We start from the raw sequence: 144,179 nt of genomic DNA on the forward strand, positions 1-144,179 counted from the left end.
GCAGTTACATCCAAATCTTTTTTTGGTGCTTCACACTTGGACACAGATCTGAGCATACATAGACAAAGTCAGATTCAATACAATGGGAAGCTGACTAGGCTAGGGAATGTGTGTAAACGAATCAGTACCCCAGAGAACTTATGAGGTGAAAGATACAGATAGTTACACTTTTGAACTTGAAAGCTTATTTATGTAAATCTGAAATCTACTCAGGACTTTTCATGATTCTGATGTATGGAATGAGGAATAATATTTACTGCTGTGTATGGAAGTACAAACATAGGCACATATTTCCTAAACTGTCTGCGGTTTGAAGTGATCAATTTTACAGAATTTGGCAAAGTCTGTGCAGTATGCCTTCAACTGCTTCATGTGCTGGAGAATGTCATCAGCCCTATACATCTACAGAGAACGTATCCACACCTGTTGAGTATGAATATAGATGAAGAATTACATTGTCATGTTTTAAAATACTAAAGAACAGCTGAGTAATAAATACTTACTTTTAAAGCAGAATAATGTTTTTGGGAGGAACCCCAAACATTCTTTTAAAATAGAGTAAATGTTGCAATATATAATTTCTTTGCATTTCAGTTTTAAGTGGCAGATTTTAATTAGTGTTTAGAGCATGTGAAATGTGACTTGGGGAATCTGCTGTGTACAGATTGTGCATTCTGATCAGTTTTATAAAAAACTCACAGAAGAGGCATTTTGTGTGTTTTTAAAGTAGCAAAAAAAGAAATTCCTGCATTATTTTGTTACAAGAATGATCTATTCCTGGTCATGCTCTTTTCCTTCATTTGCATTAGCAAAATGTTTCCTCAATCCAAGGATTTAGATTACTTCATCTGACCGTATAGTCTTTAAAGTAATCTCAAGCAAATTTTCTCTTTCCTTGAAATATTTTTCATTTTCTTATCTCAACATTAAATACCTTTGCTACATTCAGTCTACAGAGGTTACTAACAGCCCTTTCCAGAAAACAGAATCTTTATGTTTATTTCCATATTCTCTTCTTCATGTGAAGCCAAATAATACTTGCTTGGTGCACCATGGCTCTCTTTAAAAAGATGCAAACCTTATTTAAAGTTTTCAACGTGGATTTTCCCCAAAGAGACAGCTGGGAAATGTGGGGACCTGGTTTTGAAAAATCCATAGGGAAGACAGAAGTAATGAAGACTGAGGCTTGAAGAAATTTGGAGTCTCTTGAGCAAACCTATGAAGGACTACTTTATCCTCAAAATGGAGTGACAGCAGCAAAGACAGGACAAAGAAATGCCATGTGTGCCTCTTTACTCCATCCTTATGGCAAACGTTATTAGGACACAAGTGACACTTATTGAATTAGAATGCCTGTCTTTTGACTGGTATGATCTGATTCTGGCTACTGGATCAGCTTCAATCTCAAATGAGAATCATATTTCTAAAACTTGATTTGCAGTGTTGGCTCCCAGGAAATTGATACTGATGGTAGCAAGATAAACTATGTAAAATACCATTTAAAGAAATGCTGGGTTGTGGTGCTTTTGTTGTTGTTGTTTTTGTTTGTTTTCGTTTTAGTTTTTGTTTGGTTCGGGGATTTTTTTGTTTGTTTTTGGTTTTGTTTTGGTTTGGTTTTTTCCCTTTCAGCCTGGTTGAATTCTTTATGAAAAACTATCCTGATTTTACATAAAGCAAGACAGGAACTCATAGTAGAACATTGGCAGAATCTGGGACTTTCAGACCTCATTTAGCTCCTCAAAAATGAGTTCCTAAAACTGCTCACTGGACCTGCACTATCTTGAAGTGGATGTGACAGCTCTCACACTGTCCTCCAGAGGAAACTGTTCTCCTGAACAAAAATAGATGTTAAGTGGTGCAAGAAGGGTTTTGATTTATATCCCATATTGAGTAGGAGAGTTAGAATCATAGAATCTTTTAGACTGGAAAAGACTCCTGTGACCGTTGAATCCAAATGTTAACCTAAAATTGCCATGTCCACTACTAAACCAGGTTCCTGAGCACTGCAAGGGGAATTTGAAAGGAAGTGCCACTATGTGATGTGTTCTGAAACATTATAGTTGGGCTGCATTCTGTATGAGAATTGAAACAAAATATTTTAAAAATCTCTGAAGGAAATTTACTTTGAAGTTTTATTAGGTGGCTAGAAGCAGTTTGTTTCAAAAATATTGAGGCATTTAATTCTGAGGTTGACAATTTTTGCACTACAAAATATAGTAATACACAAATAAAATATTCAAATTATTATAGATTTTAAAAAATACTTTGATCTGCATACACTGTCAAAGAGAATTCAATCCTCTGGAGAATTTCCTTTCTTTTTTGTTTTCTAAAATAAAATTTTGCAAATTTTGGACCTGATTTTGCAAGGGTTTTGAAGGTACTGCATATTCTGATGGGAAATGTTTCGTTGGGAGTGTCCCTGAACAGCTCTGGAAATGAGTTTATCCATGAAACATTTGCTGAACAGGTAATGTCTACTGAATTGAATTTCTGTGTTTCCTTTATAGCACACTGATCTTTAGATTAATTATTTCATTTGTTTACTTTCCTGTTTTATGGCTAAGGTGAAACTAATCAAGGAATAAAAAACTAGGACAGAACACTATATTGCCATGCAGTTTACATTTTCTTATTTGAAGATCTGCAAGCTTTTCATAACTATGGCAATAGAAAATTAACTGTTCGGTTGAAGGATGCTGGGAATTGCTCTCAATCCCACCAGGGAAAAGTTTTATCTTTTGAAACATGAACTGAATTTAGTTTTTATTCTAATTAAGTCTGTTAGTAGAAGGATGAAAAAAAAATACCTGCCAAGAAATTATCTGTGAGACCAGTCAGTTCATTAAAAATAAATAAATAAATAGATAAATAAATAAATAAATATTGCCCATTCTGTCTCTACAATATATCACAAAGGGAAGAAGAGATTATAAAGAGGAAAAATAAAGTGATTAATTTGATTAATTATAAACTGTACTTCAGTCATTCTAACAAAATAAAAGCCACAAGTTTCTGATTCACCTAGGTAAATTTTGAATATTTCAATTTTATGTTTTTAGAAAATGCATGGCTTCGCTGTATAATTTTTCTATATTTTTCATTGCCTTGACAATGTAGAGCACTGAAATGGTAGGAGTGGAGTATCAAAAATAATCAAAGTAGTGATCTTTACTCTGTCACAAACGCCCTTGTGGTAACATCATAGGATACCACCAGCTCCTAAGAGAGAATTTTCAACACTGCTCAGCTATGATTTACCTTTTTGGTCTTGCCTCTCACCCTACCATCCCCTCCAGCTATTCAGTGTTGTTTGTGCTGCTCTCACTGCAGATAATTGTGGGCTGTGTGTGGCAGGGGCACAGAGCAAGTGCAGTCTCTGTCCCTAAGACCTCTCAATCAGATGGGGAACACAAGGACAAAATTCCACCTTGCTATTTGCAGCAGGTTTGGCTCATGTGTACCTTAATCACTGTCCACTGTTCTCTGCCAGGACAAGGAGAATTTTGAAGAAGAGCTTCCAGTAAATCATGGTTTTGGTACTTCTGTGTTCCTGTGTAATCTGCAGGCACACATATCCTAGGAATGTTGTGCAAAAAGGCTCAGTGAGATTAGGAAACACATAGGAAAGACATCTTAACTGAAATTATTCGAAGCTGCAATAACAAGGAAAGGAATAATCCAGTATCCATGTCCAAGATTGCACTTTGTTGGGGGCACAAGGGATTTCCACATAATGAAAGACTCTCTCTTTTAATTAAGGGAGGAGAAACAATGGAATTGAGTGTCTAGAGCAGGTTTGGAGTCCCCAGTTTGGGCATTAAAAAAACCCCAACAAAATATGAATAATACCTATTGTAAAAAACAGATGCAGCATGGCAATTGAATCAAAGACTGGAGAGAAGATCTCTCAGGTTCACTTCAAGCCTATCTCTCATAATTCTGGGATTGCCATTTTATGAACTTGTAGGAGCCAGAGGGAAGTCAGTTTTTCCCCTGAATTATAGCTGCTCATCACTGACTGGGCCTCCTCATGCTCTCTGGATCCATTCGAAGAAAGTATGCACTGCAGATGTGTAGTTGCTTCCCAGTGTGCTTTCTTCTTTCTAACCCAAGTTTGTTCAAGTTTGGATGTATTAGAGGTTTTCCAAACCGGGTACATGCATGGCATGTAACACTTGGCCCAGTGCCTTCCTTGTGCTCTGCATGTTGTCCTTCTAGCCCTAGGATACACTCCCTACATTGCCTTTGCTGGTGCAGGCACACTGGTGTGATTGATCTGACAGCCAGAGTGACCCGGGGAGGGCAGACTTTCAGTTCCAGAGAGCCTCAGGAATAACCGATGGCTAAGCATGTGAAGCACGTCGAGTTCAATAATCGCCCGGCTGCGGCTGAGCTCTAAAAACATTCCTCTTGCTGAAAGGCAGATTGCCTTTGACTGGCACAGGCTCATGGAAGAGCAGAGCCATTGCTCCCTCCAGGGACATCCGAATTTCATGTCTCTGAATAGGGCTTTCCCAATACAAAGGGATAAGGGATGTTGAATAAGGCCACCACGGGGTTACTTGCATTCCTGCTGCAGCCCATTTTCTTAATCTGCTCCTTGCCTCCCAAATGTGATAACATAGTGGCATAGCCATTTTCTGGACTGTTTTAATGAAGCTAATAGCTGGAACAACTAGCTAGGTCTCCTTATCTGTATGGACCTTTAGCAGCAACTTTAGTAATTTGAAAAGTATATGAGTCTTTTGAGACATATGTTAAATATTTTCCTTTGGGATCCTTCAGAGCTGTATTATGCCTGTAAATTTTGCTAGGGACAGGGTAGAATAGCTTGTCTTCCTGTGTGATACTCCAGTCTGCATGTTGGATATCCATATGGTGTAAATACTGTTGCTCCATTGACTTCACAATAATTTCCTACTGAGACAGCTGCATCTCCTGGCTGTGTACAGCAAAAATTAAGACTTGAATGAGAAATATATGAGGGAAATTCAGCTTCTGTCGGAAGCAATATCAGTGGGCCAGGGAAAACAACTTGCAAGTTTGGAGTATAAGGGGATATTTATCCTCCCAAACCAGATGCTTTTGACAGCAAAATTACTACAGTTAACAAGTTCAGTGCTTTGCAAGATCTCAGCCTCGTATTTCTGGAATCAGCTTACTGGGCTGAAAATATTTTGTCAGCAAAGACTAGGGGCTGGGACTTTATTTCCCCCACTTATCTCTGGCTATGAAGCTGCCATCTATTCTCCATGCATGTACTATCCTTCTCTTGTCCCTTCTTCTACCAGGTAGAATCTTAGGTCATCTGAGGTAGTCCAAAGTGATCTTAGTTTAGTGCTAATAATAAGAATGGTTAGGAATATGAGCTTTTCCTCATTAAGATTGAGTACTCCAAGCTGTGCACTGACTTTAAGTTCAGTTGTGGCAGAAGTTCATGGTGCTAGTGTTTCTCTATGACATCTTTAACTATTTAGACTACTAGTAGCCTACTGGTCATCTTTACATTTCTTTAGCTTAGTAGTTGGAGAATAAGTTATTTGCTCAAGTTTATAATTCTCATGGGTGCTTTCCTGGGATTGAATTACACAATGTATGGAAAAATTTCCTTTGCTTCTTAGAACTAGTCCTTGTTTTCTTCCTAGCGGCCTTGCTGAGTCTTTTTGACCTTCAAAACCGAGATGTAACCTGCTTTTTTTTGGTTCAGTGTTCAAACAACAAAAAGAGTCATTTTGAGTCTATGCAAAAAGAAAATTTGTTTGGTTTCTTCTCTCCTAGCTCCTGAGAATCAAAACTAAAAATAATTTTAGATTGAAGTGACTATGACTCCAGAAAATGTCAGATACATTTTTTGCCACTATAGTAACACAGAGGAAATTTGGAGCAAGTATTGAATTGACAAAGAAAATTAATTCAAAAAAAGTGAATGTATCATGCTACATTCTTTTCTTTTCCACCTTTTTCTTGCCTCTTCAATACTGATGTTTGCAGCAGCTTTTGGGAAGTGCAAACTGCAGGTTCAACTTCCCTCTCTCTCTGATTTTAAATATAGATTTTCTATCTCTCTAGCATGCCTATTGGTGCATTTCAGTCTCGTTTGCTGAAGCTGCTCCACTTTTGTAAATAATTGAGTATTCATTTTGACAGACAGGGAAATAAATGTGAAAGCCTGGTTCTTTAGTTTGCGGCTTATGACATTTTAGCTTGGAGGTATGAAAGTCAGTTGAAGTCCTTGCTTCAGCAGTGGTTTAACTACTTCTGCTGGCTACCAGGCTTTGGAAAGAGAGCTCACTCCTAGAAATACTGGAATGCCTGATGGTATGAGTACTCTTTTGGTAATAAGGGAGACTGATCAAGCTCTGATGCACACAGGGAAGAGGAGAAATAGAAAACAATTTCCTGCCCTCTGGCCACAAGTGCTTCCATGAGGGGCAGTACCAGTCTGCACTGCGTGGTCCTCATGGGGCTGCCGTAGTGTTTTGGTGGAGTTTACAAAATGTTACATTGCTTTGTCTGATCAGCAGTGCTTGTCTAAACTGAGCTGAAACCACAGATGGCTTCAGATGTTCCCAAATTCATCTTTTGGTGTAAAGAGACATCAAAGCAATGTCTAGCATTAATTCAGAGCTCTTAGATTTAATTTGATAGGATTTTTTTAGGTACTAGTGAAGTGAAGGACAGGCTATATAAAAAAAATTATCAACTTGATTATGTTGTTTTCAGCATGTGAATTAAAAAAACAAATTCAATTTCAGTCTTGTTAGTCCTCAAGACAGTCATATTTTATAAATAGAAATAATAAATATGATCACAAAATGCTTATAAGAACTTTGAAGATGTAAAGTGCTAAAAAACAAAGAGAAAACAGAAAGAAGTTCTAAGTTCATGTCAAAGGAAAAGTCTCCAAAATTTTGACAGTTTGACAGTCATTTTCCATTCTGGGTGCTCCTGTAAGTGATATCCCAGACTTCCTTTTAAAGGCACACCAAAAAAATGATGAGTATGTATACTAGTGAATTTATTTAAAATAAGAAAAGGTCTTTAAAGTTGACAGATAACAACCTCCTGAAAAATTATTTTGCAATAAATAGCTCAATGCAAAATATTTTTAGGAGAACATGTGTTCAAAATCCTGAAGACTGAGAAAGGCTGTATGGGTCGCTGAGTCCACTCACTGTCAGTAATATCAAATCATGAAATTATACTATTGAAGGCTAGTCCAGAGAGCACATGCTCACACATCTTTATACCTGTCATCCAAAAATGCCTCCCAGCAACTCTATATTAATTAATGACCCAGATCATAAGTGTAGCATTCCACAGTCCTTTTTCAGTGTTTTGCTCTTGAGGGACATCAGGACAGGGACATCTTGGCATTACTGCCCATGCTTCAGAATAAGGGAGAAAGAAACTGCAATGGTTCCTAACAATTTCACCTGAGGAAAAAAAGCCCTTTGAAATTTCATGGTCAATTCATGCCTGAGGATAGGAGACCTAGAAAGCACTACACTTACCTACCTGGATCTTGTTTTATGACACCTTATTTTATAAATCTTCTATGCAAAATCCTATGTTTGAGCTAGTCATAGAGACTACCTTAAAAAATGCACAAAAATGAACATTTCTGGAATGAACATTTTCGTGGTTTCGTGGTTTGATATCTAACATATCTTGGTGTGGGGTGTGCACTCGAAGTGGCTCTAAAGGAAACATTTGTTCTTGGCTCAAATGTAGGCATCAGTACCCCAGGGGTACTCCAACCATTTTAATTAAACTTATTTTATGCCAGGATGCCCACATAAGATGTCTGCCTGACAACTGAGACATCATTCTTAAAATTTCTCTGAACTATAAGTGTCCAATCTTCATCAGTTTTGCCTCTTTTATTGTTGTCTGTTCAGAGCACAGAAGGCTAGCAAGGCAATGGAAAGGTTTGCTTTACAGAACATTTATTCTGAAAAACTCTAAGGTAGAGGAAAAACAAAAAACTGAAGAAAAAGAGAAGAAAACAGAAAGGGAAATAAACATTCATCTGGGTAAAATGTCCTATTATGTGACTTAAGATTATTGAGAAATAATAATAATCTTGAAGCACAAAATGTACCATTTGTTTTATTGCTGAAAAGCTGCAAATTTATCTCCTTGAGAGTTTAAAAAGTCAATTCTTTAATGAACAAGAAACCCTGCTGATGTTATATTCTCTCCCTTGTTTCTGTACTGTTATATGCCAAGTTATTTCATTAAACTGAGAATGTAATACAACACTATTTAAAATTTTGGAATCTTATTTTATTAAAGCTAATATTCAGAAGTTACTGGGAGAATGAGAAGGCAATTGTTTCAATTGCATTAAAGCAATGGTAATGTTAATTCAACTCCTTTTTAAATTCGTGCCTTACCAGAACCCTATGCCAATCAAGAAAAACTCATTAATCCAGTTAACAAGCATAACAACAGTTTTTCTTGGAATCAAGTGGAATCAAGTAGGCAGAACTCTGCTACACATTGCCCATTAGCCCAATATCCTCTGCCTTTTCCTGTGAAAAGCTTCTAACTCCACTTGGTAGAATATTTTCTTGAATTAATATCATAATGAAGTGCTCCTTTCCCATTAAGCAACAGTGAAGAAAATGGCCTTTGGACTATTTCACATGGTGTCTCTGAATTCTTTGAGCACAGACAGCATTTCTTTAACACGTCTTTCAAGAAAAGAAAAAACAACAAAACACATCAAAGCAAAGATGCAGAGAGCAAAGATGCAGCGAGGAGAGGAGAATAAATTTCTCTCCTCACAAATTAGCTAAATAGCTATCCAGCTATTCTGGGCAACAGGGTATGGCTGGGGATGGTGCATGTGTTGGAAGGGTGATATTTTTCATGCCCTACAGGTACATAGGAGATGGGCCTCCACTAATGTAAGGACAAGATTCATCAGGTTCATCATTCAGTTAAGGAGTGTCACCTTAAATCCATAACTGAAAAATAAGGATATTTGAAAGTATCTACTGGCTCTCAGTCAAGAATAGGTTGCTTTAAGTGTAAGTCACCTCTTAACATTTTTTCTATGTTCTCACTTCTCCAGTTTCTCCAATTTAGGCAATAAATCTTTAGAGATGTACTATTCATCACCTGCACAATTTCTTTCATTATGACAAGCAAGGACTTGTCAGACACACAAAGTATTCCCTAATATTCTCCATGATGTGGAAACACTTTACATCTTAGCTGGAGGTCAGAAAAAATGGCCCCACATTTTGATTTTCTCTTTCAATAGCATAATAGTTGCTTAAAACTGAGTGCAAGCTGTAAGTAAATTGTTGGAAATACAGGCTCAGCATTTGATAGATTCACATATTCCCATTTCCTTTAGGGGGTCTTTCCCCTGAAGAGATTTGAATAATTGAGTTCTACTGGCAGGAAAACAATACTTAAGTTCACATACAGATGTACTCATGCCCAGAGTGCAATACTCACCAAACTGAGAAAATTAAATAAAGTCACATGCTTCACCAAACCAATTATGATGTACCAATGCAGATCAGGTAGCAAGCACTGTATATCAAAGGCTCACAGGGAAATGTTCAGGTTCAATCCATGAAAAAAAATATTTACCAAAATGATCAGATGATTTTGATTAACAAATAAACTGGAAAGTAGATTTGCTACCGGATATTCAGCAAGCAGAAAATGAGCTTACATTCAGCAGATGAATTATTCATTGTGAATTATTTGCTCAGTTCTAATAATTACAGCAGGGGAAAATTAATTAATGTTACAGCAAATACTTTAATTTTTATAATAAAAAGATTGATCATTGAAATGAGTCTCAAGAAGAGACTTCTAAATGAAAGAATGAGACATGATCAAGAATAATATGAAGCTTCAACCTGAATAAAATGTACACCTGTGAATAATTTTGCACAGCTGTAATCCCATACACACATAGTTCCAGTAGAGAACTTGGACATTTAAATACTTTCTTACTTTCCTTGGCATTATGAAAAATATCTTTTTCTTTACTATGGCTTATAGATGTATTAAGAGGATGGTAGTCTAATATTCTTGTATTAAGTCAAAGTTTAGTTTTGATTATTTACTGCTAATTTTATTGTAATTTCTTTGTTTCTTGCAGTCATAAACCTAGAAGCTTTATTGAACGGAGGTATTCCCAGAAATGAAGCAACCACAAAATTATTGTTGAAGTCACTGAACTGGCAGTATGGAGACTATCAAGAGAATGGTGACAGGAAACTTTTGCACTGGCATGAGAGGAACATTCTCATTCAATCTTAAAACGAGGTAAAGGAAAACAATGACAGTGAAAGCTGCTTTATCTCAGCCACCCTCTTTACTGGCAAATTAAAAAAAAAAAAATACATAGATTGTGCTAGAGGAAGGATTTTCCATGTAGGAACAGTTTACAGTAGGATTTTATTTATTTTAATTATTGTATCAATAGCTTTATAGAAGGGTTATTCAGTTATAGAGATTAATTTCAGCAAACATCTGTTTTGAAGCATTCAACTTTCAACAACTTTCATTAACCAAAAGCTGCTTTCTATCAAACTGAAAATTTTCACAGAAAAATGTGGCAACGAAATTTTTCATGTTTTCATAAAAATAAAAGTGGCTTGTTTTTGTAAAATTTGGCATCAAACGTTGCTAAACAACATATGTTTTAGAGGAAGAACTGTAACAATATTAAATCATTTTAGGTTGGCTTTGCTAACTTTTTATCAAGTGCCAAAGCTTTTCCTGACCAAGTCTAATAGAATCTCTTGATAATTTCTGTGGGTTGTTTAAAACTTAAATATAAAAGGCTTTCTGCTGCTGTAGAGCTGATTGAGAAGGATACATTTAATTCCTCTGCTGTGTTGTTTAACTAACAGAAGTTCTATGCCATTATATGTTATTAAACTCATAATTTAAACCTGTGCTCCAAAAACACTTTGTGAAAACATGGGTTCCTATCAGCATCCAGCTGCTTTAGAGCTGAATATCTATTTTATGGTTATGAGTCAACAGGGTGGAAGACAAGAGCAGCACCTGTCAACACGTGTGTGCCGAAAGCTGTCCCAAAAATACAAAAATAGAGATAAGAGTGGAATTAGAGATCCACTGTGCTGAGGAGCCTAGCAATACATAGCAAAGGTGTCTCTGCTCCAAAGATTTTTCCACTATGATATAATCCAAAAGCATAGCATCATCATGAAATGAAGAAGCTCTGAAATGGAAGGCAGAGATAATAAGACCTTACAGGTCCTATTACACAAAATACTTACATGCCTGGTTTCACAGGCTTATGTTTAAAAAGTGAAAAATACATAAGGAACAAGGGACATTAAATATGTCAGGATCCCTACTGGCTATCTGCCTAAATGTTAGTCAAAGTGCTTGTTAATGCAGCCTGAATTCAAAGAGAAGCAAAAAGCTGCTTGAAATCAGAGTTCAAACAAATGCAAGGCAAAAGGATTTTCTACAGACTCCCTTTCCTTTTTCCCAGGGAAACTCTGGCCGTTGGGTCTGTCCAAATTTAGAATATGAGAAAGTAATTTTTTTTTTTTTTTGTAATGTGTGTGTATTTCCTGGCTTCTGTCCCTCACGGAGCAATTAGCCTCATCTGTGTGCCCTGATACCGTTTCCCATGGCAGATCTCCACAGCAATCTCTGCAGTAGGTCAGACATCTGCTGAAGTCACTTGCTTCTATGATTTCATTTAACCCTTTTCTTTGCTACATGAGAAGGACAGACAGCAGAGCACCAAGAGGACTCAGAAGCACTGGCATTAATTCCATCCAGAACAATTCTTTGTAGAGCCTCAGATGTGATGTTTTAATCCTCTGAGCCTCATTTACTAGATATGCCACATGGCAATTCCTGTTTTCAGTTTGAAGGTAGCATTTGGGATCAGCAGCTCTTTTAGCCCTCTGCCTTCCCCCCCTCTGTTAGCCTCCTCTGTCAGCAGCATGTGCCCTGCTGGATCCCCTCTATGCTCCTCTGAAGCATGTTGAAAGTATCTCTGCCTGTGTGCCACGTTTCTCCTTTTCACATCTTTTCTCTCTTCTTTTTTTCTTTTTTAAATGAAATTTTGCCTAGCCAGTGGCAGCTGTTGGATCTTTAATTGGCAGTGGAATACCTCTCAAATAACAAGACTGTGCCACATAGAAAATATCAATGTTTCCATAATATTGTGACTTGGCAACCGATATATTAGCTTGGGAGGCTTTGTGACATCAGGTGCTACAAATCATCCCTTTAATTTTCCTTAAAAAATACAACTCAAGAAAGAAGATTTTTTCAATCACAAAGCTACACATTTCATTAGTATTCTCATTACAGTTCATACTACTTATTTATGGAGTGCTCACAAGTCTGATAAATGCTATACGGCTCTGCAGACCTTAGGAGCAAGCTTTACATATGACAAGGCAAGCGAGACCTGAACAATAGGTGAATCAGTCAATTTCTTTTTGTATTAATTGGATCTGCAAGGAAAACTGAAGAAGGGAAAAAAAATCCCTCTGCTATTCAAGTATCTCTAAAACTTCCACCGACTTTAATGGCATTAGAATTGAGGCTTTAAAGACAGCCTCGTTCTCTTGGAGAAGCAATGACAATAATTTCTCACTAAGACTTCTGTAAAACCTCCTGCTTATTTTTCCTTTCTGTACCTTTTCTAGTAAGATTTCTGTGTCAGCTTCCCAAGCGTGCCTAGTGGGGAAAGCCTGATTTTCACTTTCAGTGGATTGCTGGTGCCTAACTAACAATAATAAAAGCGGTTTGTGTCCCTGAACCCTCTCAGGAGCATTGCAGCCTGAATTGGGTGTTATGCATTGCAGCTCGGCCTTTTGAAAGCGTCCACGGAAACAGGGCACAGAGCCTTGTCAGCCGCTGTTCAATTCTTCAATTAAAATGTGAGCTGTCTCTTTTATAGATCTGTGTTTTGTCTCCATTCCTTATTGCAGCACTTCTACCTGATGCAGGATATTTTAACACTTGCTTTCTGGCAGTCAGTTATATATTGAAGATTTTTTGTCCTCTAGGAATGAGCTCTGTTGTTTTGATTGATTTTTCACTCTTTTTATTACCTGCAAAATACTAGATTCTGAAAGTAATAGCAACCATCGTTAAATAGTATAGGAAATAAAAGATACTTCAGTTGTCTTAAGGCTGTTTCAATCTCCTTTTCCCTTTCTACAGAGGGACATAAGTTTGTCTATGGCTTAGCAAAAAAAGGAAAAAAGCAAGCTTTTTTCAATGTAGAGGTTTTTTTGTCCTTTAAAGGCAAGCTTGAAAGGCCATATATTGTCTGAAGAGAATAAGAAAAAAAAGTTAGGCTCTTAGAGTCTACTTTATTCTGCCCACTACATTTATTCCTGCTGTTAGCAGGATTAAAATTTACTACTAGAGAGAGGCATAAATAAAGACATGTTCTTGGAAAATATATGCAAATGTGAGCACACCTTTCAAAACCTCATTTGGCAGTTCAAATGCCTAAGTGCCTGAGCTAGAAGCTACTGTAAAATTGACTGCAAGGTGGGGAAAATGCATACAAAGTAAGCCAGAGGCAGAACAAGGCTGCAGTCCACAGAATACCAGTCCTGGATAGCATCCTCTAGGGTACATTGCCATATATTTGCCTTGGTTATGTTTGTGAGAGGGCATTTGTCTTTTCAGGATGGCTAAAATTTGCTGGATGGGGAGCTGAATCTGGATTTTTAGGACATAGTCCCCCTCTTAGGAATTTTTCCCAGCTGTCCTTCCAGCAGTGGTAAATAACCTTGCAGGATGAGCTATGGAAAAGTCAGATTGCTGCTGGGAGAGGAGAGAGACAAAGGGCTAAAGCTGCTTCTGGAAAGGGTGGGAAGCGAGTTGACAGCATCATTTTCCATGTCTGGTCCCAGGGGAGGAGACTAACAGAAGGTGGCTGTAGAATTTGCGTTTGGAGTCCTCCAAAATCAATAACCCAAGTCTGTATTCAGCACAAGGATTTCCAAGGCAGGTAATTTAATATGGCTCTGAAATCCTCCTGTTTAAGTACCCCAGCTGTGGATGTTTGAAAATTGCTTGAACTGTCGGTCCTTGACACACAGCCTTGTTGGGAGCAGATTCTCTGGTGATCAGTTTAAATTTAAATTGTACCCTGATACTTAGCCCCCAGAGGGCCGGGCACACCTTTATCACACCGAGCTGGTCTTGGCATTCCACACCACTCCTGGGTCCTGCTGCTGGCCACTGGTAAGCAGAGATATGAGAGAGGAAATGGTGTGGTGGCTGATATGCCCTGTTACACAGGTGCTTGATCTCTTTTCTGGGCACCTTGTGAGTTTAAAGGCCAGGGTAATTTAGAACAGCCTGTGGAGTGCTCAGACACAGGCCAAGGGAATGCCTTTCACAGAGCAACAGACCTTTCTGCACAACAGCCTCAACCTGTGCAATTTGATTGCACCTTAGGAACAAACCCTCTGAATGACAAGGGCAATGACCTGAACCTGGATTAAAATAGACTGAAAGCCGGTTTTAATCCTCCCATTATTTCCTCTCAGAATGATTTCTACAGAGGGGCCAACCTGTGAAAAGTGTAGCTAGTTAGCATACATTTCATTCTTCCTTATGTGTTTATTTGCATTATTTTCCAGGCATGTGAATGAAAGATGTGAATAATGTGGTTTGAATGCTTCGGTGACTGGGTCTTTTAAATAAAACCAAGAGGGGATTGATCAGTGTCACAAAAGAGCCAAAGAATCCCTTAAACAGCAGCTCACATTACTGTGAATTGCATAATTCAACGCTATCCTGGGGCATCTTTAAATGATGCATAGATTTTGTTTTCTTACTTTACATTTTTGAGAGGAGAAAGTTAGATGGAAGTTTGTGATTGGCCGCAGTGGCACTGAGAGGTGCAAAGTGTTTCCTTGAAGGAGAAGATGCCACCCATGCCTGCCTGCTGCCTGAGGCAGGGAGGGTGGGGGAAGCGGCTCAGCTCCGTTCAATAGGAGCCGCTGCCTGAGCGACGCTTTCTCCCTGGTCAATTAAGATACGGGCTGGAAAGGTAATGGAGGGAGACAAGCCGGCTTTTAAAGCCACCATCAGATATTGTTAGTGAGGACGGCGTGAGCATCCCCGGCTTGCCAGCCCGGTGGCTGCCTGGTGCCGGGGGGCTGCTGGAGCCTCGCAGAGCGCTCCAAATGCTGCTCCGTGCAGCCGAACCCGCGGTGCCAGGCATCAGATGGCGTGAGGCAGCGGGGACGGCGAGGAAATCCGAGATAATGATTTTATTTGTTCAGGACATTTAAGTTTTTTAAATTGGCAAATTAAGACAACATAATTAGTTAACAACACACAGCATTTGCTCAGCCCGTGTGTCTGAAGAGCTGGCATCATTAAAATAACACCTGTGGATTATGTCTAATTACCGAATTTTTTGAGACAGAGGTATACATTTTAATTTTCTGCCTTTTAAAACTGAAGTCAGAGTTTAACAAGTTGATATTTATGAGAGAGGAGATTTTAATTTGCAACGCGAGCAGCGGGTTGTTGTTTTTTTGTTTTTTTTTCCCCGTAACAGCCACAAGGTGGCAGAGCCCGCCCGCAGTTGGCCCCGAGCAGGGACGGGGATGGGGACCGGGAATGGGGATGGGGATCGGGATGGGGAGTGGGATTGAGATGGGCATGGGCCGAGGCTGGGGCTTGGCTCGGGGCCGCTGCAGCCAGGGCGGACAGTCGTGTAAAAACAAGCAGGAGAAATGCCAGCGTGAAAAACGGTGATGGAGGCAAGAAGATCCCTTCAGGTACGGAGCTGGGCTATGTTCATGACCCCCACTCGCAAACCTGGGCGGAAATTGCTCGATGTAGGGAAAGAAAAGGTTCCTGTAAGCCGTGGTGTTAGGAGAAGGGATGCAGGGAGAAGAAGGTGTCTGTGTGATCTCTCACCACTGTCCAGTGTGTTACATCTGGGGTGTGTGTGTGTGACTGGGAGTGTTCAGTGTCTGCCGGAGCTCCCTTTGCAGCTTCATTAGAGATATTGTAGGGTTTGATAAGTTTCTGGGTGAAAAAAGTGGGCCACAATCCCTCCCCCCCTAAAATCTTTCGTGCATGGCAAACACCTTCTTTGGCATACAGCAGATTGCTGCAAAGTAGTACCAGTCATACAGGGATTGATTTTGGAATGCCCTTTCTGTAACCACATTGGGGCAGAGACTCGCTTTGTTTATTTTCAAGGCAGTGGCAACTGTGCTGGCAGTGTTTAAACAACACATGGCTTTTCATAGTGGAGCCTAATTTTAAGTACACTTCAGTGATACACTGCCAATAGATTAGCATGGGGGATCCCACCAAATTATTCCCTGTAGTTTATGATAAAATACATTTTCTAAAGCAACAGGCATTTGAAGAGAGGAGGGAATGGTGAATACACGTATTTGATTATCCATCTAAATAAAAAATATCCTTTCAAAGCATAGAAAGGAACTTGGCAAGTGAACTGGTGGGAAAGAACAGATTCCCTGATGTGTTAGGGGACTGCTGCCTGTGGGTGGGGTTATAGGTCCCCTGTGAAGCCTATCTTGCAAGGGATGCAAGGAATCACTTTTCTCCTCAACTACAGGCATTTTGGATGCAAGGAATCTTCTTCCTCCTCACATACAGGGATTTTCTAGACACCACTGCATCTCTGTGCTGCCTTATCAAAATACAGTGGTAGTTTGGAAGAAAGGAATGACCACAGCAGCTCTGGTTTCCTGTAGCACTTACAGTGCCCCTGGCTGGATCATGTACAGAGCCACCATGAAGGAGCAGTCAGGCAGCAGCTCTGAGACAGTTTCTGCATGGCAAATAGGAGTGATGATTGAGGTACTGATAAACTGGGTGTCTTTCCTGAGGGCCTGGGGCTTAGTGCCATATTCAACAGCCAGTGTAGTTGTCTATTCCAAAAGAAGAAATAGGGTATAACACTCCCACTCCTTCTTAGTTCCATCAGTACAGCATTTCATTCTGTATTTTCTGATCCTGAAGGCTGTATTGCAGGGGGGTTAGGTCTTTCAGGCACAGGTAGCACAAGAGAAACCTGAAATCAAGCTTTTTCTTCTTCCTTCTTCTTCCTTCTTCTTCCTTCTTCTTCCTTCTTCTTCCTTCTTCTTCCTTCTTCTTCCTTCTTCTTCCTTCTTCTTCCTTCTTCTTCCTTCTTCTTCCTTCTTCTTCCTTCTTCTTCCTTCTTCTTCCTTCTTCTTCCTTCTTCTTCCTTCTTCTTCCTTCTTCTTCCTTCTTCTTCCTTCTTCTTCCTTCTTCTTCCTTCTTCTTCCTTCTTCTTCCTTCTTCTTCCTTTCTCCTTAGAGACTTGGGGGAAAAGATGAGCTCATAGCATGTGTGCATCTACAGTGCAGCTGCTGATACAGTTCCAACATCCTTGCAGGTATCAAATATGCAGATGATTGGATCCCAAGGACTGTGCCTGGCACATGTGCACCTACACCCTACCCAAACCTCCCATTTCCAGGGTATGAGGTACCTTGAAGTGAGCTCAATCCACTGCTGACGCTGTGTTACCAGCCTGCTAAAAGTGACAAGATCCTATGGGACAGCAAACATAATTAATTGAATATGGCCCAGGGCTTAACATACATCTTCAGGGGTTTGGTGGCTTTTTTGTTCTGTGGTTTTTTTTGGTTTTGGTTTTGTTTTTTCAAGTTGTTGTTGTTGGGGGTTTTTTTGTTTGGTTTTTTTTTTTTTTTTTTGGTTGTTTTTTTGTTTTGATGCAGTGACTGTTTTATATAGAGTAGGTATTAAATTTTCATGCTCTATCATGGACACTTATGACAACACAGATGGTGTTCAACAGGCGTTCCCTGGCAGGAATAGCACAGATATCTTCAGATGGAGAATGAATGACATCAGAAGCTGAAAACCACACCAAAACTTCCATCACTGTGGGAGCAAGAATATAGGCCAGAGATGCTGGCAGAGAAAAGACCCCTTTCATAAATTACCATTTGTAACCTATCATACTTGATTTGTACTCCCTCCCAAATTCTGAAATTGTAAATAGTAAGACCTACTTAATCAAAATGTATGCAGTCATAACCTGAATTTTAAACAACTTTTGGAATTTGCACACGGAAATCAGTCACATAAATGTTTTTTAACAGGAACAATGGGGGTTAAAAAATGGCTGAGACTAAGCAGAAATAAAGCCAAATGTCAGACTATATCACAATCAATCATTTCAATATAATTGAATTCAGAAAATATACATTTCATCCTCTCACCTGAACATTGAAATTTTACTTGTAAGGATAGCACTAAAAAATAGTTGCATTTTAGTTTGTATAGCTCCATGGCTTCACAGCACAGCTAACAGCTTTGTAATTGAGGTACCATTTCTTTTTTCCTTTTTTTTTTTAGGTACCACACTAGTATTTCGTTCCTATGACTATAGGATTTCAGTCTGTATTTCTTGATCCTGAAGATAAACCATCCTGGGCAGTGCAAAGGGGTTAGGCATAGATCACTCAGGAATTAACAGGTTAGTTAGTTTCAAGTGATTGAGCTTTAAACAGCATTTGGATTATCCAATGCTAAAGCATTTCAAGTTGTAAATCACAGTGGTAAAACACAGTGAATCTTGAGGGTATATCATTTGCAAACCTTCCCTAATGATTTTAAACCCTCCCAAATGAATTGGTATATTGACACAACTCTGTCCACAGTGGGGAATATTTGTAGTTCAGCAGTTATAAATCCTAGAATAGTTGAGTAATCTTACACTAAAACCAACTCTATAAATGTTATACATACCACTGTGCATTTTCTAGCCATATTAGCTTATTTAATAGCTCTAACAGAGAGCTGCCATCTATTCTTGCTTTCTCCACTGGCAAGTTCACAGCAAGGGAAGCTGCAACTGCTCCATTCTGTTCATGGATCAGGTACCAAATTTTTGTGTAGGGACCCAGCTGCACACACTGGATGAAGGAACTGGGAGGTTTCTGCTCCAGCTCTGCTGGGGAGTATAGGCATAAGTTTTATATAAAACTTATTGTTGATCCTCTGCCTCCTTAGTATTCATCTTTTCTGACTTATTGGGATCTTTTCTTTTTAACACCAAGTCCTTTCTCTAAGCATAATCTCGGAGGAAAATAAAATCCACCATATATTGACAACTAGTAATTTATGCTATCTACAACTTGTTGTAGATACAACCTGTACAATCAGGAATATTGTCAATATGAAAGAGACCAGGCTTTGATGAAAAAAGTCCAGATTTATGCTGGAGTTTGAGATTCTCACAGTGTAGTATTCAGTTATGGTATATGTTGATAGATTTAAAAGTGGTATCTCCGGTATTGTGAATAAATGTAGCATGCCGCATGGAACTGCAAAAGAACATTTCTTCTAATGAAATTACATATATAATTGACACTATGGACCTCGTTATATATGAAACAGTGGAATAGTTCTGAATTACTTGAGACATCTGTCTAAACAAATCAAGGAGAAATCTTGAGGTTCTTTACTAAAGAAACTCCTTATGATCCAAATGTAAGTCTTTCCTGTTAAAAATGGTGATCTTGTTGATCTTTTTAACATTAACATTTATAGAGATTGAATTAATACAGTAATGGCCTCATCAAACTTCCCTGTATTGTAATTACAAAGATCTGGTAGGGGTATATCCTTTTTCTAAACATTGTCACATCATTTTATGCTGATCCCTGATCCCACTTTCAATATATCTAGGATTACCGTACTGAACAGTACATAAAGCAAACATTACCTGCAATCAATACTATAAAGGCCTGTCTGAGTCAGCTGCAAGTGCACTTTAGAAACTGCCTCTTCTTAAATCATGGCATGGCACTGAAGATCAAACAAAGTGCTGAAGATGTTAGTCCCTGAATTTACATCTCAGGGTTTCACAAAAGGACATTTACAGTGGAAGACCCAGCAAAAAACTCACATAGCCTGCACTTTAGCAGAAATGTCAAAGTCTGTTTATTCACCCTTTTGTTCCAATGGCCTGATCCTCAAATCTCACTGAAGTTGATGAAGTGACTCAGGTTATAATGCGGTTTGGATTAGAAAGTTATTGAAATATGTGTAAATATTTCTGTTTCACTAATATAAAGTTTCTCTCTAAGCAGTTATATCTCTCAAGTCCTCAAGATGTTGAGATTTAAGGATATAATTGAAGTTTATTAATTGGTTTATGTTCTGAGAAAGTAGTGCCATTTCTGTTTTGCCAATCTGTGATTGTTTTACCACATATCTGTGTAAATCAAAGCCGTATATAAAGACACTTAGATTTCTCTATTTGCACATTGCTGTTAAAAATTACAGAAAATATTGCTTTCTCCTCTTCTTCTCCAGAACTACTCTTTAGCATTTTTCTTTACTACACAGATAATAGCAAGAAATGAAATAAAATCTGATGATAGTACTTTTGAATTAAAAGATAAAGATATCAAAAATATTGCTAAACAGAAAGGAAAAACTGGATAAACTTCTATTAAAAACTACATGTAAAATCTCAAATGAATTGTGTATACTTTCACTGAGGATATATGTCCTAATTCAGGAGAAGGTTGCTTACACTAACACACTGAGGTGTACATAAAGTTCTCACCTTATTTAGCCCTGGTCAAAGCATAGAAACTTCATTTCAAAGTATATGTTGCAAAGTTGAAAAGGCAACATTATTTTTAGTGATGGAACTACCAGAAAACATTTGTTAGAGTGCTGTAAGCTAGTCTCTCTGGAGTTCCCCCTGAGAAGGGCTAATCTGCATGACTAATATTCAGAGTGTAATTCCCTCCCCTGGGCAAGACTTCCCAATGCACTGACAGGCCTTTCCCTGGCTGTTGCTTTGAGTGGTGTCTTCTCCACTCCCTCTGGTCCTGAGGGAATAAAGCTTAGTGAAGGACAATAAAAGAAACAGGACATCAGCACACTAAAACTCTCATGAGGGATAGCAGGAGCCCAGACATATGCAGGTTGTCTGCACCACTCAGAGAGAAATAGCTCATTTTGGGTTGTTAAGGTGGAATATTTTAGACTTCATTCTCAAGAAAACATATTTTGTGACTGTGACCATTATCTGTCTACCCATTCTTAAAAAAAAAAAAAAAAAAGTACAAATTAAATCCCTTCATATTTCATGAACATAGATAGCTATGTAGAGAAAAGGGGTCCAAGTAACATAGAGAGAACATGTCTGAAAGTCTAATATCCCCTCTATTTTAACAAGGGGATTCCCATCACCAAACCATTAGTTGAAACATACCATAAATAGGGGCAAAACTCTGCAAACAGTTAAAGGTACTGTAAGGAGAAAGTGCTCTGAGTGAACCCTTTAAAGTTCAGAGGAGAAAGATCTCCATTTTGCATAGCAAAGGACTAGTCCTAATTGATTGCTGTCAGCAGAAACAGGTAGGCAGACAGCACAAAAGTGAAAAACAGCTGAATAATGGGAACAACATTCAGAATTCCAGGAGAGAAAATATCTTATAAAAATTAATGTAAGATATATGAGGAGATACACCCACCAAACTCAGATATGAATCTGCACAGACACTGCTTCTGTGTGCCTCTTTTACAAGAGCTGCAGCACATTATCAGTTTTGACTGACACCTGAAGAAGAAGCATACCCCATAAATGATAGTTCCACATGAGAAAAACGGCAGTTATCTTGGCATTTATTTCTACATTTGTTGTTGGACCAGCTCAATTTGTTAAGTTACAGATCCAGACTGTCTGGATTTTAGTATCAGTCCAGGCCCTGCAAAAACACTGGTCCCTCCCTGAAGCAGCCTTGCAGAAATCCTCTTTCAATAGCAAATATGTTTCTATAAATCAGTACAAAAGTAAAACAGAAGAAGAGCATTCTACTAAACTGTAGCTTTCTTATTAATTCTCTTCTTATGAGCTTTCTTTAAAAAGGAGCACAGAAAGCAAAAGAGCTGTTTGCTTGTAATATAGTACATCCTAATACATAAATTTTCATTAATACCAAGACAATCTCCAATGACGTGCTTGCTTTTTTCTATCTTTTTTTTAGCTGAAAGCAATGGAACATTAAGAAAAGTGGGAAATGCAGTAACTGCTGCAACAGTGAAGGTTTTCTTTTTCTTTAAAAGGGAAACTATTTTTGACAGATTTCAAATATTATTATATTAGGAAAAAAGAAGAAAATGTCCTTTGGACTCCTCGTATTCCTGAAGCAATTACAGTAATTCTATTAATGTGTTATGAGATGCTTTTCTGATTTGATCCAACATAATTGTACCAAATTGCTAGCATTTTCAGATTTCAGTCTCTAGTTTCCACTTAAAAGGCTAAGATTTCAGTGTATAGCTTTTCATCGTCTCTGGTTTTCTTATGTGGGAGTCACCTCTTGGCTATCTGCAGAGAAATATTCCCATGTTCTGTGAACATAGATAGTGTGGCTAGCATATGCTTTTGTGTATCAGATAAAACAAATCTCCCCATGAGGCCAACTGAAGATGCCAGCCACATTTTCATTGCCTATCGTAATTGATACCATCACCGAAGCCTTTTCTTGTCATCAAACACAGGGTCTTAAATAAGTCTTAATAAATAGTGGACTCTCAATTACTTGCTCTGAATTTATCACTGTGCACAGTTTTCATTCCTGTTTGCAGGGTTTAATGCAGGTATAAGCTGCATTCAGTCCAAGATACTTGCAATTGTCAGAGGACATGGAGAAAAAAAATTCCCACATACCCTTAGGTAGTATTTCCTGAGACTTTTCTCCTGGTTAGCCTTCTTGCTGCTTGCTGCTGTATCACCTCAGAGAGTGAGGAGCACTCCTCACAATCTTTACAGTCTTTTCTGTGGAGGACTTCAGCTTTATGCAGATGTTTTATCTACCCTGCCATCTGATCTTAAACTGCCAGCCGACCTAAGGAGGGTAGGGCTGCAGTACCAGAAACATTTTGAAAGTTTACAGCTTTGTGTGGATTTAGAGATGAGGACAGCAAAAGATATGGAGGCTTTGCTGTGTCTCCTATTCAGAACATATCAACAATTTCCAGCATTTTTATGATCTCACTGGTGGTATAGAGCTGGAAGATCAGAGTCTAGATTGCAAATCAATCAATTGTCACTTCTTTTGATGATACAGCCCCAGCGCACAAATATCCTGAGCCCAAATATGTGATGTTCAAGCTGATGCAATTTGGATGAGTCACCATCCCTCGAGGGTGATGTGATGTGTAGATGTGGTACTTAGAGACATGATTTAGTGATGGACTTGACAGTGTTAGGTTAAAGGTTGGATGTGATGATGTTAGAGGTCTCTTCCAACTTTAACGATTCTCTGATTCTTTGTGAGGTAACTACCTACTCTAACTATATATCAATATTGCCACAATGTCCATGAAACCACATTTATTCCCTGTTTTGCTCTAGTCTCTGATTATTAGATCAGCTTTGCTGTATGCCATCTCACCATGTGCTTATCCCCTCATCCCAGCACCTCTCATAATCACACTCAAGAGAAAGATTGATTAGCATTGGACATAACTCTTCACCCACTTCCTGACTCACAAAATTTATGCCTTGCCAGTGAAATGCCGGAGCAGACCCACTGTGTATTTTAGGTCAATTGGTCCCTGGAGGAGAACATATGGGGAAGGGAAGATTCTGGGCAAAGGTAGCAGAAAAACATGGACTGGGAAGTAGCCTTTGTGCAGTAACTTTCCACCTGGCATACATTTCCCTCAGAACGGGTCTTAACAGCCTGATAATACGGAGTTACTGTGGTGCAGTAGACCCTCTTTCCATTGAAGGTCTTGTCCTACAGACCCTTTTGCCTAAAGGTTTTCTTTTATCCCTGATATTGTGAAGAGTTTTTTTGGGTATTGTAATCTGGAAAGACTTTAGTAATTAAGTAATTCTTTCATAATTTTTAGATTGCACATTTGGTATTTCCTTGGCTCCCTGACTACTAATGTTTACCATGCCAAATAGCTCCCTTTTTGAAATGTTCTTTGTGGCATTCAGCTGTACTCTCTATTGTGGTCTGAAAGAATCTGGACCATGTTACTTGTCATCAGAAACGCATCCAGGATTTTCTAGGATTTGGGAGAGTTCGAATTTGAGACTCAGGTTTTGCCTGTTAGACTGATCCCTAGGTGCCAAAGGGAAAGTCTGAGTTTACAGCAGCTGCTGTTCAAAGTTTGACAGTATTTAAAGTAGATGTTTCAGGCCTAACTCTGCTTGTTATATTTCCCAAAGCTTTCCAGCCATTGTGCATTCTGTGCTATAATAACCAATGCTCTAGCACTCGACTGCACTACTTATAATGCTCCCAGTGCTACTTGACTCTGCTACTAAAAATGCACCTGATGATAATGCCACTTGCCCACTACTTCCTAATGCACCACTGGTTGGCTCATTACTGGATGCCTGGAGGCAAAGTGAACTGTTCCAGTCTTTCTCTCCACCTTGGCAAAGATAAGGGTAGCATAATAAATACCATTCAGCCATTTGATTTCCCAGTTCCACTGAGTTCACGCATTTGGAATAGGTTGTAAATTCTCTTGAACACAATCACTCGTAGATTATCACTGATGCACATACACTGAACTTTGTGCTCTTTATTTCAAAACAAGGACTGTCTTCAGCTCAGCAGCTCAGCTCAGCTGCTTTCCCATTTTCACGTGCAATAGATTGTATCTTTAACAAATTATTAATGTTCCTATTACAAACTGATTTGATTTATATTTTTTGCTGCTAGCAATGGTCTAATTATTTTTGTATTAATGTGTGGTCATAATGATAATTGTCCTCAATTTACACACTGACTAAGCATTTACTTTCACAGATTTGGAGATTGTGAGATTACTGATGAGAAAAAGCAGAGAATGTAGAAGTTTAATATAATTAGTTGTATGGGAAGTCTCTAATAAGGAACCATAAAAACTCAATTTTCATTGAAAGGATCATTTTACTCAGTATGGTTTCTGTGTTGGTTTATGAGTTTTTTGTTTCTCTTTTTTTTTTTTTTCCCTAGAAGCAGAACAAGCTGATCTTACTGTCACAGTTATTTTATTTGATCAGTCTATTTATATGTGCTTTGTAGATTTTTGGTTTGAGCAATAATATGTAAAGGCTAGTGAACCATTTTAAGGACTAAGACCTAACTGTTCTGTACATCTTATGATATTTGAGGGAGAATAAGAGATCCTGGCCCTGCCATTTTCCACAGAGCCAGGATTTGCTTTTGGATTGGCAAGATACACATAGGTGTGTAAAGCATCCGCCAGGGAGAAAAGGGTGGATAAGATAACCACAAAATAAACAAATTATCGCAGAAGAAGTCTGAGCTTGCTAACAGCTTGCCCATTGTCTGTAAGCCCTGTAGGTTTCACCAGGGAGTCATGTTGTAAATAGTGATTTGACAGTAATTATGTGGATTTGTGAAGGAAATGTTTGCCATGCATATTGAAGGTGGCAAGTTAAAACCTGAGCTCATCACCTGAAGGTCTTTTTGTAGTTAATAGAAAGACACAAACATCTGTAAAGAGGAATTCATCTGGTCTTTGCTAGATTTCTGTCTGAGGCTGAGTACTTCCTGGCAGGTGTTTACTGCACGCCATTAACTCCAAAGAAAGCAAGAATTAGACTCTATTTAGACAATAGGAGTTTAGATGCCTAATTTACAAGGTATAAATCCTACCCATAGAGGGTTTATATTACCCTCCTTCACTAATAAAATAGGGTAAAAAAACAGTGAAAGGGAGTGGGTTTTTTTAATAACTTCCAAGCAAAACACAACTGCACTACTGGAGCACAGAAGAATTCAGCTCACTGTTCTGTCTCCATGAGAATATTTTTCTTCTCCATAAGGATAAAAAAAATTTAAAAAAAGCTTTTAGGGAAATTGTTATTAATTCCAAATAAGAAGGGTACATTATACCAGCTAAATAGTCTGAAATCATTCATGGCTGTAAACATTCTGCAGAAAGATATTAAAAATTTTTGTGCAAGAAACCCTATTTTAGCAGGTTTTATATATTGTTAATATATTTGCTTATGTTCACCTATAAATTCATAATGGTAGATTTTCAAAACTGCAGATTTTCATCATGTAACATCAGAACAATAGTATTTAGGAAAAAAGTGCAATCTGTGAAAGAGCGAGTAGTTGTTGTAACACAACTCCATTAATTAGAAACATAGTTTGACAAGTTATAACCCTTCTTCCTAATTTTAATTCTACCTGGTAGATCTGTAGGAATGAGTTATTAATGCTGATATTCTGAAATGCCACTTAGGTCTTGTGTAATCAAAGAACTGTATTCTCTCAGAACACAAAGGAACCTCTAGTGTGAATTTGTAATTAACGTGCTGAAGGGAATGTTTCCACCCATGTACTGAACAGAGTTGTTGGGGCTAATAAACAAACACAATGGATTCATCCTTTCAACGTGATCAAAGAATACATAAAGATACAGGCACATGTAATTTTGGGAAGTGTGGAGACATTGCTTAGCATAAAATTATATCACAAGAAGGATGTTAGATCCATGTTTTTGTATATGAGCAATTTCCAGAAGAGATACAAAAACATTTTGCTTAGGCTGGCAGAAAGATGCTGTGTGTATTAGACAAAACATGGGGTAGAACATTTGGTACAAATGAAACCTGGTACCACTTTCTACCTATTGGAAAGATTGGGAAGACTCCTAAACTAAAAGGTCTCTTTCTAAGTAATGCAAAACATTAGGAAGAAAAAATACCTTTTATCAGATGAACAAAACAGGCAGCTTTCCAGGCACAATAGTCTTTAGATCCATTCAGGCTCGTGAGTCTGTCTTGCTTGGGGGATTTTTTGGATTTTTTTTCAGTGTGTGTTAGTTAGTAATAAAACATATTGGTCCATACAAAATTTGCTTTGTTTATGTCCTTAGGACACTGTGGTTACTATGTATGTGGCCCCAATGGCTGCCTTAAGCAGACTAACCAAAGGCATAGATTTTCCTTAGTTATGTCTCAGTAAAATATAACTCAAGCACAAAAATCACTGATGTTTTTATCAAAAGGTGTGCCATGGCCAGGGGGTGGCCTCATTTAGCTATCTCACAGTAAGAATGGTATAAAAATGCAAGAGGCTCGCCTGTAAGATTTGAGAGTAGGGTGGCTACTCTTGTTAGCAGATATCCTGCTGACAGAAATAGCCATCGTTTTTGAACAAAGATACAGTCCAAAAGTGCTGTTGTGCAGCAGCACTTTCTCATAACAGGCTGCTGCATTTCTGTAATCACAACAAGAGGAAGGGGCCTTGTTTTTATAGGATAATTACTATAGGTTAGTTATTACTGCTTAATAACTTATGTTTATGATTTAGGCTAGAAACAAAATTTTGGTATATTTGGAGATGTATGAGAAACCATACCATTGAGGTTTCTGGTTATTTTTAATATTTTTTCCCATGGATACTTGGTTATTGCCAACATTTGCAGAAAAAAGAATTTCCAGACTTAAAAATCCAGTTTCTCCCCCTGAATAAAAACAAAACAAAACATTTCAAAACAAAAACAAAACAAAATTATTCTAGAAGTCATATTTAGTTCTCTTAACTCTTGACCATTGCGCCAAAGCCTGGGGATATTATTTGTCTTTAAAATATCTACAAGTTATCAAATTAAGAAATCTATAACATAACACATTCTGGAAACAGGGAAATCTGATAAGTTCTACTTGTAGATGAACAATCAACAAAGGCCTCAAAAGTAAAAAAGTATTAGAAAACCTCAATAAATGCGCATCTATCTATCTATCTATCTATCTATCTATCTATCTATCTCCCACAAAGTTAGCTAGATAGTTTCTTAGTGAATTTATTTTTTCCCCGATGTAGAGCCTTTTATCACAGAATCTTAACACCTAACAATCTAAACAACATGCAAACTGAAGAAGCTGATAAAATACTTGACTGGAACACTGCAAATCTTCCTATTTTGTGCTATGTTTGCAAGCTCATGCATGAATGCCCTCCCCCAGCTTTCGTTTGTTAAGATAGCGAGGATAAATGAGGAAATATATATTTTGTGACTTGAACTGAAAGTGCAGAAATATTTCCAGTGTTGCACACTGCAATTTATTTTTTATTTTTTAACATAAAGTTTTATGGTAATGAGGGGAATTCATGGACATTGCTTTCTCTGATTTCCAAACCTGATTTTATTTATTAATAATTCTGAAATGTCATGAAGCCTCAATTTGCTATATATGACATTACTTCTGAAAAGGAAGTCGTGTGGATTGTTAAATTATCAATGCAATTGGTTTATCATTGAAAGTAAAGAGACCTGAAAGCAGAGAGAAGCCTTGGGGAATTAATAGTAAATCTAATCAGGTAAAAAAGCATTTGTAAATCTCAATGCATCTTCATGTTATTTTTCTTTGTGGTAACCATATTTTCAGAAAAATTGTTGTGGTACTGTGTGGCAAAACTAAGAACAGTCATTTTTTATTCTCTAGCAGGATATACTACATATGTATACGTACTCCTTCTCTCTCTCCCTCCTTCCTGTTCTCACTTTCTGAACTATATTGATTTTTTGCTAATTTTGTAGGATCCCATAATGGCCTTTCTTCAGCAGAACTCACTCTGAAAGTCGCATTCAACTCCTGATATTAAATGCAGAATAAGGACCACCTTTCTGAAAAAAGCCAGTATTCCAACTTTGAACACCTCCAAATTCTGTATATTTTCAGTTTGGGAGCCTACACCAAGTGAATAAACTGGCTGGCTGGTGTCCTGTATGCCACCAGAAGGGCTCAGGCTGCAAGGCAAAAATGTCCACCAACTCTTTGTTGGTTTTTTTTTTCCTTTCCTACCTGTTCTCTGGCCTCTCTCAGGCTTCAGCAGTTATGTACCACAGAGTCAACTTCACACCAGTAGAGAAAAAGAACCTTCTTCAAACAGTTTTGCCATCTGTGAGATCTGTTTATAAGTCATTTACCTCTGCTGTTCTAAACCCATCAGCTGTTATGCACATGGATAATTTTATGGACTGGGCTATATCCTTGAATGGGTAGAGGCACACTCTGACAGTTAAGCTACGTAAATGCCAAACTGTTTGCAGCAAGAAGGCTTTAGCCTTTAGGATTTTCTGGCAGGGACTATGTAAAATGAATGCTTTTTTATGGTTCTCTGCACATGCCCTCAATTTTATTTAACATCCCACTTGTCCCAGTTTATAAATGTTCACCTTGTACAGTGGTGGATACATCTCACTCAGGGGCCAAGTGAATGTGGCATCAGGAGTCTTGGGATTTTGGACCGCCTAATGAGCCCAGGTGAAATTGGAACAAATCCAGAAGCTATAGGTGGACATGAGGGAAATGAAAGAGTTGGAAAATTCTTGTTTGGCCCTGTTGTTATTATTCATGTGCAGGGAGAAAAGATGTGTGTCTGTGACAATTGCAGTGGTGCTTATCAGCAAGGAAGGTGTTTCTAAAACAAAGATTAAAAAATGGCATTTCCCGTTCATAAAATTATATCAATTCTATCTAGTTTTTATGGTACATGTAAATTATGTTTTGGATTTGATATAATCTACAAAAATATGATTAATTTTTTTTTCTGTTTTATTTCATTCTATCATCCATTATGAGATGACATCCCTGAACTGAAAAGCCATATTCATGAATAAATAGTCTCATATTTTCAATAACTGCTTTGAAAAAGAAGGGTTTTATCCAGACACTGAGGCAAAAGCTTCAATAAAATTTCCTTTCTCTGCAAATAAGATAGTCATCTTTGGAGTTTGCAGTCTCCACTCAGTGCACACCATTTGCACAAAGCTGTGTTACCTCCTACAGAGCTTTGCTCTCAGGACCTGCCTTTCATCAGTTGTTCTCCACTCTGCATTTATCTTTCCTTTCTGTACTGACAACACAGAGCTAGATCACCCCCTCCAGAGGCAAACCCAACATCTGTAGGATGAATGTCTAGCTGAGGTCACCCTGCACAGTGCTTCCAGCATCTCTCCAGGCAGGGTGGTCCACGCAAGGGTATATATTTTTATGCCTGCCTGTTTGTGCCTATTTGTAAGACTGGAGATCAGCAGGCTTCAGGGGAAAGATAACACAGCTTCAGTTTGCTGTTTCCTAGGAGATTCCGTCTAGAGGAATAAGGGCTGCTGAGCCTCTTTGGAAATCCTGATCCCTGACTGAACTAGCAAGACCTGCTCACACGTGGCTCCCCCTTAGAAAGCCTGGCACTGCTGGGGCTGCCTTGAGGGGATGTCTTGGAGCTCAGTGTATCCTGCTGAGACAACTCAACTCCTCAGGCATGGACCAGGGACTACTCAGGAGAGAGAATGGCACACAAATTCTGGAATAATCTGGAGGCAGCGACTCTAGTTTGTGGTAAAGATATAGCTAGAGCCAAGCCATACTTGCTCTGTCTGAGAAAGGTATTAGAAATAGCCCAATAAAACCTCCTAATCTTACATTAGTTGTATATGAAGATTAAGGACACCTTTTGAATTATATATTAAATATATGGAGATGAATGAAAAGAATAGAATGGCCTGTGAATTAGCAAGTGGATTGCATCTAACTGAACTTAGATAACTGAGCTTGTCTAAAGAGATTGTTTTAGCACTTAATATACTTGGACTCAATGTGCATGCAAAATAATTGCATATTGGCAATAAAAGGTAGATTAACACAAGTTCATAGTGTGTGAACTACAAAAAAATTCTAAAGTAAAAATAAATCATTGGCTGTAATGCCTCAAGAATCTGAATCAGACCAAATGTTATGGAAAATATCAGCAATATCTTGAATACAAGATATAGGAAAGCGTTAATGTTTATTTCAAGAAATACAAATGTAGCAGACATTGACAATATGGAAGATGATCAGAATATCACATGGGAAGAAATGGATAGGCTTTAGAACTGGGACAAGGTATGTGATTTAATTAGTTTGAAATGCAAGGTAATGAACATAGGGAGCAATGAGAATTTCTTCAATCAAAAGACCCACTGGTTGAAACAGGAAGACTTAGGGGTATTAGTCAGTCAAAGAATTATTATGCACCACCTAGGTGCATGTAGCAGTAAAAAATGGAAATACAATTCTCAGATGTATCCAGTGAGGCTTTTGCAAAACGAAAGCATTAAGTATTAATTATAAGTTGCACTGTTGAGACATTATCTGGTACGGAGTTTAGAATTCCAGTCATAAAAACTCAACAAGTTAAACTCCTAATGGAGCAGGTGAAAAGAGGAAAAGAGTTAATAGCAGTGCTGGAGGAACAAAAAGCCTGTTTTGTGGCCAAATCTTACAAAAATTTTTAACATAACAAAATTTTAAAAAAGAGTACTTTTGGTTTATTTGTGTAAAGATATGATAAAAGCTGATAAAAGTAAAAGAATGCCTATTAAAGGTAAGGGACAATTTTGACCTAAATAGGACTTAATAAATGTGATATCAAAATTGGAGAAAAATATATTCTACAAAAATCTTATAATAGAGGTAGCAGTAGCAGAAAACCTGAATTAGTTTAAATGCTTAATGTGATCAGTGAAAATGATTTGATAATGAGATTGATTATGATGAAAGAAAGCTGGAGATGGAAAAGTGTCCCAGAGCAAAAGAATTCACATTGAATTTGGGAAAATGAAGCCAAAAAAGATCTGGTTTTACTGAGACCTATCTTGTCCTTATGTATATGGACCTGGTCTGTTGAAATCTAAGTAATATTTAACTGGACAAAGCAGCAAACAATGAGCAATGAGACGAAAACTTGCAGAAGACTAAGTAACAGAAAGGATAAAAATGCTGAAGAAATTATCCGATGTGAAATTTTCACTGTAGTTTCCTATGTTCACATCAGTGGCATGTATGGTTGTATACCTGTATGTAGATCTCCCTCTGTGCTGTTTTACCAGCCCAAGCTGACTATCAGGGCTCTGTAGGCATCACTCCCTATCCAGGGGCTGTCTGTCTGCTGGTCTGAGGGCCAGCTCACAGTGTCTGTCTGTCCATGTTCCCACTTTGCTGGCCTGACTGCTCAGTGACCATGCTGGGCAGGACACTGCCCCATGCCTGCCCTGCCACCCTGGATCCCCTTCCCGTGCAAGTGGCCCTGGCATTAGCAACTCTGACACTAAACGGAGTTCATAATTTCTTTGAGGGGAAAGATATTTTATTGTCTGGAAACCTAGGAAGACTTTGCTGTTGTTCTTTTTTAATCTGTACATCTAGTTTTGCTCAGTGTTGAGGGGCATCAGGAGGGCTGTTCAGCAAGGAGTCTGGACCTAGGTAGGATATGGAGAGAAGCCCAGGAGCTGGGAAGAACTCTGGAACTCTCTTTGGCAGCTGCCTGCCAGGTCAATACTTGATGTCTTCTGTCAATACCAAGCCATAAAATATCTAAGCACATGAAATCCAGGTGGTTTCTTCTGAGCATGCAATCTGAACCTGTTAGAATTGCTGGAGACACAAGCACTTCACAACAATATGCTGAAGCTCTCCCTGGCATGCAGAAGTGCTGAAAACAATCCGAGTGCTGATAAAGTGCTGGTGGATATATCAGGGCTAGCAGAGAACACTGCAATTCTCAAAAGCTGAGATGGTGTGTGTCCTGTGTGTTTTAAATTTTGATTTGAATATTCCACATAGCTCTATTTGGTCCAGGCTCCCCTGCAGTATTTATTTCAGCAAAAGCAGTACAGAAATGATTCACATTCCTGGGTAATTTCCCTCTGTACTGTCGCACAAAAGAGGGATAGGCAGTTAATTTTCCTTTGCACCAACCAATGCTTGAGACCAATGAACTTAAAATAAAGATATTTTTTACTTCTTCTCTTTCTTTTTTCCCTCCTGGAGTGTAATAAAATAAATTGTATTTGTGCAAATAAACAGTGTATTTCTATAGCATTTTCCCAGTCCAAAGTTTTTTATCAGAGTGCCTTTTTTATTTTTTTTTCCCCCCAGTGAAGATATACAGGATTATCCTGGTGTATTAGAGACCCCACCCCAGAATTCCTGTATGTGGACTACTATAATGGGTTCCACATAGACCAAAGAGAATTCTGAGCATTCTGGAAATATTTTAGTGAATTCTCCAAAAGTGAAGTCTCTTCTAAATAAGAAGTTACTGAGGTCTCAGTAAAGTAACTTTTATGAATCAATATATTTAATTTTTCTGAATTCCCACTTGTTTATCTGTTTTTATTTGAATGCACTGATCATATGTTAGTGTTTGATTTATATTAATAAAAATGGTAATTGGATGATAGTGAAAAAGGGAAAGAGGAGCCAACATAGAAAGAAAAATGCTGCAGGGGAAGCAAAAGATCAAGAGAGTTGCATCCATTTCCTGTTAAGTTCTTCAGGAGCGTTTACACTGATTTCACTGAGCTTTAGCTCAGTGTGGAAAAAAGTCCTTAGAGGAAAAAAAGACTGAGGTTCATTAGTGGCTTTTATTAAATAAAACTTATTACCATCAAAATTACAGTCCCACCTTCCAAAGAGCTACGTGGAAAGAGAAAACAGGAATGTTACTTAGAGTTTGTTGGGATGTTTTTGTTGTTTGGGATTTGTTTGTTGGGTGAGTTTTTTGTGCTTTTTTTTTTGTTTCTTTGATTGCTTATTTGCATGTTTTATTGTGTTTTAATTTTTTTTTTTTTAATGCAAATACTTTGAAACCAAAGCTCTTTTTCCTCAGAATTGCAGGAATGCCTGTGTTGAAGAGGATCACTCAGTTTATTTACTTGAGTCAGAATAAGAGACTATGAAGTTCCCACGAGCTGAAGGAAGGACACAAGTCCTATTTCTACCTCCTGTACCTGATTTCATAGTTAATATGTTCCCTGACACATTACATGATTATGAACATGGATGTGGGTATGATCTGGGGCAGCCCTGAGTGTGAAGGACAGAGGAGCCATTATTCCATTCACAGGAAGAAAGCTTCCTAGCTGCGGGGCTGCTGACTTTGCCTTGTCACTTCCCCTCACGGCCAGAGAACAGACAGTTTGACTCATTTTATACACTAGTATAGACATGCCCTGTGAGTTCTGAAAACTAAATGTTTTACCATTTAGAAGGCTTTTCTGCATTCTTGCTGCCAAAACTCCTGCCTGTTTTTAAATTGGCATAACATTAATCATTTCAACATAGCAAATGCTTTGCTAGGACTGAAGGTAGTGTCCCCTGGCACTGAATCATTTTCAACATCGCTTCTTCTGTCTTCTGTCAGCCCTTACAGAGTGTCATTTTCCTAATAAATTAATTTATTATTTAGAATTCACAGAAGTAAAATATGAATAGCGTAGAATGAAGCAGACAAACAAACAAGAAAGGATGAAAACTGAAAATTGTTTGGGAATACATTTTGAAGTAAATGGATTTTAAAATACCCTCTTGCTTGTAGTGTTGCTTGAAAAGCAGTGACAACACCAATATCTCAACAAATACAGAGCAAATCATGCTATAAAATAACAGTGGCGTTTTTATGTCTTCTAGATTCATGGGTGGAAAGGGGGATCTGCATGACGAGGAGTTTCAGAGTGTGGAGTGAGTGACTGACTGATATTACCTCTCATATTACATGGTGAGTCATCCTAATGGAGAGGGTGTATCTACTTAGCTTTTAGTTTGAGTTTTGCAACACAAAGACCTCAGAGACAAGGATTTCTTCAGGCTTTAGAGTAATTTTCCCTTTGTGTATGTACATGTACACCTTTGATTAAGTGAGAAAGGTGGTTTTTGAGGGTGAAAGGTGCCAAGCACCTACTTTTGTCTCCTTGACTTCATTCTGTTCCTCTAAACCTCGGCCTTAGGTAGATACATACACACTCTGCAGTTTTGTAAGGCAATGATCCAGGGCAGTGCTGGATGACCTTGTCTCCCACTGGAGTCAGGGGTCCTGTACATACAGCATGGCACTAATGCCACGAGTAGTCTGATTGCAGAGAAATACATGCACAATGGGATCAGCCCCATGGAGCCCCTTGACTCACAGGGACAGAGGGGTCCCTTGGAGGAATCAGCCCTGAAGGTCTGGAGTTGTTGGTATTGCCACTGACAGACATTGAGAACAGGAACAGAGGGAGGGAGGGAGAGAGGGAGAGAGGGGGAAAGGAAGGCAGGAAGGCAGGAAGGCAGGAAGGAAGGCAGGAAGGAAGGCAGGAAGGCAGGCAGGAAGGAAGGAAGGAAGGAAGGAAGGAAGGAAGGAAGGAAGGAAGGAAGGAAGGAAGGAAGGAAGGAAGGAAGGAAGGAAGGAAGGAAGGAAGGAAGGAAGGAAGGAAGGAAGGAAGGCGTAGGGCTTCAGAACATCATGGTGATAGAAGAAAGGACCATCTATTGCCTATTCCCTGTAAAGGGAATAAGGCTGCAGAAAGGCCATAAAGCTGCCCTCTACAAACAGCAGCTTAAGCGACAGCCGTGCAAGTCAGCTCAGACAAGTGTTCTCAGGTCCCATTTTATGGGAAGCAGATAATGATAAATTGAATGAAGCAGGTGAATTGGTGGGAGAGAATGATGGAAGAAACAACAGGCAATGGGGCAAAATAGTCCTGCAACTGTCTCTGCTTTGTCTCCTTTTTCCAGCAGCTGCACTTGAGGAAAGATATGACTTAGGTCTCAGTAGAAATGGTAAAGGCTGAGTATTATTTTGCATTTATGTTTTTAAACTCCTTTCTCGTTTTCTCTCTTTTTTTTTCTTTTAGTTGACCCGAGCCTCAAATTCTCAATGATCTTTTTAATATCTGAGGAAAATAAGCAAAGCACTTACACTTGTATCAGTATAAATGAAAGCTATTTCTTTGGATTTTTATTTGTTATCTTTTTGTAGGTATTATTTTATAATTTAATTTCTCTTTTAATCCTGCTTTGTTTCACTTGGCAGCTGCAGCAATAATTTCTAGCTTCTGGCAAGGAAAACAGATGAGCAAATATTCTGTCTTGAAGTTAAATGCATTGCTGCAGCAACAGGCCTCTCCAGCTTTCCAGCTACCATGAATCCTGAGCCTACTCTTAAACTGGTAAGTCAGCAGCCATGCCAGCACAATACATTGCCAGAATTGTTCAATCAGGCCAGTCTATATTGATTTATTTTTAAATGTATTCAGCATCAGTTCCTCTGTTTTCTGTCAGTTAGCGATACTGTCACTGCTTTGATTCACCACCCCTTCTACTGAAAATCGTACGAACACATTATCAAGCGGCCAGTGCACCTTGGTTTTGAGGCTGACAATACAGGATCAATGTCCCAGGGGTTCAACCCTGAATTTCAATAATTCAATTAAATTCCTTGAATACTGGATTCAGCCAGATCGATTCCACATTGCTTGCATGTTCACGTACAAGGCATCCTCCACAGAGAACCTGCATATAGTCCCCTTGTCGGTGTATAACAAAGGGAAAAGAGAAGATATTGAACTGGAGGAAAGATAATCAAGCATTGAACCTGCTGAGCCTAACAGTAAAAAACTGTTCAGGAGAATTCTGCAGCAGCGGAAGCCACTGGAGAATACTGTATGTAAAATTGGGGTCCTATTAAAAATGTATAAACATATCCAGGATTAGGTTTTAAAGCTTTTGCTACAGGTATGAAATGAGCTTAACTTAGAACTCCTAGGTTCCCTCTAGGCTCATTTACAACTAACCAAGGGAAAAAATAAACTCTTTTATTGCTTGAATAATTCTATGCTACCTATAACAGTAGTTAATAGTTAATAAGGATTTATGCCTCTCATAACTGAGAGGTGTATCTAGATTCTACAAGTGGATATATACAGATGCTAGAAATTCATCACCCATACTTTGTTCAAAAACAATATAGGACGAAAGAAGAAGAAAGAAAGAGCCTTTGCAAGGAATAAGTTGTGACTACACAGAAAGACTTTTCAAAGAATGCCCAATCTTCCAGGCCCAGCCCCAGACGTCTATGGAGCTGTTCCTTTGGATGCAGAAGCTTACGATACCATACCCTCCATCCTGCATGGTACCCTGCATCAATAGTTATTCAGGCCAGGTGTAGGTGTAACACCTCCCTTCCACCTAGCAGCTGCTGCAAATCGATAGCTTCAGGATGTGCTGACTAGTGATAAATGCTCCTCCTTAATCTGCAGCTGGAAGTTTCTTGGGACCCTCATTACTTCTTGGTGGATGTTTGTCCAACATCCAGAATGAGAAGTTATGTTTTTATTTTAAGCTGTTGCCCTTGTGTAATGGAAGGAGGTAAAATAGCAGTAAATGATAGTAATAACACTGTGAAATTAACTTCTCAAACAACAGAAAGTCTGCCATGATTAGACGTTCTATATGTTTTGGAGAGGATATTTTTCCTTATGGTCTAATTCACTGGCAATTTTTCATTGACTACAAAGTGACAAGTCAGTCCTCTTTAAAAAAAAAATTACTGGGAACTCAGTTAAGAACAAATTCCAATTGTTTCTTATTAAGTGTTACGATTATTGAACATTTAAACAAAACATCAAATAAGGTTTTGTGATAAATGGGCCATATAGGAATTAGCATAGTAATACCCTGGAAAGTAGTAATTTATAGGACTTCTGGTATCAATAGCCAGCCCTAGAATAGCCAGCAACAGAAACAAAAGATCACTTTAATTTTCAAAGGAGAATTTTTATTTTTTTTAATCAACTAAGCAGTTTCCATTTTATAGGTTTCCTTCATGACTATTCTATTTCTTATTAATTTATTTGTTATAGTAACAGACAGAGACACATTCTGAGCTATTTCAAAAACACTCAGAAACCTCCCAAAATTATTTTTATAGAACATGAATGAGGATCAATGAAAGCTGTAAAGGATAGAGGTTGGAGTGCATACCATTATGAGATGGGTAAAGCCATTTACATAAACAAAAATGAGCAATGTTATGTAAAAACTGTGTAATAGTTTCAGCTTAAAATTTTATTAACACGATGAAGGGGAGCAGGATAAATAGATGGCTATTTTGTTCTTTTAAAAATAAAAAAATACTTTTCAAGAATGCAGTCTGATTTCTACCTTGAGAAAGTAGTCATACTTTTTTTATAAAGCTTTATTCCTTTTGTTGACATCTTCTCAAACCAGAAAGAAATTTTCATTGATAATATCTCTAGAGACACCATTTTAATATCTTTTGACAGTGAGGACCTTCCCTCTGACTAGCTGGCTTATGTGGGATAAGCCTCCATTCTATACCCTCATTCATCCTACCGGGGTTTTTTTCATTTCAATCATTATTTCACTCGTGCAGGGACTTTTTAAAATCCATGTCTCTTCTTATTTGTATCCCACAAACTGAATTTTAATGTTAATGCTAGTAATAATACTTGTTTGAATACAATTTCAGGATCAGTCCCCTACTATACCAGTGCAGCGATGGTTCATTATACAAATATGCTTGTGACACAGTGTTGTCCTTTGTGGCTGAAGCAGAGCTAATCCAATTAATTTGTTCATGAAAGACAAGCTGGTTTTAAAACAGGGTCTAGCACAAAGAGGAAAGGACAGTGTTTTATTAACTTTCTCCCTTGTCTCAAGACATATTTATTGCTTTCTGCTCAAGCAGAAATAATAAAAGCCTAAGAGTACAACCACTTGCATGAAAAATCTTTCAGCTCTTGTGCATGTAAATAGATTGGACTTTTGATTGAAAATACTCTATGCATTTCTTGAGGCTTAAACTTTAAAATGCCTAATTTGGAAAGATACTAGTATGTGCAAAAGAGTGACTTTCCTAATACATGGCAGCAACATTATTAATTAAAGCAGAGGACACTGCAAGGATATGTCAAAGCAAAATAACCCTCAGCTAGCAGAAACAGACTGAGCTATAGGTCAATTTTATTGTGTTGTAGAGGCAGACAGTGTTTTTCACATTGCATTACCAGAGATACCAGTGAGATACTCAAGGCAGGTTTTTCTAAAAAGAGAGACCACCTGGAAAGCCTCAGTAGTCACATGTATAACTTATGTGATGGATCAAGGATATTTCATCTTACTCCATTAAAAACACTCTACCAGTGATGATGGACTTTATGTGTCTTTGAAATAAAAGTTGAAGCAAGCAAAATGGAGTGAAAGGGTGAGTGTGCATTTACATGTCACAAAGGGACAACATGTATTAGCAATTACTCTGCTGAGAGACCCGTGAATTTGAGTTGCAAGCTCACAGTCATGGAAGATACTCCCCTTCTGGGTGCTGAGCATGTACTCTGACTGGGCTGAAAACCTCCAGGAGGATGCTGTTAATGAAAGTGCTATTCTTGGCCCTGAAGACATATTATCTGGCAGAAATTTCTTTCCCTCTGTGTTATGACACTAATAGTCATTAGCAGGTTTAAAAAGCTTTACATACTCTAGCAAGGGAGGAGGCAGCAAGGTAGCTGCCTTGGTATATACTAGGTCAGGAGTTGGAGCAGTATTCTCAAAAGTATTATTGCATTTAGAGATGGGGTCATGCTCAGAGAGTTTTATTGTCTGTCTAAAACAGCTGCTTTGAGAAGTATTTGTCCAGTTATGAGCAAACTGGCTTCTCTAAGACTTGTCCTCCTTGACCTTTATATATTGCAGCTATAAACAGGACAGAACTTCACCTGCCTTTATTTGCCATGGGTACACTGATGCTCAAATACTTAGAAAACTCTCGTCAGGCAGAATCTGCACTTCTGTTGAGAACACATTACTGTCACACTAACAGGCTGTCCTGAGTTGTTCCATGGCACTGACTCATAATGCAGTCCAGTCTGGAATGGTGCTAATTAGCTGCTGCTGGAAACATTGATTGGCTGATGCATTGCTTTCAGGGAAAGTGTATGCAAACTCACAGTGCAGCCTGAAGTATGCAAGGTTCTGCTGTCGGGAGTATGATGTGGAGTCAGGTTGTTTTCTTATTATGAGCTTTTGACCTGTATTAAGTGAATATCATCAAAGATAATCCAATTGTAATACTCTTGTAGACTACTATGTGAATAGCCCAAATCTTCTTGATTTGGAGATAATAAAAGAAAAAGATTAGATTGCCTATATCTGGGCATGATACTCTGATTTAGAAAATAAAAGGAAACAAAACATTCTTACAATAAAATTATGATATACTCTGTCTGTGGAATATGAACATGAAAGTATTTACATGTTTTCACAAGTCACAACCAGAAACATGGCAAAGATGTGGAAGTTGAGGGATACATGAGATGCACAAGCCTCTGACTTGTCTCTGTGATGGTGCCACTTTTACTTGATGACCGATTGAGAAGACCCGATCATCAGAAACTGCTCACCTCTTACAGGTAGGCATTGCAACACATCTTGTAGGGGGCCACCTCTTTTTGGGACCACTTCAATGCCTGTGCATATTTTCTCTTGCTTGGCTGGCCTCAGTGTGATGGATGAAGTACACAGAAGTGACAATGCTGTACATACTATGCAAAATGTTTATCCAACCCTACAGCAGCCCTGTGCAGACTCAGTCCTGCCCGTGATTCTTTCCCCTTGTGCTCTCACCTGCGTCACTTGCTTTTCACTTACACTGCTGGCTGAGAGTCATCAAACATAGGTGACTGGACATTCATTTTCTCAGTGCCTCAACAGCAGCAAACTTGTCCAAAATTATGCAGCAATCCATTTTCCAACAAATGCGTCCCCTTTTCTCCTTCTGTGGCCAGGTTGTGCTTAAAGCTATTCCCTCTGCTACTAGCCTTATTTAGAACTTCAGAGATGAATACTGAGATGTAAAAAGTTGAGAAATATTTAAATGGTTATCCTGGTGTACCTCATCAGCATTTGTGAGGTAATCAATCTTATAGTTCAAGGAAGGTACTTTCCTCTTGGTTCATTGTATGCATCTTTTTTCTCTCTTTGTATTTTTTCATCTATAACAGTATCTTAGATCATTCATGTACAGATTTTTGTGATCATCTTTTTTGTAAATACTTTTTCCTGGGTCTACAAGTTTGGTTGGAGTGAAGAGTATATTTTACAGGAAGTATGGCCTGCAAGTTACAGAAGTTCCACCATGTTGCAAAATAAATTCTTCTTCCAATTGATAGCTTTATTTGTTAAAAATCACTTATTACTACTCTAAATTTGTCTAGATTAATTTCTAAACCAGTGGAAGATTTTTTATCATTGTTTGCTAGACAGAAATTTTTCCTGACGTGCATAGTAATCAAACCAACTCATAATATTTCCCACATACATTAACAGGACTCAGCTCTAGGCTCCTAGGAAAAGTGAGATTTTCTAGGTCTTAGGTAGCTCACATTTCCAATTTATAAACATCTTTTTTTGCAGACAACAGAGTTTTTATCTTTTTTTTCTTTTTTTCCTGTTTTATTGTTATTACTGGTTATATACTGTGGAATAAATAATTTGTGCTTCTTCTCAATATTGTTTTTTCATTTCATTACCTTGGCTGAGTATTTCTGAATACAGCTTGGGTTGTTTTTAACCAGGAGATCATGTTGGAAACACTGTCTCTTTATCGCTTCCAAAACCAGCACTTTTTCAAAACCATTCCTTCCTTCAACTCTGACCCAAATTCCATTTTCACAGATGCTTGTCCTTAAATTCAATTGTTTTAGAAAGCATGATGCCGAGATGATCTCATCTTTCTAAGTGAACTTGATTGCTCTGTCAAACTGACCTGTCCTTATCCTAATTTACCACTTTACTGCTTTTTTGTTATCTATAGACCTTATCATTAATGATATTTTCTTCCAGATCATTGATAACAATATTGACTAGTGTGTAGGCAAAAAGAGATCATGGTGACATGTTACTAAAAATACTCCTATTAGATGATGACTATCACCAGTTTTAATTCATTGAATATATACCTCAGTGAATTCTTTTGGTAATATATCAGATTTATTATTCAGAATGTGATGAACTTCTGGGTCAAATTATCTACTCTTAGATGTCTTTGTCATATTTGTGATCTCAGCAGAATATAGCTCCTGTCAGTGAGATCTGTTTCCAATTAAGCCCTACTGATTAGCATTAAAGGTACTAGGATTTCTTTTCATCCTGCATGTACCATATATCCACCCATCTATTAATGTTCCCCAGTGTGCCCTTGTGGGGTTATGTCTCCAAGAAGCTGATTTTAGGTTGAGATCACTTCCCCTTAGGTGAGTTTTCAGTGATGAAGTTGTAACACGGAACAGAATGTCAGGGGAGAAGTAGAGTGTGAGGGGAAGTAAGAACTGGGTAGAAGGGTTACATGACAGCGTATCCAGCACTCTGCCTTATTTTCATTCTGCTCCTTGCTGAGTTGTTTTGTTTGTTTGCTTTGTTGTGGGTTTCTTTGGTTGGCTGGAATTCTTTCCCCTATTAAAGGCTTTGTGGCTCTGGTGCTCTAGACTGAGACATTGGTGACACTTCAGGATTTTTTTCAATACTTTTCCTAATTCTCAATAGCCCACAAGAGTAGGTATGTCAGTACATGTGAATAGTAAACAACTTGCAATGGAGTAATTTTTCTTGAGGTACTGTGAGCTATATCATAGAGGTTTCATAGCTTAATGAAAACATTCAGTGCTTCTGCATAATTTTAACACCTCCCCATCCCCAATTAGCACTAAATATTACAGGCTCCTATAGGTTTTACATAGTAAACAATCTACAAAAAAACTGAATTGGAGTACTATTTTAGAAATTTGTTGTAGATGCTTTGCAGTACAAACATTTAATTTTAAAGACTTTTTGTTTCCCTACCCCCAGCCCCCCAGCTCTTAATAATCTGGCCCCAAACACCACCTCAAAATTACATTTCTGGCTTAGGAAAGCCAAGAGCCGCCACATATTGCTGGAGGCTGAGAAAACATCATTGTATGCTTGACCTATTTCACTTCTTTCTACTGGCATCTGTTGCTGGCCATTGTTGGAGATGAACTGTTGGGTATTTGGTTTAACCCAGTATATTGTCTAGTGGTCTCTATTTCTGCAATAATTAATACATATTCTTTGAGGGTACTGGCATATTAACTTTCTTCAACTTGACTGCACAAGTTTTAAACCCTGACCATTCAGGCTAAACATAGCACTGTAGCACTAAAGTAAATGTCTACATGTTGTGTGTTTTCCTTTTTTCTGTTGCTACAAATGCAGTGTTCGTTAAATACGGAAACACCCTACTTATATTGTATATTTCAGAAATCCACCTAACCTCAAATATACTCAAATTCTCTTCATCTTTCTGCCACACAGAATAGCTGTCATTTTTTCCGTATGTGTATTTTCAGAGAACAACAAAGTGGTTTTGGGATAAAAAGAACAACATAAAAGGTAGAAGGAAATTATAGAAAATATTATTTTATATTAATAGAGGGTGTCATTAGCTGCCAAGTTTCTTAGAACGCAACCTGAATAAAACACATGCTATTGAGTTAAAAGCAGTAGTACTTATTACACTGCTTTTACTATCCTTCAAAATCTATGGTTTTGTTCAGTTTAAATTACATTCTGGTGAATGTATATATGAGTGCAGTGATACCTCTAGGCCACAGTTTGAGGATACTTCCAGGTATCACGTAGTGAGACAATTGTAATGACATTCAAGTCACCCAAAAGCAGACTTTGAGAAAATTCAGATTAAGAAAGGCTTTAATTTGGCTGTTTATTTTTTTTTTTTCAGTAGCAGTAAACCCATCTGGTACAGTTCACTGTTCTTGTGCTATAGCCATCTGAAAACTGAAGCAAATTTGGTATAAGTTAAATGGATCTATAATTGAATAAAATAATATAAATTCTATTTTCTACGTCACTTGATTGAAGATATGCAAGCCATCAAGATACAAACACAGTCAGCAGGAAAACCACCAAATCAATAGAGCACACTTTAAAAGAAATGTAGCACAGTCACTGTCTCATGAGTGCTTTGCAGCCTATGCTATTGGCTTACAATAATACCTTTAGTACTCAGGCATACTGATCTAAGAGTGTGACACTGCCATGGATCTGTAGCTACCCACGTGTGGGCACTGACAAAAAGGGAAGTCTTAACACAGCAGTAGAAGCCACAGTGATGCAGTGAAATTGCTTTGTCAGTAATTTTTGACCATTCTCTTCAGAGAAAGGAATATGCAATATTCATTCTTTTCACATTTTCTCAAAATATTTTTCAGTATGCTGCTATGAGTGAAAACACTTCCCATTTCTACACTCTGACTTCAAAAGCCAGAGTGGAAAATGCAGCTGGACCTTCAAACCTGCCTCTCAAGCACACTGAAAGTGCCAGCAGAATGATTTCTTCACAATATAAAGATGTGATTTATGCTTCTACTCTCCTACTTTGCACCAGCAAGCATGCTGTGCTGTCGTTTGCTTTCATGCAAACTGTAATCTATACAAAATTCTCTGCTTTCATATTGGTAACTGAGGTACCTGTTTACTTCAAGCTTAGATGGAAGTAAAAAAAATAGAAGTCCATGAATGTGAAACACTGCACACAGGTTTATTTTCCTTCCTAGAAGCCTCATACAGAGTTAAAAGTGTGGCAGCCTGGCAGGAGGACAAGAATTTTAAGCTGTGCTTAATGTAATTAAAGCCAGTCAGACATAAACATGAGGTGGCTGTCCTGCAAATTGTTATAGACATTGATAATTACAGAATTGTATATGAATATATATGTCTGTGTTTTTATCAAACCTACAAGCTGCTTCACTGAAGACAATGTGGATCTATTTGTGTGACTAAGGTTCAGCTCTGCGGGTTCAGGGAGAGAGAACTGTGCTGTATCTTTTATTGATGGGAACTATGAGACATCTTTGTAATTTTAAAACAGCCTTTGGAAGAAAAGCAGAATCTATCACTAGCCAATACCAAATTTATTTTCTACTTTTTCTTCCTTTCTTTCAATCTTTCCCTCATCTCCAAGGCAGGAGGAGAAATCTTAATTTGGTGCACCACAAAAAAGAATATGTAGAATTTGGACGCAGCTTATTTCCTGTTTCTGTACCCTTTGCAGAATGGATCAGATTGGAAGGGACCACAGGGGGTCATCTGGTCCAACCTGCCTGCTCAAGCAGGGTCATCCCAGAGTACATGACATGGAACTGCATCCAGATGGTTCCTGAATATCTCCAGTGAGGGAGACCCCTCAACCCATTCCCTCTTGTGCTATCGCTTGGCACCACCAGAACAAACCTGGCTTCATCCTTTTGGCACTCTACCTTCAGATGCTGATAGATATGGATAAGATCCCCCTTCAGTCATCTCTCAAGGCTGAATAGGCCCAGCTTCCTCAGCCTTCCCTTAGTAATCTCTGTATCCCTCCCCTGGACCTGCTGCAGGAGCTCCATGTCTCTCTCGTGCTGAAGAGCCAGAACTGGACACAACACTCCACATGTGGCCTCAGCAGAGGGGCAGAATTCCCTCCCTCACCCTGTTGGCAATGCTCTTCCTAAAATAAAAAATTCTTATTATTCATGGCTAGGAAAAGAAAGAAATACTATGTCAAAAATTTTACTTCAAATATAAAAAAAAATCAAGAGATTCTGGTTATGCTGCAAAAGAGAACTTGATTCCCTCTTACTGGTAGGACAGTGTGTGTTGTTCTCAAAAGTATGGCTTTTTTAACACTAAGCAATAACTTTGTAGTCAAAAAGCTACAATAAATCGAACATTTAAAAATTGACCCTCCTCCAACAAGCACTCTAAGATTCTTTTCTTCACATCTTTTTTTTTTTGCCTTTGGAGCATTGCTTCCTTGGTTGCAGAGTAGCTCAACTTTGTCTACAAAAGAAATAGAAACTAGTTATATATGCAGAAGTACCTTACATATCATGTAGAGTTTCAACACTCTTTAATAAAAAAAGCTTAAATAAACCTGTCTCACTTTTAAGACAAGTTTTGCAGTGAAAAATGCTGCTCTCCTAGGTAAGTGCCTGGGTGGTTTTACTTTCCTTTTGGTTCTCAATGTTTGCTTCCTTCTCAAAAATATAGTGACATTAAATTTACTTTGTAATCAGCTATAAAAGTATGTTATTATTGAAGAGAAAGAACAATACCGGAAATGAAAATTTTAAACTGTAAGTTTTCTTTGAGTTGCAGTAATTCACTTGTGGAGAAAAAAAAATCTTAGCTCTATGTCCAATTCTTATATTCACATTTAATAAACTAATCATAAACCATATTAGAGCTGCTAGTTAATAATTGTAAATTATAATTTTTGAAGTAATTCAAATATTGTTTAGCTGTTTGCATAATGTGTATCTAATCACTTAGGGACCTGGTCCCTGACCATGCAATGCTAAAGTGTTTTATTTAATAATCAGAATTACAATGAAATCCAACAATTTATCTTGTGTTTCAAATAAGAACTCCAATTGCTTAGTGATCAAATGCAAAGTTTTAGATTTTATCTTCTCAACAGTCTTTTGCTGAAAGAGTTAAACTCACATATGACTAGAATAAAGGCTAAACAGATACTGCTCCCAGGCTAAAGAGAAGGCAAAAGAGAGTGAAAATAGCAGAAGAAAACAGAGCACCTGTATTACAAGTGCTTAAATGAGGAATCCAAATAACAAAGCATCTGGGCTGAGATCACTTCCAGAGACAATTGTAGGGCTTCACTGGTTTTATGGGTTCTCTGTTATTCTCTTACTCTTGAAGAGCAGTATCACTAGTGAATGGTGCCACTTTTTGCATAAAAGTTTTCTTGAGTAATCAGGTTTTGTCCTTTCACTTTGTCCTTTCAATCAGTAAGGATTTGAAAAAAGTAATGATGCTAAAATTTGCAATGCTTCTATAGAGCTTCAGTCACCACTAAGCCTCACTGAAAATTACGAGGCAAAAAGCACCTCTGAAAACGTAGTCTTACAATCTGGAATTGGAAGCAAATACTGAAGTATCAAATTTCTTGGATATTTCTGACAGCTTTAGCCCATTATTTAAATACTAATAACACAATATGAAAGCTAGAAGGGGAATTTGTGTTTTTGCCTCTTATTTTTTTTTTTTATTAATAATCTCCATTTGCCTGCTATACTGAAAGATTTAAAACAAGAGAGCAAACAAGTAGTGCCCGAAGACAGATTCCAAAGTAGTTTCCATTAACTTAAATGTGACTTGGTGGAATTTAGTACTTCTTAAAGTCAAACTATTTAATTAGTATGATACCGTGGTTCTGTGTACCTACATTTAAACTTGCACTTATGGAAGTGTTGTATCAGGACTAAGTTTGCATTTAAAGGTCTTTCTGTAAGTTGAGAAGACACAAGATTAAGATAATTAGCCAGCATATGTCTTTCTCACTGAGCAGCTAGGCTAAGCAATCTTTTCAGGTTTTTATTGTAGGAGAAATGTTTTCATTTTTCTTTGCCTTTAACAAATGGTCAAATATGAGAATTTAGTTATTTGAAGACTTACCAACAATTTTAGACCCTTTTGGTTTTACATCTTCTTCGTGCAAAACATTTTACTTAACTTGAAAGGAGAATTAGTAGGCAGTGATCTTGCAAGATTGAGATGTAGTCTAATTTCCACCATATGGTGTTTTTGTTTTTATCACCATCTTTGGAACAAAGGGTAAAACTTCCTATATTGTTTGGGGGTTTTTGAGAGGATTTAAACGGCTGACTTAAATCCTATAAGTTTTGTTCTTTTTTCCCTTTTTTTTTTTTTTTTAATTTTTTGTAGCTTTCACATATTCAACACTGCTTAAAAGACCCATTTTTAATTATGTGTAACCTTTGTAAAGCCTCTGGGTAAGGTCTACTCATTAATCTTCAGCATGACTAGCCTTGGGGGTGGTGGAATTTGTGCAGCCATGTATTAGGGGCTCAGAGACCACAGACTAGAAGTACAAAAGGGATAATTAAGCAATAGTATGAAAGAGAACAAAACTAATGGGATAGGATGATATTATGGTACATGCCAGGCAGTAGTAAGGACAAGGGAATGCAAATTCCTATAGATAAAAATAAAAAAATAAAGGAAGCGGTGCTTTTTTCGAAACAGAACCAATTTAATATTCTCATTTCTTAGTCAAGAACAGATAACCTTCATTAAATTAAATCTCAAACACTGTCATAGTCATGCAGCACAAACATAGGGTTAGTTTTTAATAGTGTGCCCCTATTTATCTTTTGTTTGTTTGTTGTTTTAACAAACAAGCTGCCTCACAGTAACTGTAAAAGGTACAAGTTAGAATATCTCAGTTTGTCTCAGCAGAAAACAACACTTGGATAAGTGTCAAGCTGCAACTAAGGGAAAAATCCTGCCCTTGGCCACCAGGCTGTGAAGAACCCCTGGCTGCTGGGCAGCTGCTCTGTGCTCATCTCAGCCCTCTGTGGGCTCACAATGTAGATGATCCTCAAGGGTCTGAGATGTGAGGCATTTTTGAGAAAGGAGACAGGGCCAGGATTCAAAACACTAGCTCTGATGAGGTTTTATGGCTTTTCCAACACCTCGGTGGGGAATTCTTTGGAATTGTGGAAGCTATTCTCTTTGCTGTTCCTAAAGGACAAGGTCCTGTCATCTGTTTGACTGCATGCTGAGAGAGGTGTCTAATTTTAAATTTATTAACTATTTCATTAAGTACAGGTTTCATGGAGTACAGGTCTCTCCATTGGTTTAGACACTTGCCTTGGCATCTTTCTCAGTCTGGTCTCCTCTGACCAGTCTCTAAAGTGGTAGCATTAAGTGGTGATTTTTTTCCCGGTTGCCTGCAAAAGTCCTCATCATTCTGTTGAGATATTTAGACTTGGCTTCAGGGATTGGGTTTCCTTTGAAGAAAATTTCATTTTATGCTTCTGTTTTTTGGTTTGTTTTTTTTTAATTACTGAATACAGCAAGACTGTCATGCATTCATAATCAGAAACATTATAACCAGTAAGTCCTGCACTGGGGAAGGATGGGGTAGGATAAAAAAGCCAAGCATTATCAACTTTTGGGTTTTTATATCCACTTTCACAACAAATGATGATTACTTTCCCGATGGTAAAGCTGTTTTTATCAAATGGTTACATGAGAACCTAATTTTTCACCATAAATAAAAATTAACTTTTAAAAGAGCTATCTCTAGCCTTTATGTTTTCATAAAAGTGAGGCAGCTGTTCAGAAGACCCAGCATGGCCACCTGTATCTCTGCCCCTGTGCATAGAAGCAAAAGTCACTATGATGGGTATGTAGTGATAGGACCAGGGGGAATGGTTTAAGTTGGCAGAGGGTAGGTTCAGATTGCATGTTAGGAAAAAATTCTTTGCTGTGAGGGTGGTGAGGCAGTGGCACAGGTTGCCCCAAGAAGGTGTAGATGCCCCATCCCTGGAAGTGTTAAGGGCAGGTTGAATGGAGCTCTGAGCAACCAGGTCTAGTGGAAAGTGTTCCTGCTCATGGCAGGGGCAGTGGAACTGGATAATCTTTAGGCTCTCTTCCAACCCAAACCATTCTGTGATTCTATTATGATTCCATGATCTCCAGCATACTGGAGTTATAATTTTGACAGTCCTTGCTTAAGGAAGGTTCAGTGAAATAGAAGCCTATTAGGAACTAATCCTATATCTGAACATGCATCTGGGTCACTTACTAACATTTCAAAGTTAATGTATTGCAGGAATTTTATTTTAAATTCTCAATGTATATAGAATATTTACACACTAAAGGGGAAAAAATGTCAAAAGGAATGTATTCCTGCTGTACCTCCCTATGTGTTTATCTAGCTAATTATGTAAGTATGGGAAAGTAGAAAAAAGGTTTGGAAAAAAATAAAGAGGAAAATAACCATAATGTTGAAAAGAATGCACTTTAGTTTGCCTTTCTCAGCGGTAAATACTATAATTGCAAATATAACTAAAGCTCCTTTTTAAAAGTGCAACAGAAATTGTGTAATGAGCTGGTAGAAGGACACTTCACCAGTTTGGAAGGGGTGGCCTGACACACAGTGTGGAAATAGTCAACTTTGAACAAAGAATAGATAGAAAATCTAATAAATCATACACTTCAGTTTGACAATGTCAACAAAATATAAAGGCTTAAATTTTTAAATTATTTTCTTTCTGCTTTACTTCTTGCAAGGGGCCTAGCTAACTATAGTAAGCAGACTGAGGACCAAATACTATCCTTTTTGTAATGGTTGAAATAGTCTCTCTGTTTCTTAAATAAATGTATAGGTTTTTTTAAGGTCAGCACCCAAGATTTTTACGATCCACATCTGAAACGCACATTAGTGAGGCACTCTTATTATGACAAAGTGATGTGAAAAAGTAGAATTATAGGGATAAAATAAGATTTTGTACAGTCATTTCTTAAAATTTCATTAAGGATGCAAACCTCATATACTGAGAAGTATCCAACTCCCTTGGTTTTGAATGTAGTCCAAAGTTTGTTGAATGTACTTACCTTCAAATAGTTGAACCAGAATGAAACCAATTTAACTACATAGAGAATCATTCCTCGGCTGTTGAAAAGATCAGTGTAAATAGGAATAACCCTTCTTCTCCTTTCTTCCCTTAACCCAGCACTTTTCATTCCTTAATGAGATAGACTACATGTGTAGGAGACCTACTTGTAGGATTTGCTTATCTTTCTCAGTCCTTCAGGGCTTCCAAGAGGAACTAAATCAAAGCTAATCAAACAAATTCTCACTAAATTTAACAAATAACTAGGAAGCCAGCATAATGGATGCAACCAATATGTGAACTTCAGATATAACTGTAAGACAATTATGGGAAAGAAAAGTAGGTCAGAAAAAACAAGGCAGAAAATGTTGTGTTTTTAAGCTGTATTTATTAGCTGTCTGGGTCAGCTACTTTATCTCTTTCTAATCATCTGTGTAAATAAGACTAGCAATGTCATATTCTTTCATTCCTGTGCTATGCTGACAATTTTCTTGCTTAATGAGATCAAATGTTTCTGGGTCCTACATATGTATACTCATTCTCCTCAACCCTTCAGGGCATCTTCCTTCCCATGATGAAAAAAATTGTCGAAGAATAATAAACAGTTTGTAGTGAATTCAGCAAATAAGTAGGATATGCATGCAGTGCTTTAAATTTTCAGTTATAATAAAATTACACTTGAAACGTGCAACATAGATCTCTGCTTGAGGTGCAGAATGTTATAAACCAGTGCGCTGGTCATTTATCCTGGAGTCTACATTGTTAGCTGTTGTATGTGGAATATTGGATTTAATAAATGCTTCTTTATTAACACAGTGATAAATACTGTGTTACCTTAAACAGAAGTAGTCTTTTTATCAATATCAACAAAATTGCTTATATTGATAAATGGTTACACTAATAAGTGGTTGTATTGATAAAAGCTTACAGTGAAGACTTCTAAAATGGACAATATGAAGCAAAATATAACAGTACTCGCCTCTGCACTTTTCCCACTTCCATGCAAAGCAGTTTACACATAACTTTCTTATAACTTATTTTCATGCTTTCCTCAAAGTAGTTACCTCACAGGTAGAGCAGCTTCTCTGATTCCCAGTCCAAAGAATTGAAAAAAACATAAAATATCATTCTCAACCCAAAGTCTTTTCAAGAATCTGGGGTAACATTCCCAGAACAAAAGGTCAAAACAATGCTTTATTTGCTTGGGGTGGAAGGGAAACAGAAGGCAAAATATTAAGACTCAGAGGCAGACTAAAATAACACAGAAACCAGTCAAAAATCCAGGAGCAGCAAGACTAGGACCACTCAGAGTTAATATTCCCACATAGATAGGCATAATCCTTCGGAGAAAGTAGGTTTGAGCAAATTTCTTAAGAACTCACTGTCTAAAAGACATGAATATCAGTATTATGGGATGCTGATATTATCATGGGAATGTTGAAATTGGGGGTGAAGAGAGGAGCTCTTAATCTAGCAGAGTAAACCAAATACCTTAAAAATCACAGAAGATGTGAGAAAAAAAGACTCAACTTTTCATTTTTAAATATTAATTCCTGGAAAGTGTCTGTAACTCTCTCCAATACATTTGGGGCACTTTTGCCACGAAAAATACTTCCGACCTTTGAGTTACTCATTGTAACATTCAGGCTGTTACATTTTTAGGTTTCTTAAGCACTGTCATCAAAGGCTGACTGGTTAATTAGACATTTCTCTGGCACATGAATGTCTTCTTGCTGTCCTTAGTCTACATTTTTGATTTTTTTTAACCACTTTCCATTCACATGGATTAGTTAAATACATAAAAAGAGAATGATTTGTCTCTGATGATGCTAATTAAGTTAATACATATTTCATTATCACATTTTATATGTACCTTTTAAAGTAGTTTTACCCACTCAGATGCTTAATGACTGTGACTCCTAGATCTTGACCTAAGTTCTCACTCTGGGTTTGCCTCCCTCTGCTTGGTTTAGCAAGGTGATGCAGAATTCTGACATCTCCTTGTTAGATTGCTGCCAGTCTAAACTTTACAAGTCCATGTGTGATCTACTGTCCTGCCCTGTGACTGCTTTCACCCCTCCTCTTTTTCTTCTGTCACTGTCACCTCCATCATCACACTCTTGATCTAAGAACTCTATAAATAACCCATTTATTCTCTTTAAGACTTCTTTCTCTGTGGATTTGTACAGGTGCACCACTTCCAAAGGTCTCTGTTTTCCTCATTCAAATTATTTTCAGACAGTGGATTAGTCACCCTAAGGACTTTTTACAGTCATTGAGACAAAAAGGTGTATGCAGAAATTGACTCACTTCTATTTTAAATGTCTACTTTAAGTTTAGATTAATTAACCATAAGTAGCACTTACAGGAAGGATTAGGTGGTCTGTTCAGACTTGGAAATACCAAATTTCTAGATTTAGAGCTTAAGACTTCTACTCCTGTTGTAATTTTGCTCAGTAAATAACTGGCCAAATTTATTCACTGTTATACTTCTACAAGTTATGGTAAATATATTTGTTCTGGGTTAGCAATATTGTTGCTGCCCCACCTCAGCAGAACAATCCCTTTTCTGTAACCATGGGAAGATTTTTTTGCTGTTAGATTTCTTTCTACAATGCACCCTTTCATTTTGACTCCTTGACCATAGATGAGCCAGAATTATGAGTTGCCATGGCTGGGGTGATGACATAAGTTCAGATATGTGGAAGACATAACCAGTTAATAATATCTTTCCTTCCCTGGGCTTACTCTAGACCTTTCATATCTGGGCAGCTATGACTTGTCAGAGCAGACTCTGTGTGGTTGACAGCAGGCTAATTGTTTTGCTATTTAGCATTGATAAATTAAAGCAAGATATAATGCATATTAGTATTAACTTATTAAAATTATAGGCTTTTCTGGGCAGTTGGGTGGCCAGGGATGTGGTGAGAAAACTGGCTGAGCTAACTGGTTCAAAGATCACTGGCACAAAGTCCAGCTGGAGGCCAGTCACCAGCTTTGTATCCCAGGGCTCAATACCAATTCTGATGCTGTGTAACACCTTCATTAATGACCTGGATGATGATGGGATCAAGTATGTAGCAGCAAGTTTGCAGAGGACACAAATCTGCGAGGAGTGGTTGATAGACAATATGCTTATATCCAGAGTGACCTACTCACACTGTTGGAATGGGCAGATGGGAATCTTATGCAGTTCATCAGTCTTGCATGGGGGAGGAAAAACTCCATGCACCAATACATGCCATGGGGACACAAATTGGAGATGAGTTTTGCAGAATAGGGCCTGGGGGTCCTGGGGGGCGACAGGCTGCCCATGAGCCAACAATGTCCAAAGCAAACAGGTACCTTAGGGGGATGCTGCCAGCAGACCTAAGGTGATGAGTCTCCCGAGACCCATGTGGAATGACTGGTCCAGTTTGGGGCTTCCCTGCACAAGAGAGACAAGGACATACTGTGGAGGATCTGGGGAATCTGAGGTGATCAGGGAACTGAAGCCTCTGCTCATATGAGGAAAGGCTGAGAGTGTTAAGACTGAGCAGCCTGGACATAAGAAGGCTTAGGGGATCTTATCAAAGTGTATAAACACATACCTTGAGGTAAAGAAGAAGGCATAGCTAGACTTTAGACAGGGGCACACAGTGGCAGGGCAAGAGGTAATGATCATAAATCAAAACACATTAAATTCCTTCCAAACACAAGAAAGCACTGGTTTTTACTGTGACAGTGCTCAAGCCTAGAGAGCTTGTATACTTACCATCTTTAAAGATGTTGAAAGCCTTTTTAGTCATGGTTCTGGGCAACCTAGTTTTTGAATATGCTGGGGATTGGATTAGATGATCTGTGTCAACCTCAACCATCCTGTCATTCTGCAAAATTGGAATAGGGTTTATTAAGTATAATACATGTAATACCTCAGTTGCCATGAAGGAATAGGCCATAAATTATGGTATATTAGTGGTATTTGGACATTTAATTTTTGTTGCAATTCAGATAATTACAAAGTTCCTGAAGCGTTAGTGTTAGAAATTGGCACAAATGGTTTGTGCAGGATGGTTTGTGCAACACCACTTAGAATACTTTCATTATTTTAATTTTCTGATACTTGATATATCAACATAGTTATTAATGCACATGCTTTTTTGAATTAGGGCTCTTGTCTTCTGCTAAAAGAGAAATAGACGTGATTTGTAGCTGTTATTAATGATGTGGAAATCGATCTTTTGAGTTGTGCGTGTCTTATTCAGAACCTGTTACTGTGGAGAGATGTAAGTGATAGTCTGGACAAAATTCTGTCAGATTTGTTTCTAGTGAAGCAGAACTGCACATTTTACTGAGCTTGCTTTTAATTTATAAGATTGGAACACAAAAGTTACCATCATGGCATATACAAATGCATGGCTGCTGCTTTTAACAAACACAGAGTAGGAAGGAGAAGATAAAGAGGAAACTTACAGATTCCTTACAAGGATGGATGCTTCCTCACAAGAGTTGAAATGATGAAGGAAGAAGAGGCACTGATCTCTTTTCTCTGGTAACCCGTGCCAGAACCCAAGAGAATGGCCTGAAGCTGTGTCAGGGGGTTTACATTGGACATCAGAGAAGGGTTTTTCACTCACAGGGTGGTTGGGCACTGGAAAAGGATCCCCAGGAAAGTGGTCACAGCACCAACCTGACAGAGTTCAAGAATCACTTGAATGATACTCTCACACATATGATGTGATTTTTGGGGTTGTTCTGTGCAGGGCCAGGAGCTGGACTTAATGGTCCTTTTGGGTCCCTTTTAGCTCAGGATATTCTGTGATTCTGTGATTCTCAGCTGTGGCACAGGAGGTTTTTATTTGCATCCTGATTGGTTTGTCAGCACCTAAGATCATATCTGAGGACTGGATTTTGACCACAATATTGAATTTATTATCTCCCACCCTATTTTGCTTGTAGTACACCTATAGATACAATAATGAAAGGAGTCCTTTCTGAACTAATCCACACAGTCTGTTGTAAAATCATTCACATCTCTCATCACAGGTCTGATGTTTATAATTAATCATGAGCAAAAGAAAATATATGCTTAAGTGCAAGGTCACTTTGAAATTGGATCTATACATACTACTCACCTGTGATTTAATGTCTCTGGCCCTATGACCCTCACCTTCCCTCTGTATGATCTCTGACTACTTGCATTGTTTCACAAATTAGATCCTGACTCATTGACTGACTTTTTTCCTGTCCTTGGGCAATATCAGTCTTTGGTGCCACCGAGTACCATTATTCTACAAATTAATAAAAACAAGACTATCAGATGGATATAGCCTATGGTTTGTGGCTGAACAGTTCACATTCTGTCTGGGAGAGGGTTCATGAGCTTTGTCTTTCTTTGTGCTCTTATGGCCTAATCTATAAATCTTTATTCATGTCCGCAGTGTCTTTAGCTGTGCAAGAACTGGGTTGCAGCAAACAAAGTTAAAAGGGATTTAAGATGATTTGTTGTTAGCCAAAATGTTTATGTTATTTAGATGTGAAATGCAATTAAATTAAGATGTATTTTGAATCTTAATACCTAAAATCTGAACTTTGAATCTGCAATTCTCACTTTTTCTGATGGTGGGTGGTGAGATCAAACAGGATTTCACCTTCTTGTGCATGAAATTGACCTCTTTTCTAATTAATGAGTGTGAGAATCTACAGAACTTGTGACTCATGAGGGCGTTTCATTTATTGGTGTATATAAAAGCATTCACAGCACTAAAGGATCATTCCAGATGAACTTAGGTGAATGTTTGGCAGAAAAATTCCTCCTAAATGAGCAGACCAGAACAGCACCATTAAATCACATCTCCTCTTCAACACTCCTCTGCAGCCTCATTCCTCATTGCATTTTAAAGACTTTGTGTTGCTGGACTTGATTGAGCACAGTACAGAGGCCACATTCATCCTGTGTACTTCACATACATAACCAACACAATTAAGTCAGAAGTGTGCTGTCTTTTGCTCTGTCTGTGGGTAACAGAGACAGGCACTTCTAGAAGAGAATCCAGACCTTGGGTGTACTAAATCACACTCTGGCATGGCCTATTCTCTTTATATAATAGAAATTAAGGTTAAGGGTGATGATGAAATGCCTGCTTCAGCTTTACATAGATGCCACAAGAGCTGCATAGTTAATAAGGCATTGGAGCTCATCCTCTGATCTTTTAAAACCCCAGATGCTGGGTAGTTACAGATGTTGGGGCAGATGTATGCTGTCCACCAGTTACAGATTTTGGGAACAGATGTGCATTGTCCATCAGTCAACAACACTGACTGCGAGGTGGAGCATCCCACATTGCCCTAATGGAGATAATGCATTGTAATGTGACAGTAGCTAGCCATGAATGAACAGTTCCCACAGATGTTCATACCTTCTCATGGTATTATTTTTTCTAATTCCTAGTGCAAAACTGCTTCATCTCATGATGAACCCCTCAAATATGTGGTTGAAATTCTTACTTGCAGCACTTTATCATGATCTTCAGTGGTTTTAGTTCTCAGGTCTTTCCTCTTGTTGATTTGCCTTCTCCATATCTTATACAGCTGGGTCAATTCTACATTAGTTACATTCAACATCTACTTTAAATTTGCAACCTAGATAGCCAGAATTCTGGCTATTACAGGGGCTTCCTCTTGGCATATTTTATTCACTGTTAAAAAAAGGTGTGAAGTTTTGGGTATTTTTTTTTTGTTTTGGTTTGCTTGTTTGCTTGTTTAAATATTGAGTCAAATATGGAAGTTGTATTTGTTGTGATATACTTATTTATTTATTATCTGAGAACAATCTGTACTCTGAAATACAGGAGGTCTGAATAGGTGTTGAAAAAGACCTCATCTTCTTCCCTCAATTCTGCTTTTTTTTCTTTTTTTAAGAATGAGTGCAGGGTTTGAGGTACTCTTTTAAAAACTGTCATCTTGCTAGAAGAAAATATTGGCCCTCTAGTAGATAAGAAGAGAGGGATTTATATGTTTTTTGGCTGCTGTTTACTGCAAAAGTCATCAGAGGTCAACATTCATCATACATGTAGGAACAAATTGTGTCATTTAGGGTATGTTTACACTCCTGGGTTGAGGTAAGTGCAAGAACTTTTGTTCATGCTCTGAGTTACAAGTAAAAAAACCTTTGAACTCTGGTCTTCTGGTCTTCAGTAAACCTTGTCTCTCCAAAGGAGTTATTATAACAGGGTTATATGGCTGCTGAGGTGAGGCTGAGGTAAGGAGAGTGACATGTGGTCATAAGCATCTGAGAGAGCAAACTCCTGAGGTGCCACTAGTTACTGTCACATACTGAATTTTTGACACTACACACAGTAGTCCTGTAGTCCTGTGTTCTTGATATGACAGCACAATTTATTAAATTGCTATAGAGGAAAGAAGGAAAGGAAAGGAAAGGAAAGGAAAGGAAAGGAAAGGAAAGGAAAGGAAAGGAAAGGAAAGGAAAGGAAAGGAAAGGAAAGGAAAGGAAAGGAAAGGAAAGGAAAGGAAAGGAAAGGAAAGGAAAGGAAAGGAAAGGAAAGGAAAGGAAAGGAAAGGAAAGGAAAGGAAAGGAAAGGAAAGGAAAGGAAAGGAAAGGAAAGGAAAGGAAAGGAAAGGAAAGGAAAGGAAAGGAAAGGAAAGGAAAGGAAAGGAAAGGAAAGGAAAGGAAAGGAAAGGAAAGGAAAGGAAAGGAAAGGAAAGGAAAGGAAAGGAAAGGAAAGGAAAGGAAAGGAAGGAAGGAAGGAAGGAAGGAAGGAAGGAAGGAAGGAAGGAAGGAAGGAAGGAAGGAAGGAAGAAAGAAAGAAAGAAAGAAAGAAAGAAAGAAAGAAAGAAAGAAAGAAAGAAAGAAAGAAAGAAAGAAAGAAAGAAAGAAAGAAAGAAAGAAAGAAAGAAAGAAAGAAAGAAAGAAAGAAAGAAAGAAAGAAAGAAAGAAAGAAAGAAAGAAAGAAAGAAAGAGAAAGAAAGGAAGAAAGAAAGAAAGAAAGAATATTTAGAGGGAAATTAGTACAGATCATTAAATAGTTAGGCACATGAGGGGCATACATACCATACATTTCAACCCTATAAATCAATGATATTTTTGTGAGTTAGAAACAACTCCATGAAATCTGTCCTATAATCTTCAGGCAACCTTTGGGCACTCACCTCTGACACAGCTGCAGCTAGAGACTGGAAAAGATTGACTGGTTTAAATAAAGTGTCATTCTCATCTTTTACAAAAGGTTTTAAGAGCAGCTACTTTATTTCATTTTCAACTGTTGTAATAAAAGTGACAAATAAAAAAACAAGACAGTAGTTCACATAAAACCTTTTAACATTGCTAGCTTTCTCCTTGCCAGTCAAATCTAAGTGGGAAAAGTCCCCATCAGGTAGCAGGTGCTCACTGAAGGATGTGGGTGCATAAAGCAGTGTATGGTGCTGATACTCCTTTCAGTTTATTGGAGGGTATGCAAGCTGTTAAATTTTCATAGAATGATGCTTTGACTTGGCATTTCTCCTTTCTTTCAATCATGCTAAATGATATTTTGTTAAATGGGGCCCACAGACATGATGAGTCTGTCACCACATAATTTCTAAAGTACAGCATAAATAATATTTTTTTATTGGAGCTAGACACAAACAATTTATTTCTTGTGCATGGTTAAATGGAAGTTGGTGTTTTAATTTTGGCTATATCCAGTTAGTAGTGTGGCCAGCATATTTGTCAGAAAAATCAAAAGCAGGTTTAACTTAACCATTTCTGCAATTACGGTATGGACTTCCCTAAAGAAAGAAAAATAAGTGTTTCAAGGAAGAAAGAGATCTGCAAATGCTTCTGTCAGGAAGTACTGCCTCAGTAGAGACAGGCTATTAGAGGTTTCTTGTCTCATAACTCTTGCTCTGCGGCTCAGTACTAAAATCTTCCTGGCAACTTTTTCTACTCTTATTACCTTTAAAGGAATGCAGCAAGTGGATTAAAAAGGTAGCTCACTTTTAGACGCACTAAATTTTGGAAAATTAGGATACACTTCAGGAGTGGCCCAACAAAGGTTATAGAATCCTAACATTTATTGACTTCTGATTCCCTGTTCTTAGTGGTCATTAAATGCATTGTTCAAACTGACTTCAGGTTATTCCACCTGGAGGTCATGTACACTGGTTTTAGACTAATAAAGTAGTCCTAAATACGATGCTTATAATTATTAGTTATTTATAGCTAATACTTAGAAGTATTTAAGTTAGATCAGTTTTCTTCATTGAATATCACCAAAGAATAATTGAGTTCTTTAACAGCTGAAAGTATCCATTCACTCTGCAGGCAACTTGTAGACTTACACTAACTTAAATATCTATTCTAAGGGTCTAAAAATAAGTGATTTATATGTCCTTGATTGTCCCTGGAAATATTTTTTTCTTAAAATTTTGCATCCAAATTAGGAATGCAGAAAATCTTGGTTGATTTTAACTATCCACATGCTTTATTTTCAGAGCATTTTTAATCCTTGGGACAAAACACTAGCAAGGATTATAACTGAATGATGTAAACTGAAACTTGGTGGAAAGGTTGAGAACTCTAAAGAAACAGGTGAAATCTCATTGCACTATTTCCTTAAAAATTGTATATCTCTTACTAATAAAAGGAATAGTTTACCTTTCTAATGATTTAAGTAATAAAATGATCCCTCCCTCTTCTCTTAACCTAAGTCACTAAGCTGGAAGGTGCTGTTAGCGACTTAATTACATAGCTTATAAAAGCTTATAAAAAACACTAAAAGAAAATGAAAATCACATGTAATTATCCCTAAATATTCCTATTAATTACAGTACACCTGCGAGTTATGTAGTCAGAGTTGTTAGATTTTTGTTGTTTTGCATTGCTCAGGAAGAATTTGAATTTTGGTTTGAATTTTCATCCCACAAAGCTCTTAAAAAGAAGGAAGGAATCAATGGAATTCTGTAGTACACAAGACTGAAATATGTAGGGAAGTCAAGTACAAGTATCTGCCTCAGAGAACAACCTTCAGCAATATTTCAGGGGACTTCTAGTCACATTGTATGCTCCCATTTGGCATGAACAACTGAAAGCTAGTGGCAGGTCACAGCTAAATAACTTGTGGACATGCTTGTCAATGTGGTATGTTTCAGAAAATTAATGGCAGAAGAGTGATGCTAAGAGAGAGAGTCATTAGATCATGTACTCCCAACTGGGACTACAGTTTTCAACTTTTGGTGTGTTTTCACTAAGAACATCAATTTTTCAAAACATCCTCGATGCTGGATGATAAAATAAATATTCAAGAAAGTAGATTTTAAGTTAGTCCTTAGTCCATATATTTTACATATTAAAGCAGGTGATTTCAAGACAGCTGTTGATCCACCAATTTACAACTAATTTCCATGTCAAGAAACTCAACGGAAAAATACACTGAGGAAGACAGAATATGAAGAAAGAGTGAAAAATAAGAGAATGGGAACCACTGGCCAGATGCTTTTGCTAGAGGATGCAATATCTGTCTGCAAGCAATTGAATTGTGTAAACACCTAGGACACACAGGATTTGCTTAGAGAGGTCCAAGGGAACATAACTAGAAACAACTTAATGAAAATGAACCAAGAAAAATAGAGGCTTTACATCAAAGAAACTTCCTGTGAGGTCTATTAGTCAATAGTAATCTCCCCGAGGAGGTATTGGGATCCCACCACGTAAATAATTTAATACTGTGCTGGATAAAGTACTCAAGAATACACTGTAGGAAACAATCATGTACTGATGGATGAACTACATGCCTGCATTGCACAGGTTGTCATGGATTTGAGGGGCAAGCTGCTCAGTGTGTAACAGGACTATGGTCTAAAAGGCTACATCAACTTTCCACCCTGCAACAAAAGACATTTTGGGTCTCAACATGCGCTGACCTGTGGTTTCCCCCTTCGGTAGTGTCTACAGAAGGAGGAATGTTATCCTCAAACTTACTGCCTTTTTTTTTTTTCCTGCAATGATAGATTGGTGAAATGTATTGTGGTGTCAGGTTATTCATGTTGTTAGTCTTTTAACACCTTTACACCAACTCAAAAAACTGATCCTTCAAAACTCAGTAAAATTCAGGAAAAACAGTACTTACAGGACTTGTTAAAAACGCTGGTAAATTTCCAAGTTATGTCCTGGACTTTCCAAGGCAATATTATCTATATTTTTAATATAGCCAGCTCTATGGTTCTAATATGAAAATTTCCATTTTGCATGTTTCCATCCCATGGGATTTATATTTATCATTGTACTAAAAAGATGCTGAATAAGTGTGGCTTCCACCCATTGTTTTCTATAGACAGTACATATCTATAAAGTTATTTTAATTACTAATATCTATTAGCAAAGATATGTTTTGACGTGGTCTAATTTAAACTACAAACGGACTTCTAAAATTCAGTCCTAGTCAGTCTTTTAGTAGAACTAAAAGTGTAGTGTATCTGACTTTCAAATAAAGTTTCAGTAAAACAAATATTGCACTGTTAGAGTGGCAGGATTTTTTGGCCTGCCACAGGGTTCTGCATTTTCTAGACTAACATGACCACTGGGGATCACATCAAGGTTGTGTTCAGTGCCTTCTGCTGCAGCAATCCCAGGCTGAAAAGATATGATTTTATGACTTTATGTAGACTCAGAGAATGGTGACTGCTATGACTGGGAGATCAGGCCTTGCAAATAAAACAAGCAAACTGAAGCACCACAAAAGCATATTTGCAATTCTAGTTCTGGAATACTTTTGGGAAGCAGTTTAATCACAATAGGAAGTATGTCCTCCACCTTGTAAAAGAAATAGCTAAAAATATTGATTGCAGAGGGTACATCCAAAGCCCCCAATGCAATTTAGTTCTTTGGTATAGTATTATCTGTGAGGAGATTGACCTACATCCTTTTCAGTTCTGAAAGAAAATTCTATCGTTTTGATATGGGCTGTTTTCTCTGGATGTACATTGCAAATGGAAGTAACAGATTACAAAAAAATGGACAATGGGTTGCTTTCTAGCATATGACATGGGCAGATATGTGCTTGTCCAACTCCAGGAGAGCAGGGCTCCATCATGTTCACATGCAACAAACTGAGAAGTGCTATCTCTCCAAATTTCTCCCCCTTTCTCCTTCTTTCTTGCAGCTTTTCTTGCTGAGCATGATGTCATATGACCTGGACTATCTCTTGGGTCAGCTGGGGCCAGTTGTCCCAGCTGTGTCCCCTCCCAGCCCCTTGGGCACCCCCAGCCACCTCACTATCAGGAGAGGTCGAAACCACAAAGGCCTTGATGCTGTGTAAGAAATGCTCAATGGTAGTTAAAACATCCCTGTGTAAACAACACTGTTAACAGTTTTGTTAACAAAATAAATCCAGAAATAGCGTGATATAAGCTTCCCTGAGGAAAATTAACTCTATCCAAGTCAAAATAGTACATCACTGTCTCAAATACCGTAAGAGTTTGGAATTGCAGTGATGTTACAGTAAGGGCAGATATGGCAAGAGAGTCTTTCTCATTCTCTATGTGAATTACAGAAGTTAATCCTTCCAGAAAATACTCTACAAAGATTGTGCTTCATTTTTTAAACCATCCTTTTATACTACAAACACGCAGTAATTTTGCTTAGATTTTATTATTACCTCCAGGTGAATTTGTAGCATGTTCAGAATATTCAGTAAAACATGGCAAATTTTCTCCAAGCCGGGTGATTTCTTTTTTTAGAGCTTGGCAAAACCAGTAAATTTCTGTACATTCCATCAAGTACTTGCAAATTTGGAAGTGAAATGGTATTTTGCCTCATGTTGTTTAATTTTGTATTTTACGGAAAATAGAGCACAAAGTTGAATTATATGAACAAAACTTAAACTGCTTATGTTTTAAAAAAACTTTATCTTTTTTTACAGAAGCATTTCTTGGTTTTATTTTCCTGGTAGATTAAAAAAGTTTTAGAAACTGAGATAGGCATTTCTTTGCCCTAGTTTTTTAAGTGTCCTCTAATGGTTACAGATCTACTTGTAAAACTCTTTCCTGATATGGGAAGAAAAGTCTATTTCTATGAGCAAGAGTTTGCAGGGTCAAGGCTTATAGTTATAGTGGAATACTCAGGCAGAACTAAATAACAAAGAATAAAGTGAAAAACACCAGTAAATTAAAATAAAGCTGGAATACACTCAATTAGCTAAATTACTATTGATATCTGTCATTATAAAGTACCCAGGGCTATATAATTTTCTTCTAATCCCCTAAATGCGCAACTAAGCAAGTGAGAGGACATATATTCTTACAACCCCCAGTGGAGACATTGAGATTATGCATGCTCTCACTAATTTAAAGAGGGACTTTCACACTGGGATACATTTTTAAAAGCGAACATTTAAATAAAAAGCAATTTAGTCTGCCTGTAATTGTGTTCCCCTTGCTGTTATTGCTAATTATTGAAGATATTTGTGCTTTAATGTGTGAACTTCTTTTTCTTTTTTTTTTTTTTAAATTTTGAACAACTCTGTTTCTGCTTTCACTCAATCCTGCTGAAATCACAGGATCAGAGTCTTTCTTTCGTGTTTTGGTTTATCAGTGTCAGTGTAGTGGGGTGACTTTGTCCAGACATCAGTTGCCCACCAAATCCACTCTATCATTCTCCTCCTCAGCTGTACAGGAAAGGGATAATATAATGAAAGGCTTATGGGTCAAGATAAGGACAGGGAGAAACCACTCACTATTAACTGTCATGGTAAAAACAGCTTGCCTTGGAGAAAATTAATTTATTTTCTTATCAATCAAATCAGAGAAGGGTAATGAAAAATAACCCCAAATCTTAAAACACCTTCTCCCACTCCTCCCTTCTTCCTAGGTACAGCTTCCCTCACAAATTTTCTCCCCTCAGTGGTGCAGAGGGGTGGGGAATGGCTCTTGTGATTTCTCATGTTCTGAGAATTAGTGAATCCTTTATCTCTTTGTTTGTCTCCGTATAAAGACTGGATGCTTTGTAGATCTGGTTCTATTAGCTCAAGTTACATACATGCTATTGGACTCAAAAGGGAGGAGATTATTTTTAATGTACAGTTAGCTAATTATCTACTGTCTGTTTCTGGCATTAGAGCAGTCTGGTATAAACTTTGACCTCACCATAGTGGAACTGAAAAGTGCTGAGATATTAATTAAAAATTATTAGACTTAGAGACATTCATTCTTATTTCATTGTATAATTTGTGTTTAATAAAAAATACCATCCATTTTCTCCATACAGACCAGAAAAGCAGAAAGACCATGTGATGAATTTAACCCTGTGATAAGAGTGTGGGTTTGTTAACATTCTCATCCAGACCATAGGCAGGCTTTGTTATTTTTTTAAATTATAATGTGAACTGTGAATTTGAAGCATGGCGGGCAACAAGTGACTCCTCAGCAGTTCAAGAAGAATTCCCATGCTGAGGATTCATCACATAGCTATCAACAGAGAGGTCTTGGCTCAAAGTTTCTGAGTGAATTGAAGTCCCAGCTGTGGGAGAGCTTGGGGTCCTCAGAATTATCAGGCCAAAGTTACCAGGTTACCCTTGTCCCCTGGCACGTGCCAGTCCAGTGATAGAAGGCTTGGCAAAATTCTTCTATTTTGAATTACTCACTGAGTTTCCCTTATTACTAGTCTGAAAGGTGGGAAGGATCTTATATTTTTCCAGTCATATGAGGGTTTTCAAATGTGGTTAATAGGATCAGAGAGCCTGGCTGTCCTCCAAATTAATATATCTGATGGCTGAATTTCAGAAAGCATATTTTTAATAAAATATCGCAAATATTTCCTGAGTTACCAGATATAGCAGTATGCTAGCATTCTTTTAAAGGCACAGGTACTGCACTTCTCAGGCAATTATATTGTCTTTTAATAAATTTAATTTTTAAAGTATGTATTTTATACCTTATTATCATGTATTATATACATACTTAAATGCTACACATCTGAGCAATTCCTCAATACATTTTTGCTAAAAATAATAATTTAATAAATCACCACATTTAAGTAAAGACACCTCATCTGGCCTTAGTTTTCTGCTACATTAGCCTCAGATCTGGCCTTTAGATTATTTCTTTATACTGCAACTATTTTATGCTTTTGGTTATGTGGCTTAGCAATTTCATGAACAAAGTAAATAAACAAGAATTAGGGAATGTGAAATGAAAAAATTATGTGGTATTAGATTAGAAATGGTCTGAAAACATTGGTTTTAGTACAAATCAGGAGTAAACTGGATAATTTCTTGCTATGTTTAGAAGTCCAGACTAGATATACTAGATGTAGATACACTTAGATCATAATTTTCTGGCGCTGGGGCTAACTGGCAAGGAACAGCTAGTATTTGCAATGAAGTCTTGTAGCCTCCAAGACAGAATAACTGCATCCAAACTACCTATTGGGAATGGTCTAGTTTTGGAATGGTTAGCTTCTGCCTAACTCCCAAATTGTGCCTGGGAATTATTTGAAAGAGCTCTAATTGGTACAAGCCAAAACTGTGCTAGCAACTGTTATAACAGCTTAGCAGATGATGTAGTTCCAGTCTGGGGATATTTCCTGGCTCTGTTTAGTTTCAAACCACTGACATAGTCTACAGATGCTGAAAACATAAATAGTTAAAAAAAGTGATTCAACAAACAGTAAAAAATACAAAGATATAAATAAAGTAGGGAGTATATATTATCTACAAATCCAAGAAGGAATTCTTTTTAAGCCACAAAGAGATCACGACTATAAGGATATCACTAAATGCTTACTTTAGTGTTACATTTGTCCCTGGGGATCATTTCTTGGCTATTCCCAAGACCAGAATATTAGGGTGCATTAGAAGAGGCAAATCTTTGATGTTTGGTTCAACAAATGCAGTGGCAGATGCAAATAGTGGATAGTGGTTGAACTGAAGGTGTTTCAGGTGAAAGGAGACTTTCTCAATACCAGGGCATATATTAGGCAAGAGGACAACATGAAGTTTAACTTTGAAAAAAGCAATCTATCCTAGACTCTTGGGAAATTCTGCTTGTGGTTGATTTATTGCATCCAGCATGCAAGATTGTGGAGCCAGGCTGATGTTGCAACAAAGTGCTGGGAAAATGAATTGTACCTACGCCATAGGAACAGAGCAGGAGACAAGATGTAGTAGGTGGTGTATGAGAGGGAATTAAAGGTTCATGGCAAATCTATGCCTGGAGCTCTAGAAAAGCAATTATAGAGGTGAGCTGATCACTTCCCCTTACAGATGAACTACTACAGCACATAACCTTGCCACTCTAATACTCTAAGGATTGTCTGTATGGAAAATATGAGATAACAAGAATATCTGGTGACTAAAGATATACAAAATATACCTAGTTTCTGAAAACACTGACATTTAACAGTCAGTCCTTTGAAAATGTAACAACGTTGGAAAGTGCACTCTTGGAAAGTCTCTCTGACTGTATACTCACATATATATGTATATATGTGTATATGTGTATGCATATAGCTACCTTTCTGTCTCCCTGTATATAAAATTTGCAGCCAAAACCCAAGAAGTTAATTGATATAGTATAATGTATTTTGAAAAGGTGGGATATTGTGCATCCCTTGGAATTGTGAAGACAACTCCAGAAAGCATTATTAAATAAAACAGTTAACTTGTATATTTTAAGGTAAATGTCACAGGCTTTTTTGTGTTAGATATGTATTTGCTTTTAGATCGAGGACTGTTTATTTTCTTACTAATGTTCTTTTCTACATTTAGCCATTTAGTTTTCTGATGAAAGAAAGTATCCTTGTTCTGCAGCCACAAGCACATCTGTGTTTTTGTGTAAATGACACTTCATGTAAAAAAAACCATCTTAGTGAGGGATTAAAACTGCAGATGAGTCTCTAGCAGATGAGGCCTGATTCTTCTTTGTCACTGCTGTAACACTCTTAAACTCAGTACAGCTCCACTAACCTAAAATCTGTGCACTTGTTACTAGAACTAGTCTCTCAAATGAAAACAGTGTCGCTTTATGATTCTTGTACTTTGAAAGATATTTATTCACTTCCTTGAAAAACAAGCAATGTATTCACTGTTGATCACTGTTGTTGGAGAGGAGCAGCAAGATTCAGCAGAAGCAGACTTGTCAAGTGCAGCTATTTTGCAGATTGCACATTTATATCCTGTGTTATATCCTACACATCCAGCTTTATGCTGCACAGAACTTAAGTTTGCTGTTCCAGATGTACCTCTCTTCGAAAATGACTGTAAATTTTTGCTGTGTTTACCTGGACATTTTAAACTGACAGTTATGAACAGATAATAAGTTGTTGCTCAGGGTGTGACAAGTGTTACTAACCAATCAGAGGTAAAATATCCATTGCTTTTAGGTGGATCAATATTAGCCTTCATCTCAATTGTATGATCTTGGATGTTGCAAGAGTGCATCTGTAACCACTTGCAAGAGGGACACTGCACATTCATTAAATCTGAGACAGCACCATTGCAATCAACTGAAACCCGAGATCCAATGAATACTTGAAACTGTAATTTCCAAATATCTTTCTTTTCTTAATTGAGTTTTGTTCCGCTGACAGACGAATGCACCCTCAGCTGAATTTGAATGGGGCTGCTGCAATAATCAGTGATTCCACTTGAATGAAAAAACCTGCAGCCTGGCTTTCTGCATGGTTATGTCTAAGAATGTCTCTCAGACAGACCCGACTCCTACTTTTCCTAATTAAAAGTGGTAATAACTGTTTTATTGGATCTAAATTACACTTTTATATGACAAACTTAATTTAAAGTGTGACCTATCAACTTAATGACATTTTGAGGCTGGGCACAACTATACATAAATTAGAAGAGAGCGAGATGCTTTGCAATAAAGAGGTAACGTGAAGAGGGGAAAAAAGCTCCAAAATACTAATGAAGGATAAAAGCACATCAAAACATTGTAGCTAACGAGGTTTGCAGTTTGGAGTGGAATCAGAGCTAACTCTGCAGAATATTGCTTACCATGCTAATGGCTAAAATAAAATATATGTAACTTTGAAGTTTCTGATAGGTGTGATTTGATTTCTGCAATATAAATGCAGGAAGTTTTAGAACTGGATTTGAAAATAAAGAATGAAAAGCTTCCCTTAGCTTTAGATTTCCAGCAAGAAAAGTGTATCCCTTTTTCATGTGCTTTTCATCCATGAATCTTTGAGCACTTTTTAAGTAGGCAGCTGAACACCCTCATCCACATTGTCCAGATGAGGGAGCTACTGAAACTGGACTAAATCTTGATGAATATTTGGAGTTACACCATAGAGCCTGATAATGTTACATTCAGAGAGGGATTGAGAAAATTTGTTGGGAGTGGCTTTCATTACATCTCAAGAACAGATGACAAGGACATTGCCTTTAAGAGTTAAATCTGTGAAAAGGATTCTGCTAGGTTCCTATTTCTGCAGAAGTTGTTATTTTTCCAGCTACACATCGATACTGTATCTTGATTAGTGAATCTCTGAAGATTTTCACAGAATTACAGAACAGCTGAGGTTGGAAGGCACATGTGGAAATCATCCAGTCCAATCCTCCTGCTCAAGCAGGGATCACCCAGGGCAGGCTGTGCAGAACCATTTCCAGCAGGGTTAGGAATGTCTCCAAGAAGATTCCACAACCTCTCTGACAGTGCTCAGTCACTCTCACAGGAAAAGGGCATTTTCTTCTGTTCAGATGGAATATTTCAGTTTGTGCTCGTGGCCTCCTGTCCTGAAGGAATGGCCTTCAATGGCCTTCTAACAGAACAGTGAAAACAGATTGATGAAGTGTATGTATCTCCCTGAGAAGACTAATCTGTCTTTTGTTTCTGTCAATGACAAGTTTACTGAATTTTTCAGGTAGGTTGAAACCATGAATAGGAGCTGAGGGAAACTATTGTGAAAAGCGTTGCCAAGATAGAACAAAGTTTCATATCACCTAACTGTTGCCATAAATTTTGAGCTTATGTGGGAATTTGTAAATTCGAACAAGCAAAATAATTGTATTCCTGATATGATCTGGGAGTAGTAATTAAGTTATTTAGAAAACAGAAAGGAAGCTAATCACTTATAGTGACACTTGGAGCTTTACAGAAGTTGTCTCTTACAGACCTTGAGGTCCTTTTCTTCTTTAGTCAGATCTTGTGTTCTCAGTCAATCAATATAAAAATAGTAAGCAAAAAAGAAAAAAAAAGGAGAAAGTATATGGTTTGTTTTTGGTCTCCACTATATGGTTGACTTCCTTGTTAATCTGGAATATATTCTTCTGAAACTTGGAAAATATTTTTTTATTACCCTTTTTAGTTTGGGGAGCACATAAACACACATATTCCCCTTCACATAATATGCAGGGAATTATCTCCCAGAAGAAGGAATACTTAAATTTCTTTCCTCTCAGTATTATCACATATTGAACTCCTGGTAACCAGCTTATCCAGAGGGTAGGTTTGCAAATTCTGGAATCAGTGGTTCCTTTCAAAAACTCCAATGAATCATGACTGTGGCAGCCTCACAGTTCAGTCCACATACATGGCCTGAAATATTTCACCAATAGCTCTGTTTTAGCTTGTCTTGAACAATTTCCTTATGGAAACATCATCAAGTTCAAGTTCTTTAGGCTTGCTTCTAAAGCTCTGACATCTAAATCCCTCTTTAATAACAACAGTTTGTACCAGACATCTTGGATTGACTTATGATGAAACTGAGATAATTAATACTCTCTTACTATTATTACTATCACCCAAATTCAACATGAGAAAAAAGTAATTAGAAGAATTCAAAAGCATCAGAGGGATGGGAAGTAATAGACATGTGACTTCACAAGATAATCAGAATAGGTAGGGTGAAAAGAGGCATTCTTATGGATTAAATTTGTAGTTACCAGTGTGTTGCTGCTTGCTATTTGAGCTCTCTAAAGATGTCTCACTATCTTAAATCTGTATCTTCAAGAATTTCCTATGAAAAAAAATATATTCTTCCCTTTATTTTATAAAGGACAACAAAGGATAAAAGTATATACAGCATTGGTGTGAACAACACATTGCCTGGGTTTGAAGGCAAATGTGGTTATTGGGATTGCCTGCAGGTAAATGCTGTGGAAAATAGGCTGCTGGGTGTTTTTGAGAGGAAAAAAAACCCAGGAGTGTTTTCTAGTTTTATGCACACCCTCTTTTCCTAGATTCCTGGGTTCCTTTTCAAGAAATGCATCATTTCAGTATGCCTGAAAGTTATTAAAAAGTTAAAAGTACAAAGGAAAGCCTAGACTTCATGATTTAGGACTTCTAAACTAGGATGGCAATGCCTACAGCATTAATGTGGAGTGATTCAAAGGTCTTGAAATCAATGATAAAACTTTGCTTACACCAGAAGGAATGTACTAGTTGAAATAACATTTGGGGGTTTGAGGGTTCTGTAGTCACTGTTGTATAAATATTTGGGGGTTTAATATATTTCTGTTTTGTCATGTTGTCTACTTTCTTTTATTACTTGTTTTCTTTGATTTATTTTCTAAAGGGAAAAAACAAATCAAGCATCACCCCACAATATTGCATGGAAAAGATACACATTTTGACTGTTCATGAGCCTGCAAAAATGACAAACTATGATTAATCTGAATTATGGGGCTAGCTGTGTTTCCCTAAACAATGTTTGAAGATTTCTTTGGGAAATTAAAGGTTTACTTCTGTTTTTACTAGTTGTAGTTGTTATTAACAATTTTTTATTCAAATATAGGAAAATATGTAAATTCTTGTGCATTAAAATGAAATTATCCATTCCCCCCACAAATTAACGTATTCAAATATCACCAAATGACTTTACATTCATCTCTGGAAAATGAGGGATCAGTTCTTCCTATACATAGTAAGACAATCCTAACAGTAGGATGTTTGAACACACTAGTAAATCAGGAAACAGGGAAATTTTATCAGAAGAAGAGTATCAGTATGAAGTGGAATTTGTATTGCTGTTCATTACATAAGCAGGAATCCCAGCTACCCAGCTGAGAAAAAGATTGAAAATAAAATGAAATGTAACAGATTTTTTTTTCCTGGAAAGCTTTGGAGACAAGAAAATGGAAAATAAATATGCATGCTTTTCTCTTTCTTTATATCCTTCTTGTTGATATGTTTGCACGTGTAGCTAGAAAGAGACCAGAAGAAAAAGAGTGAGGTAATGTGGATAATATCACACTTTCTTTAGTACACTTTAAGGAGGGCAATGCTGGCATTTGGTATAAGCAGATACTTATGCTCCTTATACTTATATGTAGTCCTTTGAAATAGCTGCAATGTCATGGAAACATAGCTTTTACTTTTTTTTGTATCTGGAATCAGCCCAAAATTAATGAGTAGTGACTGACCACTCAGTGGTCAGTAATGATGACAGACTGAAATTACAGTTCTTTACAGAGAAGCTATTTAATTTCAATGCACTTAAGTAAGAGGAATCCCTTGCAGACTGCTTATAACCTGTGGATTTGCAGCAAGAGTCCAGTGGTTTAGCCTTTCCTAGTGCGTTGGTATATCCATTTTGTAAGCACCTTTTGCTATTCAAGCAGCTCTGATGGAAGGAGGCACTTTACTCCATTCTTGGCTTATCAAGGAGGCAAATCCTATATCTCTAAGCGTGTGTGTGTGTATACAGTCCTACTGACTTCATATATATAAACTGTATATAGTACTTTGAATCTTTTTTTAAATTTCCAGATCAATTTCTGCAAGATTTATGACTAGGAATTACCACATAAATATATTTTTGTGTGTGTGTGTGTGTGTGTGTGTGCACATATATATATATAATTATACTTTCTAAGTGTTTGATGGTGCTAATCCATATATAGTAGGATTGATCAGAGCAATGAATATTAGTTTCCAGTGGAAACCATATTTCCTATTTACCTTTGTAAGTCTGTCTTACAGAACCTTGCAATGATTCATTGCCATGTGTTTGCTCCTTCACTCACTAGAGCAGCAATATGAAAATTTCTTCCATGATGCAATATTTTCCCTGGAGTTTCAAACAGTGTTTTGCTACCATAGCCAGATTTGGTTGTTTTGACAGTCATTTTACACTTGTCCATTTTAAAATACAGCCTTGGCATAGCTATTTTTCTGCAGTCTGGGAAAAATACAGTTAGAATACCACAATCTATTAATTTTGCTTCAGTAGATTGAATATTTTTCTTATGGTTTCCTTCTTCTTAATATCTTCTCCCAAAGAAACCCTCAGAAAACAGTTGGTTCAACAGTTACTTCAGTAGCTGAAAAAGCCTGCATTAACTGAATTTATCGATTATCAAGAAGCAATATTCACCCTGATATGAGGACATATATCCATGAGAGTAGTCATCTTTTCCTACCTTTTTGTGTGAATAGTGGTACTATGAGTCAGAATTATAGAAAACAGAGGGTTTTAGTTATTTTTTGAGGTTTTTTACTGAATCTTGTACAAGGGATAAAGTCGTTGGGGTCATGAAGGTGAAAACAACTAGTTATAAACGGAAAGGTAAATAATTCCAGTGACAGGTTATGAAAGATCCTAATGCCTGTCTAACATAGAATTATGAAAAGTATTGAAAACTGCTCACAAGATCTTGCCTAGGACATTATACATATGTAATGCATGATTGTCATTCATAAAAGGGTTACAACTTTTCCTTGTATTACTTTTTCAGGATGTGGAAGAAAGAACACCTGAGGAATCACACCTGGAAGGAGATCACCTAGAACGATGCCTTTTCTTTGAGCTACATCTTCTTGCAGGATTTCAGAGGAATGATTTTTTTTAAATGCTGAGATTTTTTCCCAGTACAGAAGAGATTGTCATAGTAAGTAGGATTTATGATTTACATAATCATAGAATTACAGAATAATTTAGTTTGGAAAGGACCAACAGAGTTCTACACTGATTCTTGTTCCAAAGAAATTAGCAGGTTCAACTATGCTTGGTTGATAAGGGCCCATTCTGGTTGAGGGTTTTTTTGGTCTGAGTAAAGTGTTCCTACAACCAGTCTTTCCATGCAGCTTTTTCCAGTGTTTGATCACCCTCATAGTAATGTTTTTCTTTCCCCACTTATATCTGTTCAAATAATCAACATATATATATATATATGTAGACTGCTGTGTGTGTTTGTATGGTGTGTGTTTGTGTGAACAAAGGAGTAAAAATTATAAATAATATTTAATTCTTGTTCTATCTACTCACAGACAGCAGCATAATCAGTCACAAAAGTAAGAGGATAAACTTTCATACTTACCTTTCAGTATAAGGCAATTGCTTTTATAAAATGACAGGTGAAATTCTGTAAAAAGCTGTTTATACATTATGATTGGGGGTTAGTATTCAGGTAGTGCATTTGACCTTCAGACTGAGAAACTATGTATGTGCAATTTAAGAGTTTCTTTTAGAAACTTAAAGATTACTTTCCCCTTAATTTGTGTTAATTTAAAATTGCTGGAAATGAGGTGAACCTTCGCACAAATCAAGATTGGTGTGACTTTTCATGTTGTCTTTGGTGGTGTCCTTCTTGTTAAACAGAAAATTCAGATTGACTGCAGCTAAAGATTAAACAGCTATATGATGATATTAAAAGCATTTTCAAGTGTTGTACTCAGACAAGTAAATACCCACAGAAAGCTGAAGGTGGCTTCTAAGTTGCTCTTCAATCCTCTAAGGTAAAAAACCAAAAAACCAAAATCATATGTGAATGTAAATTATTGTAAGAGAAGTGTCTTGTAATCTCACTGTGGCATTTGAAATACTCTGGGATAAGTGAAGTTACAACTTTGGAATGTATTGCAGGTTAAACTATTTGATTATTTTATTAAAATAAAGTCAGCATAACTGTACATATATTCGTGTATTTGCGTTGTTTTATTTCAGAAATCCTGTCCAATCCAAAAATTCTAAGATTCTGTTAAACCCAAACATACCTACAGCACTCTATGTAAACCAATATTCTTCAAAATAGGTTTCCACAAGTCCTAAGAACTCTTTTGCAACATGATGAAATTACCTGGTGTCTTCAGGGTCTCTAAAGAACTTTCTTACAACCTCCACTGAGTCTCTACCTGAGTTGCAAATGCCTGCCAGTCCTTTCTGAGAGTCATGAGAGTTTATTAAAGCTTGCAACAAGTTACTTCTAGCTAAAATGTCAGTGGTTAGTGCATAACTGTGTTAGGATAACTTATAGCCAGCTTGAAGAAATTTATGGTTTCTGTGTGAGGGGGTGAAATAAAATCTTATTATGCAAATTTGTTAAACCATATTTCATTTGAAAGTTTTTCCTCCTCTCATGATGAGCAGACTGAGCTAGAGACGTGGTACACCCCTTCCTGACACACTTGAACGTGACGGTCATATTGAATATTCACAGTCATTTTAATGTGTTCTTTTAATTTCCACAAATAAATGAAGTATTAAATACAAGAAGTGCAATGTGTGGGGGAAAAAAATTGACTGTGCATGACACAAAAAGGAAACCTTTAGTATATCTCATTATCTTGGATCTTTTTCACTTGTCTATTTTTTTTTTTTTACCTTCCCTTGATTATTTAAGAGTTTTATGCTTGCCATAATTCATCTGTAATATTTAATTGATTCCTCCAGTTGTCTCTTACTGCTGTGGGCATTCTAATCAATTAAGGATCTTCACTGAACTGCAGCTTTCTATTTTCCCTCTTTCATCTTTCATCTATTAAGTCTCTTGAGTGTGACTGCATGCCTACTTTTGTTTATGTATGGATATGCTTGTTTGTCCTCTGAACTTAAATCGGGTTGTTTAATTTCCTATATCTTAACATTGCTTATCTCCACCTGAATTTCTTCAAGATCCCATATTCTGAGGAGTTTGCTTTAATATCCAGATAACCAAAAAGCTGCTTGCACAGCATCCAACAGCATAAACAGTATTTCTGCAGTGTTTATCAGGCAATCTTGTGATATTATTGCATCGATATATCTATAATGATTCAGTGTCATAACCAATGTTATCATCAGGAAGCAAGCACCTAAATAATCCTCTAATATCCCATAAAGCCTTTCAGTGTATTTAATACTTTCTACATCTCTAAAATGCAACTGGATAGCTAAACTTCACAGTTTTTCTTCCTTTCTTGCAGATTGCTATTTCTTTTTCTCATCCCATCCCAAACGTATTTGAGAAACTAGCTTTTGATTGAATCTCTGTGTACTCCAGAGCTGCAAATTTCTAATTGTTAATGCCTTTACTATGAGGTTATTGTCCTTGACCTCTGGCATGCTGAATATTTAATCTTGAGGAGTCAGATTCACAGACATGCCTAACCTCTGGCCCCTGCATTTGAAAAATATTGCAATTATTATGAACGAGAACCAGAACAAATTCCATTAATATGGTCATCTTTTTATAACCAAGGAAGAGAAACAGACTTTGAGGATTAAGTAATTTGATGTTCTGCTGTGAGGTAATACAGTTTGTCTACCATAAATTTTCACTGGCAAAAATCATAGCATTTTTGCTTGCACTAAGGCGATAGATGTTGTGATTTTGCAATGTATGTACCATGAATTAAGGGGCAGTTTGCTTTACTGTTTTTCAAAGGGAACATGCAATTGCCATAACATACCAGAAAGCAGGTTATACTCTTCAAAAAATAAAGGGGTCATGGTGTTTCCTTCCCTCTTTAACACCTGGAGTCACAGGAGAGGCTCCACTTCTGAAAACACAAGGGCTTCCTAAGGCTTCTGATGGGACAACATTTTTGGGTAACATGTATTGCTCTATTTTTTTCTATATTTTATTCTTGCACACCTGTATTCAGGAATTCTCCAGGATGAAAGTATCTGAGGAGATTTAACTAGTTAACTTGAATTGGAATTTGCATTAGATCAAAGTCTAGGTCTTCTTCACTACCACTACATATATCTATATATATCTATTTTCTCTTCCTTAGCATCCCTAGAGAAACCTTAAAAATATTGTAATACCAAGCTGCTGGCTCAGGCTTTTTTTTTCTAGGGATGGCATTGAAATCCTTTCCTCTGGGGATTTCTGCTACTGTTAGCAATAAGAAAATTTATCTGATACTCTTTTTTTTTTTTTTTCTTCCTTTTCTTTATAATTGCTAAGCTGGTAAGAAATGATTCTTTTCTTCTTTTCCTCTGACTTATTTTTTCGCTCTGTTCTTTCTTTTGCTAAAGTAGTAGAGAACTCATGGGAGACAAGAAAAGACCTAAAAGACTTGTATTATTTGACTGGAGAATATGCTGCTTTTTTATTACTTCAGCATCTTAAGGAAAACATATTTATTTTACTTTTATGGAAGATAGCACAACACTTACTGGATTAGGATACTTTTCAGTGAAGCACACTCGTGTCATTAATTGAATGCAAATCAAATTTATTTTGCAAGAGCAGATAAAATGCTAATTAAGAATTCAGGCATTTATAGAATATTGTTTTCCATCAAATATAACCAGCTGCAAAATCCAAGCTCGTAGCACATATGCAGACAACTCAGAACAAACTTCGGCTGTGCATGGCTTCAGTGGGCAGTTATGGTAATCATAAACACTGTACTTACGGACATTTTCAGACCTTCTCCATTTCTAGGGACTGGAGATGATGAAAGAGACTTCATGACAGCTGTATATTTCCTGAGATTCCTCCTGTATGAAAGCACAATGTTTGGTATGAGCTAGTTGTTAGAGTCTTTTGAGTCCAGCTCAGCCCTGATACAGCCCAATATCTAGTCTCATGTTTATTTAATATTCCAGTGTTTGCTTTGTCCTTCAACTGGCTTCAGAAGCATAAGAACAAAGCAGTCACTCATACATAAAGAGCACCCATATACTCATACAGCTGGGTGTGTACCAGGTGTACTCTCCTGCTGATTTAAAGCCAGGATCAAAAACCAAAAGCAAACCCCAAAAAACTCACCTAGGGCACATGAACATTTCAACACTTTCTGCCTAGAAACAAGCCAGAGGTAAGACATCCTATCTTGAGATATGTATAATGAATTTTTAAAACAAAGAACAATTCACTGTGTGTGTTAAGCTAGCCAGCCAATGGCAAACTAGCCATCCAGAATAATTCCACAGGCAACAGACAGACCATCATTTCCAAGTGGCTGCATACTCAACCAAAACAATGGCAGGAATAATTGCCCCATGAAGGCACCTGTCTCTTTCATGAACATTACAACAAATCTTGAAAATTATTTTGGGCTTTTTGCTCAACTTTTAGGCAGACAAATTTAGATGAGATAAATGCTACTATATAAGTTATTATTTCAAGTTGAAACCAGCTACAAGTATGCCATATGTATTTCCAGACTGTCATTTATATGGCCTCCACCCACAAAGCATGCTATGCCATTGACAAAAAATTAATAATCCTCTGGACAAAGAAGGGCTATTAAGACGATTGAGCTAACCCAGAGTGTTTTATTCTACATTGGCAAATTAAACGTCCCTGTTCCTCATTGTCTTTGGGAAAATAACAAACTCAGGGAATCTTTGCCTTCAATCAGGAAACAAGAGGCTATGAAAAACCTGTTTCCCTTCCCTTCCCTTCCCTTCCCTTCCCTTCCCTTCCCTTCCCTTCCCTTCCCCTAATGGCATGTGTCAGTTATATACGTTGGAAAATACTGAGCTGGTAACAAACATCAGGTCCCTTAGATTACATCTTTGTTTGACTGAAAATCAGTGATTTGCAAAAGGGTATTTTATAAAAGATGGTATGTATGCATACTTGATTGCAGTATTTCACATTCAAACTATTCTGCACTTCTTAGATTGGTGTATAATTTTGCTTTGTAGGTACTTAGAGAAAATGGTTGGTGAGATCAAGGGGGTGTACTACTCTTTCTTTTAGCTGAAAATATCAGCAAGCATTACAATTTCCCATTTGATATATAATTTTTTTTATTGTAATATAAGACCATACCACAGTTCCTTTTATGATTTGTCAGACTACAGACAGTTGGCTCTCCCTGCTTACATAAATACATTGGTTAGCTTGCAAATCTAGTTAGTTATTGGGGGTTGCTCTGTGAGGAATTGATGCTGCTATAAAAGAGGAGCTGCAGCTGTAAATATGTAAGATTAGAAATAACATTGCTGCAACTTGTAGAAATCAACAGATTCGGAGTTTTTGTTTCAGCAAGTAATACAGAAAATTCAGGATATTCATACAGAAAGAAAATCTTGTTGATATATATTAACAACCTATAAAATATAGATCCCTGAGATTGAACTGGGTAATAAGATGTCACTTATGTTCTATAAAAATACTCTGCTACTAGGAAAATGATTTTAAAAAGAGTAGTCTAAATCTGAACCCAATTATATGCTACAGATTTGCAATCTGGATTTTATGATACTAGGAAGTGCTGGGAAAGACAAAACCTAGGCACCTAATATCCATTAAAAACACAGTGGCTTTTATTTAGAACCATAGAATCAAAGAATACCTGAGTAGGAAGGGACACACCAGAATCATCAAAGTTCAGCTCCTGGCCCTGTGAATAATCACCCCAAGAATGATGCCACATGCCTGAAAGCATTGTTCAAATGCTTCTTGAAATCTTGCAGGTCTGGCGCCACAATCATTTCTTTGGGGAACGTCTGCCAGTGCCCAGCCACATTGTGGATGAAGAACCTTTCTCTAAGTCTCCCTTTACACAACTTCAGACCATTTACTCATGTTTTCTTTCTGGTCACCAGTGAGGAGATGTTGGTTCCTACCCCAGCACTTGCCTTTATGAGGAAACTGCAGACTACAAACTCTTCTCCCTTCAGTCCCTGTCTATGGTAAACAAGTCAAGTGAACTCACCCTGTCTTCATATAACTTCAGATAATCCCACCACCACTGGTGACCTATATTAGGTGTGCAGATAGCAGTGTAGGAAACCTGCCATGATCCCCATGCAATACTCATTTTTTCAGCCCCATTTTCCCCAGAGCTCTAGGCTCTGTGGCTCTCTGAACCTACCCCTAACCCTAATGACATCTTGGTGCTCAGGTCCCCATCACCATGCATGGCCTAAGTCTAAAAGGTGTGAAGGCAGCAATGTCGGTACCCTGCTGTGATACCCTTGGCATGTGTCTTGGTTTGAAAGACAGGCGTCTGCCAAGAAAGGCAGGAGCCTCCTTTTGTAAAATGGAGAATGTAAACCCCCTCTCTCCAAATTATTATAATCTTGAAATTAAGAGGCTCTCAGGCAAAGATATGGGAATAACTGTTCTTTACTGGGAAAATTAAAGTAGAAATTCAGTATTACAAAGAACAAACCCAAAAACACTGACAGTCACAATACAGCCTGACACCCTGTCAGTCAGGGTGTTGGTAACAGTCCCATTAAATGGTGGCCTCAGTCCTCCTGGATGACAGATGTGGTTTAGTTGAAGCAGTGCTCCTGTAGAAGAGTGTAGTTTTCCTCTGAAGGTCCAGGGATGATGTGGAAAAGGTCCGACTTTCCTCTGGGATCCAGTGGGAAGGGCTGCCTTGGTGTTCCAAATCTCAGTTTTTATCTAGGTAGGAAAGGCTTGGCTCCTGCCCCTGGCTGGAGCATCTCCCAATGAGATGATGTAATTTTACCAGTCATACAGTGGCACTCAGTGGCCTATTAACAGATGATATTTTCCAGGAGGAAGGATGGGTTCGTAGAAAAGATAAGGATCACTGCCCCACCTGGTTTCAACAGATGGTGATAGAATACACACCTCTGGTCACTTCCTGCATTACAACCTAAGACAGCATACATTTTTCAAACCCACCGTCTCTGGAGTTATCAGTAGGATTCTTAAGGTGCAGTGAAATGCTGCCTTGCTGATGTGGCAGATGGTCTTTTTTACTCCTATGTATCTGTTCTGTTAATGGCATTGTATTTCTTTAATATCTCCACCTATCTACCCTTCCCTTCTAATTAAACATTAGTGATATGGTTTTATGTTCTCTAAAGCAGCATAAATTAGCACCAGCTACGGGCACAATAGAGCCTAATTGCACTAATTGCAATCTGATGACTAACTTGGAGGTATATACTGAAGTTTTAAGGTTGGATAGCTGCTGTGAATGTTATTCTTCTATAAAGAAATTTTTAAGTCAAAAGTTTAGTATATTTTAAATAATTTCTTATAAAAAATAAATACTGATAAAATAAATACTGGAACATTATTTTGACATACATCTGCTGTTTGAATTTTACCTGAATCCATGTGTTGGTGGAGACACTAGAGGCTCTTTATAAACAGTCATGTGTGAAAACATATATGCTACAGAAGCTAAAATACACTTCAAGGGAAGGGGAATATACCCAAAGTATATTAATTGCAGTAATATTCAGCCTTTGGGGAATAAGGTCACACCTGGGAGGATCACTTTAAGTAACAACACAAAGTGTCATGGTTTTGCATCCATTAGTACAGCCTACATTTTGTAGAAGTGTAGAGTGGTTTGGGTTAGAAGAGACTTTTACAGTTAATCTAATCGCCACTACACTGCAATGGGCAGGGACATCTTCACCTTGATCGAGTTGCTCAGAGTCCCATTTGACCTGATCCTGAGTGTTTCCATGGATGGAATATGTAGAACCCCTCTGGACAGTCCAGTCCAGTGTTTCCCCACTGTGAAAATTTCTTCTACATATCTAGTTCTGAATCTACCATCTTTTAGTTTAAAACCACAACCCCTTGTCCTATCACTACAGGACCTACTTTGCAGAGAATGAGTTAGAGAGGGCACTGGGACTTGAAATAAATTAACTTAATTAACTCAAATGGTAATGAACTGTGGCCATTTATTATATTGATAGCACTTTAGATGTATTTAAATGTCATATTTTCACAAAGTTTAATCATGTCTTTCTACTTCCCAGTAAAAGAACCACAGAAATTAAAACTCTTATTCTCCTTTCCTCAGATGAGAAAAGTGCAAGTTGGTGGACTTTTTTTATTGTTGGCTAATGTGGAGTGCTTCTGTTCTTGGCAGCCTTTGAGGTGAGCATTTACAATCAGAGGACACTTTCAAAAGACTTCAGCCAAAAAGTTCTGTATGCTAAGCCAAATCTAGGACTCACTTGCACTATTGTCTCCCTTGTGCCTCGTCTGTCAGATGATATTTTTAGTGCCACTTGAGCATGATGGTATCTCTGTCTTGCAGAATTACTGACATTATAGATCACTGAGAGATGCTGTATACTTGCCCTGTGGTTTGTCTTGCTTTCTGCTTTTGCCTAAGCTCTCAAGACTGCACATTACTGAGGACAGGATACTTGTTTAGAAGGAATTTTTATTTGGCTGAGAATATTATGTCTCAGCTGTGCTGCTCACAGTAATCTTACATGTGGTAGATGACTTTCATGCTCACTTTTTAACATATTTGTTTCTTCTTTGACCACAAATTTCTTGTGACAATTATTCCTTCTGAATTATCTGGAAATTTTTTGTGCAGAAAATTACAAATACCACAATAGGTGTATAATTCTGTAACTGACAGTGTTCAATTAAATAGTTTTGAGCTCATCAGACTAACAAATAAGAACAGTTCCTTGCTTTTAAATAAATTAATCTCTGATGTTCTAAATGAGAACGTGCCCTGTATTAGTACATTGCAGGGATGATGCTATAAACCACATAATGTATTTCTGCACAAGGAAAATAATCAGCATGCTGATATGTGCAGTCTTGAGCAGTATCCTTTGCATGAATCTCTAAACTATTGAGAAGGAAAACGACATCTTTTCTGCTAATATAAAAGAAAAAGAAGTGCTAATTTCAAAGCCTTGCATCAGTTTCTATGTGTGCTTATGTATCAGTCATTAATATTCAAAATGGAAAGGTTAGTGTTCACAACTTTCATTCCTTTCTACAGTTCAAGTTTTCTTTTTTCCGTTTCATATGTCATTTTAAAATTGATAATTTTAGCTTGTAGCTGCTGACAATTTTGGTCTTTTAAAGTTTTTGAGTAAAATGCTCATAGTCTTATTCTTGTCAGCAACAGCAGCAAGAATTATCAGTTTCTTATGATTTTCTGATTCTTTTTTTATATGTTACATATTAAAATGCACTAAAATTTGAAATTTAAGGGTAAAAGTATTGGCCTGTCTGGTGGTATATGAGCTAGCTGTGGATGCCAGTTATCGTAATATAATTTTTAACGAATGACAGGTCAGTCTTGAATTTCAGCATACTTATTATGAGTGTCAATCATTTATTCTTTTCTGGTTGAAATATGTAGACATCTAGGCACACCTTTAAGGGATACCCCTGACTATTCATTAAAAATCTTTCTTTCCCTGTCTCATCTGGTGGGTCTTAATGATTTGAACGCAAAAAGATTAAAATAGTAATATATTAAAAGAAAGACCTGAACAACCATACAGGTTTTGTTACTAATATTCACCACCTCCTAAATTTATAGAGCAATTTGACTTTTTTTCCTCTCTGTCCTTTTCAAATGAGCAGAACTTCCTTGTTTTTTTCAATAGAGAGTAACCTTGGCCTTTTAAGTTCAAAATAAAGGACATTATTAAAGAACTAACAGAATCCTCAACATAAGGGAGAGTTATAGCAAAATATTAATTTAGTGGCATCCTACAGAAAGCATGCAACAAAAAAGAAGGATGAAACTAACTTTATGGGTAGTATTTATGAAGCTATTTAGGAAGTTGTAATGAAAAATAGTTATCTTGTTGTTTTTTTTTTCTTTTTTTTTTCCCCAGCAATATCTATGATTAAAATAGTCACATTTTTTAAATCTTTTTGAGGGATTTTTAAGTTTTTGTTTTGTTTTGGTTTTGTTTTTTGGTTTTTTGTTTGTTTTTGTGTTTTGGTTTTTTGTTTGTTTTTTTTGTTTGTTTTTGTATTTTTGTTTTTTGTTTTTGTTTTTGTTTGTTTGTTTGTTTGTTTGTTTTTTGTTTTTTCTGATGGCATGCCTGTTGGAAGTGTGAATGGCACAAAAAGGATCTTTTATATAGAATTCAATGCATTGGAAAAGATCTTTAAGATCATTGAGTCCAAACATTAACCAAAGGCAGCTCTTTGATATGATTCATTGCAGAAACTAATAATTGTTTCCTGAATATCCCAGTCTTTAAAGGAGGTTTTTCAGGAAAAGTTTATTTCCTCAAGTATCTCATTTACAAGTAGCACAAAAAGCAAAGAAACATACTGGTTATCTGTTTATCACCCCAATTAATGAGTACTTATAGTACATTTTGCCATTTGAGAACCATCTGAACATCAAGGTTTGCAAAAATCTGCATTTTGTAAAAAAATAATTCAGAAGTCTTCACTGCATTACATAAGTTTCTGATGAACTTATAGCCGTTTCTATGGTATTTTTTCAGCATATTCACTACTTCTTAACATCGATTTTTTTTGTTCATCTTTAGCAGGTGAGATCCACCAGCAAAGACCTGGCACAGTAATTGTGGGGAGCAGTCTCCTGAAGTGTTTAGTGTTCATCATACATGGTTCCACTGAAAGCACTGGAACATACGTAACAATGAATTTGCTGGATCTGGTATTTAAGCTCTAGAACATCCCATGGCAATGGAGTATCTGATCACTTGAAATTTTGTGGCACTTTATGGAAGCTTCCATTGCAATTTCAATTGACATGGAACTCAGCAAAAATAATATTTCAATATTTAAAAGGAGTTCCAGAAGTCTCAAAATAAAAAGTATTTCTCTGTTAGTCCTATATGTCTTTAAGTGCTTGTATTAACTTCTGCATGATTCATATTTTATGCAATTTTTCCATCATACCTTTATACCTTCACTCTCCTGGAAGTCTCATTCCTGGCAAAGAGTTTCAAATTAAGAGTCATGAACAGTAGCTAAAATTTAATATTACAAGCTGACATTATTGCATATTATCACATATTAATTTGAATCTATTTGAAGAAAAGCAAGACTCTTCCTCCTTTGTGTTCACACCCTTCATTTAGTACCTTTATGGAAATTAAGGTCTTTCTAGAATCATTCTAATGTGCTGCTCTTGTTTCATAGACAATTATGCTCACAAGGCATGTTACTTTATGTAAGTATTTCTGCAAAAGTCTATGAGACAGCTCCTTGCTGTAAAGTTGTGTAGAAAGGGGAGGGTGGAATTTGGCCTACAGACTTTACTGATTACCAAGCACCCTAGCTTAGAAAGCAGATAACTTAATTATGTAAATCAACAAGAGATTGACTCTGCAGTGAATTTTTAATAATACACTAATTGGCTGATTGATAAATCAAATTAGACTTTAGTGGCAAATCTTCATCTCAGCATGCAGAGAGCTACATCCCTAAATCTTTTTACTAATACAAGAATTGCATGTAATTCTTGAAGCAGTAGGAGAACAATTTAGGTTGGATTTTTTCCATTTATTAAAAGAGGTGATACTGAGCTTAAGTCTGTCTTGGCTCTTAAATATTGATCTCAAGAGAGACCCCCAGCTACCTTCAAGTGTTATGTATTGTAGTCTCCTACAGCTTATAAATTGGTTGTGAGATGAAATAGTCCAAACATTTTGCACAAGATTATTGTGCAGTGGAAGAAAAAGCTGTCTTCCCAGAGAAATTCTGTGAAACCAAGAGAGAAAATTCTACCTGAGAACAGATAACTATTCTAAAATTCCATAAAAATTCTTCTGAAAGTTTCAAAAATTACATTTTACATTCTCTTTTTACAATTTGTCTTTAGTTATAACAGACATGTAAAATAATTCTGCTACTGCTATGTCAAAATAATGAAATATGCTATTTGTATAATCATTTTTTTGGTAGCTACTACTGATAGAAGCATCATCGGGAGATCAAAGTGTCTTTTGTTCTCTTCTGAAAAAAGCTTCAAACTGCTGCTTGAAACTTTTCAAGAATATATTTCTGAAGATATTGGCTTTCATATATAGTCTCAAAAGTATCTGGTTCTTTATCTAAGACTCTGCAATTTTTAATGTCATAGATATTCTTATTTTCAGCCTGCTAGTTGCTAATATCATCAACTGGCAATTTATGGTTGAACTAATAATATTACCAAACATAATGTTCTTAGAATAATGAATGTGATGCAAAAAGATTTTAAGATATGTTTATTATCACAAAGTGTTTAAAGAATAATTTTGGAGATCAATTGTCCTTCAGATCTTCAGGATTTATATGAGTTTTTAAGGCCTTCTTCTCTAATACAAAAATCAGAAATAACTTTACTTACTATTTTAAAGGTGATTTTTTATGTGACTTTAGGATATGGAGTTTTAAAAGCTAAAAAAGATTAAATATCATTAGAATTATACTAAGATTGTTAATGGTAGCCACATTGAAGCTGGGAAAAATAAGGTAATCCAAGTAAGATTTTAGTCATCTGCTATGTCTGTTTAGTACTATTTAACCAGCTAGACATCAATTCCTGTTAATGTCAATGATACTACCTATTAAAATGAAACTCCAAGAAGAGAGTTTGATTTCAAGACACTTGTAAAACTTTATTATACACCAGAATACACACCTCCTTCATTCACTGTACGGTGGTTTATAAATAAGTTTAGCAGAGACTCATCACACTTTTTAAGACCTGGATAAAAAAAAGTAATATTTAATTTCATAAACTTCTCTTTGTTTCTTTTGGTTTGGTATGTTTTCACAACAAATATGGAAGCTCTACTATGATCAGTGTTAATTTACCTGTACACTCAATTCTCAAAATAAAAATGAAATTTCTATGCAGGAAAAACATCATTTGTAAATGTTGTAAATGCTCTATCATTGGAAGTGTACCAGGCCAGGTTGGATAGTACTCTGGGGAACATTATCTAGTGGGTGATGTTCATGATGTTCATGGTGAGGGAGTTGGAACTTTAAGTTTCCTTTCAATGAAACTCTATTATTTCTATGGTTTCCTTATAAGATTTAAATTGCATCTTCTTTCTTTATACAGGATTAAAACAACTACTCAATTATTATCCAGAAGTAGTTATATGATTTAGACAATTAATTAGTAAATTGTCTCCCTATCACAGATTTGATTTAGCCAACTGATTATGTATTAAACGGTGGCTGCAATATTTAGCTGTATTAAAGTGTAAACATTGGTATCTATTCCAAAATTTAATCCACTTGATAATTCCCCTGTTTTCACTGAGCAATCACACTCTTAGTCAGAGCCCCCACAAAATAACTAGCACTGACTTCTGGTAGTTTCTGCCACCTTTAATACAAGAAATGGAAGAAGATTCTTTTCCCAGGAGCATCAGCAGCCAGGACTTGGCATCTGTTTCACCCCTCTCTCTTGTTCTAGTTGTATGATCTGGAGCGGTAGGCAATCTTCAAGAAGCGTAGGAGTGGTGACTTGCAAATTAAACAATTATTTTGACTTGCATAGCCCTTTGACAAACATTCAGATGGCAGTTATGGATCAGCTGGCAACAATGTTTTAGATATATTTTAAGTGCACAAAATAACAGTCCTGAACGATGCCTGTCTCCATTGGTTTATCATGAAATGAACTGTCTCACTTCTGACCCTGAGTGGTAGATGAGAGCATTTCTGAAAGGCCTTCTCAAGCAACTGTGTATGGGCTCCAGTACTTCTCTGCTTTATCTTGTGTCTCTTCTAACTCACAGAGTTTTGCTGCTTTTGGCATTCTTAGGTGATGCTTGTCGGTACACCTCTGTCTCTATTTCCTGTCCACAGAGTGCCTCTGTCTTTAGTTACATCTAATCAACTACCTTCTTCAATCCTCATCTGAATTTCCTCTCCTTTTCCCTTAAAGTTTGGAATATTTATTTTAAAAACCCTAATTGTTTTGAGACATGGGTTCTCCAGGGACATTTTGTTTGCTTGATCTGCCTTTTGATGTTGTTATTTTCATTCAGGAATTTTGAAAAATTCTTTTCTTGCAAAAGAACGAAAATATCCTGTTGTTCAACTTCATATCGGAATAGGAATGACAGCTTGTAATGTTCTACATCACTATTCATTTTGTTTACATTTTTCACATCTTTCCTTCTCAGTTAAACTCCCTTGTAAGCATAGAACTTCTTGAATATGTTGAAAGCATCTTTGTGAAAGCATGGGCTAGTCACTGAGACAAAATTCTTAGATGTGCAAAGGCCTGCCCTTCAGGATTCTACAAAATCCAAAAACATTTCACAAAACTTCCTCATGAGAGAGGTTTAGTCCTGGGTTCATATTTACCAGTACTTAAGAACCCTGCAAGTACACCTAAATTGGTAGAATTCTTCATCAAACTTGATTTAACCTAATCTAATTTTGAAGTCAGTTTACTCTTAATATAAAAGAAAATTAGACTTTTTGTTATATTAGGTGCATTAAAAAGACTGGCCTCTAAAAAAGAAAGAAGAGGCTTTTAAAGAGAAAACAGCAGAAATATCCCCAGAAATGACAAGCTGACAACTCAATAATAAAAGAAAGAAAAATTGACAGTTTACGTTTTGCATTTCAAAGTATTGTTTTACACTCATATCAGTCTCAGAGGACTAAATCAGATGTCATACATACTCTTGGATTTGTATCTGGACCTCTACCTAGCTTGTAGGAGTCAGACCAGGAGATCTGTTAGGTTCTTGCAACAAGTTTGAAGTTTCCTTATACACAGCAGGTTGTGTTTGAGGATACTGTGCTAGCTCCACCTGCTTTTTGTGTCTTTTTGTTTTCTTTTTAATGAGGAGCACTTATTTTTCTAGTATGTTTATTGTACATCAGAAATAAGGAGGTCAAGGCTGACACGGAATATCTATCCTCTCATGATCAGAGGAGTAAACCTGAAGATGTGCAAATCTATACACATATGTATGCATGCATGTATGTATAAATACCTATGTGTGTGTATATATATATATACACACATCTATAGATATATATAGCTGTGCATGAACACAGACACACATATAATTATGTAAACATACTAGCATATATGTATCTAAATGCAGGCCACATATATATCCTTAACCTTAAAGGTTAAAATTAAATTCTGTGCAAAAAAAGTGTGGACTACAGCTATTTGAAATAATTTTGAAAATGACTGAGGTTATATTCCCTTTATATTTTATTTCATATATTTGAGCCTGGAAGAGTTCTGCAAAATTCTGCAATTCTTATATTTTGAAAGTATAGCGTTTGTATTGTACAATAACAAAAACTCACATTATTTGAGATTGCATTCTAATCCATATCAACAACCATGATGAGGCATAAGAAACAAGAATGAATGGACTGACTCTTCAGTGTTTTCTCTGTAACTTGCAGACAGAACACACATTCTAGAAAAGAGAACTACAAAATAACCCAAAGCTTCAAAATTAGAAAAAGAGACCTAAGAATAGGCACATGAGAATAAATGGACAATACTTGAAAAATACTCTTGTTTATGTTAGAAATTTTCCATTTTTTAGACAGCGTTGACTCACCAAACAACTCATCTGAAAAAACCTGATTTCACATTCTAACCATTATACAACCAAATTATTTCTGGACAGATATATTTCAACAGCAATAATTAACCCTCACCATTGCCTTCGACAGCATCATCAGGAAGAATCAGTAGCTTTCATGTTAGTTATAGCAGCTGAAGATACATTGAATGATTCTGCATTAATTAGTGCTGTGTTGCAGTACAGCTGTTGGATGTGCACAGGCAAGACAAGCACTAACAGCCTTGTATTGTTACTGTTCACAAGTATTCATTTTTCAGCTTTGCCATATGCATATATTTTGTGTAATGATTCTGAAAACTCCCTTTCACAGATCTTAATGGTATTGTGCCTCATGTAAACTGAAGTGAAAGAGGAAAGAAAAAGACAAAATCAATCAGATAAGCTTCTTTGCTATTCTTCTTTAATACCTCCTTTAAATCTCCTTTTTTGCTGTGATGCTTACAAAATACCAGCTGCAGTACTGAAATTCCAGTCTGCTGATCATACTCCTCATAATCCTTCCATGTCTTTCTCTATCTCTATACCTGATACAGATTATCTGATTGAAAACCATATAAAGTTAATGCAACCATTCATTTCTGTGCTTAAACCCTATCTGTTTTTAGGGTCTTGGTCTTCAAATAAAGAAATAACTAATAACAGAATATATGATATAATATCAATTTGGATTTTGTGACATGCTGAAGAAAAGAATCTGATTTCTTTAACACCATCATATAAAGAAAAGACAGCTAATCTTTTGCATGCAAATAGGCTTTATTATGGACTACTCTTTAGTGAAGTCATTGAATTAGGTCAAAATTCTTGTTAAATAGCTATTCTTTGTCTGAACCAGAAAAAGTATTATACATGCTGTAAAATTTATATTGAACTTTTTTTAAAATGTGTTTTTTATTCAAAATACTAGGGATCAGTGTGGAAAATATTGTCTCAGTGCAGAAATGTTGTTTATATCACTGAGTTACTACTCAGTAACTAATAAGTTTAGTTGCCTCTAGTGTACTATCTATCAGACACCATGTTATGAACATGAGGGAAAGCACAAGATTTTTGAACCATTTCTTTGTGGAGCCAGACACCTCAGGATTTTGCAGTTTCTGCCAAGGAACGGAGATCATAGAGTCATAAAATCAAAGAATATGCTGAGTTGGAAGGGAACCATCAGGATTATCAAGGCAAATTCCTGGCCCTACACAAAACACACCAACAATTACACCATGTGCCTGATAGCATTGTCCAAACACTTCTTGAACTTAGAGTCCTGGCACTGGTCATGAGAGTGAAGAGATGAGTACTTGCCTTTTATCTTCCTCTCATGAGGAGGAGGGCTCCCCTCGCTCTTCTCCAGGCTGAACAGACCAAGTGCCCTCAGCTGCTCCTCACACAGCTCCCCTCAAGGCCCTTCACCATCCTCATGGCCCTCCTTTGGACACTCTCAAATAGCTCCATGTCTGTCTTACATTGTGGCACCCCAAACTGCCCCCAGCACTGGAGGTGAGGCCGCCCCAGCTCAGAGCAGAGCAGGACAATCCCCTCCCTTGCCTGGCTGGCCATGCTGTGTCTGATGCCCCCCAGGACAGGGCTGGCCCTCCTGGCTGCCAGGGCACTGCATGTCCATGTTCAACTTGCCATGGACCAGTTCCCCCAGGTCCCTTTCCATGGCACTGCTCTCCAGCCTCTCATTCCCCAGTCTGTCCATACATCCAGGGTTGTCCCATCCCAGGTGCAGAATCTGGTGCTTGCCCTTGTTGAACGTCATAGGGTTGGTGATTGCCCAGCCCTCTGATTTGTCCAGGTCTCTTTGCCCTTGAGAGTGTCTACAATGCCTCCCAGTTGAATGTCGTTGGCAAACTTATTTAGTATTCCTTTGGCCTTCACTGCTACATCCCATAGGGCTTTATTCTCAGTTCTTTTAACTCAGTTCTTGCAGATTTTCATTTGATAATACTTCTTTTCCTGTGCTACCTCTTTCCTCTATATAATGCTCCATTTCCCAAATCTAGGCCTGCTTCTTTGACTTTTGCTCAAGTGTCTACTTCTTACTACAAATATAATTGGGAATATTATTAACACAAACAAATCTACTAAAGGAACCTGATTAAGAGACTGAGGGGGAAACAAAAAACCAAAACAAATAAGACTTTACTGTACTGAGTACAGGACTGCACTGAACATGCTAATGATAAAATATATGATCTCCTTGTTCCTAATCTCCCTGATAACCCAATTATGTAATCTCCATAAAAGCAAGATTTATTTCTGCAGTAATGTTTTAATATATGGTGGCTAGTAGTAACTGATCCACATGTGGAGAAATTATTAGATACCCAGTTAACTCAAAGAGGTAATATGTATTTTGAAGCTCTTGTAAGATTATATTAGGGAAATCTTTAGCTATTTTTCCAGCCTGCCTATTTCAAAATCAATATTTTTTTTTTATTATAAAGAACATGTCTTATTTTTTAGTTTTTTCTTATGTAGTAGTTGAGAAAGTTGAATATCAACCTTCTTTTAAAAAATATTTGTCTCAAGGACATTTATAGATCCTCAGCCTGAATTACTGTACTGGCGCAAAGATTTTTTTTTAGAAGAAGAAATTACTTGCATTCAGACATTTAAAATGTGTGACTTTACAGAAAGACTTCACAGAATTTTCTCTGTTTCCTGAGAAACTTTCTGTCTGCTGCTTGTGTGCATGTTTGGCATGAGAATTATTCTTCCACCCAGTGCACACATTTGCTGTGTGACAGGAGTGGCAAATGTAGAGCACAAAGCTGGACATGCACAGGCTGTGGACTGTAGGCTCGATTTTAGCCAGGCAACACTGAACATCTCATGGATACCAATGACCAAGGCAGCAGCAGGAACATTATATATAAACCCTCCAGGTTATAGACAGTGAATCTAAAGTAGCACATGGCAGCAGCCAGCTACAAATCCTTCTGTTCAGGACTTGGAGCCCTGAGTGTGGCATCTGGGCCCAGCAACTGCCAACTCTACTCTCAGACAGCATCAAAGGTTGACTCATCTGCAAAAATAGGCAGAGGAAAATGAAGGCCAAGGGGTCTGTGCACAGCCTGCTCCTGCCAGCTACATGGGGAAGGAGTGCCAAATACATTTTAGTAGTGTTTTAGCCACAATCATATTGATGAGTCCAAGGATTTAAAAATGCATTAGTGTCAGACAAAATCTGCGTTGTATGTGTTGGTTTTATTAAGAGAGTATTAGATATTACATTCTCCAAACACTGCATATTTAAGATACCTTGTGATCAATCATTTCGCTGCTTAGAATAAATATCAGGCAAGTCAGGAGAGATGGATGTCAAAAGATCAGTAAAGGACTGAAGATAAAGTTAACACAGTTTTAAATATAAGAAGGAAACACATATAATTTCTCACCCTAGCTCCACTATCCTTTTCAAAAGTATAGAAACCATGCTGACATGAAAGATATTTAAAAATAAAAAAAAAAACACCAAAACCTCACAAAGCAAACCCCAAACCAATCTGTTCTTTCTGCCCAAACCACCCAAGAAAATAACTAAAGGATGGATTCTAGAAGCATATCACTTGAGTTATGTCCTATCACATAGGAACACAGTGCCTTCTCTCTACTCCAGTGCTATTTCATTCAACAGAGAGCACATCTATTCCCTTTATATTGGACTGCATGAACTAGGATGACTGACTTTCATCTTTTTTAAATGTTGTCACCTGGGGGCATTTTCTAGAACAAAACTGTGTGGAAGATGATAGAAAAATCTTGTGTTCTCAACTACAACTTAGAGTAGTGCTGCGTATTTATGAGCAAATAAAATAAAAATACACAAGGGCATAAAAATCTTTCATTGGAGTGGTGGAACAGGGAATCCCAAGCATACCTCAGACAAATGGAGACACAGTCGCTTGTAATGAGGAGTTTAGTCAATGATCAAAGAATGGATTAGGATTCAAAGTATTTGGGTCAAATACTTCTATCCAGCCTGGAGAAATGCTGTTATTTTTTCCTCTGCCTCTTTCTGAAAAGAAAATAAGAATTTCCTCCTTCTTCCCATTACACAATAAAAAAATTACTTTTAGGTAAATTATTTCCCTAATATGGACTGATCTATTGTCTGAAAATAAAGCCTTGACTTTATTTGTTTCTCTAGCTGTCACTGATATTTAGATAGATAACTCAGAAATTTATCTGAATCAATACTTTGGATTTCAGTTGAATAAAGTGGGAATGCTCTTCCTCAGACTTGAGGTTTAGGTTAGTCATCTAATCAGTGCAGAGATGGACTGCTCTGTAAGAAACTCAACTGTTTTATACAGATGTCCCAGAACAGAATAAAACATTTTTTCAGCACACTTTTCCACTGAATATATAAGCCTAGAGTATTGGCTTAGTCTATAGGTCTTCCTTCCAGAGAGCCAACAAGATTTGAGACCCATTTTGTTCAAATAATATTACAAGGTATGAGGATGCTCCTGGAAGTACTGCAATACTTAAAATTTCCAGCTAGAAGTACTAAAGCGGAACAAGGCCTCTGCCCAAAAGCATATCTGAATTCAGTTCTGTGCTGAGCTTTGAAGCTCATATCCTCAGTAGTATTCATTCAATCAATATGAAAAATTGGAGCCTTTTCCAGAAGGAAATAATTTATAAAACAGGGCTGTTAACGATAGCCATGCATCAATCTCTCTGTATAGTGTGTAGTCACCAAACAGTTTGACCTAAAAAATTCAGTTTGCCCATTGTTGATAAAATATCTAACCTACTACATAAATCTGGTCAACAATATTATTAAAATTCTTGATAAAAAATAAACCCTTTTTAAAACAATAGTTCCCTGGATATTTATGCCGAATGAAAAAGAATCTAGTCCTGAGCACTTCCTCTTACTAATCCCTTTTCTCTCTTTGTCAATGACCAGCACACAAAGGGCTGTGGAAGAAAAGAAACTATATAAACTAAATAAATTATTAATATGGTATGTTTCATTTAAAAATTCAGAAATGAAACCGACAACTATATCTAAATGCTAATGAAAGGTGTTATAAATTGCTGCAGAAGTATATTGCATGGCAAGGTGTATGGCAAGCTTGGATGGAAATCCAATTTAAACAGGACTTTTGTGCTGTTCTGTTGTATGATCGCAACTCATGGTAGAGAGATTTAAATCCAGTATCAGGAAGACCTCAGGGTCTTGAAGATGTCACTAAAACCCTTCTAAACCATATGGAAAATTCATGTAATTATTTGGGTTTGCTTTGTATTTTATTCACTGCATGTGCCCAAGATTCCCTTAACTGTATTATGAGCTGATAGATTTTGTTCTTGTGATATTCTGATCATTCTGAGTATCTGAGTGAAATTAATAGGTATGTTATCCAAATAATTTCCTGCTCATTATAAACAGCAGTGCTGGTTACCAGTGATTTTCAGATCACATGCCTCTGGGCTTAAAAATCTATCGACCTAAACGTTTTGGACACGACCACACAATTATTTCAGTACCTACTGTCAAAGATTCTGACATCTCCTCAAGTATTAAACATCAAATGCTAGTGCACACAGGAAGCATCTACAGCATCCTGTAGCTATTGACCTGAGATGCCAGGGACTGAACTCCTGGCTGCAAAGCTATGGCATCAGCACTCAACCCTAAATTATGTGTTTGCCAGAAAGTGCTTAAGATTTTCATCGTAAAACTGCATTTTGTCATGCACCAGCTCTGCAAATCAGTCATACTTTGAATCTGACTATGCTTTAAAAGTGATGACAAAGGAAACACAGTGATAGAGGAAATAGAAATGCAGGAAACCAGAATATAGAAACCCAGCAAAGCTATGTATAATCCAAAGGGACTTTATAGTGATGAACAGTCAGAGGTTATTGAAAACTCAGCCATTTTTGTTTTGGAAGAATTTTTCCTTAAGTAATGGTGATATCTAGAATGACGATTATCTTGTTTGACTGAATCCACTTTCTAAATCCTCACTTTCATGTAATGCCTAGTTTTCATAGATTCTTTTTACAGACCATATCTAAGAAGCGGCTTTTGCTATCTATCTGCACAGCTGAAATATCTCACATGTCAACTTCTGAAACACCCTTTTTTCCTTCCCCCTTTGACAAATGCAATCTTGCTCAGCTTCTGCAAAGATCATTTCCTGGCCTGTCATTTCAACCATTTCACCTCTCTCCACACCTTCCTTCACTAGCTACTGCTTTTCTGACACTTCAAACACAATATGCTTGGCTTCACCTTCAAAATCCTTCCACATGATCCTTTCCCACCCCACAAATGATCTTTACATTCAGTAAAGAGTAGTTGGCACTTGCTATCGATTGATAAAAATAAAACCAGCCTCAAATAGATTTTTAATCAAGCGCCCTCCTGATTTCTTCTACTGTCTTTAAGATTGGGATGCACTTCCCATGACCATTTCCCATATTTGCTAATTTATTTTTTTTCAATCATGTCATTAAAATTTGCCTTGCTATCATGTCCAGATGGCTCTAATGTGAGAGAGGTGTCAGAAGTACAGTTTTTTATTCCCTAGTATCTCATTTTTATTTTCTCACTTCTGGCTGTCTCTCTGAATCCAATTTCTTTGAAGAAGGGATATTCTGACGTTTATGTATTTCTCATACACTAGCATCCTAGTCAACTATTGAGATCCTTTGAAAGTACAGAAAAAATGAGTGAGCTTTTTCAATGCTTTTCTACAGTTTTTGCATCTAGAGTGATTTGAACAATGCTTCTATATTTTCTGGAATTTCTGATCCTTGAATATTGCTATTTTTAGATTTTTGATTTCATCTTCTAGACTAAATATTAATCAGATTCATTTGGGCCATCCAAAGATTTCAGTTTCATCACAGTGTACTGATAACCACCATAGCTGAGCCTTTCATCAACACTTACACAGAATGGCCAGGTGCTTCTTAAACGTTAGGGATAATGATGGTACCTGAAAAAGAGATTTCCTCAGAAGTGATGCCATATGTGGTGTAAGCGGCCAGCTCCTTCTGTCTTGCATCATTGCTCCGATAAAAATTAGGTAGTTCAGATATTTTATGGGAAGGATGTATTGCCTATAAAATTTATTTCTCTCTTCACATGGTGAGAAAACCCTCCAGGGTATACCAGAGAACAAACTTGCCTGGATCATAAGGAACAGAGCACATTGGATGCAGACCATTAAATTAGTGCTTTCTAAGCTATCTGATCTGATGCTGCAAGCAGAATTGACTGTTTCAAGTATTAGGTACAAAGATGTGTTTCCCTTCCTTTCTCCCTTGCTCTTACTTGAATTTTTAAACCATGACCTTAAAGCAATTTGAAAGGACAGATGCTGCCACATCTATGGATGAGAACAAAAACCCCAAAGTGCTGGGATTAATAGTGTTCAGAGCCATAATATTTTAATTACCATCTTTTAAGGGCCATGCCAAGGAAAATCAAATCTTTCTTCAGATAATATGAAATATAAGGCAGGGTTGAAAAAGCCCCACCAAGAACAAAAAGAAATCAAACAACCCCCAATCCCCAAACAAACTTACTAAATTTCCAAAGCATCTGTTTTTCGTGCAATGGTCTGAAGCCAATGGATGGATATACAGATATCAACAGGAATCCAAACCTAGATCTGCTTCTAAATCACATAATTATTTTAAATGAGTTGACAGTGGTATACAAAAACTGGTGTTTTCTGATGAGTATCCATGTCCATAGGCTTTTATCAGCAGTTTGACTTTTTTTTTCCCCAGAGTTACTGAGATAAGAAGGTGAATGTTGACTTTTCAACACACATAAGTGAAAATTTTGGGTTGGATATGAAGCTCATTACAAGGATTGGTAGTTTTTCAAACTGCACGAAGAGTTTTTGATGCCTCATGCAGTACATCTTGGTCTTCTGGACTTCTGATCTTGCAGACCCCTTTTTTTGTATGCCTCCAGTGAAAATGAATAAGGAACAAAAAGGATGTTATGTGTACATATCTATACCTATTTAAAGTCAGTGCATACATAGGAAGAGAGAATTCAGAACAAGGATGTCTTTCTGACATCTGTAACATATTTGTAACCTGAGTTCAGTGATGATGTCTGGCCCATTCATCTGGAGTACTCCCATGTAGGGGGTGTAGCAAGCATTATTTGTTGCAAACTTTTTCAGGATCAGTCTCAGATCACGGTATCCTGTGGGAAGATAAAAGAAAATATAAATTTTTATTGCAACAAATGCTCACTTTGAACTTGGATGGTCTACAGAAAAAAAAGTGGGTTCTTTTTAAGCAAATAGTTTTTGATAGTACTGTAGAGTCAAGACAACTGTGAGAAAGTGAGTTCAATTATTTTTGTTTGTACATCTGTTTTATCCAGTCGACACCATGTCCAGAATTTTTTCTTCTCTTGGTGATGTGCTTTCAGAATAAAAACCAGCTTTCACATCTTGAGTAAATTATGCCTGGAAGTCTTAAATATAAATTTCTTGAGTCACAGCAAGATAGGAAGGATGACACTTCAGTATGAATATGACAGTACTATCTAGAGAACATTTACAAGGGAAAAAAACCAAGAACAAAAACAATAGTGAGAATGAGGCATTCAGTTTCTGGAGCTGTGATTATAACTGCACAGATTTTTGTACACGTGTGACTTGGACAATATTGCTGAGTTTTTAAATTTGTTCCTCATTGATGAAATACAATCAGATACTGATTTTCCTATGGTACTTGTGTTTAGCACATGTAAAATGTTCATGAAAGAAGTTAGCAAAGTTTTCACTTGAACTACTCATTTTTTGGTGAGTGGCTTCCTATTCTAAACACTTCTTAATTCCAGCACTGTTCTGGAGACTGAAGCTTCATCAGAGACATTGATTCAAACCAAGATGCAGGCAGCTCCATGGACATTTATGCTACATAGAAGAATTGGCAGAATTTCAATGTAAAACAAGGAAGTAGCTGTTAGTCAGGTTTTCTGTGTTCTCTTAGCTGTAGTAATTATCTGCACATGCTTTGACAGAAATCTTTCTTCTTCTTTAGAATATAAATAATTTTCCAGATTTTTTTTTTTATGAGAGAAAAATATCTTTCTAATATGGTGGTCAAATTATTACATTAGAGATCAGAATGTGTCTGAAGCCCTAGAAAATCAAGGAGGATGTTTTGAAATTCAGAGAGAACACAAAGTGATCTTTTGACCACGTAATTAAACATACTCAGATTTTAATTTTTATTTTGCTTCACATGCAATTTGTGAATTTGACTTTACACCTACCCAAGGCGGATGGCATGACACAGCTTGACAATATATGTCAGAACAATAAGTACATTTCTGAGTCAAGTAGATTGTCTAGACGTGGTATGGTTTTCTTGGACTGATATAGAACTCAGAGGATACAATAGCTGTTGGGGAACATAGTTACAATAAAGCCTGATTGAAGCACCTTATGGAAATTGTGGAGGACATTTTTTCCTGCCCTTTCTGATTTCCATGAGTGATGGGGAAAACCACAAAAACAAATCTAAAATGAGAATCATTCGATTTGGGGAAACATGCAGTGTTTCACATGAGGTGCAATAGTGCAATGCAGCAATAGCTGCCTCAATTTCTTTTCTCTATAGAAGACTTAATGATCAGCAGAAATCTTTCATGGTTCACAGTAGCTTATGAACTTTCTGATTGTTTATATTGACATAAAACGGTAGGAATCAAAACAAGTCCTACTTGCATGCACACCTAGAATTGGTGCATCCAAGATATGTCAGAAGTCACCTTGGTGATATTTCTGAATTAGGAAAGCACTTTGGTGCTTAAAAAGTTTATTTTGTCCTTATTTTAATGGAGTGAAAGTACAACATGTCCAAATATGTTCCATTTTCATGTAGTCATGCCTATAGACAGATTAATGCTGCCCTCTTTTTAATTTTTTTTTAAGTTCTCTCCATGAAAAGGGAAACTAAAATATCCTTAAAGGAAAAAGCACGAACAAAAGCATGACCTTGACTCTGGTTCATATACATGCATCTTGTTGAGGCTGCATCAAAGATCAGTGGTATAACCAATTTCATTGTAAAAATGAAGGCTGCTCTGTATTAAAATTACAAATGAACCAAATAATTTTGTTCACTAAGCTTTTTTTCTTTTTTGCTATTTTTGATAGGGAGGAAAGGAATGGGAAGGACAGGGTCTTGAGTACATTATAGTAATTCTCTTCTCTTTACTAACTAGAGTTCCAATTTAATAGTCAAATGCTAGCTTAACAGCACCCATTTTCTAAAAATCTGTTAGCTAGTGTTAATTATGTCTTCCATTAGTTATGACCTGAGTCATGAAACAGCTGTTCCACTATTTCATCCACAAACTGGCATGCACATAATTACTTGTGTTGTCTGTTTAGTCTTTTGCAATGTCATAACAGTAACTTTGCTCAGTCAATGAACATGATGAAAGACCATGTTGCTTCAAACCATTTTTCAAAAACTTATACAAGTCAAGCTTTTGTGGTTTTGAAGGAGGAAGCTATTTGACCAATGAACACGGCATCTGTTACTCTTTGGTTATTATTTTAGTGAATTCTTTGTTTAGAAATGGAAAAGCTTTTGAGTATATTGTCATGAATTCTAGAGTATCAAAACTAGTGTGATGAAAAATATATCCCCTTTGCACCCACGTACTTCAAAAGGGACTGTCATAATTTGGGGTGCAAGGAAAACATGGCTGAATCCTTAGAAGTAATTTGCCAAGACAAAATAAGTTGCAAGTGAAACATTGGAGGAAAGGGCTAGGTGCAGAGAAGCCCTACATTTGAGAGCGCTTAGAATGGATACAAATTAAACTGTTTCCCAGGCTTGATTATCTAGAGGCAAATATCACTGCTTTAACATTCTTCCCCAATTCATCTCCAGGGTTAAACACCGTGTTTAATCATTGCTGATAATGAGATTTGTAAACTTTCAAAAATCCCTTAACTAGAACGCTATGAATAGGTTTATGCATAAAGCAGACTGGGATGAATTTGCCCTTTTTATATCTAAAGAGGAGGTGTTGATTGACTTTTTTAGCCTGCACTTCAGAAAATTTCACTATGCAAAAAGCAAGCTTTATATGTCAAAGTGGTGGAGTGAAAGCAATACAAAAGAAATGCAGAGGCTATTCAGCTTCTTCAGTATCTGAACATTTCTCAATAAACTGTTTTCTGCTGTGCAGGTAGTCAGAGTACACATCTATCTGACTGTTTCTTTCTTCTTCCCTTTTAGTTTTCAAGCCATAGAAAAAAATACCTTTGAGTTTGGATCCACCTGGACCTTGTAGATTTGAAGTCTAATGGTATGTAGAAGGAATATGTCTATTCTTTTAAGAATATCTGGGCAAAGGAAACATTAAAAAAAAAAAAAAAAGATACAAACCTGACTGACACATGGTAAGGTAGGATGGAATGAGAACACAAATGGTTATTCACACTAATTGGTATGGATAAGGATGTGTAAGGATGTTTATTTTTTTGTGGAGGATAGGCAAAGGAAAGGGAAGAAAACAGACACAGAAATAAAACCTAACCAACTAGCATTAACAAAGACAATAGTCAGAAATAAACCTGGTCAGTCAAGGTAGCTGATGGGCTCCAGACAAACTGTGACTCCACAACTGATGAAGATGCAAACCTGAGTTGCTTGGGTGTTGGGACATCTTGGTGGGATTGTGGGATTGTACCTGGTGTTGAGGCTATGTGCAGAGGAGGGAGGAGCCAGAAGGAGCAAGTATGGAAAAACAGAAAGCAGTGTAAAAGTGGCCAGTCATGTGTAAAATGGGGTCAGTCAGTACTCTTGTCTAGCTAAGCCCTGCACCTGATGAACCCAGCTGGCCTCTTTTCATATGCCTTGTCAATGGATGATTTCCCAGCTCTCTCCCTTGGTGATCTCACCCTTTATGTCACCTATATGCAGCTGCCAGCTGATGCTGAAAGCCTCAGGAGTGAGAGTGGAATGTTGTGCTTGCTGCTGTCGTCAGCCATGGGGGTGTTGATGAGCACCTGCTGGGTGTGCCTGTGTCTGTGAGCCTCTGGGATATGGGGCAAGCTCTTCTAAATCATTGAACCTGCAGAGAGGGAAGTGTCAGCCTGGGCAGGAAGGAGTCCTGGACTAAGGCAGCTGGAGAAGGCAGACACCTTTAGCATCCACTTAACACTAAGCTGGATATGCATATATGTTTATAAAATATTATGAATACAAGTATAGTCTTGTGATATACAAGCAGTTTAATTTTTGAAAGGAGGCCCACAGAAAAACAGAAATGTCCTTGTTAATTTGAATGCATTGCTCTATCAAAGAGCCTAAAAGGACAGTCTAGCTCAGATGCTACTTACTTAAAGGAAATACTGACAAGTTCATGAAATTTTGAATTGAATGTTAACCAATTAATTTTATATCCCTTTATTAATAATTTGTTGGGAAGGAAGAGTGACACAATGCATAGCTTTCAAAAGGATGATCATAGAAAGAAAATATTTACATATTCTTTTGATAAATCAAATTGGGCAATCTAGTAAACACATACACCAATTTCTCTCATTATTCAGAAGTATTTTCTGACAAATAAATTAGCTTCATTTTGTTGCCTCATTTATCATACAGAAGAATTTTTAAAAAACCAACCAAAAAACAAACAAAAAAACAAACAAAAGAACAATACCGTACCTTGCCCTAAGCCTTTTTCAACTAACTTCAAATTGACATAATTCCACATTAGTGTCATTCAGTTTAGTGATCTACTTCTACAGTTTCTAATCTTAATTACTATAGCTATACCTAAGATACAGAGTCTGTTGGTGCATTTGTTTGGTAACATCCCACTCCCAGTGCAGTAAAACGCCAGTTAATAGTAGTTTGTGATGGGTGTTTTCTCAAGTCAAACTATTTTCTTTTCTTGAGCTAAAGTTTTGGAATATAAAGGACTTTATTGTAGAATTTCTAGGCTTTGTTATTAAGTTCTTTGAGCAGAGTCCTTTGTCAAAATAGTTGCAAAAGTCTATTACCAAAGTCTCATGCTTTAGCCTGAGTTGTTAGATCTGATGCCACTTGGGTAATGTGACAAGACAGGCAAGGCTACCTTTTCTTTTACTTAGTAAAAGACCTTGGTTTTCCTCTAACTTCCCATGACAATTGTCATTGTGAGCCGCAGCCATGTTCTCCCACTTATGTCCTCATCAATGACAAAAAGAATATCCCTGATTTTAAGGAGATCTTACACTCTCCTGGCGAGGCACCCCATTATCCCTCTCCTCAACAAGGTCCTGGGCAAGGCAGTCAGCCCTCCTGTCACAGGAGATGCTGCTCACGTCTGGCTGTGGACCCAGCACTTGAAGCTACATGTCACGGACTAATTTCAAAGCAAATTGGTGTCTGCTTTGCACCAGGGATATGCAACCAGAATGCATTCTGAGGAATGGATAGGAGGTGAGGGCTGCATTTAATCCTTTCAGGTTGGTATTTATTCCCTCAGGGAATAAATAAGAGTCTCTGAGGGCAGTAGCAGAGTGGCTTTTCCTTTGCTCCAACAGGTTGTGAAGCCATCATCAGACAGAGTTAATTTACCTCTTGCTTTGTTTTTTTTTGTGGTTTTCACTGATTGTTTTTCCTGATTTGGGCTGTTCCAATTTCCTCCTTGCCCCCCTTGATACACCTGTGCTAGCAGCTGGTATACCAAGGAGAGAAGGCATTTCTTCAGAGTCTGGGCAAAGGGCATGTAAATGCAGGCAACTCTGTCTTTCTGCATCTTGGGATGCTCCTCAGAGCCCCAGTCTATTTCTCTGTGCTCTTCTTACAGGGTGTTTTACCTGCTCCTGCTCCACAATCCATCATCCTACGTGCATAGCCTGCAGCTGATTCATTTAAAATGTCACTGGGTAGCACTGTGGCTTGTATAACAATGTGGTTGATGAATGGGAAGTTTATACCCACAGCCTTTAGATTTGTAGGCACTTTGCATTTAGAAGGTAGAGGTCGACTCCTAACTCTCCGTGTTCTTCCTCCTCTACCTTCCTGCTCAGGTGCTGTGATTCTGGGAGCAGCAGATGGTGAAGGGCATCTGGGAGGAGGGAAGGACCTAGGTGGTGGTGGGGGCTGCTGGCACCATAGGAGCAGGTGTCTTCCCTTCAGGCAATCTGCTCTTGGGCCTTGGGAGAGACAGGGTCTGACACGGTGGGGAGGGTGGCTGACTCCACTCAGGTCTCTACCTGAGCACTGAGGAACAAGGAGGCTTGGATGTAGAGTCTCAGGTCTATTAGTTACAAGACTCAGGGAATGACACAAACAAGGGTGTGAGGTGAGGAACCTCAAGTCTTGTTAGTGCCCTGAGTGCTGCTTTTGCATCCAAAGAGATGTTTAGGGCCAGGCTATACCTATGAAAATACAGTTGCTGGATCTGCTTTAATACAATTCATCCCTTGAAGGACAGTTCTAAAGTGCTTTCTGCTTTCAATCTAACTGCTTCTACCTCTTGAATTAATCCAACTCACTTGATCATTCACTTTTTTGGTCTGTTCTTGTTATCTCCACTGATTATTCTCATCTCTCTGTGCTTCCATAAAGCCTTCTGCAATCCCAAATTGGATCTTAAGCGTATGTTTCTTCTAATGTACCGTGCTACGTTTTCTCCTAATCACATCCTCCCATTAATTCTTTCATTTCTTTCCATCTCTCTCATACTTTACCTTGCCTTTCTCTTTCTACTGCTACTAACTACTTTCACTTCTCTCTTCTTCTTTCTCCTATGCTGCACATATACCTTCCTCTGCTCTTTCTGCTGTGGTTGAACCTTATTTGTTTTCATGTGCTCTTTTCCTTTCCCAAACTTTTCTCACCTTTGAGAAATGATACTCTGTTTCAGAGCTACGTAATCCCTACAAATTCTTCCTGCTCTTTTGTAGTTCAGGAATATCTGCTCACTTTCAAAATGTCATAAACTTATGACATTTAGCTTGGTGTCCTCTTCTTTTTTGCAGCTCCTCCTTTGTGCAGATCCTTCTCTTCCCCTGTGCTTTTCCTGGACTCTCCCATATATCTTTATTTTCAAATCGTGGGGGATGAAAATTTGTGTGGTTTTTTTTTTTCCCCTCATATGTAATTAACTATGAAAATGTCATAATTTCTTCTTGCCATGCAATTGCATTTAGAATCAGTAGATAGAGCAGAATTACTTAGAATTTGCACCTTTATAAATTCCTGTGATCTCTGAGTTGGATTCATATAGCCCTGAACACAATGAATACAAACTTTTCTTTGTTTTCAGTTGTTTTTCTTTCCAGCAACTAAGATCACATAAAACAGGAATGCATCAATTTGGATACTTATATACAGGGTGATATTGGGGGGCAAAAATATAATTTTTTTTAGTCTGTTGTGGAATAATATCACTAAAAAATTATGTAAATTAGAGGTTCCTGTAACTGAGGTGTTTTTTTAAGAGATTGAGCATGGGAAGGGGCATTACAGGCATCATAATCCATTTAGATATTATATTTTATTCCTTATCCATGACATCAAATAAATTCAAATTTAATTTGAATTATGCGTGTAAACACTTTAATATTAATAAAATTATTTGTTAAAATCTATGCATTGGAACAGAATTTTTTTACTATATTTATATTTAATGATATCCTGTGCTGTAGATATTTGTATGACTTTTATATAATTTTTGTATTTTTTCATATAAATTTGTGCTCACACATATAAATAGGTTAGATTTCATTATATAGATGAATATAAGGATATATATATATATATATATATATAAAATAATTGTTCGTTGAATTTCTCTCATGGAGAGAACAGGATTTCAGTCCTGTGCTCTTTTTTCTCTTTGATACTAGTAGAACTTTGTTTTTCATTTGTTACTGCCATCATCTTCTAGTACTATCAAACAATGACATCCATTGATCATCATATGCATGGATTTGAAGTTCCATTTCTGTGTTTGGATCCTGAAACTTTATTTAGAATAAACAGCTCTTAAATTGTGATTTTAACTCTAACATTTTAAATTTGTAAAGATGAAATATTAATATTTCTAATGATTCTGGTTTTGTTTGGGTATTTTTCTGGTGGCATTCATATCTATATGGCCAAATCTAGTTACTGCCCCATATTTTTGGAATCTCTGTAACACTAATAATTCCGATAACCCTGAGAAATTTGATTTAAGTTCACTATCCTTAGGCCAATCCAGTAAGTCATTAATAAGCTGTCGAAGCTCAAGTGGAGAGTATCTTACTGTCATTCCTGGGGTGTTACTGAAATTCTTATAAAAACATGAAATTGTTTAAGAATCATAAAAAATTACCTACATGTTTCACAGAAGTCTTGAAGAAAAAGTAAGGGCTTTAGAAATTAAAGCTTTTCAGTTTGTCAAAGAGTAGTTTAAAAGGGTGATTTTATAATGTATTGGAAATAGACTTCTGGTAATAGATGTTTCTTCATTCTTTGCAAAGTATATATTGATATCCAACAGCTGCATGTGGTAGCTAAACATGTGCAGGCTAGAAATAAGAGATTATTTTTAAAAAGAAAACTAAGTTAATTATTCATTGGATGAATACCATACATGATGAATTAGATCAATACTCTGCATGTAGAGTAACTTTTCTGTCAGTTGTTGTTTAAATTAAAAAAAAAAAAGTGTCACCCCTGAAGGTTCATCTCTCTATTGACTGAAGAGACTGGAAGTGTCCTAAGGATCCCAAGTTGGGCAAAATAAATAACAAAGTATGACTATCCACTTAAAGACTAAAATTTTCTGCAGTGTTGTATTAAAAATGAAATTTAGGGCCTTACATGCATCATCTACTGGATGCAAAACAGAAAGTAATTTGTCTGAATTTTAGAGGTGTTTGTCCTGTTGAAGAATACCTACACAAATTCTAAGACTTAATTCCGTGTTTTTTTTCAAGTGGTTAGTACTTCACCAATATGACTAAGAGCTTCATGTTCTGCCCTAAAGTTATTTAAAGCATCTTAAAATTCTACTCCTTACTTTTCCTGTATAATCTAGAAGTACTTTTTTGCTGTCCCATGGTGCTCTTTATAACAAAGATCATAATACAAACTCTCATTGGCTAAATAGATACCAATCTGAAAGGCTTAGCAATTTTGTCTAAATTCCAAAGTATTGTGCAAAGGATTTGCAGAGGCTCTAGGGAAAGCCTCTTATCTTGCTCCACTATTGTCAAACTTCAAATTTGCCCGATAAAAATTGTAAGCAAAGAAATACTAAAAGCCCCTTTGGTCTCAATATAAAAGCAACTCTGGTGGAAAAACAGCATAAGAAAAAAATAAATTCACTCAAAAGAAAGGAAGGGAAAAAAGTACTAAGGAAAAGGATTGACTATATATCAAGGCATAAATCTAAGAACCTGATGGAATTAATATGGCAACAACTATCTTACAATGGCACCACATGCCACAAAGGAAATAAATCATTAACTGTTTTCATTTGGTGTCCAATGAGGAAAAATTCACTTGTGGAACTGTTTCTGATCAGACAACCTCTAACAAAACCTTTCCTCATCTTTCACCAGTTTGCTGTACAAAGATTGACCTGTTTTGCATTCGGAAACTGATACTGGACAGAAATTATTTTCAACCCTGACTGGCACTGCGCCACATTAAAAATTATTCGGTATCAAAGCCTGACTAACTAAAGTAAAATGATTTAAAAGTTATCATGATAATCTCTCAGGGACTCCAAAAAGTGGAAAAAAGTTGTAAAAGAGAAGCAATAAAGAAAATAGGATGAGTAGTGGAGACAGCAGCTAAACTGTGTTATTGATATTCTGCATCCCTTGTTTTCCTCTTTGTTCCTTTTACCTGTCAGAATTCAGCATATTGAAATGCTAAGAATGAGTTAGAATTACAAATAGTTTAATATCATTTATAATTTTTGGATGCTATAATAAGGGGTTGGGTAGATATAGTTCTTGTTTTTCCCTAACCCCTGCCACTCTTGTGCCTCCAGTCTCTCCCATGTATGGTATCAGGAGTTCAGTCAAGGAATGGAAAATAAGTTCGTAATATTTTTTATTTCTTGTTCTTTTTCTTTACTCAGTGATACTATGCAAAATGGAGGGACAGATATTTATTTTTGGATGGAATTTCATCCAAGAGGGCTCACAGTCCTTGCATTTAAGGTTTTATGACATAATTACACACATATAACAGCACAGCTGGGAGGAAACAGGGAGGAGGGAAAGATTATAAACATTAGTATCATAAATGTCTGACAATTCTGAGTTATACTTCTTCAGACAACCAGATGTAACATGTCTTCAAAGTGAATTGATATTCATATTTGGACAAGTTAGATGGGCCGAATATACAGGTGGGAATAGAAGGAGAATGAGTCGAGAGAGGTGTTTATATTTGGGCTGCAAATCCATATCTGAGACTGAAGTGGGATCCAGAAGTATACAACTAGATTGGGGAACTTAAAAGATAGATGACATTATCTGAGGAACAGGAAAAGTGAATCCTGAAGATGTGATGAGGAAATAAGCATACGTGGCTTTACAGAGTAGCAAGGCTGTGGTAGGTTGTGTGAAGGAAAATCAGAAGACACATTTGAGCAAAGTGACCAACTAAAGCCGAGGCTGTTGCCATTGACAAGGTCACTGACAAGGGCCTAGAGCTGGGACAGTCTTCTTTTTTGATAAATGGTCTAACTACTAGGAAATTATATAAATGAAAAGGATTGCTGTTGTACTCAGGGGAAAACAGAAAACCAAGATCTTCCCACTAGAATATTATTTCTATTTATATTTTCGTGCTAATTTCAGTAAGGCTTGCATTGTGCTGCTGTGTGTTCTTAAAGAATAACCATATATTGCTGTAGAAATATCTGCAGTTCAGTAATTCATGAAGGCAATCCTGGGTATTGTATGCTGTTGGGATGATCCATATAGAATGCTAAGGAAGCGTGTTAAAATCCATGACATAAAAATTTCTATGACAAGTGGTAGACAAAAGAGTACCCTCTGTAATGCAATTAGAGTTTCTTCCAGATCAAAAGTGCTCTTTGAAAGCAAACTGATTTTGTTGGTTTTATTCAGATTATTAGTTCATGGTGCATTACTTAATGATGCTTCTGATTGAATAACTAAGGTATTCATGCATAATTTTATTGAAAAGTAAATTTGATATTTATCAGATTGCTTTATGACACAGTGAAGAAGGAAAGCTGATGACTTTTCAGCAGTATTTATGTCTAACAATATTACATGCAGATGTGAAGACCACCTGTGATGAAATATTTTAAATGCTACTCATCCCATTTTTAGGACAGGCTCCTACCATTTCACTGACATCTCAAGTAAAATTGTGACAGGTGGCCATGTAATTCAAAAACTGGTGGTAGTTCTGAGCCCTGATAATACCGAGTTCATGCTATTTTCCTTCACCGATTTTCCCTTTACACAAATGATGTAATTGTACCCCTCAAAGTTTTACCTCTGGAAGCTATTTTTATTTTCGACAAGAGTACCTCCAGGCAATAACAGCAGGGGGGAAAATCCTTTATTTTATGTTGTCAAAACCAATATGCTGTGAGTTATTCACATAACTTTCTGAAGTGCCAGTCATCGGCTTTGTGTTTGGAGTAGTGCAAACCCCTAACAGACTCAGAAAAAGCAGTTTCTGAACCAGCAGCACAAGGGTAGGTGTTAGTATGGAAAGAAAAAAAAAGAACAGAAAAAAAGTATTAAAAGGATTTTTTTTGTCGTTGTTTTGTGGGGGTTTTTTTGTTGCTGCTGTTGAAAATTTTCTAATGAAAGGAGATGAATCAGGAACTTTGTAATAACATGTGCCTGACCACTTAGCTCTAGCAGCAGATTGGAATGACGCTTACTCAGCACAGGCTTTGGACCTTTCAGACCTTATGTATCATTTTTCATCTACTGAGCTTCTCAAAGTTGTGCAAAATAAATAAGGAAATAAAAAAAAATCCATTTTTAAAAACAGCTTGAATCTAAATGGAATATACATATTCACCTAACAAACTTTTAGGGAAAAACATAGCAGATTGTCTGACTCCTTGCCCCAAAATTATTTGTCTTCAGAGCCATTGATTTTAGAGACCTTTAGAGTCCTTTGTCTCTTTTTTGGGTTTTTTTAAGGAGTTCAGCTGAAAGCACAGACAAGAGAAAGAGTAAACCGTAAACAATGAGCCTGTAAAGGTAATATCAACCAAATTCTTTCACTGCCTGTTGGAATGCTGCTGAAACCTGGTATTGCTGTTATATTCCATGCAGAGAAGCAGCTCTTCAGCTCTTCTGACAATGCAGTGACCTCAAGACAACATTTCTGGAACTGTTACAGCAAAGTCTTGTAACCATAATAAATGTGTTCAATTTTTATTTTTCTTTAAGAGCTGAAAAAACCCACACCTTTCTTTACTAAAGGGAAATACTGAGAGGTGCTGAAAAACCTCTTCCAACTGCCTTTTCGCTGAGAAATGTAACCTTCCTAAATCCTACCTTCAGGTTGAAGTTGACAGGAAGATCTGCGGAAAATTTACCATTTTATCTAGGGAGCTGCAGCAGCTCAGTGGAATATAATAGTTTTCTATATGAATTTACAGCACACCAGTCGTCAGAGATAGATAACTTGGTACAAGTCCAGCAAGCTCAGTTATTCGGCGTGTCTGAAGTACCAGAGGACGACAAGAAAGACAAGCACAGATGTTGCTCTTTAAGTGACTTATGCTGACATGGTTTGCTTTCTTACAGGGTTGGATCAGGGAGGCGGCTTCCAGGTCCCAGCAGCAGGGGTTTTGGAAGGTAGGTTAACACAGGAGTTCACATCTCACAGTTTCAGACTATTAGCCTGAGGTTGAAAGATTTTCCTTGGTCAAACTGGCAATAAATGGATACTTATTTGCAAAAGGAGTAGTAAAATGAAACTGCACTAGACGAATAGTACCATTTTTTCTATTCTGTGTTACAGGAATTGGTGGGGGTACTGTGATACTGTCTGGAAAAATTATTTGGGAAGTGGTGAAATACTGATCCCCTATGAGTATTCTCTTCAGCTTAAACCCTGTTGGGGCCAGGGTCTCCTTGATTTAGTTACAAGCCATGATGGTCTGTTTTTGTAAAGCAGTCATTAGGATTTGGTTCTTCCTCTGCTGTTGAGAGCATCAGAACAACTCAGATTTAATATTTTTCTTGTCTGCTATGATGCATATAAATGAAGATTTTTTTTTTGTAAAAGCAGTAAAACAAAAGGAAGATTAGAAGGAACTACAGAAACAAAAGCAGCTACTTCTGAATGAAATAAGCCTTGCTGCATAGATATTGTTTTATCTATGCATAGATTACTGTTTTTATTTTTTCATGTTTGGTAAAAAAAAATAAATCGTGTCATACTTATCTCTGAAAGGAAGTGCTGGAATGCTCTAAGCTGAAACCTTTTTGGCAGTGAGTTCAGAAATTGTATTTTGAAAATTATTTACAAATGACTGATCAAAATAGCCATTCTAGACTTCCATCAAATTAGCTCTTCTAGTTAATTTAGCATTCAATGACATTAAAATACATTTTGAGCTTAAATATTTATATCAAAAAGAATAGGCTTTTATATGACATATAAAGGGGTAAAAGAGATATGTAGTATGAAAACACCCCAAATCTCCCAATGAATTCACATTGCTCAGAAAATTGAAGTTAATTATTTTATTTCTAGGAACGGATTCATATTACAAAAAAATAATCAACTCTTTATAGAAAATGTTGTTACTCATCAAGTGAAATGTTGAAATTAGGTTGTGCCACATTCATGGAAAGTGATAATAGTGTACTCCCATCGCTGTGACTTTAATAAAATTCAGACACAGTGGCATCAACTGAATCAATCATCATTTTTCAGGAAGACACTTGGCCAGTGCATTTCAAACCAGTTGGAGACAGTGTTGCTTAAGCACATGGTTATCTACTGTCCATGGTTTCCTTCTTTCCTAGAGATTGATGCTATGCCCTCATTTATTTTTCAATTATGATTTTTCATGTATCCTTGGGGGGAAAAAAGATAGTTAAAAATAAGTTTTTCTCTTAATGTGAGTGTAGTTCTCACTCAGTATATTTTCTTTCTTTTTCATTAATGTTAAAGGATAAGGGTGAACCAGTTTGAAGAAATGGAATTGCAGAAGATGAGATCACCAGTTTAGAGAGGAATCATTTGAAGTCATCATACTTGAAGGTGCTGTGGTAATGAAATAAGAAGGACAATTTGTTTGGGTAAAAATTCTGATATCATCTGCAAATGGTGATGCCTTGACATTTGGTACTTTTACAAGTGGCCTGGAGATTAAATGTGACTATCAGAAGCAAATCCACATTGTCTTCAGGTTGAATTGCAGTTCTTATTTTACTTCAAATTTTTTATTTCGCTTATTAGAATTAAGAATAGCTCTTCAAGAAATCCTCAAGAACAATTTACTGAAGAAACACGTAAATATGGATAAACATCTTTCCATCAACTAAGACAGATGGAGAAAGTATGCTCATTTTGCAGTTGCATAAATGGAAAACTGAGGCCAAGTCACTTGAGCCTTGTTCTGAAGTGAGTGAAATTCTAAATTTTCAGTATTTCTGAGCTTTTTGTTTCAGGAAACCACAAAACATTTGTTAGCTTCAAAATGAAAACCTGTGGGGGCTTGCTTGTGCAATGATTAATTGCAGGGTAAGTACAGGTCTGTATGTTGCCTATATGTGTGGTTCTAAATATCTCAGGGATGCTAAAATTCATATAGCTTTAATAAAGTGATCTGCCATGCAGTAATTCAATGTCAAAGTGTTCCATCCTTTATTTGAACATGTAATTGCATTGTTCTTCATATATTACAGTCCTTGCTTGTAATAATTGATTGTGATAATACAGTGAATTAACCCTAGTCACAGTTCTATTTAACCATTTTATTTGAATGTCAAGTGTGCAGGTAAGTCATCTAGTTAAGCAGAAGTTTGATAACCCAATGTAATATCTTTGACATCAGAGATCAGATAAAATCTTTTACGTGTCATTGGCTCTGAGAATCTGCCTGGGCAGATGGTGCTGGTTTTTAAGGCTGACATACATTGCCTGGAGAATTTCGGAAAAATATGGGCATTATTTTCAAACTCCAGTAAAGGAGAAAGGTGTCATTTCACTGACAGCCCCAGAGAATATTTCCCTGTTATTGCATGCTTGACAGATGCCACGAACAGATTGATGTGCAGAGAAAGGAAAGGTACAAGGAAACCGTACATTAAAACTCATTAACTTTAGATAGCAAAACTCTGTTGGGAGCAACTCTAGAGCATTTTTTGATGTACAGTGTATGTTTAACATTCTAAATATATGTGCTATTTAATGTGTTGGGACTCCATTTGCATATTTGGTGTAAATATGAATGAAAACAGTGACAAGATAAACACAAGAGAGAATGCATCAGTAAAATGAATCATTAAGAATCTGAAGGGAAGTACTAGAGATATTTTTCACACTCCTAATTTTAGATCTACCAGAAGTGATGGGCCTGGTATTTGGAGTGGATCACTTGAATTCCAGTATTAATTTTCTCAGAAAAAAAAAATTCACTTTTGTTTGTAACATAATTCTTATTTACAAAAAATCATATCTACTTCTTAGTCTAGCCAAACTCTTATGTATAGCCTTAACTTTCAACACTGGAAATGCAATGTGGAATCTTGTTATCTGAGTTACCTGGTCTTGTGTTGTCCCCTTATCCCATTGACTCCTTCCCACAGATGCAGCAAATTCCTGAGTTAAAACTTATCGTTGACTTGATTTTTTTTTAGTTTACTGTAAGCTGAGTTCTGTTAAACAAATAAAGCACTGGAAGATGAATATAGAAGTATTGCATATTTAAGATGGAATTAAAACCGCAATATTACATATACATAACTGGAATGACTTCATTATAATAATTGCTATTCCTAACCATTGAATGGACATGAATTTGAAGAGGTATTTTTAGAGAATTTAGAAACATCACAGATTCACAAGGGATGGAAGATATATGTGCATGAGTAACATAGGCATACTTAATTTTATTAGTTCTTCATTTGAGCACTCAACTTTTCAACCTTAATATTCTTTTGAGGTAGATCTCATTGGGAATTTAATTTATGTAATTCCTGTTTTGATGTAAACAAATTTGATGGTAATTTTGTAGATGGAAACAGATTTTAAAAACTAAACAGTATAGCTGAAAGAAACATTTGTAAGAAATTCTATTCTCAATGCAAATACGACAGTGTTTAGTGAACTGAAATTGGAAAAGACAAATAAACAATTACATGTTCTTAGTGTGTGAGTATCTACTTATTCTATATCTTCATATTAAGTTTGAAAAGGCTTTTTTTAGACAGGTAGAACTTATTTTTTTTATTAGAGATGTGTAGGTATTAAATAATTGAAATAGTCATGCATAATTCAAATAATCACTTCCAGTAGATACTTAGTCTGATAAATAGCTGACAGAAATGCAGGTTGAATATGTTTTCCTTTATAAGAATATTTTAAATTTTGAATTCATGGACTGTTGTGTTAATTTGCATAACGATATAACTGTAACAGCAGGTTACAGTTGATGACTCGGACTATGATGCTACCTGATGCAAAATGATCAATTTCTTACTTCATCTTGAAGGCAGAATAATGGAATTCAAAACTGCAACTATTGTGCAATTATAAAGATGAAAAGAAAATATCTTGAAATGCAGTTGCCAATTAATACTTATTTTTCATTGTAATAAATGCAAATGCTTGAATGAGGTACCATGAAGGTCTGTGCTATTGAAGTTTACCAAGACCTACTTTCTGTTTCTGAATAAAATCATGTATGGCCATCAATAAGTGTTTGAGTAATTTATTGGAGTTCGCTGAACAACACTGGCAATATCTGTTACGTGTGGTTTGTTTTGTCTCTCTCTTACACATATCTTCTCTGCATGAGGATTAACTGAACAGACAAGATAAAAAATGCACTTGATAAGACGTACAGTTCCATCTTAAATGAAATCATTATATTCGTGATAGAAAAGGCAAGATCCTCCATTTCAAATGATATATTATTGGTTTAAAGGGGCCCCAGTTCCTGTGGCAGGTCACAGTCTCGAACTGCCACCCTTCAGAAACCCCTCAAAAAGTTGCTTCTGCCGTGAGGTAAATCTTTACCCTATGGTGAAAGTTTTTCTGTGCTTCAGGATTAGAACCTCAGAGTTTCAGCTACACATAACAGACAGCTTTAGAGTGCCACAGAAAAAAAGGATTCCATGTTGTTTATGGTTGAAAAAATGCTTAAAAAGAAACATATACCTTCTGGTAGTTCTGCATCTCTACCACCTAATGATGGACATACTCCAATTTTATCAGCCTGCAAGGCTTTTTCCCACTGACATGTCTTTAATCACCATTCCTACCCACCTGTTCACCTTGCATTTAATGACTCAAACTAAGAAATACCTTTTCCTTCTTCACACTATAACAAAAATGCTAGAAAAATAAGGTTTATTGTTTTTAAGTGTATATTTAGTCCTTAATGGAGTGAGGCAGAGGAGACAAAGAAGAGGAAGATGAGGAAGGGGTTTCTTTCACAACTGAAAGCCCAAATAGAATTTTGTTTAAAAGCCTGTGGGGAAATTTCAAGATATAGAGCAGAATTTACTAGGGGGATAAATAGAGGGCTAGGCAGTGAACAGAAAAGTATAGGAAATATGAAGATTTGCATTTCTTTGGAGCATTATTGATAGGGACACCTGCTTATTGTGTATATCATCACGAGAAAAAAACCCCACAAATTGTAAAGGTTCAAAGGCCATGTAAAAATTCTATCACGGCTTTGCAGATCTAAGTATTCTAAATAGAATTGGAAGCATTAGTTAAATTTGGATTGCTTAAATGACTAAGGCAAGATTCCAGTGGCTTTTGAAACCTCTTCATCCCTCAATTTTTGAAACTGATAAAGTATACATGAACTAGAGGTGCTGAACCACTCCATTATCCATATTTCTTGCCTAGGAGTGTAGACACTAAAATTTTCTCTTAAATTCTGAGAACTACATTAGGTGTTTGGTGCAGTTGTTGTCAGGAAACTCAGGGGAGATAACAAATTTGTGGCAAGTTGGTCTCCTATAGTATTGCTGGACAGAGTGGTAAAAAGTTGTGTTCAAAGTATTTTTTAAAGCACAATTACAGTTGTATTTAATGAGGAAGCAGAACTATAAAGCTGTCAGGAAATGCTGTGGCAACAACATTTCTTGAAGGAGCATATTAAATAGTAATGATGTCAAACATCTGAAAGAGTGAGTAGACCTTGCAAGCACAGTTTTCTAGTCATAGGAAATTAAAAAGGAGTTTGGAATGTTGCCAGTTGACTGACTATAGGGGGAAAAAAAAGACCCATAGTAAGCAACAGTTGTACTTACAATATTTGCTGAAACCAACACACATTAAATAATAATGAAAGCAGCCATTTAAAAATGCTGGCAGCTTATATGGAACAGCTGAGCTGAAGAAACTGTGAAAAGGATAAAAAAACCTCAAACTGGTATATAGCCAATGTGCTGTCAAAGAATAAAAAGCTCCATTGGTGATTAAATTGTGAGATAACTTCAGAAAAGTATTCATAAAACAAATAGTTTGAAATAAACAGTGTTAATTTTTAGATTGTGTAATCTTTATGATTAAAGTGATATCTTCAAAGAACTTACTAAGTAGAATACTAATTTTTTTATTCGCTTGAAATTTTTTAATTAAGAAAAAACGTGGGCAAGGTTGACAATTTTTACCACACTGAAATACAGCATGGCTACTATTTTGTACACGAATCTTTTATGAAAATATTTTTTAAATTTATGGAATACATTAACTTTCCTTTTGCAAGAAGACCTTGTTGTTGCTATAACAAAGAACATAAGCCTAATAACCTATGACATTGGGATCTTAGGTTTTCTTGAAAGAATTAAAAGGGATCTCCAAGAAACAGGATAACTGGGAATATTGTAAAAGACAAGCAGTGTAGGTGTTGAATAGGTGCCTTGTCTTTTTGTTTGTTATTGTATACATATTTAGCAAATATTGGATTATCGTTGCCATTGGGAGGGGGAAGGTCTCATTTTCAATGTTATGGAAAGGTCAGATAAATCTGTAAAGTTCACTGAGATTTGATTGATAACTACACAACTTGAGATCATTATTAAGCCTTATGATTACATGCAGAATATACAGTTCTATTAAAGAAAATATACTCACGGTTAAAATTAAAATGAGGACTTGAAATGGGTAGTTTGAAACTGAAGTGCAAGGCTTACATCCTCTCAACCCCTGTTCTGCTGCTGTATAGAAGTGGAAGTGCCTAAATTTAGACAGTCCTTTGAAGGCAATTGACTGTTCCCCAGTAACTTCATGTTCTGTTCTGGACACATCTCCATCCTGGTATGTTCCTCAGTGTCACAATTCAGCACATTGGCACTTATAGTCTCAGTGCCTGTACTAAATAAACATTTATAGAGAGCTGAGGAATGTTTCTGACCCTGGGAGAGAACTTGCTTCCACTAAGACTTCAGCCAGTGATATTATTTTCATGTCACTATTTGTAAATAATTTAAAAATCTTTGATTTTAGAGAGCCAAACCCAAAAGGGCTCACTCAGCCAAGAAGATTCTTAGATTCCAAGCTCAGGTCTGGCAGAAACCTGCCTGCATATTAGTATGTATGTATGTATGTAAACAAACATATGCAAACATCAACCTCTCCTGTGGTCTCAATTCTGTACGAGGATCCCAAAGGGAGATAATACAGACAATTTGAATAAGCAGAGCACATGGTTTGAGAGCCTCTGCATTACACAGCCTAGAAGATCAGTCCAAGGTCACCTAACATGACTAATGGGACATTCTCCGCATTGCTTGAACTTCTGTCTTTGCAGGAAGTCAAGGACAATGTCCTTTAAATGCTTATCTATTATGAAAACATCTTTCTTTTCCCCTTATAATATGTTATATAAAACAAAGAACATGAAAAATATTTCCATGTTCAAATCCTCTGCTAGAAGCCAAACTGTCTCTGAAAACCTTAAAATTACTCACAAAAACTTCTGAAGGTTATGACAGACCTCCTGCTTCTTTGTTCTTGGTGGTGGTAAAAGCTGGATCCATGCCCAGTGCAGGGAACATAGTGTAAATAGCGTTGCTGCAGATTGCTACTGGATTGTTCAAAACATCAGATGGCAAGAATATGTTATTATCAACAAGCTGTTTACTGGCCAATCAATTACAAACTCTGATGGAGCACCAGGCACTTTATTGTAGGCTAGCCAAATGAATGGAGAAAACATATGTCAATCTCTCTGTTACTTTAAGGGGCAAATTCTGCTCTTTTGCATCAGTATGCTCTAAAGCCTCCCACAATGGAAGCACCATGATGTTAGTAGAGAAGGGTAGGATCTAAGGCACTGCTGTGGGAATCACTAGGGTAATGCAGTTCTCAGATGTCTGGGCAATTTTATGTCAACATACATTTGCATAATAAGAGTACAGCTGAGGCATCTGTGAGTAGTCCTCCCCTCAAAAGGATATTGAATGCATGAGTTTGTCAGCCTGTGTGCAATATACAAACATTCAGGAATTGTTGAATGGTTCTTATATTTGTGTTATTTCTTACATGAAGTGAAGTTTTGAGTCTTTTATTCACCTTCCACTTATGTTTATTTTCCCCAAGTCTATAAGTCCATTATCATCAATCCCAAACAGAACAATGCTATCTAGAATCAGATACTGCATGAGGAAATTTTTGAGTATAAATATGGAAAAATATATCTGTTTACTCACAGCACTTTAGCCAATAATATATAATTGAATGGAGATTTTTTTTTTTTTCATTCCTGATGCTGGGAACTTCTTTCTATATTTTTTCAGAGAAGTTTTAGTTCCAATGGGGAGCAACATTTAGAGAAGAGAACAGAGTCCATTATGATAATAAGAAGAGAAAAAGGCAACTTCCTTTGGGAAAATCTATTGTTATATTGACAAGTAGTTATGTATCTATATATCTATATAGATATCCTGTTCAAAGAGTACTTGGACAATGACTAGAAGGAAGTGGTTTCATAAATGTGCAGTCATTTGATATGACTGCTTGTGTCACAGTAACTTGCTGGCAGTATTGGCACTGGAGATTATCATCTGCTAGAATTTAGTCAGATGTGACCCAAACTGTTGTTTTGATCTGGAAAGGAGGAGACAAAGTTCTGCCTTTGAGAATCTATTAAATATTGCATGATATCTCTTGGGATTAAAAATTTAAAAATTGAAAAAATTTTGAAGCGTTCATTCTTCAGAAACATACACTGAAAAAGCCTACATTATATGAAGGGCTAAGCAGATGAAGAGATTTTCTTTCTACCTCCTTTTGGCTCCACAACCAGTAATGTGTTAAAGGGAATGAATAAAAACATTTGAGGAATATATGATATCTATGCTCCAAACCCATCTGGTTGAAAGTGTTAGAAAAGTTGAATACCTTCTTGATTGGTCCTTTTGGGTATTTTTTGCCTCCATCTGTGAAGGTGAGCAGTAAGTCACTCTGCAAGTTTTTCTTGAAAATATAATATAAAGAAAGAAGAATCTGTTCTGCAATGAACTTGTCACCGCAAGAAACAGGTGACCAGGGTTTATCTTCAAAATAAAGAAAGCTTATCTCCTGGGGAGATGATAAATGCTGGAAAAAAAATTAAAAAACATAAAATAAAATCATACTTGTTTTCCACTGAAACGTGTGGATGGATGTGTCCTACAATGAAAAATTCAAATCTTTGTTCAAAACATCACTACTTGCTTTTAATGATTTTAAAATATTTTTTAATTTGAGCAAGAATCAGCTATGCTGCTAAGAGTTTCTTCTTTTTTTAATCACTCAAAAATGCCTGAAAAGAGGCTGCATCTCTCCAGTGCAGTTCTATTGGCTTTAATAGATCAATGCCAGTGAGACCAAAAAGGCTTGGCCCAGGCAGGAGAAAAATCACTGCTACTTAAAGTACATATCACTCACATAAAAATATAAAACATGTACTTAGATTCAATGAAATATTTTTCTTCAGAACAAAACTGATTACATTGACTTAAATACATCTTGAGTAGGTGAGAAGATATGAAAATTGTTGAGCTTCAAAACGCAATTTTCTTAAATAAGCAAAAATAAATTTTAGCCATGGCTGTTTTAAACAAATACAATAAAATACATAATTCAAGTAGATCTAGTTATGCTTATAAACATATGTCTGTTAACATATGCAAGCCATACTCTGATTTGTCAAAGAGATATTTCTTTCAAAGGAATTTTTCCCAAAGGAATTGTTATAGGGATGGACATATTTGTGTTGGGATTTCAGAAATATATACAGTTTAAACACCTGGGATAATATAAAACATGGGAAGGATGGAAAGCAGAACTGGAGATTGGAAGCCAGCTTTGTGGAAGTGTTCACTACTCTGAAAGATCTCAGCCAGATCATCAGAGATTGAATGCTTGATGCAAAAGTTGTAGTGTGATTGTGCAGGCTGCCTCTTTCTTGGTTAGATTTTCACTGGCATCAACATCTTCTTCAGATGAATTGGAACCCATAAAATCATTCAAGCATGAAGGATGGAAAAGGAGGGAAGTGGTGAAGGTTAGTGGAGCAGGTTATTAAACAAGTGGTAGCAGGACTCTGAAAGGATGGGAAGAGAAGGAATGGATAGTGCCATGTACTTTGCTGACAGAGCTATAGAGTTGTTTAGAAGTGGGAGGAGGGAGATAGCTTGTGCAGCTGATGGAAGCTGAGGAAGTGGAATTAACATTTCCAGACTATCAGTCATTTCAGAAGCATGTACAGGGCAGCCGTAGTGCTGGGGGTAATTATCTCTGCAGTAGCTAGAGTTCTTTGAGATTTATTATCAATCAGAAGACGGACTAGATTAACATCTCTTCTCCTCCTTCTGCTACAAAAATTTAAATAATAATTGATAACTACTAGACCTGCAAGATTTTAAAGGTGGGATGCATATTTTAAATTTCATTTTACGCCTATCAGTACTATGACTTGGATAAAATTTGAAACACTGTGCAAAAGACAAACAAACATGGCCACAAGCGGAGGATGTCCCAGATAAAGCAGTAACTTCCACAATACTGAAGTGTAGAGCAGATACAGAAGCAAAACTTTGGTTGATAACATTACACAGATCTGCTTTCCCTTTTTCAACAGTTAGATGTTAATGTTATTGAGAGGCTTTCAAATTGAAATCAATGGGAGTTTCATTATTCACTTCAATAGGAGTGGGATGAAGTTCTAAATAGTAAATGGAGCAATGAAAATCTAAGAAAACAAGAGGCATGCTAATGTGTGTTTTGTTTAAGAATTCTCAGTTTCATTGGGTCTGCTTAGCAAGCAGTTGAAAGCAATGTGCTTGGGGGGTGTGAAAACATATGTGTCTCATGGGAATGGAAGACTATACACCTTTCTACTAATGTTAGAAACAAAACTTGAGGGAAATAATTTAGCCTGCATGCAGAAGGTGTTGGAACAAGTGCCTTCTGAAGCAAAAAAATAAAAAGAATAAAAATAAAGGTGCATTAAGTGTTGTTTGTGTTTTACCAGCTTGGGTTTTCTTGGAACCATTAAATACAAATCAAATGAATAATTTAATATTTTACACAGTATGAACATCTTGCATCACTGAGTTTTTGGAACAGTATCACACAGAGAAAATGCAGTGGGTGCATGCCTTGCTGTTCTGTAATTTTACTTTGTCCTTACTTCAATTATACTTAAAAGCAAATACTCTTCCTGGTTGTGAGTTGAATTTCATTCTGGTGAGCTAGTGATTTGCTTTATTTTTTGATTTGGTTTGATTTTCAGTTTTAGAATTTCAGAGTATTAAAATACAGACAACAGAGTGAACATTTCTAATGAACTTAAGCTAAATGTAGACCTTTTCTCTGTTTATTTTTCCATCCAGGTTCACTGGTGCATAGGCCCTCTTTGACTTCACACTGGTACAGTGTATGAAATACTTTGCAGCAAAGATGTGTTTACAGATGCTTTGTCCCATTTGCACAATACCCACCTTCACAGTTTCATTTGCCTTTCCTTTTGTCCTTGATATGTTTTGCAAAGTCAAGAGTTTTGCAAAGAAAAAATAGCCACTTTTTGTTATTTTCGTAAATATCTGTCAGAGGATCCAAATGAAAGGTTCTTAATAGAACTTCATGAAAAATTGTTTCTTTGTGAAGATGTGAAGTCAATCTCCTCCTGGGAGTAGTTGTTCTAATTCCCAAGTTTTCATCCTGTATTGGAGCAGACTGGGATGTACACCAATTCCCCATGAGTCTTGATTACTTGTGGAAGAAATACAGATATTATGGGCTGCAAGAGAGCCACAGAATAGCCTAACCAGGATCTGAGTGCAGGCTTTGGACGTAGATAAACCAGTGGGAGACATTTCTTGAAGGGACCATTGATTCAGTAGTGTGAATTCGAAGCAGGCAAAACCAAAGACAAATTAGCTTATAAGATTGATGAATCAGTGATCGGTTCAACCAACCTCCAATCACAGTGTAAAGCTCAAAAATGGTAAAAAATCCATTGTATTAAATGTTGCATTTTAATTAAATAAAAATTGCATGAAATTTTTTTGAAGAAGGAATAAGAAAATATTGTTCTTTCAAAAAATAAGACATTAAGAGAAAATTACTTAAATAGCAATGAAACTTTTAGAAATTACAAAATAATGAATGTTTTGACATGCTCAATACAATGTTCTTCTGCAAATTTTAATTTTTACAGAGGTTTATGAATGATGATTCTTCAATCATAATTCCATATTAAAATTTATCTCCGTGTCTTTAAAATCTCTGTGGATATAAATTACTATTTTTATCTCAGTTATGCCATCAGTCCTGTAAAAGATTTTATTTTGCACACATATGAGCACGCCTTCCAGTGCCAAAGTTGTCTATTAACCTATTGTTGAGAATTTTTTGAGTCAAGAACAAAACAAGAAACTCTGCTGTGAATATTGTTATTTTAAAGGTCTCTAAACTATTTCTATCTAAAAGCACATCTATTTATCTGCACATATTATTGACAATAAATCACAACACTTAAAAAATACTGTATTTTGCTAATATCTATATTATTTTCTTTCTGTCTGCAAAGTATTTGAATCCCTGCATTAAGTAAGAGTTTAAGTTGGATCTTACTGTGAAAATGGGAAAAATACTTTCATCTGGAGAAAATGGTGGAATTAACATTGCTCTTATTACTCTTCTAGGGCTTCTGAGTACTACTGTTTTAATCATTGAGACTTCTGAGTCAGTAACATGACTGGCATCAGGAAAAAAAGTCTTTCTTCTTGTCCAGTTTGGCATTGAAACTCTCTTCTGTTCAGCAGCAATGATTTTCCAGAGCTTGATTTTTGGGTCCTGTAAGATCAGTGTAAACTCTGTCAGCTCTAAGCACTGAGGCAGCATGGTACTGAACGCCCACCCTCCAGGTCTGAATAGCAGAGCAATCAGGTTTGTGTTTGCATCTTGTATTAAGTGCATGTTTTCTGCCTGGCCAAGACTCTCACCTCTTCCAGTTGCATCTGCAGCCTGGCAGTTTTCCTCTCACCGGGAAAACAGTAACTACCCGTTGTGCAACTCACACTAAGGCTTAATGTTTTGTTTTTTCTCTGCCTGTGTAGGCTCGGTGGTTCATCTGTGTTATAAACTGCTGTTCATCCGACACCAGCACCCCACGCCAATGACACCCTCGGTGGAGAGCACTCCTGGTAGCTCTCATCACCCGTCTGGGACCTGAGCTTCACCATGGCTTGAATCAATGGACTTAACAAGTGAAAGGCCAGGAATACAGTGGACTTAATGAATGATTAATGGGTAGGCAGGAGATGATCCAGTCTGACTTTTGAAATGTCTTGAAATCCAGCCAAAATGAAGGCAGGAGTAGAAAGGAATGAAAGTGCTTAGCAATCTGTTTGGAGAAAGTCATTGGGCAAGAAAGCACAGCACAGAGACTGAATTAATGTGTAATTGGACTGGGAAAGTTGACAGAGGAGTGAAAATGTGGCTGCAGCTTTCCTGAACCTGTTCTTACTCTGAGGTCCGGCTGTAGCTGCTGCTGGCAGGAAGAAGAGGGAGGCTGCAGCAGCAGAAAAAAAAAATGGTAGGATACGTTTCAATATTTTTTCACAAAGGCAGTAAGTTTACTTTTCAACTATCCGTCCACTAGTTACAATGCCAATCCATTGTTAACAGAGGTAACAAGATGAATTGCTTTGGGACTCGAAGTATCTGAAATAATAAAAGCCGTAAATTGTCTGACAGTCAGCGTCTTGCTACCAGTACAAATTCTATCTTCTAAAGTGAGTTTAGCTTTTATTGTTCGGCAGGTTATGATAAGGGTCTGCATGGGATATTTTGAAAGAATTCTATTAGCTTGTGTTGTGAGTTAACACTATTTGCATTGTAATGAAGCATTCTTTCAACAAAGTGTTGAAGGAAAACAAACTAATTAGTTTTTTGAGCAGCACCTGACATTCATAGAGCCCAGTGGTGATGTTGGCTAAATGCCTGCATGACTGATGCCTCTTTCTTAAAGCTGACCAGCATTTTTCTGTCTGTGAATTTATGAGAAAAATAAGCAAAAAAAGAAAAAATCTCCCCAGTCCCACTACAGGTTCTTAAAATGATACTAAGCCATTTTGATGAAATTTGTCATGCATCCCTGTCCTTCCTATCTCTGCATCTCTTTTCCAGTCTTTTTTTTCTTTGATATATAAAATGTTTTTTATTTTTTGCTGTTACAGAACTGCATTGCTTTTCTTCTTCTATTATTTTGTGTTCCCTATAAAAACGATGACTCCTACCTCCTTGTATCCCCCTATGATCCTCCATGCACTATTCTGTGTACTCCAGGAATCACCATGGCAGCAGAATAGCTGCCAATAAGCTGCTCTCTGCTTTTTCCATGCAAGTGACCTCCAAATTGCTGACCAGTGAGAGAAAATAAGTTACAGCAAAAAATGGGCTGGCACAGGTTAGTTCCCTGCTGGGGTTTCTGGGAGCAGCACAATTGTACTTAGCCCTTTCCTTAGGGTAGAAGGGCAGGTGCCAACCTGCTCCACAATGGATAGAGCAGCAGAATAAATAAAGCCAAAACACTTTTCTCAACCACCATAACAAGCTCTCACAAACACAGGTGTATTTTTTCTGAGGGAAATTGTCATGCTGGATTTGGCTACCCTGTAAATACTTTACTGTCTTTCCTCTATAAATGCTTCTATCTTCTATCTAGCTGTGAATATGATAGCTAATGAAAAAATTGCAATAACTGCAATAAATTAATCACAGACAAAGGTTTGTGGCCTCATCTGAACAGGCATCTTTTGCACATTCGACGTTTGTTTTACATCTCCATGATTCCCTGCTTCATAGCTGTGTCTGAGCATGGAAGAAAGACATTAAAAGCACTACAGAAATGTAGAGCTGTCCTGTGGCAGATCTGACCAAAGGCAGATGTGCAGCTGCCACCTGACTCCACACAGTCAAAGGTGTGTCCACTCTAGAGGCCTTCCCAGAAGGTTTTGCCATTGCTGCAGAAATATCTTGAACACAATGATGCATGAAATAACTGCAAAGGAAAAGTAAATTTCCTATAATTATGTGTTAGTTGAAGATATAAATTGATTTGATTTAGATGAAAGATCGATTTTTCAGCTCTTAGCTGAGCTATTGAACCCCCTCACAAGACACTGCCCACAGCCAGTTCAGCTACTGCTGCTTAGATGATGGCAGGTAACTGGATGACTTTATTTACTGTGCTTACGTCTAACCCATTTAACAATTTTCAACTGTCCTGGATGGAAGGATGTGAGTCCTCCTTTACCATGATTCATTTGATAGACTAAGACAGAGCAAGAATCCATCCATTTATTCCTACTGAATAGGGAACATAGTTGCAATTGTCTCCACAATACACTGATGTAATAATAATGCTTCTAAATTGGTTTCCATTTTAACCTGCATTAAGAATGCTGTAAGCACTCCTCCAGTATAAAGAGAATGGCCGTAGCATGGCTGAATTAAAAGCCAAGCCTGTGGGAGAAGAGTCAGTTCTTGTTGCAGTGCTGCTTCTTGCTGCAAACTGTGGGAAGTGCTCCAAAGTCTGGCCACTGCCAGGATAGTAGGCATAGACATCTGTGGGTGAGTTATTCCAGCAAGTGTGCAGCAGCTCAGCCAGCTGCCAAACAAGCTACCCACAAGTTGTTTGACTTTGGGAGGTGTTAGAAGACTGGCTGGGGAAAGAGAGCTTATAGCATGGCGGGAAGAATGCTTTCTTATCATTATACTCACTCTCTATTACTGCACTTATTTTAACCCACCTCTCAGTGGGAATTTTCTGTTATGCAATTGCTGTGGTACTCAGCAGCGACACAATAATGCGTGGTACCTGTTCTGAGGTGGAGATTCCCTCAGACTTTGAAAACAACTAATTCTATCTATTTTAGAGAGAATAATATGGAATTTAGAGACTAATAAGGAATAAACAAGCAGCTGTAAGACATAGGGTCCCCTTTCATACGTCTTATCAAGGCAGGGTCTAAGAGAGATACACTGTTTCAAAAGCAGGCAAATCCTCCTTTTTCTTGGTGAGTCCTACCATCAAATCCAAGACCTTCCAGTTCTCTTTCAGAGTTAACTTGTCTTCATAATATTAATAAAAGTGGAATAAGGGATTAAGGTGATTTGTACAGATAGGAATTAAAAAACATTTTAAATTAATTTCTAAATAGCTGATACTGCCATTGCCAAGCATACAAAAATTAGTGTTTTTTAAAGTGCTTCATACATAGAGCTTGATTTTTAAATTTTATTGTATGTTATTTTAAAGCATTAAACATGCAAGCTTTTTACACGTATTTATTTGTAGTACTGATAAAGCAGTGAGAATTTTAAAACTGCTCACAGCTTCTCACTTTCACTTGTATTTTCTGAAAATAATAAGCGGAAAAGTCTCATTGTCCTGACAAGCTCATTCAGGCATGGGTTTCTGGCTGTAATTTGACATTATTAATTGGTGCATTCTGTTCTCACACAGGAAAGGGCTGAAATAGAACTGAAGTACTTTCTGCATGATGAAATAAGTCAGGTGACAAAACATATGTCTAACCTATATGTTCTGTTTATTTAGCAAGCTGATGATTCAGTCTATGTTAATGAAGACTAAAAGGACTGTGGATAATGATCTATTATTTTTATTCAGGACTTATAAAATCACCAAGACTACAGATTGAGAATAAAGGAAAAATCAGAGGCTTGAAAAATTTTCATTTAAAAATGAATAAGATATTATAGAGATTGTTTTGACTGCACTTAGAAGATGGTGTGTTTCACAGCAGGGATTTTGATGCATTCTGTAGAGTTAAATTTCTTCCAAGCTAATGAAAGTGGATGTAGTGCCCTTGCAGGTAGGTTTATTATGTTGCTGTTTAAAATCCCACAGTAGAAAATTTTGGGAGAGTGAGCAGGGGCCTGTTAAATGTTTTATATGGAGGCTTAGGGAGTAGAGCTATCTCAAGAATACAAAGGTAGTCCTTAACCTGAGCTGAAGAGACTTTTTAGTTATATGCTTTCCATTTACATTTTGTGTATCATAGGCACTTATGAAAACAAGGAACGTAGAGCAGTACTACAAAAGTCTTTGTAATGAAGTGACTTTAACTCTGCCTTATCTGGAGGATTTGTATGATCTCTCATGAGCTATTGACATACCACAAACAATATGATATCATGAACTATTGAAACACCGGATGCTTAAATATTGCTTCAAAATCATTAGTATTGTTCCCAAAAAGCATTTGCAGTGTAGCTATGTCATTACATATTGTGATCCTTGACATGATCACATGCAGAAGAAGAACATCTCTTTTAAGGACACTTTGTGTTCTGAAGTGCATTTTGGAATCTTTGTGAAGTGTGCTGCAATTATACCTGGACATAAACCACAGCAGCAAGATCTGAGATCTACTGATTCTGAAGATAGAAAGGATATTAGATAATAGTCTTCCTATTTGCTACAGCCAAAGAAATGGCATCATGCAGCACTACACTTAACTGATCTGTCTCTATAATCTGATATTAGATCAAAATTGAACAATTAGGGGGAAAAAATCACAACAAGCATTTAGAGATGCTGAGTGCTGCCATTACTAATTTTAGGTTGGAGATCATTTTAGCTAAGAGCATGTTGATGTTTGAGGAAATGTGGAACAGAAGCAGACTGTTTACAGAAATGTCACATTTAGTGCTTCAGAATCAAAACCCAGTGAAAGAAACACAGAAAATTTAGTTAACAGAATTTGATGTTTATACTGCATGTGGTTGATCAGGTACGTTTTGATATAAAGTAGCATTTCTGGCTAGGGAATTATCCTTACTAGAAAACCTCTCAGGACGCCAAAATCACTGAACAAAGTTCCACTGTGGACTGAAGTGTCTGCAAAGGATTCAAAGATTCAAGGATGGAAAGCTATGTGAAAGAGCTATACATTAACTTCATTAGTTTACAGTATGAACATGGTTCTAACAAAATGTCCTCTGCTTATGAAAAGTTCAAGCAGCTTTTAATTGCCAGAGCATACCTTTCTTTAAGACTGACACGGGCACTCCTGTCTTCTTAAAAATCTATTTCAGGACTGAAAAAAGATAACTTAGTTAAAAATGAATGAATACAGAGGACAGTATAAAGGTGAAATGGATAAGAAAGTTAATATAAAGTGACAATGTGACTTATGCATATTTTTTTTTCAAAGAGCATTTTTTATCAAAATCTGGTGCTACCAAGTATGCTCGGATTATTTCAAGTGAAATAATATTAGGTCATTGAAAAGGGAACCTTGAAACACTATCTTTAAATTCTGCCCTTAGAAGTACCTACACAGCTCACAAAGACAGAATTGTGGAGTTGTTCTCTGGCAAAATTTCTCACAGCAAAATTTCCCAGTAAGTCAGAAAGAGAAATCAGTGTGTCTAAATTCAGGAATGAGTTACAGTAGTGTTGAAGAGTCTTTTTACCATTGCGGTAGAATAAAGATGATGTGCTAAGGAGGTTTCATGCAAAAATAAAAAGATCACCAAGCTGTATTTCCCTGCAGGTGTTATCCTCCCTCAAGTATTATCCTCACTAGGATTTGTTTGGTAAACTGATGCAGTTTGTCCTAAATGGCACTTTTTTTGTCATGATGGGGACCTTTGTGAAACTGAACAAAGACAGTCTAACAGCACAGCTGGAAGGTCCTTGTACACCCTGAGTTTATATGGAAGATGCTACCTGAACATTTCTCACTGGAATCTCTGGATCAGATAAGGATGTCTCTCCTCAGGCAAGGGTTTCAGAGCAGCAGCTGGAGAGTGGAAAGAACAGCAGTCTCTGAGAGCCAGGGGCTCCCTTCAGCAGCCTTGCACAAGGCTCCACCTTGCCCTGTTGCCTCCTTGCACCTCTGCACAAGCGTTCCAGTCACTCACTTATGACTTGGGGGTTGCAAGAGTGCTTTGGCATGTCTGGGAGTCAGCAGTGTATTACTGCTCACTTATAGCCTGGTTTTTTCCTTCTCTCAGAACTGTTCTGACATATCAAGGTGTAATGAGATCTCTGCTTCAGCTGGTCTCTTCAGGGTTATTCATTGTGAGGAAGAAGGAAGTATCAGCCAAAACCAAATATCCTGCCATGTCAGATTTCTTTCTTCTCAGGAAAATATCTAAGATTCTTTATTTATTAAAGAACATCATGAGCACTTGGCTGGAATATTATAAATACCATAAATTATTTTGGATCCTGCCTGCAATGAAATCAGAGGTCATTGTGCTATGAAGCTGAATGATAATCACGATTTTACCTCTGGTTAGTGAAAGCCACTTCACTTAATTTTAATTAATTTTGCTCCACCAACAATACTAATTTTGAATAATGAGATATACAAAATTGAAGATTTAATGAAATTATTTTTAGGGGAAATTAGGTAACAAACATTTTGAAGGAAGGATGTTTATCAATATTTAACATTTCTGAGAATTATAGGAGAAATGTGCTACTGTCTTAGATTAGAAAGAACAGACAGTTACTTAAGCCTAATTAATATCTTGTAATCTCATCAATGCATATAAAGATCTCAAATCAGGTGCCATGAGGATGGTGCCAGACTCTTTTCAGTGATGCTCAAAGATGGGACAAGTAATCATGGTCATAAACTAAAGCACAGGAAGTTCCACCTCAGCATGAGGAAGAACTTGGTGGCAGTGCACTGGAACAGGCTGCATTCAAAACCTGACACATAGCTGCATAACCTACTCTAGGCGACATTCCCTTAGCAGGGGGTTGGACTGGTTGATTTCCAGAGGTCACCTCCAACCCTAAAAGTTCTATGATACATTATTTTATAAGTCCCAAAAAAAAAAATCGAAGGCAAAAACTGTTCTGTAGTGATTCCTCTTGGAATCTATCCCTGAGCATCAAACATGTCTATCTGTAAAATGCAACTATATCTGTGATTGTAGAAAAAAAGCATTATAACTCATACCAAATGAAATTAAAAAAAAAAAAAAAAAAAAAAAAGAGCCAAAACTATGATGTAAAGTAGGACAAAATTTCTGAGTAAAGACAGGGAATAAAATAACCTTTAAAAAAGGAACTATGTAAAAAAATACCTTTTTTCCAAGTGACATTCTCCTAACTCAAATATTTACAGAGAAGAAAATCTTCTTGACAATTACAGTTACAAAAGCACACAAAATGTTGTCTGAATTCAGCCAAAGCATCCTCCCTTATGTTTCCTAGGAATGTAAGTGCAGTACAATATTAAATGTATTCTGTCATCCAACTTCCTTTGCAAAGTAAAAAGTAATTTTATCTTATTTCATTATAGATGGCAGCTTTAGCCCTAACTTTAAATTTAAGTAGCTAAAATGGAGCTCAGTGTTAAGAAATCAAATAAGACATTACTTCAGTACACATTTGTCCCATTTACTGAAACTTCAGCATAAGCTTTAAAGCTCAACAAGACTTCAAGTGCTATTTTGAATAGGGAACATTAAACTGATGGTTTAAAACTTGGAAGAAGAAGGATGTTTATAAAATCCTGGAGCCAATTGGTGTTTAATTAACGTCAATTTGCCACCACACCTGGGTACCTGAATTCCTGTAGAAATTCACATTTGTCGGTTTATGTAGATGGATTTTAAGGGAAAAATACAGAGCAAAAGAAAACAGAAAAACTTAAATAGGCAAATTTCCCACTTTACCATTTCAGTTTTGAAATTCACAACTTACTTAGATGAATGCTGGTTTTGGGGGACTGTCAGGGCACACATGATGAGATAAATGAGATGAGGACATATGGATTTACACATTTGTTGATTTTTCTTGGTTGGTGACATTTGTTCTCCAAAGCTGGATTTGATAACACAAAAATGTCTTTGAGGAGAAAACATGAAATAAGATCCTGTTCTCAGGCCTTCTTCTTTCACACCTCTTTGACAGTGTGAAGAGGCATGAGAGTCAGTGAAAATAACAGAGAAAAAAATTGAGCTTGTTAATTACTACTGAGCATATTACTTGCTCTCATGAGTAAAGCCCCTGGAATTGGGGTACAGATCACCGTGCTCGGCTGTAAATGTTTTCAAGACTGAGAAGTCTTCTGAGTCTTCAGGGATATTTTTCTCTGTGTGTGTGCACCAATTACACTTTTACAACTCATCTCTCTTGTGTGCGTTTTCCCATCAGCATCTCCCTTTCTTATTAAGTTATGCTGGCCCAGCAGGCCATGGGATGTGCCTATTAAGCAAGATGCCAATGGGTTATGATTAGAATGGTCTTTAAAGAAAAAAACCTGTCACTTTTTCTGGAGGCAGTAGGGGGTTGTGGAACAAAGCTTTCGTTCTCCAACTCCTTCATAAGAAGTTTATCGACCTACCTTGCTTTGAAGGGAACGTCTCTGCAGTAAATGCATGCAGAATAATGCAATGCCAAAGGCAAATCTACAGGATTAGGAGAAGGGTTCTGGGAATACCTAACACTGTCTCTTTTTTTCATGGCTGTAGGTAATGGTAAAATGCTTTTCATTTACTCACATTGTATAAAAAGAAAGAAAGAAGATGGTGTCTTCTTTAAGAAAGACAGAACTTTAAACCCCACAGTGGGCCTGAGGTCATAAATAAATGTTAAATTTAGAGAAGAAAATACTGCATAATTTAGATATAAAAGTATTTCTAGGTTTCTAAACATTTATTCTACTTTCAGTGCATATTGTTTAGTATGCAAACAGAGAAAACACATGTGAGTATACATATATTTTGATATCACTGAATCTCACCAATGGTATCTTCTAGCTGACCTGGACTGAGTGATTTTCATTGAATAAATGTATACTTGTATGATGCTGGGTTTTTTTTCTTTTTTTTTTTTCTCTTATCACTTTTCTCCTGTTTAGCCTTTAACTGGGTATATTCCTTCTCCTGTAAAAGAGAGCTATAATATTATCTGTAGGCATATGCTACTGAGCAGTTTACTTCTGTTTCAGATGCATTCAAAATAAGCTCCTCAGGCCAAAATTAAACTCTTGCTCCCTCTCTAGAGAAAATAAAAAAAGAATCACAGCTATATCTGGCACTCAACAATCTCATACAGAAGACTGAAAAAAATCTATTCATTATCAGAAAAATTGTCTATTGTTAATAGAGTAAGCAATGGATTCCTATTCGCATCTCAACTGGGAATGAAGCTGGCATGTCTGTTTGAAAAGAGGTGACAAAAAACATTTCTTGATTAAATTCACACAACATCTGGTTGTACAATCAATCCAGAATGTCCTTATGCATAATACTATACTAATTCCGTATTGAATTATTTTTCTGCATCCAGTGCCAACAGAACTTATCATCTGTACACTGACAGGCTATTGCTGCACGTAATGTAAACTTGGGGCATATCTTTATCTCCTGAGTACCTTAATAGAGGATGCTTATTTGTAAGCATTCTTCTCCATTTTTCAGCTGAAACAAGATTTGATGGTCAGAGTTTCCATTTTATTGAGCTGGTATACTTCTGTTTTGACCAAACTCACATTCAAAAAGGGAAAAAGTTTTCTTAATAATTTCTTTTTCTCTCTTTTTTCCTTTTGTTTCTGAAAATATTTATTTTTAGTTACACTTTCATGCAGATTTTGGTTGACATAGAATGAATTTTCTTCATAGTAGCTACCAGGGGGCTGTGGTTTGTATTTTTATTGTGGGTTTTTTGTTGGTTTGTTTTGTTTTTGTGACAAAATCAGGGCTTATAACACAGGGATGGTTTTATTACAGCTGAGCAGGGCTGACACTGAGTCAGGGCCCTTTCTGCCTCTCACCCCATCACACCAGAGAGGGCTGGGGGTGCACAAAGAGCTGGGAGGGGACACAACCTGGAGAGCTGACCCCAGCTGATCAAAGGGACATCCCATTCTACACGGCATCACACTCAGACTATCAAGCTGGAGGGAAGAAGAAGGAAGAGAGGGTGTTTGGACTGAAGGCATTGGTCTTCCCCAGTCGCTGTTAGGTGTGTGGGAGCCTGCTTTCCTGTGCATGATTGAACCCCTGCCAGCCCATGGGAAGTGGTGAATGGATTCCTTGTTTTACTTTGCTTGTGGGTGTGGCTTTGGCTTTACCTATTAAACTGGCTCTCAATCCATGAGCTTTCTCACTTTTACTCTCTCACTTCTTTCCCCCATGGGCAGTGAGTGAGCAGCTCTGTGGGGCTTAGTTGCCAGCTGGGTTAAATCAAAACAACTTTATTACAGAACATGCAAGTAACTTCAAGATTTTCAATCAGAACAAATGATAATTCAAAAGGTTTCCTGACCAGTCCAGCATTTCATTGTCACAGTCTGTGATTTTCTATGCCATGTTTAATTATATTGAAGCCTTACTTAATTTCAGTGCAAAATTTAAGAAGTAATAAATTTTATTTGTAGATAAAAGGCAAGATGCTTTAAAAAATTCTCAGGTACTGGGCCAAACTTTTGTGTTGCATCAACTAGCAATGTTCCACTGACATTTGGCAGACAGACATTAAATTGGGGATGGTATTACTGAATAATCTGAACTGTAATTCAAAAATAACTCGTGACTGTAAGAGACAGAAGGCCCTCTGCATTAGCTACAGTACAAAGGGAAGATATTTCAAATTTTTACCTTTTAATTAAAGAAAATAAGATCTAGTAGAAGGGGTGAATTTGCAGAGAGGTAATAGTATGTGTCTAAAGCAATACAGCAAATCAAGGCTTGAACTGTGAATAAAACCTGTATTTTCTGAGTTTGTACCTAATGCTGTCTCCACTCTCTGATGCTGCCTGTAAGGTAATGAAACGTGTGTAGACATGCATCTTTTCTTTCATATACTTCACTGTGTGACATAAAGGTTGGAACATTCTCAGTGGGGTTCTCTCTTGTGCATGGTTGAATACCTACCAATGCCTGTACGTTTGTGCAGAGAGCAGAGTGCCTGATTTGTAAAGGGATATCAGCACATATAAATGGATAGAAAAATGCAAGCCCTGTCAGTACCTGTAAATACCAGGGAAGCATGCAATCGAGGTGACTACATGAATGACATAGCTACACTGTTTCGCAGGTGCAGTTTTGCAAAGCCAGGTGAGGGAAAAAGCCATAACACATGAATAATTTTACTCATGACTATAACTCTCTGTTGTCAATTCCAGTTCTGTTTGTCATCAGACAAAGGCTCTCAAGACAGTAAACCATTACAACTCTGCATTCCTCTAGCCCCAAGGGGGCCTTTTTAAAGAGACAAATTGATTTTTGCCACCAGACAGTGAATCATGCATACAAACTAGGAGAATACTTATGAATCCCTATATTCATTTCCCCATGGTGCTTGGTAAGGTGTGTTGTTTGCCTGATTTGTTTAAGAATAGATTTCAGGACAGAAACAAAACAAAGTGAAACACAAAGCTCAAGGTTTTTAACCCCTGCCTCAAGAATACAATTTATCTATTAGCATTCAGACAAATGTTTTCACTACCTATGGAGAGCATAAATCTTTGGTTTACACTGAATTGATATGATCAAATGGTTTGCCAAGTGCTGTGCATAGAACTTTTAAAACAAATCTTTGCTTGGCTATATTCAGGAAGAAAAAGGAGAAGAAAGGAAAAAACCCAACAAAACAAGCGGGCAGGACTGTCTCTTTTCTACACAGAAGCATCAATGCCTTTGAGACACCCAAAGGTCCAAGTGTCCATTGGAGCTGTGTAAGACCTGTGTAAGATCTTTTTAGAGGAGCAATTGGAGTCCAGGTGACACACTACTTCCTGCAGAACCATGCAGATGAGGAGAGATTTGGACCTACTAATAGAAAATGAAAGCAGACTAGTTAAGCTCTACTCAAAAACAAAATCTGAAATTGTCCTTCTTTTCAAATTGAGATATGTTAGTTTTTAATTATTTTCACCTTCTCAAAAAAATCAACTTTCTTGATTCAACAGGATTTGAGTTTGTTTCTTTTATTGTTTAGGATTATTTTTTAGTATATTTAAAATAAATATGTGACAATTTAAAAAGACTGAATATCAGAGATAATGATGCTGAAAGAGTTTAGCTTTCAAGTTAGGTTTGTAAGCTTTCAGTGGTGCAAGAAAGCCAGCAACACCTAGAGCAACAGAACTGCAGAACACACTGAAATTTGCATCTGTTGATAGAAGATACAGCAAAAATGGGCTCCTAGGAGAAAGTAGGTAAAGGCTGGAGAGAATGAAACTTAGTTTCTGAAGCCTGCAGCTGCTTTAGCTTTAGTAGTTCATGCCAAAAACTCTGCATGCCCTTCTTGTCTTTCTCTTTATTTTCCATCAATAACCACTGAATGTGGATAATGTCAGTGTGCACAAATAATGTGCACATTATTTTTCATTTCCCTGTAGAGGTTCACATTCCAACATAGTGATACCTTTAGTTTTTAGCCCGTAACTCTCTCATAAAGACATACAAATTTAACCTAAATAGCCCCTGCCTCTCATATAAGACATTATTCCTTCAACACAAGCCTAATAAACATCTCTATCCACTATCTTCCCCCACCTCCCACCTGATATGAATACTCTACCTCACTTCTGGAGGCAGCCTTTACTCAATTCACTTGCTGGAGTTTACCAAACCGCTAGACCTACCTGAAAATACCCACCACAATTCATCAGAGCTCTCTCACTACTCAAGTCTACTGACTAAAGTTCACTTTCCAGTGGAAAAGTGGACTTGGAGTCTATGACTCACACCTAAAACCTGTCTTTACATGCATGCTATCTGTAGATGAATCCTGGCCCAGGTGTTTATAGTTGACTCTCAATATCTAACGTCAGTGAAATAGACACTGAAGTCAGCTGGAAAAAAATAATATGAAAATAGGACTGAATATTTTTTTGTTTTTACATTTAAACACATAAGACCACAATGAAAAACACGTGTATGATTAACACAACTCCCAGCTTATGCCTTTGAACACATTATCTTATTCCAGTCTTCATGTCCCCAAATTCTGAAGTCATGAATAGATCAAAAAGATGCCAAATTATATCAACTTTAATGTATGGCTGAAATGCACATCTTAACTATAAATTATGAACACTGAGGTCTGTTATAGAAATGTCAATATACATTTTTCATTTGCTATATAATAGATTTATTTGTATATATATGTAATGTATATATATTCAGATCTAGATAAGAGCTTGTATTAGTTCTTTTTTAGACTGGGCACAGAAGACCATGCTTTGGTCCACCTAGTGGGTAGAATGCGTTGTTCACCTATGGAGAAATTAAATTCCCTGGAGAAATGCTACTCAGATGATGAAAAAGATCATAGCTCTCATCATTGATTGAGCACTAGTGATTTGCACCCACTGAGGATTTGGTCTTGGGTAAATAGCTAAATCCAGCTGGCTGGCCACCAGCTGGTGAACACGATGCCCCCAGTGTGACACAGGAATCACATTTCAAATTGGAACTGCTATTTTTTCATTTGTTTTAGCAGATGTTGTGTTTCACAACACAGAAGTTTTGCCACAGGACAAAGGAGTAGGAAGTGGGAGATGCATATCTAAAATCACTCAGAGTTCTCTGGAAATGTAGGACTCAGGTGCCTGTTTTTCTTAAACTTTCTCTGCATAACCCAGAATCCAGGGCTTTTTTAAAATCTTTCTTCTAGGTGTTTTATATCCATACTCTTTCCTAAATTCCCAATGATCTTAAATATTTTGAAATATTCCCAGATCCTAAATCTCAACTAAATGCAAAACATAAAACAACTACAAAAGTCAAAGGCAGCTTTATAACACAAAGGCAGACAGAGTTTTATATTTACTCATATAATATTGGCCCTTGAGTTCAAGCAAATGTGGGAATACTTCAAAGGATGACTGACTGATAGAAAACACCAAAATGAGAAGGAGAGAAAGGAATATAAATCTATAGACATTTATCAATGAGCTGTTTAGAAATACAGAGGACCAAATAGGAGGGAGAATATAAAGTGAGGTGAAACTGGGATAGAGAGGGTAAAAGCAGAAATTATGCTGAGACATAGAAAGAAGTCAGAAGATAAAAAGATACAGAGCAATTAAGAAATTAGAAAATAATTAAGAGGGAAAGTATAGAGGCTACATATTTCATTCTTATTAAAGAGGTGCACTGTGACGTGATGAGGACAAAATAGGAAAAAAAACCAACAATTTTTGGCCCACTTTATGCCATACATTTGAAAGCAGGTAATCCTTCAGGGGAAACAGGTATTGTACATTTTGATTAAGATTCTAATGGGAAGTAGAGTGGTAATAATACTTTTTTCTTTCCTTCTTTTTTTTTTCTCCTCTCCTCTCCTCTCCTCTCCTCTCCTCTCCTCTCCTCTCCTCTCCTCTCCTCTCCTCTCCTCTCCTCTCCTCTCCTCTCCTCTCCTCTCCTCTCCTCTCCTCTCCTCTCCTCTCCTCTCCTCTCCTCTCCTCTCCTCTCCTCTCCTCTCCTCTCCTCTCCTCTCCTCTCCTCTCCTCTCCTCTCCTCTCCTCTCCTCTCCTCTCCTCTCCTCTCCTCTCCTCTCCTCTCCTCTCCTCTCCTCTCCTCTCCTCTCCTCTCCTCTCCTCTCCATTTCTGATAGGGAGAGGAAGTATGAGAGCTATAAAAAGGGAATTAGCTTGAGATTGGAAGTAGGTAATGGAAGAATAAATGGTTGCAAAAAAATAATACTTTTTACTAAATGCATTTTTCCTCATTTGAGCTTATAGTAGGAAATTGTCCATATGAAAGCCAGGAGTAGCAGATAGATCAAGAACCATATGAAGAATTTCTCCCCACATAAGAGTACATCCCAGGTTTGTCTACCACTTCTTGGCAGCCTGGGGACAGCTTGAAGAGCTTGTTTTGCTGATGCATGTGATGTACAGATTCTAAATTTTTATTTTATTTGGACAGCCTAGAGTCTGTCCAAAATCAACTCAGTTTTTATTATGGTGGTTCAGTTAAACTTGCCTCTAGCGTATCTCTCATTTACTTTCTTAAGGAAAAAAACAAAACAAAAACCCTCCTATGCTCTTATCTGCACTAAATTCCGCCCTGACAGCTTCATGTAGCCTTTAGCATGATTCCTTGGAAAATCCTACTTTTCACTGGACCATCTTGAGTAATATGTATTTTCTATATTCCAAGGAATGATTCTGAGGATGTGGGTGATTGTTGTGCATTGATGCTGACCAGCAGCTAAGCACCCACACAGTCACTCAGTCAGTCAGTCAGTCAGTCAGTCACTCACTCCCTCACTCACTCACTCACTCACTCACTCACTCACTCACTCACTCACTCCCTCACTCCTACAGCAGGATAGGGAAAAGTATCAGAAGAGCAAAAATTGAAAACTCATGGATTGCGACATGGACTGAGTTTGATAAGTGAAGAAAAACTACATGCCCAAGGAAAGCAAAATAAGGAATTCCTTCACTTCTTTCCATTGTCAAGTAGATGTTTTGGCACTTCCTGGAAAGCAGGGCTACAGCATGAAGAACAGCTGCTTGGGAAGATAAATGCCTATATGTTGAAGCTAATTTTGGCCAGTTTGGGTCAGTTGTACTGTCTGTGTAATCTCCCAACCTCTTTTCCACTCCCAGCTCAGGTCAACAGCATGGAAAGAGATGAAGCCTCGATGCTGCTCCTTATGGCAATAGCCAAAACATTGTCATCATCATTATAGTCAAATACCGAAAATATAATATAGGGACTACTATGAAGAAAGTTAAGTTTATCCTAGTCAGAAGTTTTCTCCTGTAAAGTGAAACTGGATAAATTATGCTATCATGGGTGCAAATTATTCAAAGCTGTAGGCAATTGATTTGTATTTATTCAAATATAAACATCAAGAAGAATAACTACTGTCTTTGACAGATTACTTCTGGTTAGACAGGTAAAACGAGTGGAGAATTAGATATTTTGTTTTTTAGATAGAAACCTGCTTAAATTAAAGTAAAAGACCAGAAAATGCTTTAGAGAAACAGACCTGAAATAATTCCAGGTGATATTCTCATGTAACTGGGCAATATTTCAACTTTTACTTAAGCTTTAGGAAAAACCCCAGCCTACCCAACAAACAAGATAGATTCCTCATTACTGTAGATTAACAGTGTATTTATTCAAATACTTTGCATGTTTATTGTAGGATTTTGCAATATTATTTAATCTAGAGAGGTGCATCATCTGCTTGAATAGAGACATGTTACTGAGTTTGGGTAATTATCAAGGAAGCTGAATGTTAGGTCTCTGCTAAGAATCCAAGTTTCCAAATGACATTGCTATTATAAATCTTTGCAGTATGTCAGTAGTCCTAAATTGTATGAGCTGTAACAGAGTCTGCACCATTAATCTAATAATAAGTCTATTTTTACACCAAACATACCTACAGAAGATAGGGAAAAATGAATCAGGTCTAAGGGGCTGGTTTCATCCTTTGAGAAGAATGGCTATAGAAAATGTCTGTGACAATACCAAACAAATTAATAAAGTAAGTCTGCAGAATGTAGTATTTTGCCCTCTACATGCTTAATAAATACCTTTTTTTTTTTGTATGATGAATATTCTAGTAGATATCTGGTCAGAATATATTAATTTTGATACCTGCACACGTGGAGGCAGTAACTGTACAAGCAAGGTTTTTACCCTCAAGAATAAAGGTTCTTTCTATAAAAAATATTTTCCATATTTGTTGACTCATAATTCTTAATGGGATGCTTTCGGTTTAATATATAAAACAAATACATGTATAAACAATGATTGAGAGTATGGTCCAGATACTGCATTGACTCTGACAGGCAAATAGGAAGAATGAGAAAGCTCATGGAGCAGAGAGATCACTTAGCAGTTACTGACATAGGCAGTAGATACATGACTCTGAGGAATTTGACTTAGTTTATTTCCATATAATATAGACGTTTTGCACTGATTAGGTTATTGGGAAAGTAAAACAAGAAGGAAACAAGCACATACTTACAAAAACACCTCTCTGCCTTTCCCAAGCTTCACTTTAGCCCAGGCTCTTCTCCTTTCACCTTGTTATTGATGTATTTTGGACTGAGTCTTTTCAGTGAGACAGCTGGCATTATAAAGTGTGGTATGTTTTTTTCTCTGCTGCTCCTCCTTTCTTACTCTTCTTCTACAGGATGCAATGCCTTTGAAGGTGTAACTGTTTCCGTATAGACTCGTCCACGTGTCATGTTCCCATTAGGGAAAGTTTTCTTCTGCAATGTTCCCCACAAGTTGCTGTGCCTGCTGGGGCATGCCTACCCTGATCTGGAGCATGTTCTGCTCATCTGAGCTTGGTGTTTCCCCATTATTTACCTCTAATTCCCCCCTTTTTCCCTCTCTCCAGTGCTTCCTTCTTTCTTGAATATTGCATTACATAAGCATGACCACCTTTGCCAATGGGCTCAGCAGTGTCCTGAGTGATGGGTCCCTTGGCGAGCTGGCAGAAATTGACTGGAACCATATGTGTCCAGCACAGGGAAGATCCTGGCTTTTCTTAAAATAATATTTGTTTGAATCCTGCTATTTATTTAGTCTGTACTTTACTTTGTCAATAAGAAAGTTATGGGAGACAATGCAGGTGCATCATAAGAAAAATTCTTTTGGAATTAAAATTGAAAGAAAAGGAAAAAAATCCTTTTAATAAATAAAAAGAAAATAAAAGGAATGCACTATCTCTATATCATGGCTCAGAAGAGATTAGGTAATTTTCCTAAAGTCTCTGAGGCAGTCTATGACAGAGGAAGTCATTAAGCCCATGTCCCCTGAACCAGTTCTCACATCACAGAGGAACTTTTTCATTTTGTAATCATTTTTCTATTTATTACCTACTCTGCCTTGAAGCCTTGAAGCTGCCCTCATTCAACTGTTTTTTGAGACTAACCTTATAGTTTCAATATCCCATAGCAAGATATGGTCACTCATATCTTGCATTTTTCACGGTCCTGGAAGAACTTGAGTATCATTCTCACTTCTCTTTTCCCTGTCACACAGAAAGTGAACTGCAGTAGTTGTGAAGTACTGCTGAACTGACAGGTTAGAACTGCTGCTGACACTGTAGAAAAAGACTTCCCAAAAGGTTAAAACCTACATTTTTATCAAAGAAAGAAGCCATGAATTATTTGAGCTGTTCTGTCTTGAACTAAGGGTCTTTGAGATAACGTACAGAATCACTTAATCCTTCTAAACCTATCTTATTTTAACTTTTATATAATCACCTACAAGTCTGTAGCATACTTCAGGAGTTGTTAGAGCTGGTAGCAAGACTGATGGGCTGAGTGTGAGCTCAGACTCAGAAGATTCAAGGCAAAAGTAGAAGTCTCAAGTTAAAGAAAGGTGTGTTCTTAGATTTTTATACTTTTCAATGGACCCAAACCATACCTATAGAGGTTATTTGTAATAGGCATGAGTCAATTGGTGAATATTCAGCCCACTGAATATTTCTTTTCAAAAGTAGTAAATGGATTGACTGAACCTATCTTAGGGAAAATACTATGATAGTAGTTGTGCCATATAATTTTGAAATAAATTGGACTTGACTGCTGTTCTCATGTGACACATTTAGAGGAACAGATTGATCTGTTTTGTGCAAGGTAAGTACTTACAATTAAGTTTTGATTTTGTTATATTACCAGCAGTGAAATAAAAAGGTAAGAGATGAGCAGTAACATCATATTTTAAAGTATCAAAACCTTGTTAAAAGAATATGACCCTCCATTCTATAAATATAAGAAGTTCAGTAATCATTCAAACAAACCCTTTAAAAATATATATTTTTTTATCTGTGCATATGTTTAAAAATGCTGAGTCAACATGATGTAGGTAGTTAAAGATCTGCTGGTCAAGAAGGCATTGAATATACAAAAAGCATTAGAACCTAATAAACTGTAATCTGATAGTCACAAAATACACTTGTGTCTTCCTAGCCTTAGGATATGTCTGCACTTAATCAGATTTTCAGCCTGTTAGTGGCATGGTTTTTCCACAAAGTACTATTATATAATTGGTCAGGGCAGGGACACAAACCTGGATTATGTATGAGAAAGGAAAGGAAAAGAAAGAGCAGTTCTAGCTTTGCAGAGTCTGGATCATTGCATGTACCTCATATTGAATATTGAAACTTACTGTATGAAAAAGTACTGCTTCCCAAACACAGTATATACCTTTCTCTACACTTCACTACAACCCATCATTAGGAATCTATGAAGCAGGAAAAGCAAAATTGACAGAAAGAATTCATTTTAAAATACAACTAGACACCATGTTCTTTCACTCAAAACAAAATGAAACAATAATTGCAGCGTGAGCAGAACCTGCAGAACATAACCAGCTAACTCTAACTGAATGCTGACTTTCCATTATTAAAGTGGGTGGATTTGGCTCTTGCCACTGTTTTTTCACCTGAATCAGCACATTAATTTGTCTTCCTTTGAGTCAATTACCGAGCACTTTTGTTATAAATGACAGATAAACTGACAAGAACTCTTGCTCTGCAAAGAATTGTTTTGAAGACACAAAAGAGTTTAAGTACAGATCTCATCTCCAAGAACTTTCTTCTTTCATATTTCTATAGGTATTTTAAATGCAGTTAAATTGATTACACCCAATCCATGATAATCCTGTATAGGAAGAAATAAGAAAGGAAACCACCATCTTTCTCAAACTTTGTCAAAATCAAGCAAGTTGTGCTAAAGGATTGAATCTCTTTAGTTTCATGGGTCAGACTCAATCAGAAAAATCCACTTCTGCTTCATGTATGTGCAAATACGGTGCAAATACAATGAGAAAATTAAGAAGACTTTTCACATATTTTGTTGAATTTTGGATTAGCTTCTGAGTCACTGAATTACCAAGAATAGCACAAAATACATTGCCTGGAGTATAAGTTTGCAACCAGGTCACAAACCAATTGCCTTGCATTGGATGGATGCAGGTTTTAAAATTCCTTAAACGTAATTCAGGGATACAACAGATCTTTTTTTGTCATAAAATCTCAACCACATACCCACAAATTAGCAGAGAGAAACAAAGGCAGGTGGGGAGGCCCAAATTATTGGGGTATTCTGTGTATGTGTGTTTGCTGGAACAGTCTTTGCCTGGGGTGGCATGGGGACATGGAGCTGCAATATCTTCCCCTCCCTCACTGTCAGACCCAACATGGTGTGTTTTCCTCTAGCAAAATGCAGCAAAACCAGCAGTGTGGTAATGATGGAAGAGATAGCCTGGATCCCAAGTAACTTAAGTTTTCCTCTAGTTTGTAATGCATACAGAGTGTTTACAGCAGAACATAACTTGCAGTTTGGCGTCTAGCAGTGGCATTTATCAGGGTAAAATAAAAACGGTTACAACTTGGGAAAAAAAAGCCAGCTTTCAAGTTAAAAAACCCCCATAAAACAAAAAACCCAACAATTCAGAGCAAAATCTTGAAGTTTATATTTTTATATTTTGAAATGTACTTAGCTTACATCTTGCTTTTAACAGAAATACCACTGCACAGTACAAAAAGAATATGTGTTACCTGTGTGCTCTGCCATAGTCCTTCAGTAGCAGCATAATTGCTGTTTAGTTAATAAGCTAGGTGCCAGTGATAAGTGAATTTATGTGTTACATAATGATGATAATAGCTGGAAAAAACGTTGCCAAATGAGACAACAAAAAAGAAATATTACAGTCCAAATTGTACATAACTATTTTTTTTTCTTCTACTGCAATCAGCAGTTGAATACTGTATAGTTGTTTACATCTCTATTTACTGTAAAATGAGAATAAATAACTCTATATGATTCATGGCAGATGCTGGTGACACCAAGTTACACACCTGTGGAGAGCAGGATGTTATAATCCCACTGTGATTAAGAAGATATATGCTTACTGTTCTGCAATGAGGATGGATTGTTTACTTTTCCTATTAGGTATGTAATTAATCACCCATGTTTGATCTGTGTGATATCAAATGGATTTAGTATCCAACATCGCTTAAGTAGCATGCTGGTTTGCACAATACCCATTGTTTTTTATTAAGAGATGCCTCTGTAAAGGACACTACAATTTTTTTCTTTCCTTACATAGCCCCTATTTATTTGAACAGAAAATTGTACTGCTGTGAATAGAAAGTGATAACCAGAGAAAATATGTCTGGAGAAAAAATGTTTTTGAGTTACCATTCCTGCACTGAATAAATAATTTCCTTTTATATAATGCCTCAAAGTACCCTTTTACTAAGTACTTTAAGTAAGAACTATATAAGCCTTAAAGGAATAAAAATCCTTACAGTTTACTTTCTGTTGCAAGACTTCTTTGATAGAAAAAAAGTTATATGTGGGTCAAATTACCCACACCTGAATCTACTATATCTAGTTTTTGGAATAGTAGAGCTCTGGAAGAAGTGAATAGAACTTATGGCCAACTGGCATAAAGTCAAGTCATTACTGGCTGTCAGAGTCCAATACTCTTTGACGAGGTTGTTTTAGATAATCAACACATGGAGGTTGTTTAATGAAGTTTACTCTAAAATTTGCTTACTTGTAAGTTATTAGTACTATATGGGATTTCTGATTTAGCAGAGTAATATAAAATATATTGAAATCACAATAAAAATGACAACTCTAAGTTACACTTAGCAAAATATAGTTATTGCAACACATAGTTCAATCACGCTACCAATGTAATCCCCGTTATTGGTTTCTGTAACATTTTCACTGTCATGACCCTGCAAGTCCCC

At 36.9% G+C, this 144,179-nt stretch overlaps 2 long non-coding RNA genes across 9 annotated transcripts in view; both read left to right on the forward strand.

Moving 5' to 3' along the window:
* Nucleotides 1-15,615: 15,615 nt before the first annotated feature.
* Nucleotides 15,616-113,691, forward strand: LOC148224819 (uncharacterized). 8 transcript variants are annotated; one of them, XR_015801505.1, is made up of 10 exons: nucleotides 15,616-15,794; nucleotides 34,517-34,604; nucleotides 35,901-36,036; nucleotides 40,153-40,296; nucleotides 73,011-79,132; nucleotides 81,244-81,320; nucleotides 83,717-84,366; nucleotides 100,028-100,097; nucleotides 109,546-109,596; nucleotides 110,924-113,691. It is a non-coding gene; the product is annotated as an uncharacterized LOC148224819 (long non-coding RNA). The 8 variants fall into 8 exon arrangements; XR_015801502.1 differs by lacking the exon at nucleotides 40,153-40,296; XR_015801504.1 differs by lacking the exon at nucleotides 40,153-40,296 and having other exon boundaries at nucleotides 83,720-84,366.
* A 29,259-nt stretch (nucleotides 113,692-142,950) lies between these two features.
* LOC148224820 (uncharacterized) overlaps nucleotides 142,951-144,179 on the forward strand; it is a 15,073-nt gene continuing 13,844 nt past the window's right edge. The window contains exon 1 of the long non-coding RNA XR_015801962.1: nucleotides 142,951-143,370. This is a non-coding gene — a long non-coding RNA (uncharacterized LOC148224820). The remainder of the gene's footprint in view (nucleotides 143,371-144,179) is intronic.

This window comes from Sturnus vulgaris, chromosome 2 (assembly GCF_052056855.1).
Source record: "Sturnus vulgaris isolate bStuVul1 chromosome 2, bStuVul1.hap1, whole genome shotgun sequence".
Classification (NCBI taxonomy): domain Eukaryota; kingdom Metazoa; phylum Chordata; class Aves; order Passeriformes; family Sturnidae; genus Sturnus; species Sturnus vulgaris.